The sequence below is a fragment of the Suillus fuscotomentosus genome, assembly GCF_016647785.1.
Source record: "Suillus fuscotomentosus strain FC203 chromosome Unknown F5891scaffold_144, whole genome shotgun sequence".
NCBI lineage: Eukaryota > Fungi > Basidiomycota > Agaricomycetes > Boletales > Suillaceae > Suillus > Suillus fuscotomentosus.
In genome coordinates, this window is record NW_024539656.1 from 1 (window position 1) to 102,043 (window position 102,043).

General features: G+C 47.9%; 20 protein-coding genes across 20 annotated transcripts; 11 read left to right on the plus strand and 9 right to left on the minus strand.

The window, feature by feature from the left end:
- Positions 1–16: 16 nt before the first annotated feature.
- Positions 17–1,637, minus strand: F5891DRAFT_1213766 (uncharacterized protein; the record flags this gene model as incomplete). Its single annotated transcript, XM_041369258.1, has 4 exons — positions 17–761; positions 809–1,099; positions 1,152–1,162; positions 1,277–1,637. Coding segments are annotated over 4 exons (1,408 nt in total), but the record flags the coding sequence as incomplete, so codon positions are not given.
- Positions 1,638–1,725: 88 nt separating this feature from the next.
- Positions 1,726–2,230, plus strand: F5891DRAFT_1198197 (uncharacterized protein; the record flags this gene model as incomplete). The annotated part of the gene is made up of 2 exons (XM_041368593.1): positions 1,726–1,887; positions 1,946–2,230. The coding sequence occupies 2 exons, from the start codon at positions 1,726–1,728 to the stop codon at positions 2,228–2,230; spliced, it is 447 nt and encodes a 148-aa protein (XP_041217710.1).
- A 3,178-nt stretch (positions 2,231–5,408) lies between these two features.
- F5891DRAFT_1198199 (uncharacterized protein) lies at positions 5,409–8,479 on the plus strand (the record flags this gene model as incomplete). Its single annotated transcript, XM_041368594.1, has 5 exons — positions 5,409–6,173; positions 7,397–7,528; positions 7,580–7,687; positions 7,737–8,266; positions 8,353–8,479. 5 exons carry the CDS (start codon positions 5,409–5,411, stop codon positions 8,477–8,479), a joined length of 1,662 nt encoding a protein of 553 aa, XP_041217711.1.
- Positions 8,480–8,734: 255 nt separating this feature from the next.
- Positions 8,735–11,134, plus strand: F5891DRAFT_1072140 (uncharacterized protein). Its single transcript, XM_041363304.1, has 7 exons — positions 8,735–8,994; positions 9,054–9,190; positions 9,248–9,330; positions 9,380–9,752; positions 9,799–9,931; positions 9,992–10,667; positions 10,726–11,134. Exons 1-7 carry the CDS (start codon positions 8,876–8,878, stop codon positions 10,987–10,989), a joined length of 1,785 nt encoding a protein of 594 aa, XP_041217712.1. The 5' UTR covers positions 8,735–8,875; the 3' UTR covers positions 10,990–11,134.
- A 12-nt stretch (positions 11,135–11,146) lies between these two features.
- F5891DRAFT_1072144 (uncharacterized protein) lies at positions 11,147–12,208 on the plus strand. The gene is made up of 7 exons (XM_041363305.1): positions 11,147–11,359; positions 11,409–11,456; positions 11,507–11,635; positions 11,677–11,719; positions 11,744–11,866; positions 11,909–12,107; positions 12,161–12,208. Exons 1-5 carry the CDS (start codon positions 11,304–11,306, stop codon positions 11,864–11,866), a joined length of 399 nt encoding a protein of 132 aa, XP_041217713.1. The 5' UTR covers positions 11,147–11,303; the 3' UTR covers positions 11,909–12,107; positions 12,161–12,208.
- Positions 12,209–16,801: 4,593 nt separating this feature from the next.
- On the minus strand, positions 16,802–17,569 carry F5891DRAFT_987101 (uncharacterized protein; the record flags this gene model as incomplete). The annotated part of the gene is made up of 3 exons (XM_041377859.1): positions 16,802–16,839; positions 16,902–17,494; positions 17,547–17,569. The coding sequence occupies 3 exons, from the start codon at positions 17,567–17,569 to the stop codon at positions 16,802–16,804; spliced, it is 654 nt and encodes a 217-aa protein (XP_041217714.1).
- Positions 17,570–20,537: 2,968 nt separating this feature from the next.
- F5891DRAFT_124883 (uncharacterized protein) lies at positions 20,538–22,211 on the plus strand. The gene is made up of 10 exons (XM_041369863.1): positions 20,538–20,818; positions 20,869–20,901; positions 20,947–21,119; positions 21,173–21,252; positions 21,317–21,514; positions 21,567–21,705; positions 21,763–21,859; positions 21,918–21,920; positions 22,060–22,127; positions 22,194–22,211. The coding sequence occupies exons 1-9, from the start codon at positions 20,675–20,677 to the stop codon at positions 22,060–22,062; spliced, it is 870 nt and encodes a 289-aa protein (XP_041217715.1). The 5' UTR covers positions 20,538–20,674; the 3' UTR covers positions 22,063–22,127; positions 22,194–22,211.
- Positions 22,212–26,136: 3,925 nt separating this feature from the next.
- On the plus strand, positions 26,137–27,758 carry F5891DRAFT_1072180 (uncharacterized protein). Its single transcript, XM_041363306.1, has 2 exons — positions 26,137–26,241; positions 26,311–27,758. The coding sequence occupies exons 1-2, from the start codon at positions 26,149–26,151 to the stop codon at positions 27,562–27,564; spliced, it is 1,347 nt and encodes a 448-aa protein (XP_041217716.1). The 5' UTR covers positions 26,137–26,148; the 3' UTR covers positions 27,565–27,758.
- A 2,080-nt stretch (positions 27,759–29,838) lies between these two features.
- F5891DRAFT_125014 (uncharacterized protein) lies at positions 29,839–32,889 on the plus strand. Its single transcript, XM_041369875.1, has 16 exons — positions 29,839–30,040; positions 30,093–30,222; positions 30,284–30,417; positions 30,469–30,533; positions 30,583–30,659; positions 30,710–30,734; positions 30,787–30,840; positions 30,892–31,082; positions 31,138–31,232; positions 31,286–31,489; positions 31,541–31,685; positions 31,734–31,747; positions 31,808–31,923; positions 31,980–32,068; positions 32,123–32,257; positions 32,311–32,889. Exons 1-16 carry the CDS (start codon positions 29,983–29,985, stop codon positions 32,633–32,635), a joined length of 1,857 nt encoding a protein of 618 aa, XP_041217717.1. The 5' UTR covers positions 29,839–29,982; the 3' UTR covers positions 32,636–32,889.
- Positions 32,890–33,046: 157 nt separating this feature from the next.
- F5891DRAFT_1072193 (tyrosyl-DNA phosphodiesterase-domain-containing protein) lies at positions 33,047–35,927 on the plus strand. The gene is made up of 12 exons (XM_041363307.1): positions 33,047–33,119; positions 33,168–33,732; positions 33,791–33,991; positions 34,048–34,056; positions 34,105–34,185; positions 34,231–34,374; positions 34,426–34,641; positions 34,691–34,873; positions 34,927–35,037; positions 35,089–35,307; positions 35,362–35,478; positions 35,543–35,927. Exons 1-12 carry the CDS (start codon positions 33,079–33,081, stop codon positions 35,585–35,587), a joined length of 1,932 nt encoding a protein of 643 aa, XP_041217718.1. The 5' UTR covers positions 33,047–33,078; the 3' UTR covers positions 35,588–35,927.
- A 211-nt stretch (positions 35,928–36,138) lies between these two features.
- Positions 36,139–38,460, minus strand: F5891DRAFT_1198206 (uncharacterized protein; the record flags this gene model as incomplete). The annotated part of the gene is made up of 9 exons (XM_041368595.1): positions 36,139–36,617; positions 36,669–36,801; positions 36,858–36,973; positions 37,024–37,691; positions 37,746–37,791; positions 37,844–37,952; positions 38,004–38,098; positions 38,154–38,302; positions 38,357–38,460. The coding sequence occupies 9 exons, from the start codon at positions 38,458–38,460 to the stop codon at positions 36,139–36,141; spliced, it is 1,899 nt and encodes a 632-aa protein (XP_041217719.1).
- A 538-nt stretch (positions 38,461–38,998) lies between these two features.
- F5891DRAFT_125170 (aldehyde dehydrogenase) lies at positions 38,999–41,411 on the minus strand. Its single transcript, XM_041369902.1, has 11 exons — positions 41,283–41,411; positions 40,954–41,231; positions 40,853–40,891; positions 40,409–40,799; positions 40,066–40,343; positions 39,939–40,013; positions 39,833–39,888; positions 39,700–39,759; positions 39,599–39,637; positions 39,464–39,536; positions 38,999–39,413 (listed from the first exon to the last, which is right to left on the minus strand). The coding sequence occupies exons 1-11, from the start codon at positions 41,310–41,312 to the stop codon at positions 39,311–39,313; spliced, it is 1,422 nt and encodes a 473-aa protein (XP_041217720.1). The 5' UTR covers positions 41,313–41,411; the 3' UTR covers positions 38,999–39,310.
- Positions 41,412–42,524: 1,113 nt separating this feature from the next.
- Positions 42,525–44,782, minus strand: F5891DRAFT_1166699 (aldehyde dehydrogenase; the record flags this gene model as incomplete). The annotated part of the gene is made up of 11 exons (XM_041365439.1): positions 44,487–44,782; positions 44,158–44,435; positions 44,062–44,100; positions 43,618–44,008; positions 43,275–43,552; positions 43,148–43,222; positions 43,042–43,097; positions 42,916–42,975; positions 42,814–42,852; positions 42,678–42,750; positions 42,525–42,627 (listed from the first exon to the last, which is right to left on the minus strand). Exons 1-11 carry the CDS (start codon positions 44,514–44,516, stop codon positions 42,525–42,527), a joined length of 1,422 nt encoding a protein of 473 aa, XP_041217721.1. The 5' UTR covers positions 44,517–44,782.
- A 50-nt stretch (positions 44,783–44,832) lies between these two features.
- Positions 44,833–50,019, minus strand: F5891DRAFT_1072219 (glycoside hydrolase family 38 protein). Its single transcript, XM_041363308.1, has 30 exons — positions 49,680–50,019; positions 49,503–49,570; positions 49,390–49,449; positions 49,189–49,340; positions 49,082–49,139; positions 48,777–49,033; positions 48,583–48,723; positions 48,257–48,528; positions 48,198–48,206; positions 48,071–48,147; positions 47,957–48,015; positions 47,825–47,908; positions 47,646–47,773; positions 47,568–47,589; positions 47,488–47,515; positions 47,377–47,429; positions 47,227–47,329; positions 47,161–47,169; positions 47,090–47,108; positions 46,709–47,040; positions 46,557–46,656; positions 46,430–46,506; positions 46,237–46,367; positions 46,125–46,146; positions 45,994–46,074; positions 45,820–45,944; positions 45,628–45,763; positions 45,473–45,571; positions 45,037–45,418; positions 44,833–44,982 (listed from the first exon to the last, which is right to left on the minus strand). The coding sequence occupies exons 1-30, from the start codon at positions 49,961–49,963 to the stop codon at positions 44,937–44,939; spliced, it is 3,414 nt and encodes a 1,137-aa protein (XP_041217722.1). The 5' UTR covers positions 49,964–50,019; the 3' UTR covers positions 44,833–44,936.
- Positions 50,020–50,327: 308 nt separating this feature from the next.
- On the minus strand, positions 50,328–52,605 carry F5891DRAFT_987109 (uncharacterized protein; the record flags this gene model as incomplete). The annotated part of the gene is made up of 9 exons (XM_041377860.1): positions 50,328–50,774; positions 50,865–51,187; positions 51,286–51,417; positions 51,468–51,710; positions 51,788–51,881; positions 51,910–52,065; positions 52,118–52,145; positions 52,357–52,433; positions 52,498–52,605. The coding sequence occupies 9 exons, from the start codon at positions 52,603–52,605 to the stop codon at positions 50,328–50,330; spliced, it is 1,608 nt and encodes a 535-aa protein (XP_041217723.1).
- A 2,017-nt stretch (positions 52,606–54,622) lies between these two features.
- On the minus strand, positions 54,623–56,337 carry F5891DRAFT_1072244 (uncharacterized protein). The gene is made up of 6 exons (XM_041363309.1): positions 56,280–56,337; positions 55,884–56,225; positions 55,703–55,834; positions 55,335–55,648; positions 55,247–55,285; positions 54,623–55,191 (listed from the first exon to the last, which is right to left on the minus strand). Exons 2-6 carry the CDS (start codon positions 56,056–56,058, stop codon positions 54,745–54,747), a joined length of 1,107 nt encoding a protein of 368 aa, XP_041217724.1. The 5' UTR covers positions 56,059–56,225; positions 56,280–56,337; the 3' UTR covers positions 54,623–54,744.
- Positions 56,146–57,308, minus strand: F5891DRAFT_1072257 (uncharacterized protein). Its single transcript, XM_041363310.1, has 4 exons — positions 56,882–57,308; positions 56,637–56,821; positions 56,280–56,541; positions 56,146–56,225 (listed from the first exon to the last, which is right to left on the minus strand). Exons 1-3 carry the CDS (start codon positions 57,151–57,153, stop codon positions 56,435–56,437), a joined length of 564 nt encoding a protein of 187 aa, XP_041217725.1. The 5' UTR covers positions 57,154–57,308; the 3' UTR covers positions 56,146–56,225; positions 56,280–56,434.
- A 5,149-nt stretch (positions 57,309–62,457) lies between these two features.
- F5891DRAFT_987112 (uncharacterized protein) lies at positions 62,458–63,798 on the plus strand (the record flags this gene model as incomplete). Its single annotated transcript, XM_041377861.1, has 6 exons — positions 62,458–62,653; positions 62,736–62,758; positions 62,868–63,017; positions 63,088–63,113; positions 63,250–63,415; positions 63,493–63,798. The coding sequence occupies 6 exons, from the start codon at positions 62,458–62,460 to the stop codon at positions 63,796–63,798; spliced, it is 867 nt and encodes a 288-aa protein (XP_041217726.1).
- Positions 63,799–64,145: 347 nt separating this feature from the next.
- Positions 64,146–67,014, plus strand: F5891DRAFT_125773 (uncharacterized protein). Its single transcript, XM_041370056.1, has 11 exons — positions 64,146–64,165; positions 64,216–64,255; positions 64,310–64,791; positions 64,852–65,031; positions 65,086–65,210; positions 65,263–65,388; positions 65,443–65,784; positions 65,835–65,966; positions 66,021–66,334; positions 66,384–66,422; positions 66,478–67,014. The coding sequence occupies exons 3-11, from the start codon at positions 64,577–64,579 to the stop codon at positions 66,874–66,876; spliced, it is 1,872 nt and encodes a 623-aa protein (XP_041217727.1). The 5' UTR covers positions 64,146–64,165; positions 64,216–64,255; positions 64,310–64,576; the 3' UTR covers positions 66,877–67,014.
- Positions 67,015–68,698: 1,684 nt separating this feature from the next.
- F5891DRAFT_126025 (uncharacterized protein) lies at positions 68,699–71,406 on the plus strand. Its single transcript, XM_041370112.1, has 9 exons — positions 68,699–69,109; positions 69,171–69,350; positions 69,408–69,538; positions 69,597–69,722; positions 69,782–70,120; positions 70,171–70,302; positions 70,354–70,670; positions 70,724–70,762; positions 70,818–71,406. Exons 1-9 carry the CDS (start codon positions 68,889–68,891, stop codon positions 71,211–71,213), a joined length of 1,881 nt encoding a protein of 626 aa, XP_041217728.1. The 5' UTR covers positions 68,699–68,888; the 3' UTR covers positions 71,214–71,406.
- Positions 71,407–102,043: the final 30,637 nt, after the last annotated feature.

Below are 102,043 nucleotides of genomic sequence, written 5' to 3' on the forward strand. Positions count from 1 at the left end.
TGAAAGTGCCGATAACCAGTAGTGGGCTGAATGATTGAAAAACGAAAATCTATTTCAGACTTTCCCACTGCAAGGATAATCCATTGCGCATCATGGTCCCAAAACTCCTTGTGAATGTGGTGAAGCGATTCGGGTGTAAAAAACCGGGACGGTTCTGCTAGTAACCAGTCCCACCAAAATGGTTCATCCACGCCATTTAGGCGAAACTTCTGCGCCTCACGGAAAAATGCTTCGAGATCATCTGGACAAGCGCGTGAGCGCACGATTTTCAATTGCTCAAGAGTTTTTGCTCGAGTCCGGGGTTCGTGCTGGAAGGGATCCCTGAATTGTTTGTACATTGCTATCGTCACTGGAGATGTCTTTCCACCAACACATGCCAGCATCATTGCCTCGGGGGTGTCAGCAATATAGCTAGCGAGCATAGTAAAGCAGTAATGACTGCGACCCATAGGATCTGACATCATCACGCCATTTCGAGCAGCGAGCTTCAACAGTTCGAGTACAATGTTCAAGCAATTGTGAACGAGCCGATCCTGCAACACGCCTCTCATTCGTTTGTTTTTGTGAACAAATTTTGTGACCGGTAGTAGGGCAGTGAGAAGGAAAGCGTTGGAGGATGATTTGAGCCGCGTGGTCATGTAGATGTTGGCGAGGCTGATGAGGAGAGGGTGCGCGACACGATCGCCTGACAATGCAGTAATGCATGTCTTGTCCGACGATAGAATAGTTCCGAGGAGAGTTGCACCACGGGGAAGCGCTGACTTCAAGAACAAATGAGATGATGACTTCAAGAGGGACTAATACATACCTGCATCTCCCAGGCATGATCACCCGTCATCCATTCGGTATATATCTGAGAGTGCCTCTGCGTTGTGCTATACTCCTTGCGAGACGTGTAGTCGAGACAATTGCAAAATAAAGGATGGTTGAATATCGTAGCGATACATTCAAGAGGATCCCGCCAGTAAAGAACAGCCGGAGACTTTGTGGGATGCAACGTTTGAATGACCTGGGACTTCCAACGCAGACCGCTAGGCAGCGATTCAGCTCGACCACGTAGCTCTTTTGCTGAATGGAAGGATAAAGGTAGGTCATCGATCTAAGTACCGTCTCAGAGAAGTGATCATCGCAATATTAAATCAAACACTGACCATCTCTAGCCCTAGAAAGGAATTTATTTTCTCCATGCTTAAGGCCGAACGCAGAAGCCACGCGGCAAGTCACCATTCCCTCCTACCACTGAATGGATAGTAGAGATTTGTTTTGCGATATATACTGTTTTTGTCAGCATCGAATAAGCTTAAAAATGTGTAACCCTCTTCGAAAGCCAGCAGGGGCTCCGGAAAGTAGTCGGTTGCTTTGACCTCACTGTCCTCGTCCCGAGTTCCACCTTCAGAGTCCAAATCCTCTCCTTGACTCCAAAAATCATAGGAACTCGCATCTACTTGAGGGTCATTGATGTCATCCACCACCATGGGATCATGTTCCGTACTAGGTGGCAAGATGGAGTTGAGTTGGATTAAGTCGTCTAGCCAGCTATTACACCCAGAACGAGGTTGGCTCATATGACGAGCGACGGAGGTATGGTCCTTGAATTGCTTTCCGCACGATGGGCAATGACTTGGAACTAGTGCCATGGTGCTCAGGCGCTGATATTGATATCTCTGAGTCGTGGACTTAGCGAAACAAAATCAGATTTGAATTCGGCATTTTCCAGATACTGACATGTCATCCTCATCACTCAAGTTTAATATTGCTACTTTGCGATCACTGTCAGCACTTGCTTCCTGCCCTGATGATTCTTCTCGCTCCAATAACGAATACAATGAGGGAGCACCTCGTGGTATATGTGACCTATACGAAATTCTCGAAGCTGTAAATTCAATTGTGAGTCCATCCGAGTCGTCATTTCCGCCATTTTTCATCACACCTTATATTGGAATAGCCCGGAGTCCATGAACCAACTAACACCGAGGCAAGCCTTGTGCTGGATCTTGCAAGAGCCAAGCGCGATGTCTTCCTCGCTCAGAAAGAGCTTGCAGACTGCGTGATACGGGAAAATGAGGTGTTTGCGAGCCTGCTCAGAGTCCGTGCAGCAGCAGCCGAGAAGATGATAGATCAGACAGATATTGGGCTGGTGTTACAGTCACTACGAGAGCCCCCAGCTACTCGACCAGCCCTCTGCCACCCTGCACGGCAACAGCACGATAACCGGGCCTTTAGGCCTTGATGATAGATGATGAATAGAAGAGAAGTCCGGAAGATGCTGGATTAGGTAAAGCGATCTGGATCGCTTACATGATATGACGACATAGGTCTAGAAGACCTATGTATGTTATCAAGATAGAAGGCAAGCCTCGTGTTGCCTCATGTACTGATAGAAGCCTGCCTCATGCATGGTATCTCTGACTCGATAGATAAGCAGATTAGAACCCAGCTTCAAGCTGAGCTTAGATACGATAGAGTAGCCTTATATAAGGTCGACGATTAAAGTAGATGTTCCTTACTTTAATCCTACTGGGTTTTACCTCGAAACCTTTGTCTTGCTAAAGCTACCTGCTTGACATCAGATCCGTACCTTCAGAAGGACTTGAGACCCCTTCTGCCTGTAAACCGCTATCATCGTTCGCCTCCGCAAACGTACGCAACTCCTGCTCTTCTGTGGGAGCCGACCTTGGACTCTCAGCACGTGGTATCACTGTCGTGATCGTCGCTGTTAGATCATCCCAGTTCGCACACGACTTACCGTCGTAACAAAGGATTAAAGTCTCCTTATCATACGCCTCCATCACAGGCTACCAGATAACTGATCGCACTTGCTGTCAACGTTACCGACACTCGTAGAACCCCGAACCCAGATCCCGAAAAAGATTTTCATATCTCTGATCTAGAACCTTGATCGTACCGGCCTGACCAGTCGCAAGAATATAAGAACCGCCGTCACTGTGGAAAGCTCCAAGAAAAGGATACCACAAAGATCGTAGAAACCATCTCCAATATGGCAACTACCAGAAACACCTTCGCCGCTGCACACCTCACCGGGAAGGAGACTCGCCTCTGTTTGCGAGAGAAGAAATGTTTTGTGTGCCACGTCATCGGACACAAAGCCGCGAGCTGTCCTCAATGGACCCGAACCTCACGGAGAAAGATGATCGAAGAAGAACCCCGCCTGCGCACTATCAAGGTGGCCGGGGCTAAGGATGATCTACGGGTGAACGCCACCCTGATTTCCAGAACAAGAAGTAACCCCATCGCGACATCTATGATCGTAGATTCTGGGGCGTGTCAGTCCTTCGTCAACCAGGACATAATCACGCAGCACCACATCTTGACGCACCAGCTAGAGAACCCCCTGACACTCTCAAACGCTGACGGATCCTGCTTCGGAAAGAAGCCAATAGAAAGGTTTTGCAACCTTACTTTCCAGATCGATGAACGGGTAATTTCCGAACGGTTTTACCTAGCCGAACTTGGTCCGAAAGACAAGTTCCTGCTTGGACGACCTTGGCTTACCAGCCAGAACCCCCTGATCAATTGGAAAACCGGCGCGGTAACCCTCAAAAGTACCGCAGATTCCCGAAAGAAGCAGAAAGAAATAGATTCTGATCGGAAGAAGAATGGCAAGACACCCCTCTTCCTGAAAGAAGAAAAGAAGGTAGCATCGAAAAGAAAACGATCGGTATCCCCGACTACTCCCAGCACCTTCTCTTCGGGCTCTGTACCATTAGCTCGAACGACACAGAATGCACCGGTCCATGAAAAACCGCAGAACGGAACCTCCGTTGAACCTTCAGAAACCGCACCACAGCCCGCGAAAACTGTGACGAAGAAAGACTCGCTGCCTAGAATTGATCTTGCAGCAAAAAGATATGAACAGAAGAGACCGGCCACTGATCCGGAGACAACTCAGAAGAAGACTTCCAGACCGGCGCTGATATCTGACCACATTTATCCCGAATCACCACGAACAAAGAAGATTGTACCGGCTGTTCAGCCAATGAAGATTGAAGAAGATCCTGCACCTGCCCGATATGAATTCTCGGCAGAGCCCGCACAAGTCCTTGGGAAGGGATGTGCAATAATGAACGAAGAACCGCCTGTATCCAAGGCGCCCAGACTGGCCCCTGAACCAGAGATAACTCAGAGATTCGAATTCTCCGGAGAACCGATATCCGTTCTCGGAAAAGGACGAGCAGTCCGAATCGAAGAACCTCCTACCGCCAAGAAACTCAGATTCTATGAAAGTCCTGAGTCCGCAATGGAGGAAGACCCCGAACCAGTGTATTTAACCGCTGATGAACCGCCGAATTCCCTCAACCTCTCCATGACACCCGCGCATAATTCCGAAGACGCAATGACGCTGTCTTCTGACACCGAACTCCCTCCTGTGTTACAAGAAGCCCAGGATATTTTCATCGAACGAATCGCTTTAATCCATGAAGCATATCGTCAAAATGAAATAAAAAAGGAAGCACTAGATGCCGGGCCCAGTTTTGTCCGTTTTATCGACATGAACAACTCCGAGAATGACGAGGATGAAGATAATGATGATGCACCCTCTTCGCATGATCTGCGAATGGTAGATTTAGAAGGAAACGACTTCGAAAACGACGGCCCGCTCCATGGCCTAGACTTCTGATTGGATATGATTAGTCGGTGACTAATGGCTTAGTAAGGGGGTGAAATCCTCCAACTTATTTTTCCACGCCTACTCCACCCTGAACACTGATCACCAATCCCGAACTCGACCACCTGAGTAGACAGGTCCGTAATGACCCTAAACTAGATATAGTCCGGAAAGACTCTAAAAACTACGATTGTCCGTAATGACATAAAACTAGACGATGAACAAGGACGAACCCCGGAAAACTCCTGCAAGCTTCGGGACCCCTCACATCACTGCACTTCGACCACCTGAGTAGACCATATATAAACAAAGGGTAATAGAAGACGATCTCCCCGCTGGACGACCCCAAGAAACTCCTACAAAGCCTTGGTACCCACGCTCGGACCCCCACCTTCGACATCTAATAAAGAACCCAGAAATGGATCTATAAAAGATAAGAAGACTAGACCTCCGGAACGAGGCTAAAACTATCACGAGACGAACTCCACGGAAACTCCTGCAAGCCCTTGGAACCCTCTAGAACCCATCATGGCAATGACGACCACCCTCTGATGACGACCTGATCTTTCAAACAAAGATAAAGGATGATAGTACCTATCACGGCACTTTCCCTCTGATAGTGAAGAAGAATCTCGAACACGAGTTAGCCTCATGGCTAGATAAGACGATAAGAGATAACGATAAAGATAAGTTTAGATTGAATCGGAGCTTGGATTGATCTGGAAGAAGGTTATAAACCCTCTCGATCCCTGAACATCTCTCCCAACAAACCTCCATCATCATGATGAACTCCATCGACAATGACTCTATCAAAATAGCACTGAAGGACTCAGACTACGGATCAGTCCTCAAAATGACGGAAAACAGCGCATTCAATGAAGCTGCTATCCTGACCCCCGCGTACTCCCAAGCGATCGACGAAATCCTTGGTGATCAAGACGCCAGAACTGCAGCATGTACATCCCTCACCGTCTGCATTATACGAACCACGAAGCTGCTGGAAGATGTAGCCAATCGTGTTGACCTTGATGAAGCAACTCGGAAACTTGCTATACTTCATCTGCAACGGCGGATCAGAAACTTCGCACTTCACTTACTCCCCCTCGACTTCTCCGATATCACCGACCTAGCGATAAAGAAAGTTGAAGTGAAGCCACTTGTAGAAGAACCCCGCCTGGTACGCCCACTAAGAAGAAAGGCGGCTACCATAGATCGAACCCGCACCACACTCTGCAAGCGCTGCGGAGGATATGGACATAAGTTCAGAAAATGTCCAGATTATGTTTGTTGCATCTGCGATGAACTCGGACCCGACCATTTGTCTATCCACTGCCCACGACTCGAAGGACGCATTGTACTCCAAGAGTTTAGTGATGAAGAGAAGTTTTTTGAAGCTCTCTTAGATTGGGAGCAGAACCACAAGGCACTCGTGGATCTAGAACTTCGGCATCCCACCGAACTTTCCCCTGCCCCTGAACCTCCCTCAGTACCTTCCGTCTCCACGTCAGCAATTCCCGCACTACCTACCGCTACGATGGAAGAAGATGTTTAGAAATCAAAGTCGGTGACTTTGTGCGTAGTAATGGGGTAATGTTACAGTCACTACGAGAGCCCCCAGCTACTCGACCAGCCCTCTGCCACCCTGCACGGCAACAGCACGATAACCGGGCCTTTAGGCCTTGATGATAGATGATGAATAGAAGAGAAGTCCGGAAGATGCTGGATTAGGTAAAGCGATCTGGATCGCTTACATGATATGACGACATAGGTCTAGAAGACCTATGTATGTTATCAAGATAGAAGGCAAGCCTCGTGTTGCCTCATGTACTGATAGAAGCCTGCCTCATGCATGGTATCTCTGACTCGATAGATAAGCAGATTAGAACCCAGCTTCAAGCTGAGCTTAGATACGATAGAGTAGCCTTATATAAGGTCGACGATTAAAGTAGATGTTCCTTACTTTAATCCTACTGGGTTTTACCTCGAAACCTTTGTCTTGCTAAAGCTACCTGCTTGACATCAGATCCGTACCTTCAGAAGGACTTGAGACCCCTTCTGCCTGTAAACCGCTATCATCGTTCGCCTCCGCAAACGTACGCAACTCCTGCTCTTCTGTGGGAGCCGACCTTGGACTCTCAGCACGTGGTATCATTGTCGTGATCGTCGCTGTTAGATCATCCCAGTTCGCACGCGACTTACCATCGTAACAGCTGGGATGTATGAGAGTTGTTTTTAGAGACCACTGTTGGTCCCACATCCCTCCCAGTCGTCCGTCACAAGAACAAGGTCCATCAAGTTTGCGTGGTACGTGTGTCCTTTCTCTTGCAATATTGTTGATTCTAATGCTTCACACTTGGAAGGTTTACACGGGCGACGTTCTGGAATAATTCTTGATTGATTATTCGAGGTCTTGTATCATCATTTTGTGTTATGTTGTCCTTGTCTATATATTTGGTATTTCCATAGTTATGCTATGTAGCTTTGAGCCATATGTTCCGAATCAATTCTTGTCACACTTTTGTTTGAGTCCGGCTGAGCCTCAAGTCAAACAACTTTATAGTACTAGATTATGACCTTGGCCCTGTTTAACTGTGAGTCTTGTTTAGCTATGAGCGACTGTAATTGTTGTGTCGCTATGAACTGTGAGCCTGTGTGAACTGTGGAGCCTCGTGACTTACTGTTGTGAGGCCCCATGTGTGTGACCTCTGTGAGAAAGTTGTAGTTTACTGATGTACCCTTGTAGCTACATGAGAATTGACTCTGCAACAGGAATTCATCAAGAACCATCGAGAGGTATTCAAAATCCCAGCTGGGTTAATCAACGACGTGGAGCTTTTGGCACAGCTTTCGAAAATTGTCAGTGAATTGCTCTCTTCCATTCGCGGCAATCTCAAGACGAAGGTTTGTCTTTCATTGAGCATGCATACCATTATGACATTGACTGCCCTTCAGTTGGTCGCATTGCTCGTTAAGCGAATGAGTATCATGGACATGGCTAAATCACTCGCTCACAGTATAATTGAGGTTGACGCTGCTCATTGGAATAGATATGCATTTTTAGTACGTTCTCATTTTAAAGCAATTTGTTGAGTTCGTAACACAACTCTAGCGGCGCTGTTTGCGCATCTTCCTTATTGGGGTCGGCGACTACAGAGCTATTCCTCTCAAGGAGCTTTACTCGAGCTCACTTATTCCTTCTCTTCATAGAGACCTCCGCGTCAAAATCTCAGAGGGACTTGATTGTGACATAGATATGGAGGTAAGCGAGAATGATGAGCAGCATGCAGATAATGCCGAAGGCAATGTGGACCATTCAGATGAACACTGCGAAGGAGATCTCGGAGCGACTAATGATCACGGCAATAACCTTGGAGAGGAAGAGCGCACCATGGACAGTGGAGAGTCATATGGGCTTCTTGAGATTAGGGACGGGGAGGGGGAGGAGGAGGAGGAGGAGGAGGAGGAGGAGGAAACCAGCGAGCAAGAACTTGAGGTTGACGATGGCGGCTCTGGATTTACCAAAGGAAAGAACAGCAAGGGTCCGAAATTCACGTCATCAAAATTCTGGAACTTCATTGATTGCTCACTTCAAGCCATCCGCAGAGCTGCAAAGGAGGAGACAGGCTCGGATCCCAACAAGTCAGGCCGCGGAGCATATGAAAATGCTGTATGAAAGTAAGTGTATAGTCATCGTATTGCGTGCACTATTGCTGATCATCCTTTAGCATACTCGTTGAATACTTCCAAATGGACCTTGCTGAATTTCCTGGTAGCATGATTGTTCCGAAGCTCCTCACCACTACCAGTCCTCAATGGCAGACAACTATTCAGAACTCGCTGCTTTGGAGCTGAGTTCCCTGGCAGCATGCTCGTTCCGAAGCTCCTCGCCGCAACCGGTACTATTATCACGGGCCATGCTAAGACGGGGACCTGAGTGTCAAATGCGATGGGTCTGGACTCTGGGGCGGGCCAAGGCGTATAGACACAACTTTGTACCAAGCCAAGCTAGGCCCTTCCGCTGACCGCGGCATCTAGCTGGAGCCTGGGAAAATATCTGTGCGACGACTTCCTAAAACGTGCCTAAAACGTGTAGTCTCGACCATCGTGCGATGATATACATGGTTCTGGACAGGAATCACGAAAATGAACGTATAACATATTTACCATACAAAGTCCTTTGGACCGCACTTAAACCCCCCATTATCACTCGTACCAGCGAAGCAACCAGTAGCCCCAGGGAATTTCCTCATGAATGTTTTCAATCCTCGCATTCTTGATGCCAGCATCCGCGATGTGACGGGGTGTCTGTCCGACGTTCAAAAGGCTGATGTTCTTCTCCACGCTTTGCAACATCTGCCGTCCGAAGGGTACGTTCGTCCAATTACTTGTTTATAAAATAAAATCTAGACCGTTGTGTATCACAAAGGTCCCGAATTGTCATGGAGAATGCTATTCAGTCCTTTCTCCAAGTCTCAGGCGTTCCACCACCAGATGTCGCAAGAGCTCTTTTATTACGTGCCAAAACCCGTTTAGCAGCTGGGTACCGAACTTCTGCACAACAAGGTCGGGTTCATGCATGTCCTTAGGTCCCGTCAGCGTGCTGATATCACTATCTTTCAGATTTGCTGTCCGTGTTAGGTTCAGATCCTGCGAATCAAGACGTCAAAGCCATAATACAATCTGAGCATTTACGACAAGAAATGGTAACTTGTGCAACCCTTTTATAACGTCCCTTTAGCAAATAATATCAAGCTTGTCAGGGAACCTGACGGTCCGCCTCGTTTTTCGGCCGAAGTTTGGAGAGAAATTGCTCTGTGTCTTCCCAAACGTGATCTTAAGTCTCTTTTATCGGTCCCGCATGCACTCTCTCGCATCGCAAGTCAGCTCATCTTCCGCGACATCGATCTTCATTTCACGGCATCGCCGGACCCCCCGAGAGCCGAGAACAGATACAGGGGTGTCAATGGCAGCCAGGAAGAACAGGAACTCGACGCCTGGCACTACCAGCGAAGCGCAGATATTCTTACCCGCATTCTCGTCGATCCCGTCTTTGCCTCGCAGGTCAGAAGCTTAAGCGTATCTGCTGTTGTTTCAGACGCGTCGCATACATTGGCGTTTCAGACCGGTTTGTGCTCATTCTTCAGCGTTTACTATGTCTCAATCCTCCCTAGGAATGTTAATAAACTCTTTACCTAAGCTCTGCAACCTCCGCAGTGTGCATTGTTCGGGCAACAGTGGACTAATCAATCGCATGCTTGAAACATTGTGTGCCTCAAACCATCGTCTTTATAGCCTGTCCATCAAGTACGTCGTTTCATACTTCCTTTCGCCCCAAAACGGCCTGCATGTTCACGCTCCGCACAGTCTTGTTGATCGTTCAGGGGACATTGATATCCCACCATTCAAGCACATTACACATTTCTCCATCACAGCTGAAGGAGGGAACAGCACATCTACCCACGACTTTATATCACAGAGTCATGACAACCTACGCTCGCTGTCCATCAAGAACGCACACTGGAAATTCCCAACGGATGCCATCTCCGTCCGTCACTTGACGGTCATCGAGTTTGAGGGCTGTTTTTCCGTAGATAGCCAGATCTTCTCAGAGATCTTGTCCACTGGCCACCAACTGGAGTCACTGACATTGTCAGGTATTCTGGAATGCACTCCATCAGCAACGTTCCGCCTGCATAGGTCCTCGCTTCCGTTTCTGACGCATTTTGCTCTCAATATTATCAGTCTGCATCGGCATGTCACAGACAGGGACCTCGTGCCTGCTATCTCGGAATTCTTGAGAGATCGCAAGCATCTTCATTCCTTCCACCTCACCGTGCCTAGTGGAGACCATCGTCGCATTGGTTTTGACGCGTCTGCTTGGGGTGTACTACCTTCTCTAACGAACCTCCGCAGTCTTTATATCACTTATCCTAGAGATCTTTCTCCTTCGCTAGCAGGGTGGCTTATTCCGCGAAGTGTTCGTGCGCTCACCATGGATATTATGGTACCGCCTGCAGAGGACCTTCTCCTTTTCATAAACGTGAGTCGATGACGCCCGTCATTGACAAGAAGAGTAGTACTAATGTATTCTATTATAGCAATTGCGTCCCGGAGTCCCTCCCCTTCTCACGTTCATTGGTATGACAAACTTTCCGATACGCTCCGTCATCAACGTGGTCGACCAGGGCTTTTCCAACGTGCGGCTTGTGCGTATCGACGAGAATGTCTGGAATGTCATCCGCCTAGATGATGGGTCGATAGAGCTGATGGAGCAATGGCCATATCGAAGGATAAAGTACCACTCGGCAGCGTGGTTGGAGCCCCTCGAGTGCGAAGATGCAATACGGCATCTGGTATGGTAAACGCGAGGCGTGTCTCAAAAACAAAGACGTTGAATGTACTTTTTCAGTGGTTCTACCCTCTTAACATTCTGTAGGTGCAAAATCTGAGGAATAACTTAGAATAAATTTCATTGAAAGGAGTGTCGCCGTGCTCGTCTGTTCTTGGTCTACGGTGGTTGGAAACTCCACGGCGTGGACAAACTCTCAGGAATGATTATTAGGCAATGGCAAGACAAGTTTGGAAAGTCACGACTCACTCTCGAAATGCGTAGACACGCGACAAGGCTTTTGGTGGTGGGTTACGATACGAATGCAACAATTTCCGTTGTCCTTCAATGGACACTGGTGCTTTCGTTCCTGACAAGAGCGTCCGTAGGGCCGCTTACTTTCAGTGTGGTCCTTCTGCTTCCACGATGTCGCTACAGCTGACCGAGATACAGAGAACCAAATGACGTGCGGTATCCTCAAGTAGATGGCACATATCGACCGTAAGTGTGCCCGCTCCACATACCTGTAACACATCTGAAATTGAACTTAGAGCTCGAAGTCTATCATCTCAGTCCCTTGCTACATGGCATGCAAAGTTTACCCCGCCAAGTGCCCAGTCCACACTCAATAATGATGCAATTGGACTTTCTGACTCTCTTAGCGATAAGTCATCTGAGCAGTAAGTGATTTGACCGGTGCTCGTGCTGAAAAATTGCTTAGATTGTTGCAGCAAATCCTCGACACTCTTCGAAGTTCCAACATCGTGGAAAAGGGAGCAAGTGATTAGCGATCGCGATTCTGGACGGTATACCAAAAGGTCGCATCACAACACGACAACGAGTTTTTGGAGCAATATGATGGTGACATGGATATCGTCTTGATCTTTGCAAGTCGTAAGCTCGTGCGTTAAATGATCCCGTTTATTGTGATTTTGACCTTACACTCTGCGTAGACACGTGAAATCGAACGTTCCTGGTAACGTCGGTGACTCCAGCTGGTGCACCGGTGATGGATGAGATCTTTGAAAAGATCTGACTGTGAGCGGAAGTTATTTGAGGGATAACAAATGCGCAGACGATCATAGCTGTTGGTTCTGAAGTTTATAAGGTAGATGCATGATATACATTCAGCGTTGGTCACTCCTTTGCAATGTGCATGCCATGGTCAAAACCAAAACCAATTCTTATTCTCACCATTATGATAGGTTATCGATCGCATGGATCACAACCTGAGGTCTAGATGCCTGTTATAGAGGGACTGACGTACGACGCCATCGTGGAACAAAGGAGAAATCGACTTCCAGGATGTCGGTATCAAGTCGATGGAGAATTCTCGTATGCCATGGCTCCAATCGGTTCTTATTGTATCATGCGTGTCTTATAAACATGCAAGCGCGTCAAAATTGATACAAACTAGAGATCGTAGTATGGGCCCTGGAAATTGCTCTAGAGGTCGAATGCAGATATCCTGCAGCTCCGCTTCCGCTTTTTCCTTGGTGAGCACCTTGATATCCTTGTCGCTCGATTCATCGAGAGGCTTCATCTAAGATTCGCTCTATGCAACCGATGAGCACGTCGTATTTAGTAAGGACGACGATAAGAGAAACTTTGACGAAGTGTGAGCTCCAACGTAGCAGAGAGATGGTGAACGATACCCTTACCGTTTCCCAGCGTTTCACTATTTTTCAATACCAGATATTCTTTGTTCCCGTCTCCGGCAAATGTCCGCCTGTAAAATGTTTGTATTTGGTCCAAGGAGAAATTTGCAGCGTTGGATGTCACTTATGATATGATATTCCGTGGAACCTTGTGACCGCTGTGTTTGTGCGTGTCTTATCAACGTACGAGAACGTCTAAAGAGGACCATTAGAAAACACTTGCCTGTCTAATCCGTCTAACAACTGAATCCCGTGTGAGAGCTTGCCGCGACCAACGGTAGTTATGATAACGTCCGTGTCAGCATCCCGATGTACAATTCAAGACATGGACATCTTTTGATGAGGTCGAGTGATACTGATACTACAAGAAATTGAAGATCTGTTGGCAATCAGAGTATCGATTTGCAGTCGCGCCACGCTGAAATATGCTGTGATGGCCTTCGTGAGCCGAACATGAAGGGACAGTCAAGTCTACTTGGCGAGATCAACACGGACCAAAGGATGAAAAAGGTGGGTGGCGGAAGACATACCAGCTGTGGACACCATCCGAAAATAATACTCCCAAATTACACCACATTTTTCCCTCTTCTGTTCCCTTCGGCGTATCATGCTATGACAGTGGATGTAGCAGGTAAGCATAATTCCTCCCCCTGCCTGGCATGCTCGTATTACCATCCACGGGCGCTAAAACATCTGATGAGGAAGACAAGCACGAAGATGCCTGTTGTCGAGCTGATGTTGGCTGAGTGGCACGCGACGGATAAGCCCCATGTTTACCAACTGTTGCTATTGTGTTGGTTTTGTTCCACGCAGACGCAGGCATTGGCGCGGACCGCTCGTAGTGAGGTCCTGCAGGTAAACGCGAGGAGGGCGAATGTACTAGGGAGTGCTTGTACCCTCCCGTGGACGCGGAAGCTTATGTGGACTGTTGGTGCTGTGGGTAGGCCTGCTCATTTGAGGCTTTACGTATCAAGAGGGGGCTGGAGATGAGGTTGCGTTTCCAGATGGCCGGTGCAGTCACTTGCGCCAGAGTTGATGGATCAAATGAATTGGACAGGTATGTAACGTGCGGAATTGACGATGAATAGTATTATAAATTGGCGGGTGGAGGCAGAATATTTGGAGCGTGCGGGAGATGATTCGGAAGATACCATCAACGTTTGAGGACTGGTCGTGTCCTTTCGCTTGGCACTGACTAGGACTCACCGAACATTTCAACCGTGTAGCACCATAGCTATGGTCCTCTCGAAAGATGAGGTGCTCGTGTGCATGCGAAAAGAGGCAAGCATTTTCAAATCTCCCCAATGGAAGTCAGTGTTTCGCCTTGGACAAAGACCGAGCAACTCTGTCGCGCACTCTCCGACTGCAAGGTAAATCACAACATCCAACACCTCCCCTGGTTCAACAGTCGGGAAGCCCTCGAGGAGCTCTTTGACGGTGATCACACAATTTTTTTGGTTTTACTCAGCTCTGGACCCTGCAGCTCGATCTTCCTCATCGCTGCTTCAAACTTGATACAACCGTCTTTCGGAAGCCATGGCAAGTTGGCTACACGTCCGCTCGTTGGAATCAGTGGATGGAGAAACGGTACCCACCGTCTTCCGCGGACTATTCACTGTGCTCTCTCAATGGTCTATGCTTGCTTAGGTTGGACGTAGCAACGGACGCCGCAAGAATTGATATCGGTTTTACAGTTGAGTCATTTCAACATACCGCCCTAGAATCATCGAACTTGACCCGGTCTCGTTTGACAGATGTCGAAGCTGTTGCACATATCCTCTTCCCAAATGCTCCCTCGCATTGACCGAGCCACCGACCAGCGAGACTCATGGGACTTCGAAATTTACTTTCTGAAGCAGCGGGACGAAGTCTACAGCTATCTCGATCTTTCGAATGGAAGCCCTGAGTCCGAGGAGACGGACTGAGTACTTTTTTGCACTATTTGACCAAAGTACCATTTTCATCACCGCACTTTTCTTTTTCTGTCTTACGCTATCCAATAACACCACTCGGAAATCCATGTTCTACTTATATCTGTCTTGTGCCTTCTTGCATGCGCGCCATTGAATGATTTAATTGATATGCCGCACTCCATCCAGGCGTTGTGTCAAATGCTAACTAGACAATTCCACCTGGGATCATCATGATCTGAAACGAGTCTGAGGTACAAAAATGATTTCAGCGGGACCACGACAGTACTAGGCAGCCTCTATCAGCATAAGAAATGATTGATTGATCATGACAGACTGGTGAGGAGTTCAGGTGTCGATCTGGAAATGTAAGTGATCGAAAAATGGACCTTTCAGATCTTCAAAGCTTCAGGCCTCAGGTGTGATCTTGCGGCGAAGGCGGCCGAGTTTCAAGATATCACCACATCTACCTAAGACTCTCGCAATATTCGTGATGAGTACTTCCGGGTCCACAATTCCCCCCATCATGATGGTGGAACGGATCCTGCGCATACATGCGTTCGAGGTAAAAAAGATCGTTACGTTATTCAAGAACCTACAATCCTGGACCCATTATCGTATGGCGAGATACATATCATTGGCTCGGGAATCCCTTGCGACACCTGCAACGACATGCAGGACCTTCCACGAGCCTAACAACTTGTGCTTCCGCTTTACCTGTCTCTTCACAGGTGCTGGCGGTGAGACTGAGAGGATGGAAGGAGAGAATCGCCTAAAGTTTTCTCTTTCATCTTTGTTGGACATCGTGACTTGTTAGCTTTCATCGAACCGTGCGCGTAATTTATGAATAGAGTACTTACCAGTAGATACAAACTACGTGGGTGCTCTGATGCGGTTGTGTTACTGAGAACGAGAAAAATGTCTGTTTGGTTGCAAGCAGGGCCCTGGTAGTGACCCCGACCTGTGCAAGAGTGAGCCGAGGTGAGCTGCTATTCCCACATCAGTGAGGGCGGCGTAGGAGCGAATGCGATGCACCAAAGTGAACCTTGAATCCCTGAATTATAGGAGCCGCAATGGGACGTATCGAGGTGAGGATACATGAGACAGTTAGTAGCAAAAGTAGTAAGAACGCATCCGCGTGAGCATAAGTGCGGGCCCATCTGCGTCAATGCGGGCATCCGCGTCAATGCAGGAGTTCGCGTCGGTGCAAGCGCCTATGTCAATGCAAGTATCCGCGTCCATGAAAGTGCGGGAATCTACATGCGCACGAGCAGCAGGTGTTGGCAAGGGCGGTGATCAAGCTCGCCACTGGTAGAAGGTGTCATGGTGACTGGGGGGATGAGACAATGATTGTTTTCGATAATCTTGATAACGCATCTTGACATAAATTGCCTGATATTACCGGCTCAGGGTGTAATATAACTAAAAGTACTATGCTTTACGAACGCAAACCTGAGCTAGTCCAAAAATGAACTGCTCAAAAGCACATTAGAGCGAGCTTCGACCAACTCATGTGCCATGACTAACATCAAAATGCCAACACTCTTCGTACGCCTCATGGCACACAGCTCTCCTATATTGACAAGACGAGCTCACGCCCGTTGTGCCTTCGGCACAAATCGAAGGAGCGCTACGCGCTCCTTCAGTGGAGGAAAATGAGTGTTGTTCCTTCGTCACAGGAAGCCAAGGAGGGCTACGCCCTCCTTTGGCTTCCTGGCCTCAGGCTGCATCCTAATAAATCGTGCATTTTGAATAAGATCACGCCTTGATAGTGGATTTCGAAAAGAGGTACATTTATGAGCAGCATTTCAAGAAAACTAAAAGTACATAGTACATAAGATCAGTCAGTTCTATATATATAAGTACATCAATCATTGATACGATCTGTGAGTCCTCTAAGCACTTCTGTATATACTACATTGGTTGTATTTGAGCCTTCTTCATGCTCCGGAAAGATAGCAAACACCCTGTCTGGGTGGGTGCAGCGAGATAAAGCCACATAGAGTTGTCCATGGCTGAATACAGGAGTCCGTAAATTAAGGCCAACCCACTTGACGCTTTGACCTTGCGCCTTGTTGATTGTCATAGCGAATGCAAGACGAACAGGAAACTGGCGACGCTTGAGGGGGATTGGGTTCTCTTCAGAGCTGGATTCCATAGTGATGCGAGGGATTAGGACTGTGTTCTCATCGACCTGCTGATCTTCATCGTCTCCATCCCTAAGAACACGGCACCTAAGGACACGGGTGGCTGCCCAAGCAGATCATTTCTAATGCGCTCATTTTCCATTTGCTGTTCTTGGAAATGATGTCGAAACTGAACATTAAATTGATCATGATCAGGTTCAAGTGGTGCATGTAAAGGTGGGGCAGGATCACGTGCAAAGTAGCGGAGGGGATTGTCAATGTTATGTGGACCAACTGCGCCCTCATAATGAACAGCGCCATATACAGGGGGAGCAGGAGGAGCAGGTTGAACAGGTTCATCATCAGGAATGTGAGGCGCCTGTGGAGGCTGCATCCCAGCTGCCATGAGCACTTCTTGCACCTGCTGTCTTATCTCATCTCTGTCTTGTCGCCGACGATGAGCACGTTGACGGCGTCTGTCATTTTGAGCAGCATTCACTCGCTCATTCAAGCGTGCATTGTAATCAATTGGAGGAACATGATGAGCACGCTGCACGTGTGCAATTGCATTTCGTGGCAAGCCAGGATATTGCCCGACTGGTAGTGGCTCATATGGAAAGTGAGGGGGAGGTTGCCAAGCAAAAGGTCGTGGAACGGGTCCTGCTTGTGGCACATTAGCCGGCATGAAATTTGGCTGTGGTGCAGGAGGCAGAGGCCTGTCCTGATTATCATGGGCAGCACGACGACGATTGCGCCTGGTAGGAGAAGTCATTTGAAGTCGATTGAGCCTGTCATGCTCGCGTTGGGAGTGTCGATCACGTTCAGGCGTGATTTGTTCTGGATTTCTAATGTGCAAAATATGAGCATCATGCACATTGCACATAGCAAACAACTCACAGAATAGGTATATATCCATCCATGGTTGTTAAATTCAAACAGTTGTTTAGCGAGTGCAAAAATTTGCCTGAACTGATGAATAAGTTTCTATCATTGTTGATAAGAAATAATACCCACAAAAAGTGTATCACACTTTATTACACTTGGCTGCAGGGAAAGGCAGTTTAACTCGAGAATTCTATTCAAAAGCAGCAGCCAAGTTGTGTAATGATTTGTGTAACCAAAAGTGTAATCAAATTTCTATTATTGCTTTTGTTATTCTCGATGCCTTTCCCATATAGTAGGAAAAGTCTGTTGTTTGTCCGTTGCATTCCCGTGGCGCAGTAGGCGTGAGTAATACTGTCCACTATATCGCGTTTGGCAGTATTTTCGGACTTGTAAAAATTTCTCTCAGATTTTTCTTTCACACTTTTTCTTAGATAGTCTTAGTCTTAGTCTTAGCGAGCGCACGCGAGAAAACCACGCGAGATTTCCAAAAACAGGTTTAAGCGAGGTAAGCGAAATACGCGAAATACGCGAAAGCCACGCGAGCGCGCGAACGTTTCCGAAAACCGTCGTACTTTACTTCTTAGACGAGCTCACGCCCGTTGTGCCTTCGGCACAAATCGAAGGAGCGCTACGCGCTCCTTCAGGGGAGAAAAATGAGTGTTGTTCCTTCGTCACAGGAAGCCAAGGAGGGCTACGCCCTCCTTTGGCTTCCTGGCCTCAGGCTGCATCCTAATAAATTGTGCATTTTGAATGATTTTGAAATATATTTATGAGCAGCTTTTCAAAAAAAACTCAAAGTACAATCTATCACACCACATAAAAGTACATAGTACTACATACAATCAGTCAGTGCTATGTTCTTTGAGCAGGATTTTGACCAATATAAAAATACAAAATATGTAACAGTATCATTGAATGTATTTGTTTTCCCATTTTTCCCTGCTTCCCATCTAGGGATCAGCAGGGGTATGGGAAACCCTTGAGGGTAGGGGTAGGGGTTTGGATCTGAAGACCCCTGTACCCCTGGGAATATACCTCCAAATTGATTACCATAGGAGTGATGGATCAGTATAAAATTTTGAAGTTGTACATGTGCCTTCAAATGGTAATATATGTGATTGGAAAAAATGTTACCATGGGGTATACCCATGCTAATCCCTACTCCCTACTCCCTACTCCCTACTTCCTACTCCTGTCTCCCGTCTCCTGTCTCCTGTCTCCTGTCTCCTGTCTCCTGTCTCTTGTCTCCCGTCTCCTGTCTCCTGTCTCCCTACTCCCGTCTCCCATCTCCCGTCTCCCGTCTCCTGTCTCCTGTCTCCCGTCTCCCGTCTCCTGTCTCCAGTCTCCCGTCTCCCGTCTCCCGTCTCCCGTCTCCCGTCTCCCGTCTCTGTTCTCTCAGTCTCCCATCTCCTGTCTCCTGTTCTCCCATTTCCCCATTTTCCTGTCATCACATTCTCTGGTTTTTGAGTCTACATTGTCTTTGTCTCCTTTTTTTATTTGAATCTTATCTCCTGTCACCACATTTGTTATCTCCCTGTATGTAATTGTATCATATGTTGTTCCATTTATGTACATATACAGTCACTACTAATAATTGCAGTAGGCAAAACACTCAAATCCTGTTGTCCCCCTGCTCAAACACATTATTTAATGCCATGTACACATACAGTTACCAATGTTGTTGCGCAACATTCCCAATGGGTGACGTTGTTTGAGTCGCCGCTCGAAATATACATGAAAACCACGCGAGTTTCCAAATAGAAGTTCAAGCGAGGTAAGCGAAAACCATGTGGCCTTAGGCGAATCTAAGCGTACGAGCTCACGCCCGTTGTGCCTTCGGCACAAATCAAAGGAGCGCTACGCGCTCCTTCAGGGGAGAAAAATGAGTGTTGTTCCTTCGTCACAGGAAGCCAAGGAGGGCTACGCCCTCCTTTGGCTTCCTGGCCTCAGGCTGCATCCTAATAAATTGTGCATTTTGAATGATTTTGAAATATATTTATGAGCAGCTTTTCAAAAAAACTCAAAGTACAATCTATCACACCACATAAAAGTACATAGTACTACATACAATCAGTCAGTGCTATGTTCTTTGAGCAGGATTTTGACCAATATAAAAATACAAAATATGTAACAGTATCATTGAATGTATTTGTTTTCCCATTTTTCCCTGCTTCCCATCTAGGGATCAGCAGGGGTATGGGAAACCCTTGAGGGTAGGGGTAGGGGTTTGGATCTGAAGACCCCTGTACCCCTGGGAATATACCTCCAAATTGATTACCATAGGAGTGATGGATCAGTATAAAATTTTGAAGTTGTACATGTGCTTTCAAATGGTAATATATGTGATTGGAAAAAATGTTACCATGGGGTATACCCATGCTAATCCCTACTCCCTACTCCCTACTCCCTACTCCCTACTCCCTACTCCCTACTCCCTACTTCCTACTCCTGTCTCCTGTCTCCTGTCTCCCGTCTCCTGTCTCCCATCTCCTGTCTCCCATCTCCTGTCTCCTGTCTCCCATCTGCCGTCTGCCGTCTGCCGTCTCTGTTCTCTCAGTCTCCCATCTCCTGTCTCCTGTTCTCCCATTTCCCCATTTTCCTGTCATCGCATTCTCTGGTTTTTGAGTCTACATTGTCTTTGTCTCCTTTTTTTATTTGAATCTTATCTCCTGTCACCACATTTGTTATCTCCCTGTCTGTAATTGTATCATATGTTGTTCCATTTATGTACATATACAGTCACTACTAATAGTTGCAGTAGGCAAAACACTCAAATCCTGTTGTCCCCCTGCTCAAACACATTATTTAATGCCATGTACACATACAGTTACCAATGTTGTTGCGCAACATTCCCAATGGGTGACGTTGTTTGAGTCGCCGCTCGAAATATACATGAAAACCACGCGAGTTTCCAAATCGAGGTTAAGCGAGGTAAGCGAAAACCACATGGCCTTTGGCGAAATACGCGAAAGCCACGCGAGCGCGCGAACATTTCCGAAAACCGTTGTACTTTACTTCTTAGATTGCCTGTTACCCAACTACCGAATGGTATTTGCCGGGTTCATGACGCCCTGCACTGATTATAAGGCTACACCAACGCTTCTCCGTGACTGACATTTACTAGTACCACTTCCCCCATCATGGATCCTGCAAAGATAAGAAAGAAAATCGGTCGCTTTCGGATCCTCGTCATAGGAAGAGCCAATGCAGGAAAAACCACTATCCTGCAGAGAGTTTGCAACACACGGGATAATCCACAAATATACAACAGCGCCGGCAAAAAGGTGGACATCACATTGCTAGTAGGAGGATGTTACTGACTGATCGACATCAGATCGATGTTGCAGTTTTGACGGCATCAAGAGAGGTAAGGTGTGCTCTCAGTTGATGCCATGAGCTGACGTGCTCTCAGCGCGGACTGCATGACATCGAAACCGAAATGGTGTTTGAGAGCAATCCGGGATTCATTTTCCATGATTCACGTGGTTTTGAGGCAGGCGGCGTATCCGAATTCGAAAAGGTCAAGACATTCATCACCCGCCGTTCCAAGGAAACGAACATAAGGAATCAACTACATGCCATCTGGTAATTGCAACCGATAAATCGCGACAACATGCCGTCTCACAGATTCAACATAGGTACTGCATTCCCATGGACGAGGCTAGTAGGTCATTCACTGCAGGTGAAAATAAATTTTTCTCTCAATGCGACACTGGAAGTAGTAAGATTTCGCATTCCACCCTCGTTGACGTTCGACTGATGCGCAGAATCACAATCCTCAGTACCGGTCATCGTATTATTCACAAAGTTTGACGCCCTATACGACGTCGCATTCACAAAGCTAAGGAAGGAAGGAAAATCTCGGAAAGACGCTAAGGAGCTGGCCCCGGGACACGCTGAAGAGTCATTCGCTGACGGGCCACAATTGAAGTTTCTCAAGGAAGTCCGATGGCCTCCAAAATGTCACGTATGCCTTCCTAGTAAGCCGGTTCATGATTGAGTCCCGATACACGATGACTGTTGATCTATTAGACATGGACAAGGATAGTGCAGATTGCGGGATTCTCGTCGAACATACGGCTGGAACTCTGGACAATGAAGTACTTCAGCAATTATTCGTATCGACACAGCAGACCAACATGGAGATCTGCATGAAATATGGAGTTGAGAGGTAACTACCTATGGTCTCATTCACCTGCCGCAAGCGCTAGTAACTGATATTGTCCAGAATACTCTCAAAACATATTGACTCTGCTGAGACAACAACATCTAAGGGTTATGAGAGGATAATAAAGACATTGGGCGCCTGGTTTCCACACATTATTGTAAGATTATCATAAAGTTCGAAGGTTGTTCTCATTTACGTTGGGCGTTTACTTGCAGGTAGTTCGTGTATCGATCCTCTTTCGAGCAAAAACCATGCTGATCTAAGTCGTTGCCCACCGTTCTCAGACAGTGAGTGTGTCGATCCTCGTTCGAGCAAGAGCCATCCTGATCCAAGTCGTTGCTCACCGTTCTCAGACAGTGAGTGTGCCGATCCTCCCTCGAGCATGAGCCATCCTGATCCAAGTCGTTGCCCACCGTTCGCAGAACGTGAGTGTGTCGATCCTCGTTCGAGCAAGAGCCATGCTGACCCAAGTCGTTGACCACCGTTCGCAGAACGTGAGTGTGTCGATCGTCGTTCGAGCAAGAGCCACCCTGATCCAAGTCGTTGACCACCGTTCGCAGAACGTGAGTATCTCGATCCTCGTTCGAGCAAGAGCCATGCTGATCCAGGTCATTGCCCACCGTTCACAGTTCGTGAGTGTGTCGATCCTCGCTCGAGCATGAGCCATGCTGATCCCAGTCGTTGCCCACCATTCGCAGTTGGTAAGTGTATCGACCCTCGTTCGAGCAAGAACCATGCTAATCCAAGTCATTGCCCACCGTTCGCAGACAGTGAGTGTGTCGATCGTCGTTCGAGCATGAGCCATGCTGATCCAAGTCGTTGCCCACTGTTCGCAGGATGTGAGTGTGTCGATCGTCGTTCGAGCCAGAGCCATCCTGATCCAAGTCGTTGCCCACCGTTCACAGCCTGTGAGTGTGTCGATCGTCGTTCAAGCAAGAATCATGCTGATCCAAGTCGTTGCCCACCGCTCGCAGTTGGTGAGTGTATAGATCCTCGTTCGAGCAAAAGCCATGCTGATCCAAGTCGTTGCCCATCGTTCGCAGTTGGTGAGTGTGTCGATCTTGGTTCGAGCAAGAGCCATGCTGATCCAAGTCGTTGCCCACCGTTCGCAGTATGTGAGCGTGTCGATCGTCGTTCGAGCATGAGCCATGCTGATCCAAGTCGTTGCCCACCGTTCGCAGTTCGTGAGTGTGTCGATCCTCGTTCGAGCATGAGCCATGCTGATCCAAGTCGTTGCCCACCAATCGCAGAACGTGAGTGTGTCGATCCTCGTTCGAACAAGAGCCATGCTGATCCAGGTCGTTGCCCACCATTCGCAGAACGTAAGTGTGTCGATCCTCGTTCGAACAAGAGCCATGCTGATCCAAGTCCTTGCCCACCGTTCGCAGTTGGTGAGTGTGTCGATCCTCGTTCGAACAAGAACCATGCTGATCCAAGTCGTTGCCCACCGTTCACAGTTGGTGAGTGTGTCGATCTTGGTTCGAGCAAGAGCCATGCTGATCCAAGTCGTTGCTTACCGTTCTCAGACAGTGAGTGTGTCGATCGTCGTTCGAGCAAGAGCCATGCTGATCCAGGTCGTTGCCCACCGTTCTCAGTTCGTGAGTGTGTCGATCGTCGTTCGAGCAAGAACCATGCTGATCCAAGTCGTTGCCCACCGTTCGCAGAACGTGAGTGTGTCGATCCTCGTTCGAGCATGAGCTACCCTGATCCAAGTCGTTCCGTTCGCAGAACGTGAGTATCTCGATCCTCGTTCGAGCAAGAGCCATGCTGATCCAGATCGTTGCCCACCGTTCGCAGTTCGTGAGTGTGTCGATCCTCGTTCGATCATGAGCCATGCTAATCCAAGTCGTTGCCCACCGTTCGCAGTTGGTATGTGTATCGACCCTCGTTCGAGCAAGAACCATGCTAATCCAAGTCATTGCCCACCGTTCGCAGAACGTGAGTGCGTCGATCTTCGTTCGCGTAAGATCCATGCTGATCCACGTCTTTACCCACTACCCGAAGCGTGTGAGTGTTTAATCCTCCTTCAAGCTCCAGCCACGCTGATTGAAGTCTGCCTACTGCTCAAAGCGTGTGAGTGTTTGATCCTCCATCAAGCGTAGCCTTCCTCAATCAAGCCATCGCCCACTGATCCGTTGATAGAATGTCAGTCCATTGATTCTTTGTCGAGTTCAAGCATTCCTGACCAACCCGATTGATCATCTATTGGCAGGAGGTCAGTACATCAATCCTTCACCGACTTTCAGCTACTGACCGAAGATATCGTCTATTCGTTGCCAGCTTGTGAGTGTGCAGCCCTCCTTCCTTCCTAATCGATGCAATCGCTGATTTATTGTTAGGATGTGGGTGTATTGATTCTATGTCGTTCTAACTGACCGAACACGACACCGCTCTGTCAACAGATTGTGAGTTTCTCGATCCACCATCGAACTCAAGCCATACTGACTGAATACATCGGCCATCCATTCACAGCATGTAAGTGCCTGCAGTCGAATTGGGGCTCCACTGACCATTGAAATTGCTGATTCCGTCGACAGTCCGTGAGTGTGTTTATCTGCCATTGAGCTCGAGCCTTGCTCACCGAAGATATCACTGATCGGTTGACAGTCCGTGAGTCCAGAGCCTTGCTAGCGAACGACACCGCTGATCCCTCAATAGGATCACCTTCACGACGATGACTGTGTAGAGATACGGTCTAGGTTACTCTCTGCGGTATGTTCAATTGGTTACCGATTGTGCACACATTTCTCATGTTGCGACTCTGTCAGGCCTCTGACTCATCACCCTTGGAGAATATCGTTCAGCTCATTTCTGGTGAATTTTGAGGCCGAGTTGCGATGAACCTGCTTATTATTGGACATTTAGCTGTTGTCATTATCTTCGAACGCTCTTTCTACATTTTCGACAAGCGGCGCTATCTTCAGGACAAGAAGGAGTCTGATCGCTTATTTCATGTCGCTCTCGAGCAGTACATGGCATCTCCACATGCAGCTGCTGTCAGGGAAGCTGTGAGTGCTGCCGTCCAGGCATATGAAGACGTTGTGGCTACTGCCGCACACACATATGAAGAAGCCGTGAGGACTGCTGTCTTTCCAGATCAAGGAAATGTGCCTTCTTGGATGGCGAAGTTACCGTTCGAACCCTTGGAGAGAATGACTTTCAAACGCTCTCAGGCGAAGGAGAAAGAATCTTCGTGCTCTCGGGCGAAGGCGGAGTTGATTGAAGCTGTTCTTGCAATCGTTCTAAATCATCGCTTGCGTATGTTTCACTGTCACGTTGAGGCAGCACTCCCGCTGATCCGCTTATTTTCAGCTAGACCCTGATGCTTAGACAATGTAATACACTATCATGATTATCAGTTCGGAGAGGAGTGGGGGTATCTCGGTTGCGAAGGCTGCTTGATATGTTTGTTGAGGTAGATTGAGGATGTGATGTGGGACTTCGAAATCTACTTTCTGAAGCTATGGAACGAGATCAACGGGTATCTCAATCTTTCAAATGGCCGCGAGCCACGAAGCCCCGGGTCTGAGGAGACGGACCGAGTACGTTTTTTACACCACTCTGATCAAGATGCTGTTTTCATCATCGCACTTTTCTTTTTCTATCCTACACTACCCAATAACATCACTCAAAATCCATGTTCTACTTATGATCTATTGCATGCGCGCCATTGGATGGGATAATTGATGAGAGGATATGCCGCACCCCATCCAGACGTTGTGTTAACTGCTAACTAGACAGATCATCATGATCTGAAACGAGGCGAAGGTACAAAAATCACTATGATCTCAGTGGGACCACTATGCTACCTCTGTTAGGACAAGAATTGATTGATCATGACAGACTAGTGAAGCAAACATAAGGTCGAGGTGGAGATGTAAATGATTGAAATATGGCACAATATTCGTGATGAGAACTTCCTGGAATGGATCCTGCGCGTGGATGCCCTCAAGCTAAAAATGGTCGTTATATTTATTTGAACCGAAAAGAGCACCGTGACACTGCACGCGGATGCGGGACTTTCCATGCGCAGTGCGCACCCGGGAACCAAGCAGGCTCGAATGCAAAACAACGTGCACGGGCTGAATTTTCCCTACACGAGGATAGGCTGGGAAATAGACCAGAAATCAGGCAATCCGGCATGAGCGAATAGTCACTGAACCGACACTTCGAGGTCGTGTTCTATTCGCTTCTGCTCAGAGACTTGATCACCGACGTTTGGAAGGACAGGGTTGTTCGTGTCCGTGTTCTGTAGGACTCCCTGCGCTTCACTTATTCCATCCACATATGACCATGCATCGCGCTCTACTTGTTTCTGAAATTCTTCTGGACATATTCGCTCATGTCGATACAATCATGGATCCATTATCGTATGGCGAGATATCATTGGCTCGGAAATCCCTTGCAACGCTTGCAACGACATGCAGGACCTTCCACGAGCCCGCAATGGATTTACTCTGGGCTAACGTGCATGGGATAGTACCACTGCTGGGCTGTGTAACGAGGCTACATCCCATGATATATCATCATGCCGGAAGGGTCAGTGCGGACTAGTCACGCTCTGTTCATACTATTTCGTTCATTAGCTCACTGAGTGTCTACACGCAGTACACTTGGTACTCTGAAGGCATCAATCCATTATGTGAGCACGAAGTCCTCCAATTTTTGCGTCACGCCCACCGCGTGCGCTCATTGCAAATCCCATTCGACAACCATTTTCACCTTCTTTCAGTCCTTCCCATCAAGACATTCATATTCCCGAGATTGCTATCGTTGTCAATGGCTGTACATCCGGCTGGATACTTACATCTCTTCCTACCTCCCACTCTGCGTCGTTGTTCGCTATCGCTCATTCATCCCGATTTGAAATTAATTGCGACCTGTTGTGCTGCTACCTTGGAGGATCTAACCATCAAGATCCCCTACCAAAGCACAACGGATGAGCTGTGCCTGTTATCTGACAGTATCCGTCTGTGCAAGCGGCTTGTAACTTTGTATTGTCCACCTCTCGACTGGGCAGCATGGAAACACCTATCGAACCTCCCCACCCTTCTCTCAGTGGCGATTTCTGGCGAAGTCCTTTGCCCGTTGGACACGGATAACTTCGTTTTCACACGTTTCCTCAACGTCACGGCTCTTTCTTTCCATGTAACCACGGCTTCATACGTCATCGCAGTCATGCGCAACTCAGCATTCCCCTCACTGAAAGAGTTCAAAATGGTTGCCCGTGTTTTGCCGTGGGAAGATGCTGAGCAGCTCTTTCATGCACTGTCGCAGTGCACGGCATGCCAGACCCTTCAACATATCGACATTTTATCCCGTGATCAAAGAGTTCCAGAGCCCTCAGACAGCTCTTTGACACCGATCACCCAATTTCTTGGCTTCACGCAACTCAGAACTCTGCAGCTCGCTTTTCCCCATTGCTGCATTCGCCTTGACAACCACCTCCTTTCGAAAGCCATGTCAAGTTGGCCGCACATCCGCTCTCTGAAATTAGAAGACCCCCATCCTCACCCAGCTACTATCACATTTCGCGGGTTATCCGCAGCGTTGCGTCAATCTCCCCACTTGCATACACTGCACATATTAATGGATACTCTGAATATTGATATCGATCCTCAGGCTGAGTCGTTTCAGCATACATCTCTACAAACATTGGATGTGCGCACCTCTCACATAGTGGATCGGGAAGCTGTCGCTTACATCCTCTTCTCTATGCTTCCTTCGGTTGAGAGTGTTATCCATGGCTCTAGTGGACGCCACATCCGGTACGCATGGCAGGAGGTCAACAGGCGTCTCCAATCTCTCAAGTCTTCTGCGGTCCTTGGCCGTCGTATCACAGGAGCAACTGCAGCGTGCTAAACCCTTCATACGTATGTGTTCAACTAGATGTGCTATCCGATGTATCTTAATACTTAGAATGTGGGAGTGGGAGGTCGGGGCAAGCAAGGTAGCTTATGCCTCGACATGTAATTGGCTCTAGATTTATTATTTGCATGATACATTACTTATAACTAGCTCCCATCCATAGTAGCAGCACGCCTTACAGAATGTCGAGAATCAATCCCCGTCCTACTGCGTGGTCCATGTGCACCGAACTGAGCCGGGGTATTTAAACATAAGTACTTGTAACGGTTGTGCTGAAGTAAGTATACACGATTATTACGTGGCCTTCCTTACAGCCAACACTAAATCACGCTCGCATTCATTTTAACTAACAAGTGAGCCCAGTACAAGCACCTGCCGCCATCAGCTCGACGACAGGCATCTTCGTGCTTGTCTTCCTCATGAGATACATCGACACCCGATCGATCGCAGCAAGCTCTCGCATGGGATTCAGTTTGTTAGACAGATCAGAGAGGCGAGTGTTTTCTTATGGTCCCCTTTAGATGTTCTCTCGTACGTTAAAAAGACGGGTGAAAACGCTACTGAAGAATTATGCATGCGGTCAATAAACTGATTGTTTAGTGAAAACGAGAATGATGCAGTCTTGATCGTAGGTCCTGGAGATACACAGAGCGTACGTATGATAAATGACGATGTCCACCCTTGACTTATAATCCAGAGCCATAGTAACCTGCACATTGTCTTTCAAAGAATGAAAACTTTCAAGGTGCGTCCGCTGCTTGAAGTTCACTGATTTCGAAGGCCATTATCTGCCAATAGCCCAATCTTAGCCACCAACTGGTGTCACTGACGTTGACAGAGACGTTCCATGCGTTTATATCATGTAACTCTAGAATGACAATCTGGATTGCTTTTTTTTGAAAGAACGGGGTAAGTTGAGTTAGGCTGTGGAGCAGAATGGTACGTGGAACATACCCGACCTCAACGCACTTGAATCAGAGGGAGATATATCAAGCCCAGTCGATCTCACCACCGTCTTCGCCGAAGGTGACTCACATACTTCAAACATGCACACACCATACCGGGAAAGCGCCATATTATACAACCGTTCCAACTCTTGGAACTACCTTAATAGACTATTCAAGAATCTTACATTCGCTGCTAAGACATGTCAGCTCCACTGCGGAACATGATCTACGTTGTGTTGCATTGCCTAACATTAAGGTCTTGCTGAAGAGAACCGATCAGCGAAATTACTGCCACGACATAACAGCCAAACATACACAGGCGATGCTAAGTGATTTCAAACAATCGTTTTCCTTCTTCGGGAAGTGTTCAAAGGATAGCTTGACTTGCCAAGTAGACAAATGTCCTCGACATCTCACAGCTTTCCTGACAGCAGCTGCATGGGAGGATGCAATGTACTGCTCCAGAGCGACATAAAAGGAGCGAACGGATGTTTACTGGTCCTGAAGATAGCACCGCTAAATGTAGAAAGAGCGTTCAAAGATAATGACAACAGCTAAATGGTCAATGATAAGCAGATTTATCACGATATAGCCTCGAAATTCACACTCACCAGAAGTTAGCTGAAAAATGTTCTCCGAGGGTGATGAGCCAGAGGCCTGGCAGATTCGCAACATGAGAAGTGTGTGTACAATCTGTAATCGATTAGACATACCACACAGAGTAACCTAGACCGTATCTTTACACGGTGATCGTCGCGAAGCTCGTCCTATTGGTGGATCGGCAATGTCGTTCGCTAGCAAGGCTCTAGAATCATCACTCTCTATTTCGAAAGTATGCAGTGGTAAGCAAAAGAATCCATGGAGGAAGGTACTAGTAAATGTGACGAAGAGGTGTTGGAGTACCCTAGAATCATTGCCGTACTAGTGTGCAATGTGAACCCGGTAAAAACCCAACCCGAAGCCGCCATGCAGATTCAGTGGGCAATGGGTATATAGATATAGTCGTGTATTATCATGAGGCGTCGAAGTGGCGTTGGCCTATATTTGAAATTAGTCACGGCGTGTGCCGAAAAGTTGAGTACTCCCAAAGGTGGGTGCACAGCTTTTGGCCTCCGAGTCTTTGCCGCGCCATCACTTTGCGCAACTTGGTCTCCCATAGTCAGACCTTGCGACTAGATGACAGTCAGTTCCTTGAACCAGAAGAACCATTCATGCCAGTGCACATGCAGTCTCCGACTCGGCGGCTATATCATTCTTGTGACGTATTTTTATTTGATACGTTACCAAGCATCTGCAAAGTGTTGGTCAGGTGTTTTACGTTAGACACCATTAATATCCACTGGGCGCAACACGAGGCATACACGATGGTACCTGGCTTCCTTGCAGTGAAGCGCTAACGCAGTGACTTGTACTTAACCTCTACAGTAGCTCAGAGTGGGCTCTTCCTTCCCTAGATCAAATCACCATGGCTGATTCTCTTTACGCCTCTGAGTCGACGGTTTCCTACCCTCTCCATATCTCTGGTGCTCAATTCTTGTCAAGTAGCATTATCAGCCCGCTGAATATATTCAATAGGTATCACCGTCAATTTCAACAAGCCGAAGACGAATATAGAGTCTGCTGAACTACGGATTGGTAAGTTACATTCACCAATTACACGCGAAGCAGGAAATCGGAGTTTGCAATGCAAGTTTTCTCCACCCATGTAAGTGCACGACTCCAATGCGTGCTCTCACCTGAGTTACTACTGTGTTGTTGTACCGTAGGGTGCTTTCTCAAGGAGATACATTTTCCTTGCATATACAATCCACGAAATGGCTTGGGATGAAGACCAAGCATCGAGATATCACTTTCAACCCAGACGACGTGTTCCGCGCGTATAGTGCAAGCGAAAGACGAGGTGAAATCAGAGTTGCCTTAATGGGTTCTGAATTTAACCTCACGCGTGTAGAATACACCAAGATTCATGGAAAAATCAACATCGTCATCGACCTTTCCGGAAGTGCAACAACTGAAGTAAGGATTTGTGTCTAACATTGAACCCATCTAAGTCATAGATCAGCAGGCTGAACAGTCTGTCTCGTCCGGCCAAAGCCTTGAGCTTCGGCCTACCACTTCCGAATTATTTCGGGAATGTCCTCGGTGAGTCAGGGCGATCATAAAGTGCCGTCCTTGAGGTTGACTCTCCCAAGGTTCCGAATTTTGGTGATAGGAAAGGTACATGGTTTTCTCCGATCTCAGGCTAGTGTTGACAACGTGCTTTTAATAGACTGGCGTCGGCAAGTCTTCAGTGATCAACCACGCATTTGGGGTGGAAAACACGGTGGGTTGAACACGACATTTCAATAAGTGCAGCTATTCATACTATCGATAGATCTCCTCGCATTATAAGCCAGGCGAGGTCAGCATCGACCACGAGTTCATCTCACCTGAGAACGACAAGTTTGTTCTCCATGATAGCAAAGGCTTTGAACCAGGGGATGAAGACAACCTCAAAATAGTTGAAGACTTCATTGACCGTCGGAGGAACATGCCTACTCCGGAACATCAGTTGCATGCTATTTGGTAGGGATTCTATCTTGACCACTCCGTTATAGTGGATTGACAAAATATATGAAAGGCTTTGCTTTGAGATACCTCGTGCAGGCGGACGTTTGCTAGAGACAGGAACGGAGGATTTCCTTAAATTGAAAAGTAGTGGAAAGCTGGGAAACGGTAAGTAATTCGATAGTCATATCTCTGCTACTTTGGAGCTCACACTATCAAAGTTCCCGTTATCGTCGTTCTTACCAAATACGATATGCTCATCGGTCGCATAGAACGAAATTTAGATGAATCCTCTGCCAATGGATTGAACGACAAAGCCATCAAGGAAGTCGTCAAGAACAAAGCAGAAGCCGAGCTGCAGAATACCTGCATCGGACCTCTAAAACAATTCGCAGGGCCTGATATACCCTACGTTACGATCTCTAGTGTGTACCAATACTCCGACAGGTTCATGCGTGCCTCTGATTGTAAAATAGCTGAAGCAGACTACAAGCAGACGCTCGTCCACCTGATCGAAATCACTGAAAGCCGTGTCGGTCGGTATTCTGCGCCCGAGGCTGCGGTGATGACCTCCATCGCTCAGCGAGTCCATCCTGGACTCAAAATAAAGGCATCAATTGAGTGAGTCTTGCTTGCTTCATTCTTATCTCGTGATTTACGTTGTGTCAGGGTTGGCAAGAAAAGTCTGTCCCAATTTCGTGTTCATGATTACTGAATACAATCTAAATCTTCATGTCTTGCAGGGTATTGGAAAGCGCTTGGGTCATGCCCAATGTTCCAGAACCGTTCAATGTGGGATTGTCTCCGTGTGCTTCACATTGACATCGTCGACGTGTGGAACTTCCGTGACCCCCATAAGGTGATGGCTATCTTATTTGTCGTCGTCGCATCCGTTCTAACGTGATTTGTGCGTAGTACTTGCACAGCCAGGAGTTCAGGACAATGATGATGAACATAGTCGATAAGATAGAAGTTGGACCAGCAACTAATCCCACCAAGACCATGTAGGCTGATCTCTTACGTGATAGATTAATTTTCATCTCATCGAATGTTTACAGGGCTTTTGGGTTATCCATGGTGGGCACTATTGCGGGCATCGTATCGGCCCTGGCGGGACCTGCGGCTCCCATCGTAGTACCAATTGCAATAGGTGCCGTACTCGCCGTATGGGCTTACGATGTATACCAGATATCGTACGCACCACTATGTTTTCGCGTACGAAAGGATATTAACACTCCTTTGTCAGCCACGCGGTGCTTCAGCGCTTCATGGCATACATAATCCACTTAACGCTTGTGTTGCAGACACTTTATCTCGTGTCAGAAAGTCAGGAACTCACTCGCAGGGCGATCAAGCTCGCGGTCAAATGCTATGTCGACTCTCCAATGAGCGGAGAAGCTAATACGCGGATTCAGGATTATGATGATCAATTGACCATCGTGGATCGTATGGATAGCGATGCGTTGGATAAAATCGTTGAGGTGATGCAATTCTATAGCATCGACGAGGCACAAATGTCCAAACTTCGGGAAAAGCCCCATGTAGATCTGCCGGACGAGCCTTGGTCGTAGCATTCGATAGTTTCTTTCGTAGATGGTTTTGCGCGGGGAGTACTGATGCGATTGCAGATGGTGCTCGCTTGTACTATATAACTGGAACCATAATACTGTAGCCTACGATACCGTGTTCTATTGATGTCATGTACTTACTACCAGATTTGACTCGAGCACCCTAACGTGCCAAGGTACTGTGACAGTCTATAAAAACCCGGCCTCATTGTCAGGGTGCCCTACGAGGTGTCCTAAAATTCAGTGTACGAGATAAGGGTAAAGCGTATAGTACGAGTAGTTGAAAAATGTTTGTATTTGTGTTGATGTTTCGTGACCACTGGACTCCGATTCAGAGTCAGGCTGTCGCGTCGGTCACGCGTAAATCACGTGCATCTTTGCAATGAGACGCGGTGGCGTGCATTGTCTGGACTTCAATATTTCAATGCTCAATTCTAATTACCTACATGCAAGAACGAGATCTGTACATGGACAAAGATTTGGAAAGGTATTTGTATCTATTACAATTTTTACGGTTTCTCACAAGATGAATCAGAGCGCTTGCTTTGAGTCTCCGAGAGTCCCAGGTCAACGCATCATCTTCGAGGGCGATTTCAATCAGTGATTCCGAGGACGATGATGACGATCGCTTCCAGTCTGGGCGGTTACAGGAAAATCGAGCGTTCAAGACCGAATCTTCGCGGGCCACAACGCAATCCGTCCATTATCCTGCGCCTCCGTCTCAGAGTGCTCGGAATACCCTAGCAGCGAGCTTTTTGTCCGAACGAGCACAGATGGAGAGAGAACGACTCGAGAGGCTGAAGAGGTTGCGTGGGCAGGATGCAGATGATGGAGGAGGCATATCGCCCCCTACAAAGAGGCAACACATTCCCTCCTCTGAAAAACATGCTAATGGTCGAGCGAACATTGCTTCTGCTTCGTCATCTAGCGTCCCTTCGGGCTCGTCTGCAAGTTCTCGAACAGCCAGCACTAGTATAAATTCTACACCAACCTCTGAACAACTGTTCTGGAACGGCGAATTACGTCCAACAGCTAACAAGCATTCTCAACCTCGCCAAGATGGAAAGCCCACTTTCCGCCTCACAGAGGTACTGGGTTCGGTACGCGTTGATTCTGCTGTGTTTTTCATTCATGATGCGTGATGCTGCAGTTCTTCAGAAACCTGATATATCCTTTGCTATCATAGCGTCATACGCGATGTCTGTCTCTTGGATATATGAATTCTTTGCGCCATCTACTCCAGTGATCATTGTGGCGCAGCCTGATCAGTCAGGTCAACCGACCATCAAGAACATTCTTCCAAACTGGGTTATGACTGTTCCGTCTCTCCGCAATGGACGAGGTTGCCAGCATATGAAAGTAGGTCTATTGGTACAGCAAATTCTAGAACGCTGCGCTGACTTCGTCGCCCCTAGTTCATGCTCGTGAGTCCATTCGGATCGCTGCACGACGCCAACTAAATTTCTCCAAAGATATTCTACAAGACTGGACGGCTTCGCATAGTCATATCTACCGCCAACCTCGTAGATCACGATTGGCGCGATATCGAAAATGTGAGTCCGCAGTCGACGTAGGGGAGTTCTTGAACAGTTTGACAGGCCGTTTGGCTGCAAGATCTACCGCCACGATCTGCTCCGATACCACACGATCCCAAGGCCATCGATGACTTCCCGTCAATCATGCAAAACGTTTTACGCGCTGTCAACGTTCGACCGGCGCTTGCGAACATGCTAGCAAACGATGTCAGTCGTGTCAGGAATCTCATTTGCTGCACTACTGATCTTATTTCACAGCACCCAAATCTACCCCTTCAAACTATCAACGACTTGCGAATGAAATGGGATTGGTCAAAAGTGAAGGTTAAACTCATTCCCTCCATCGCCGGTAAACATGAAGGATGGCCAAATGTCGTCTTGACTGGCCATACTAGGCTGATGAAGGCCGTCCGTGATATGGGGCTTCGTACTGGAAAGGGAAAGGCTGCTAAGGACCTCCTTATCGAGTCCCAGGTATGTCGAACGTCTTCAGTTCCGCCGCAGGGATGTTCATACTGTGTAGGGCTCGAGTATAGGAACTTACTCGACCCAGTGGGTAAACGAGTTCTACTGGTCAGCACGTGGAGAATCAGCTGAAGACTGGCTGGACGAATCAAAAGCCAGACGTGCCAAGTTGCCGTGGCCCCCTGTGAAGATTGTCTTCCCCAGCCTGAAGACAGTGCGTGATAGCGTCCTCGGTGAACTGGTTAGTCGTGTTTTCGGCGATCACTCTTGAATATATCTCAAAATAATTGACAGGGAGGTGGGACCATGTTTTGCCGCACGAACCAATGGGAAGCGTCGAAATTTCCTCGAGAGCTATTCCATGACTCGAACAGTACTGGCGGACGAGTGCTGATGCACACCAAGGTACGCCAGTGCAAGTACACCCGTAGATCGTTAATCCATTCGGCTCTCCAGATGATTATCGCGACCTATCGCCCCAAGAAATCGATATTTGAAACAAGCAGCCAGTCAAACGGAAAGGGAAAGGAATTGTCCGACAGCGAAACCGAGCCTGAATCCGATGACATCGAAATTCAAAACGACCCAATTGGCTGGGCTTATGTTGGCTCGCATAATTTCACACCTTCAGCATGGGGAACGCTTTCTGGCTCTGGGTTCAACCCAGTACTCAATGTCAGTCAACACACTTTTTTCACGAAGCTTTCCTAATGACCCGTCGTTCGCCAGGTGGTCAACTATGAATTGGGAATTGTCTTCCCTCTTTACGATGCGAAGGACGCGGAGAGGGTGTCGTGCTTCAAGCGTCCGGCGAGGAAGTATGTGAGTGGACAGGATAGACCATGGGTAAGTTCAGTCATTGTGTGTACTAGGGGCGCGTAAACTTATGCCGTGTTTGTCTTTGTCTCAGATACAGGAAGAGTCGCAGTTGCTGCGGCAGAGCCAAGAGATGTGATCATGTGTATAGCCGATATCATTGTTACCAGGAAGCCTTGTACAGTTGAGCATGACCCTGATCTCAGATCAGTATCTCGCAGTTAGATCAATGTCTTTTCATAGAGCGTGGCTTGCGAACTTTCACTAGCAACGGATGGTCCAGTAGACGGATCCCATTCATTAGGCTACGTAGTACCGAAACCATGCAGGACAAAGTTGGGCAGTTACATGTGGCCATGATTTGTATGCTCCACGCCGACGTTGTTGCAATCTCCGCTGAGATCACAATATCCGTAGTATCTTTTCTCCTTGTTCTTTGTGAAATTTGAGACTTCCACGACAGAAGGAGGTAGTTAGCAAACATAGGGTTTGAGTCTCATGCCAAGGCATCAATCTGTAACTTAATAATAACAACTGAGCGCTGAGCTGGTATTACATAAAAATATCAGATGGCAATATGTATCATACATGTGTAAGTGACATCGGTAACAAATTAAATAGCATGTGAATAAATCTATCCACCTTACATGGATCAAGCGAAGCGTCAGTCATATCACATAACGGCTCAACTCATCTTGCCTTCTCCACATCCTCCTTCACCTCCCTCTTCGCATTCTCGTCGCCCCCAGTGCTCGACACCTCGCTCTCGCTCTCAAACTCATAAAGCTGCTCAGGGGTAGGGTTCTGGAACAACACGAACTTTTTGATGCCGTAAGGTATCTGGCGCAGACCATATGCAGCGTGCGCGCCAAGGGGGACAGCGAAAACTTGGTCGAGCTCCTCCAGGGTCTTGCCTTTCGTCTCGCGCACGAACAACAAGATGAGCACCCAGAGAATACAGCACCATGCTGCGTACCAGCCGAAGGCACCTTGTGGTTTGAAGGCCAAGACAAGCGAAGGCCAAGTGATTGACAGAATGAAGTTCCAGAACCAAGTGGTCGCAGTAGCAAAGGACATGCCGATATCACGGATATAGAGAGGGAATGCCTCTGCGGAGTACGTGAACGGCACTGGACCTTCTCCTGGAGAATAGAAGATCGCAAAGAGGTCTGAAGGAGCATATATTAATGGCAGTATCAAATACCAAAGGGATGACGTACATATTCCGATACTAACACCCGTTACACGCCCTGTCTCCGAAGTACTCCAGAAGGAGAAGCCTGTGATTAAAAGACAGATGGCCATGCAAGGAAATGTGAACAAAAGTAAATTCCTCCGCCCGTAAGTGTCGATCTAGTGTTCCAACTTTAATATTCACGGAAACCCCAACCATGGCAGGGACCACTCACAGTGAAAAAAGCAGGGATGGCGAACAACCAGTTAAGTGCACCGAATCCAAGGGAGGAAGCCAGTGCAGAAACCTGCGTGAAACCAGACTGTACGAAGACGTCGGATGAGTAGTAAGCTGCCATCGAGTTAACAATCATTTCCAAATCATGAACACAAATATCATACCGATGACATTGACACCGCAAAACTGCTGGCCGAACATGACGACCCAGCTAGCAAGGGCAGCATTCCTGTTACGCGGAATCGTAAACATCTCAACAATGCGGTTACGACCCTTCTTCATCTCGTTTTCTGCCTCGAGCAACACGTGAATGTAGTATAAATCACGAGCAGCCTGAACGCGAGAGAAACGAAGCCGACAAAGTTCATTGAAGGCATCCTCGTAGCGACCCTTGGAGATCAACCAACGAGGCGACTCGGGTGCAAACATGACCTGCATACAGACAATAAGACCGGGGATACCAGCAGAGGCTAGCATGAGACGCCAATTCAGACCAGTCACACCGGGAGTGTCCGGAATGAAATAGAATGCCAAGTCGACAAGGTCTCCTAGAGCAATGCCGAAAGCGGTCCACATCTGCCACATCATGACGAGAGCGCCACGTATCGGTGCGGGTGAACATTCGGCGGTGTATACTGGGACGGTGGCAGATTTGGGACCGATACCAAAACCGAGGAAGAACCGTGCAATGAATAAGTGCCACCAGGTATTTGTCAATCCGGACCAAATACATGTCAAGAACGAGATCATGCAAGTGACGAAAATGGTCTTTTTACGCCCAAGATAATGGTTGAGCGGGTGTGTCATCCAACAAGAAATGGTGGCACAGCATCTGTGGAATGATGAGAAACAATATCCCGCAATACGAACAAAGCAATGTGCATACAAGTAGGGTGCAGAGTTGACGAGACCGATTAACCATGAATCGCGTTCTAGACACAGATCATGATTATTGGAACGATGTAAGAGCTTTAAAGTACGTACGGGTGCCACCGCCGATACCAAACTGCTTGGGATAAATAATTTGAGCGCCATTGATAACAGCCTCATCCATTCCCTGGACAGCCGCTGCAAGTGATGACATCACGACCATCTATTTTAATGATGAGCCATGACAAATAATCAAAAACAGGGTGACACCGACGTAATACAGCATGGGTGTCTGTCGCCACTTGTGTGTAACCTCTTCTGTTAAAAGTCGTTTGTCGTCTTCTGAGAACATGTCTAGACGATTATAACCTGCACATCAAGGAACTCGGGTCAACTGGGGAAAACATCTCTCATGGTGACATACAAGTGGGATCCTGTGCAACAAGCGCCCCTTTCTTCAGCTCAGGCAACAGATGGGTCAATCCTCTCTCCTGCGCAAAAATTTCGATATCTGCCATCAGACGATCATGAGGTATACCGCGCAAGGGATTTGATAATTTGGCATCGGCGTTACTGGCGGAAAAGCGTCAGCCTGGGCACTTGACACAGGACACATGTCATACGCACGCAATGGCTCTTGTCTCCGCATCCATATGTGATTTACCGTGATGAACATGTTCCGGACGCTCTACCACATCGGATTTTTCGTTCACAGGCGAGGAGGTCGACATCTTGGTCGTAGGCGCGTGGTACGGAAAGAGGGCGGAAGGTAGCCTTACTCCTATCGGCTTATACAACCTTGGGATTATATAGCGTTGCGCTTAGCCCAAAAGAGCAAAGCTATACAAGCGCCATGCCGTTAGTTGTCCAACATATCCGAGGCGGAGTGAAAGCCCACCCCACTTTCTGCTGTATTTTTATCCGGCATGTGACCGCTGTATGATTTGCCAATTATGCACGGTTGTTCCGATAGTAGGAAGACCCCAACGACTGCGTGAAACTTCCACAAAAACAGACGATGGAAGATTTCGTTGAAGTCATTTGATAGGCCGGTCTCACGATCAGAATACAACGTAACTCAACGAAACATTAATCATGGTCCAGACCGGAGCTTATACGAACTTCTGATGGGATGCGACAGTGAGTAACGTGGTTCCGACGTGTTGTGGGGATGTGATAGATGACCGGGCCAAGTGTGCAATCACTCATGCTTACACGGAAATTTGAAATTTAGGCCAGTTCGCGGAGTTTTTCACAATTTCTCTCCTTGGTTCTTGCGGCCGCCCAGCTAGCATAGCAAGGCTAGAAGTGGCCGGGGATACCCAGTTTCATGAACAAGACGCATGTCATCGCAAATGTATCAACGGAACCTTCTGAATCGATGCAAGACCATGCCCACAGTTATCAAGGTTTCTTCTTCACAGGCTGATGGCCCATCACCAACATTACAAATGTCCTGTGCAGGTATTATGATAACAATATGTACAACCTAGGACGGCAATCCATGGTTCGGATCCTAACACCTTACATATGCAACGATATTTGAATCACAGATAGTGCATGATGGCCGTTGATATCTTCTCACAGGCGGCTTGATGGAATGGGGGTATGTACCACAGCAGTGAGCGCTTGCACTGCCTCTTCCGAATGAGGCGGATACCGAATCGCCAGGTGTGGCTCAGCCCTGCCCAAATTCAGATCAGCCTTCAAAAAGTAACTAGAAGTAGTACTCACTCTCTCGGCATATCAATAGAGCTACGAAGCTGCGTGAACGTATCATACGTATATTTCATAACCTGGTATCCATCTATCACGGGGTTCAAGTGTCAGTGGCATTCTCTGCATTCTCAGGTGGAGTGGAAATCTCACAGCCTGACTCCCCCACTCCCCCAAATGGTAGTTCATGCACTGACCGGCAAAAGTAGATGAGCGCTAATTCGAGCATGACGTCAATACTGTCAATTACGTGCCTGAGAGTTGTTGGTAGGTATCATTGAAAACAATACCGCCGCTCTGCGTTTCCGAGACAACTGTCAAAGAAAATTTGATCGCAATTTTTAGCATCAAGTTTCAACCGACTGTCATTAGCTAAGCGAAACATACCCTGTTGCTTTACGCTCTCGTTGTCACTAAAAACGTACAAAACTACTGGACGAGGTCTTCGTGAGGTAAGTCAGCTAACGTGTTGAATCATAGGACGAGAGCTTACCGTGCATTAACAAAGTCGACTGCCTGTTTGAGAGAATCCACGGGTACGATAGGTAATACCGGACCAAAGAGTTCTCTATAAATACCATGCAGTTAGAATCATATTTCCAATACAAGGAAATACTGACTCTTCTAGCAAGGAATCGCCTTCCGCAACATTCTTCACAATGGTGGGCTCGAGTCTCCTCCTCGCAGCGTCAGAGCGACCCTTGAGAACGACTTCGCCCTTCGTGCGGGACAGAAGTGAAGTAAGGCGTTTATGGTGCAAATCCGATACGATACTTCCAAACAATGGCGAATCTAGCGCACCGTTCGGGAAGAATGAATCATAATGTTTTTGGAATGCCTTGATCAGCTCATCTTGCTTGTCCCGCTGCACTAGGACATAGTCAGCTGCCACGCAGGTCTGCCAGAATTCCTGTTCAGTATACCGCATCGGGAGTAACCCTAAGTCGGTCAACATAAACTCACCTGTCCCGCATTCTTGCACTTGCCCCATAAGATCCTCTTTGCGGCAAGATCGATGTCATATGCCGAGTCGATAATCACAGGACTCTTTCCACCCAAATCCAATGTCAGTGGCGTCAGGTGCTTAGCCGCAGCCCTGGCGACGATCCTAGCGACCTTGTCATTCCCCGTATACAAAATGTAGTCCCATTGAAGCTCCAGAAGCTTTGTAGTTTCAGGCACAGCACCATTGACGACACGGTACACATTTGGGTCGAAGTACTTTGGCATAATTTCATCCAAGAGCTGTGAGAAGGCGGGGGCGAGCTCAGAGGGCTTTAGTACGGCGGTGCAGCCTGCTGCGATTGCACCGATGAGAGGTTGGAAAATGAGGAGCATAGGGTAGTTCCATGGCCTGTTTAAGCGCGAGGTCAGGAAGTGGAACTGAGTCAGTATCTTCCATCTCACGAGAATATCAATACAGTTCCCCTCGGAGCCTTGTAGACCCTGGTACACGGTATAGTCATCAGTCACATCGATACATCAAGTTTGATCATCCGATCACTCACGTTGGCTTCCATGGCTTCTGCCAATCAGCCACTTCAGGATATTCAGTCTTAGCCCACTCTGGTAGCTGCTCTGCGCTCTTCATAGCTGTTTCGATGATGCAGCCTACTTCGGCCATGAGAACCTCTGTTTTTGGTTTTCCGAGGTCCTTCTGCAGGGCATCACAAATGAGCTCCCGTTCATTCTGCGCCAGTCGCGCAAGCTGGTATAACTGGTGCTGACGCCACGCAATGGGACGGGTCAATCCGCTGCGGAATGTCGCTTGAAGGGCATCTCTGATCTTTGCCGCTGACTGAGGTCATGCAACGAGCGCTGAACAAAATGTACTCACCTGTGGGATCGTATTGATGGGAGTAGCCATCTTTCAGTTCTCAGCCGTGGATGACAATCAATTGATCTTAAACCGACGTCGAGCCATACAGAAGCAGCATGGAGACCAAACGTTAGTTCACACGTAGGATAAACCTGAACAGCCGTATGAAATTACTACTGTGTGCATGTTTGAAATCAATCGGTATCGCCGATGTGGCAAAACAACTAGTTTTGTTTTGCCAGCTGGTCATAATGCGGACCTAGACGTGTCAGTGACGCGACGGGCAGGAGATGTGTGTGCATAATACTCAGAAGGGTTATGGACAAAATTTGACGCGGCATAGAGTGTGAATGTTGATATTAGTACAGAGACTGCGAAGATGTTCAGTGGGAGAACTTGTCGTGGTGTGAGTGGTGCTTGACCCAGCCTAAACGAGGCTTCTGACAATGCCATGGTTGGGGCTTGAGCAGCACTATAGAGCCTGTACGCAGGCAAACACTCATGTGTTGATCATAAACGAGGATTTAAAGTGTTTGGAATGACATATGAAGTTGTTTGAACATGATCTGTACCTAGGAATTTGTTACAGTGCCGCGTCACAGGCGCGTCACGGCCGGGCAGGGTGGCGTCAATCTCACCTGGCTTGACACTGCCGCCACCTGGCCCTCCCAATATGTAAGCCTGTTTTTTGGACAAGTGATGTGTATTCGTAGCAACTGACAAGATCTAGTTCTAAGAGTACTATCGTTGGGCCAGAGTTGCAAAATCTGAGGAGCTTCGGAGTTGTCACAAAGCAAACACGTGACCAAAACAATTCAAACTCAGATCGGGTCAGCCCGGGTCAGCCGGGACCCCCAGACTTTGCCAAACGCCCCAGACTCCGCCCCAGACTGGCCAGATCTCAATCACTCGTGCTTACACGGAAATTTGAAATTTAGGCCAGTTCGCGGAGTTTTTCAAAGTTTTCTCTTCTTGGCTCCTGCGGCCGCCCAGCAAGGCTAGAAGTGGCCGGGATACCCAGTTTCATGAACAAGACACATGGGATCGCAAATGTATCAACGGAACCTTCCGAATCGATGTAGACCATGCTACAGTAATGAAGGTTTCTTCTTCAAAGGCTGATGGCCCATCACCAACATTACAAATGTCCTGTGCAGGTATTATGATAACAATATGTACACCCTAGGACGGCAATCCATGGTTCGGATCCTAACATCTTACAATATGCAACGGTACTTGAATCACAGATAGTGCATCTTCTCACAGGCGGCTTGATGGAATGGGGGTACGTACCGCAGCAGTGAGCGCTTGCACTGCCTCTTCTGAATGAGGCGGATACCGAATCGCCAGGTGTGGCTCAGCCCTGCCCAAGTTCAGATCAACCTTCAAAAAATAACTAGAAGTAGAACTCACTCTCTCGGCATATCAATAGAGCTACGAAGCTGCGTGTACGTATCGTACGTATGTTTCATAACCTGGTATCCATCTACCACGGGGGCTCAAGTGTCAGTGGCATTCTCTGCATTCTCAAGTGGAGTGAAAATCTCACAGCCTGACTCCCCCACTCCCGCAAACGGTAGTTCACGCACTGAACAACAAAAGTAAATGAGCGCCAATCCAAGCATGACGTCAATACCTGCCAATCACGTACCTGCGACCTGTTGGAAGGTGTCGTTGAAAACAATACCGCCGCTCTGCGTTTCCGAGACAACTGTCATAGAAGGTTTGATCGCAGTTTTTAGCATCAACCGACCGTCATCAGCCAAGCAAAACATACCCTGTTGCTTTACGTTCTCGTTGTCACTAAAAACGTACAAAACTAGTGGATGAGATCTTCGTGAGGTAAGTCAGCTAACGTGTTGAATCATAGGACGAGAGCTTACCGTGCATTAACAAAGTCGACTGCCTGTTTGAGAGAATCCACGGGTACGATAGGTAATACCGGACCAAAGAGTTCTCTATAAATACCATGCAGTTAGAATCATATTTCCAATACAAGGAAATACTGACTCTTCTAGCAAGGAATCGCCTTCCGCAACATTCTTCACAATGGTGGGCTCGAGTCTCCTCCTCGCAGCGTCAGAGCGACCCTTGAGAACGACTTCGCCCTTCGTGCGGGACAGAAGTGAAGTAAGGCGTTTATGGTGCAAATCCGATACGATACTTCCAAACAATGGCGAATCTAGCGCACCCTCGGGGAAGAATGAATCATAATGTTTTTGGAATGCCTTGATCAGCTCATCTTGCTTGTCGCGCTGTACTAGGACATAGTCAGGTGCCACGCAGATCTGCCAGAACTCCCGTTCAGTATACCGCATCGGGAGTAGCCCCAAATCGGTCAAGATAAACTCGCCTGTCCTGCATTATTGCACTTGCCCCACAAGATCCTCTTTGCGGCAAGATCGATATCGTAAGCCGAGTCGATAATCACGGGACTCTTTCCACCTAATTCCAATGTCAGTGGCGTCAGGTGCTTAGCCGCAGCACTGGCGATGATCCTAGCAACCCTGCCATTCCCCGTATAAAAAATGTGGTCCCATTGAAGCTCCAGAAGCTTTGTAGTTTCAGGCACAGCACCATTGACGACACGGTACACATTTGGGTCGAAGTACTTTGGCACAATTTCATCCAAGAGCTGTGAGAAAGTAGGGACAAGCTCAGAGGGCTTTAGTACGGCGGTGCAGCCTGCTGCGATTGCACCGATGAGAGGTTGGAAAGTGAGGATCATGGGATAGTTCCATGGCCTGTTTAAATGCGAGGTCAGGAAGTGGAATTGAGACAGTATCTTCCGTCTCACGAGATTATTAACGCAGTTCCCCTCGGAGCCTTGTAAAGCCTGGTACATGGTAATCAGTCACATCGATGCATCAAATTTGATCATCCGATCACTCACGTTGGCTTCCATGGCTTCTGCCAATCAGCCACTTCAGGATATTCAGTCTTAGCCCACTCTGGTAGCTGCTCTGCGCTCTTCACAGCTCTTTCGATGACGCAGCCTACTTCGGCCATCAGGACCTCTGTTTTTGGTTTTCCGAGGTCCTTCTTCAGGGCATCACAGATGAGCTCCTGTTCATTCTGCGCCATGCGCGCAAGCTGGTATAGTTGATGCTGACGCCACGCAATGGGACGGGTCAATCCGCTGCGGAATGTCGCTCGAAGGGCATCTCTGATCTTCACCGCTGACTGAGATCGTGCAACGAGCGCTGAGCAAAATGTACTCACCTTTGGGATCGTGCTGATGGGGGTGGCCATCTTTCAGTTCTCAGCCGTGGATGACAATCGATTAATTTTAAACCGACGTCAAGCTATACAGGGGCAGCATGGCATGGAGACCAAACGTTTCGTTCACACGTAGGATAAACGTGAACAGCCGTATGACATTGCTATTGCTGTGTGCGTATTTGAAATCAATCGGTGCTGCCCATGTGGCATGACAAATAGTTTTGGCATTTCCCGCCAGCTGGTCATAATGCGGACCTAGACGTGTCGGCAACCCGACGGGCGGGAGATGGTGTCCATGGATACTTAGAAGAGAGTCCAAACTACTACTTTAGTCGATACGTAATCGGATTGTTACAAAACTTTATTTCAGGTACTGTACAGTTTTACATCACTAAGTAGTACACATACAAGGGATAGTCCGCGTCAGCTCAACCAATTTCAAGATTAAAATTACAATTCCTTGTTGACAGTGACCCAGCTATCTCTCTTCGCAGATCTGTACTCTACATGTTAGCCACGCCAAACTCGGTTAATATAGAACAGAGCTCACGTCTTAGGCGAGATGGCTGAGATGTCAGACTTGGTTTCCAACACCAATTTTACAGTTTTCACTTCGAAACTTCTGAATTCAAGCTTGAGCGTGCTATGCGATCCCGCCGTGGACATCAGGCCGAGTTCTCCTTTAGTGTCTTCCAGGATGTTCGTGACATACGCGCTCTTCACAGGTACGTGTTTTCCGAGGTGTAGCTTGATAGATCCATGCCCACCAAAGGCTTCGTACATGCGCAAGATGACGGTTGTGCTGGAAGTATTCGGCTTGAAGTCGTCTTCTCCTCTCTTGATGGTCTCCAAAAAGATGTTTGGTGTGCCCTCAAACAAGAACGGAAGAGGTGGAACGACGTGGCCCGCGTGATTCCCAGGGACAGTTCTCACTGAGGATATCATTAGACTTATCAGTGAAGACACAACAAAGAAGCCCAACTGACCGTGCAAGGGAGAATTATAGATAAAGGCAGCTATCGGAACGTCGGATTCGAGGAAGGAGCCTGCATGAGGCATGACTGCCCACGAGAACTCGTGCCTGCCTAAGAGAACGTGTGAGAATCGATGAACCGCGACAAGTTTGACGTCAGAGTCAAACCTTGATCCTGCTCCGAGTCAGGGGCCGTGGCCGCTCTGAGCAGGGAGATACGAAGGACGTTGCCTTCGCATGCAAAGCCATACTTGGATTCTGAGAGGAAAGCGACACCATATCCATATTCGCTAAGATCTGCGAACTGGTAACTCGTGGATAAGTCCTGGAGAACCAACTGATGAAAAAGTATATACGTACCTTGTGCCCACAGACCTCAAACTTGGCAGCGTCCAGCGTCGTGTTCTTGTGTGTCGGCCGCTGAACAAACCCAAACTGTGACTCATAAGTCGCATACGTGTTATTGATGTCGAGTGGTAGTTCAACTGGAGTCACGCATAAGAACAGAACAGTAAGAGGTGTTATTGTACGCACACTTGAGGAACTTGTGTCTCTCACGCCAGTCGACCACAGCATCGAAATTGAAATAAGAGCGGGAATCTCCTTTCATCGTTGCTACGCTTCCGCTATAAGTACTCGTTTCTGGGTCTGCGGAGCGTTCTTACCAGTAATGGCATCGAGGGAGATCTGTCAAAAGTGATGTATTCTGTCAGCACCAGACATTCGCAAGGCGGCGTGATGGAAGGAATAAAGGCATGGCAAATACTAGATACGCACCGTGACGTCGATTGTACTTTTCCCGTATTTAATTTGTGTCTGAACAGCGGCCCGAAGGGGCCCTTCGGCAATGACCCGAACTTGAGAAAACGCAAGCGGAGTAGAAGTTTCGAGGTGGTGGATTTCGACATCTGCAACACCCAAAGTAAAGTCACATCCAGTCCGCGATTAACAACTTAATGCAAGAACGGACCCCAAGCGTCCCAGTAATTAGGACGATCTTCGAAAATGACTAATCCACCGGATCTTCCTTTGGGAATAAGCTCACGACTCAAGAATAGAATTAGTGGGTTATGACGGGGAAGATGGACGCAACCAACCCAAGTCTCACGTCAATCAGGCTGGTGACTCGTCCCTCTGAGATGGTGAGCTGGACGTTGGCGTTCCTGAGGACGAAGTGGTCCGTTCCATTGGTAAACACTATAACAGTCATTAAGTGCCAATACTGAGGATCTGAAAATGTCAGACACACCAGATGCAGGCGTACAAACCGAAGGCATCCCCACGGGTTGTGACACGACCTTGTTTCCCACCGAGTGCATTAAAGCATATCCGTGCTTGCCATCTGCAGATGTTTGAATAACTTGCGTTTTCATGCGAGCAGCATCTTTGGACAAAGGGACCTTGATAACATCGTGGCGCGCAAATGACGTGGTGTTAAACGCAACTAGTGTTTCCGATGTCGAATTCGACAGGAGGGGTGACGATCGTGGGAGGAGAACACCAAACGCATCCTCGAGAAGACCAGTGCATACTTCGTGAACTTCGGCGTATAACTTCTCTGCGTCATCATAGACCATGCCGCTACAGAGCCAACTTAAACTCCAGCTAGGCATAGAAAACTGCGACTCACATTGCAGATCCAGGTAAGACTGAAATGTACGTTTTAGATATCATGTAAGTGCCAAAACCTCAAAAGCTTACCATCATGGACTGCGGAAAAGATGAGTACATATGCTGATTAGTACAGTATAGATACAGAGCACTTACACTGATTGAGTAACACTTTCTCCCAGCACTCATCAATAGCCCGCTTGGGATATACATACGAATGTCCCCCGGGCTTGAGGATCGAAGCCAGGGTAGCTACGCGCTGGGATCGTTTAGTATCAGGGTGACTGTGGGCCAGGCAAAACCAACCTCCACATCCCTCAAAAGTATCTCGCACTTCCTATTACCTTTCTTGATGGAACCTAGTAAGCATGATATCAGTATTGATTGTGAGTGCGACAGGTAATGATAACCGCTTACCATGCGAGGTATAGGTCCCCCTATGGAACTGTTTCTGAACTTCAGAACTGGAGTCTACCAGAGCTCCTGAACACACTTACCTCAAGGTACAATTCCCCTTTCCTTCACACCATAGCATGTCAGAAAAAAATATAATGGAAATGGGAGGCTTGACAGACCAAACTGGCAGCGTTTTTCCCTCCTTGGAATTTTCTTCAATGTCCTCAAAGAACTCCTCGACAGAACTTCCCATACTAACAGTTGGAAGTTCTCTGTGTTCATTAGTCGTCGCACGAATGCGACGCAGCTGTCAAGTACAGTTAAGCTGGACTCAAAGAACTGAAACTAATGCGCGTACGTTCTCTAGCATCTTAGGCAATGCTCCTCCTCCTCCATCTCCGTTTCCGAAGACCAGAAGGGCAGTAGCATCTGATTCAAGGTTCTAAATGACAGTAAGTGAAGAACACCCGTGACTAATTGTCGCCCAAACCTTATGATTTGTAATCCCCTTGTTGACGTCTCCGACTGTTGCTTGTGCGGTGTAAGTATCTGCGTGGGTGAACAAATTAGTATTGGTAGGACTGCTAATTGGACATGATATTACCGACGGGTGTCATGTGACAAAGGACTTGTGAGCCATCGATGCCAACCCAATTGAAGGTGGAATGCGGGAACGCGTTTCTTTTTTTACCATCAGTAAACTGAGACAACAACCCCAAAACTATACCAACATGTTATTCCTGCCACGAACCATAAGATGACTGCAAATAAAGCTCATATATTCACATACCAACTCAACTTCTGTGTGAAGAAGTATTTCATGCCTGCATCCCTAATCAGCTGCGGATAGGCCGCAGTGAGCCCAAAAGAGTCCGGGAGCCAAGCAGTCTCACACCGCTTTCCAAAACGTGATTCGAAGTAGTTTTGACCGTATAGGAATTGCCGGACGAGGGCTTCACCTGAAGGCATATTTCCGTCGTTCTCAACCCACGAACCACCAATGAGATGAAATTGGCCAGATGCCACTTTCTTCTTGATACGTTCAAAAAGCGGAGGATATTGCTATGAAGAAGAAATATATGAGTAAGTGAATGAAGAGGAAACAGTCAAGCGCACCTCCTCAAGCCATTTGAATTGTTGGGCTTGAGAACAGGCAAATCTATGTTCTGGATAACGTTCCATCAAATCAATCTGGGTAGACCAGGACCTTGCTGTCTTCTGCTGAGTGACTGAATAAGGCCACAACCATGCTGTATCCTGTTCAAGCACAGCATATTAGACATGACCTGCGACCGTAAATAATAACTAACGATATGGCAGTATGAAATCCCGACAACCTGAGCCTTTTTGGGGCCTTCGTTGTATATCTTGTCACCTTTTGCATGCCAACCTTTTCCGAAGACATCCTCAGCAATTCCGCGCATACGTTTGACGTTCTCGGGATCTCCAGATTTAAATGCATTCATGATTTTATTGGCTGTGACAAGTGCCTTATTTTGAAGGTTAGTGTTGCCAGGTACAGTGTCCACAATCTCGCGAAGAGTGGTGAAGTCCCACATCAGATGCCCTGCAGCAAGTTTCAGCTGAAAATACGGTGGAATGTGCAACAACATACAAGCATCTTGGTTTGTAACAACTAAATCTGCGGATGCAAGCTGGAAATACCTGTTCATCTACACAGGAATGAGCATCTGCGTCGGGCTGGAAAGATAACAAGTTTACATCTGGGGGCGCGATGGTGTCACCATTCCATGGCACGCCAAACATGCCGTTGCAACTAGACTCGATGACTACAGCATAGTGGCCGTCACGAACAGCTTGAGGCGGAATGATATGTTCAACCCTGCGATCTCCGCCGTAGCCGCCGGTAATTCCTAGAAAGTAATATTCATTTTGGATTACCAAAAAGGTTGTAAAATATACCTTGGAGCGGGACACCATCCGTGGAGAATATCATAGCTTCGCAGCCAGGGTCAAACTCAACTGAGGCAAACATACTTGAGCATTTATTTAGTAGTTCAGAAATCTTGCTTTACATTGTACACGCTCATACTGTTGCCAATAGGAGGGAATCTTGAGAGTGACCTTCCACCAGTGGTTTGTCTGCAAACGAATATATGCATATGAGAAGCAGATACGATTTTATAGTATCGTCATACCCCTGCAAAGAGAAGTTTGGCATCAGGAAGAATGCTGAATATGAAAGTGACTTACAAGATGGCCCAAATGAATCACCCTTCTTTGCTGGTTTGAATTCTTGTTTCGTTGCCTCTTGAAACGAGGGTTTTGTAAGACCTGGTGCGCTCCAAACTTGGAGATCTACATGATGCGAGCCATCGATGCGATGAGTGTAGAGGACAGAAGACAGGTTGACGTCTTCGAAGTGACCCCCAAGGAAAGTGGACAGCCGGTTTTGAGTTAAACCCTTGATCCATTTAGCCCCAGATCCATAGTTGAGTTCGGGGTAGTGCTTCTGGTTTTGACTGTGTGAGCACATCGTTGGCTGCAGTCGTCAGAACTGGTATGTCGTATGTACGTGGTACATCAACAAGCGCCCCCCCGCACGCTGACAGTGAGAATAAATGAACGTGGGATCTATCCTCGGCAATGTCACACGATGGGCCAACCCGATTTGAGGGTTCTTTATGATAGTACCTGGCACTGCTGATTTCGCACCGCAGTTCACAACGTTGAACGTGCACACTCTTTTTCATCGAGCATGCATTCTTATAATACGAAAACAAGAATGATCACATTTCTATAGTTCGACATCGTGCCCTGCAAATATCAAACAAGACCCTTGAAGTTGGGTATATATACAACTAAGAACAGACACTAGCATAAGGTGATATGACCAAAAATCACACATGGTTATTTTCCACATGCACCGGTTTGACATCTCTCACATGCACCTCCTGCTTTCTAAGGTCAGTGGACTTGAGGTCCCTCGGGTGAACATCACCCCCATTTCTCTTGATCTTATCACTGATGTTTGAGAGTACGAGTTTCTCACCAGCGCATGCTATAATGAGATGGAGAATATTTGACACATCGAAGTTGGCCCTGTAATGTTGTTTATCTTGATGTTCTTGATGATACTGAAGAATACTGTAGAATGCGCAGGCGAAAGTGAGGATGGTGATAATGGTGAGCGGTATTGTAGCGAGCAGATATGTCGGCGACTTCCTAGTCCAGCGAGTCCAGCCTATTGTCGATATGAACATGGTCCCGTTGACTGGGGAAGAGAGGTTGTTCGGGATGATATTATCGGGGAAGCTGCCTATGGCCATAAACCCGGAACGAAGGAACTGTAAAATGATGCTAGGTCAATTTAGACTACATTGGACAGACTAGCGACCTCACCGTGGCGGAAAACTCAACAACACCACGCCAGTAACCCTTCCCAAAATCATAAGAAGTGGATCAAGACAGTATGTCATGAAACTGATGAGCTCAAGGTAAATCTGTGTGTCATTAAGATTGTTGTTGACGGATTTGGTAGTGGTCGACGAATAGATGGAGTACAAGGTATCCCCAATGGTACTGCTCGTAAGTCCCTGCGAGTCGATCGACTGATACCTGGCAACTCCAGCGATAAATGACAGTAGCTCGGCATTCTCTGACTGGAAAGAAGTGGATGAGATGACCTCGGAAGAGATTTGTTCGTTGGAATAATCGGCGCGGACTGTGGTCAACAGGGGAACCACTTCGCACACGCTTACTTTAAGGAAATCATACTTGTAAAACCCTTGTGTGTAAAAATGGCTACAGAAACAGATTCGGTCAATGACTCCAAACGCACATATTTCAAGGGCTCACTGAAGCTGGTATAAGTTTGGTTCATATCCGTTAATCCTGGGCACACAACAGATGGAAGAAAGCCATTCCCTGGTAAGTTTCCGCTTCCATTTGCATCCACCAAGGTCACATATTCGTACACTGTCGAGGTATCTAGAAGCCGTCAGTGAACTCGAGAAAAGATATCCAATATCCGAACTTACTGGTACCACAGTTTGCACGGATATTCCACAAGCGAAGACCGGTAATGGGGTTGTTGCTCGAAGCAGCTGGGTTGGTATAGATGACATCAGAGTTCGTGTTCCAAAGGTACTGCATTTGGCTTGAGTCAATGGCCTGGCAGCTGACATTCGCTGTTAACCCTTGTTGCCACATCGAATAGTTCGTGCTGAAACCTTGGGGAATGGGTGCCCTGGAGTATGATCCGGGTACAACTCCTGTGTTGACTGTAATATTTCCACGACCCCCCCTAGTTGCACAGTATCATAAAATAGTTTAGAGCGAACTGAGGGACTGGACGTACGAGTAGATATGTTGTATTTTGCACCGAAGGTAAACCCTGCAGCAGCAACTCCACTGAGCATTCCGCCGATATCGAGAATTTCGAAAGCATTGTCCTGGACTTCGTTATCCCATTTTACAAACCACTTGGTAACTCGAGTAGAGATACATACTGAAAGTCAGACCATTTGCCAGAAATTCTTCGCGGAGCAAGGTGGCAAACGCGCTTCCAGTTATGTCGATTTCGGAACCATTCAACTGTACTGGCCACATGAAATAGACCGGTGTCGAGTGGTCCACCTATAAACCTCATTCGAATAAGATCTCGACAATCATTTCAGAGAAGACGCACCCGGCCGTTGAGAGCCTCAGCATCCCAACTACAAACAGAGTGAAGAGTGTCAATGTTTTATGTTTATGTTGCAGAATATGAGAGCCCTGAGCCAAAGAGACCCAAGCGCTCAGGAGAGTTAGAGAAACGGGCTGGCATATTCGATGTCTTAGTGCCTCTTTGACCGAAAGCGTGAAAAGACTGGCAGAACACTGACTTCTCACTAACTATCGGTCGCAAAGAGCAAAAGGTAGACTGACATAGTAGTGGCGATTGATAGCACAGTTGCTATCGATGTGACTAGCATTGTTACCTCTCCAGGATAGTTCCTCATCAACTCGCAGACCGGATTGGATGGAGTATAGCATTCATAGTAGGCAACTGCACCAAGGAATACGTACGTATCCCAATGCCATGATGAAAATCTGGATAATGATGATAGCTGTGTAGCCCATAAATTTGGGGTGAATATGAGACATGACAGGATGACGGGTAGACGCAAGAGCCATGCTGTCTGTCACTTCGATGGAAATGTTATATACTTGACCCCTGCTGCATGTACGCGATGACGATGATCAGCAACACAACTACTCTTTATTACCAACATGGTAGGTAGATACAGACACGTTGCGTCATTTGAAATTTTGATTCGCCCCAGTCATGTCCTCGGGAACTTGAAGCCTGGAGACAGACATGCTAAAATTGTATGGGATCCAACCTCCCCCTTAAAGTGACTCTCAGTTAAGGGTTCAGATTCATAGATGGTCGCAACATACCATACGTCAAAGACTTGCCTGCCGGTTTGCTTTTGTCAAAAAATTAAGTTTCGGTACTATAGAAATTCCGAAAAAGCTCACTGGAACGCCGGCTTAATTTCCTATATTGCACCCTTGGCGCGCTGTTATACCAGCTTTAGATCATCCTTCGAGCTTTGAGGGGAAGGAGAGGGCATGGCACATGCGAATTGAAGAAACTTCGCCCTGATGAGTAGAGCGGTATGTGTTTATTGAAGCTTATGTAAGTGGCTGAGCTTCAAATTTCAAGCGCCATGGCAGATGAAAACCCACCCTATGTGAGTCTGACTACGCACAGGCGCTCGGAAATGTAATGGAATCCATCATGCATTGCAAGGTACTAGGATGCGGTTCCTCCACCGGCCCATCTGCATTGTAGGCTGTAGAGGATACCCCTAACCGTTTCCTAGCCTGCTCGCCAATTCCCCAACGTGTCAAATCTCGATCTCTTCATTCCTCTTCCATCATGGTACTCAAGATACCCTTCTACTAGCCCACAACAGGCGGATAACGTCACGGCAGTCAAACACAATATTGTCTCCACATGGATGTCGCATTTCATTCTTCAAACTGGCAATAACAGTAACAGGTAAAGTTGACAAACAGAAACAGGTGGACAAGACACTTTTAAATTTCTTCCCGGCCATACGTGCTGACTTAGATAGTACGGTGGAGATCAGGGAAACTGACAAAGTCAAGGTCGTCGGACACTCGAGAATTAATCTGACTATCCATTCTGAAAGGGCGAAAACACCACAGGGCGCCCATAAAGCTTTAAAGCCTCATCCAAAAACAATCTATGCAGTGTCCGTGGATGCCTCCAATGGAAAACTATGACGGATGAAAAGTGGCGCCTGGCGGTGTTCTTAGCATCGTGCAAGGAGCACGAACAAGGAAGTGGACGTACCTTGAATTCGGAAAGCAATGAGGCTACTGTTGGGAACATTTGAGGTGAGTACATGATAGCGAGTATATTTCCGATTGACCAGCACGTTCATATTTGAATAGGAGATCTACCGCCCGAACCGTTTTATGGCAGATCCCTTTCTACAAGTTCTGAGTCTTATGACCTACGACTGTGCGGCCCGACAGGAACATACGAATTGAAAAACTTCGAGATCTGAACATGGATCCGAGTTGACTGACTTCTACCTCCGAGTCCCACTGACCTGAGTAACGAGGCACTGTCATGATAGTATCAACAAAATTTACATAGAGTGGATCACCACATGCAAAAGGCCAAACCGCGCTGTATCCGATAGCTGTGCACTAGGCACTGTGGAGAGGTAGTCGTCCATCAGAGCATAGCGTTGACTGCGTGGGTTGAGCATTTTTTGATCATACCACTGGTGAAAGGGCCTCCAAAGTTGAGGCATAAAATTAAGGATCCACTAAAGCGTGCAAATAACCTCGGGCGCAGGAAGTTGAACGTTGTTGTAATGATGCATATAGCCGGGCGTGTCTTGGTAAGTTCAGGCCAGGGATCAGTGCACTCAATATGGAACGTTGCAACGTTGAATATTGATTGCGCCATACGTATACGGCTAGATGAATTCCCTCTGTGGTAAGTATAATTTTGTTCTGTGCTTCTAGTCTATGTGCATTATAAAGCTCTACATTTCACGGAACTGATGGTGTAGCCGAGAGCCTTCGTACGGGATGCACGAACATGATCAAGATGGCGGCAGTCTTCAGTTTGGCTGAAGACTTCGTCTACTTCCATATCACATCCTAAAACCCAAAACAATCACATTTATTACTCTATAGTTTAACACCGTGCCCTACAAATGCCAAACAAGACCCTCGATGATACAACTGAGAACAGACACTACTGTAACGTGATATGGCTGAGAATCATGCATCTCCTTCAAGTTTCACTTCTCCCACAAACTTTGAGTTTGAGAGCCGGGGGAAGTCAAACTCGTCCAGTTGAACCTTCTCAACCTCATTGTTCTTGATCGCATTCCCATTCTTATGCTTGGCGAAATGTCCGAGTTTGAGACTCTCAGCAGCGCATAGCATAATGAGATGAATTGTGTTTGACACATTGAAGTGGGCCTTGTGCTTTCTAGATCGATGTTCTTCCCAAGTCTCCAGAAGACTGTACAATGCGCAGGCGAAAGTGAGGATGGTGATAATGGTGAGCGGCACTGTAGCGAGCAGATATGTCGGCGAGTTCTTAGTCCAGCGAGTCCAGCCTATTGTCGATATGAACATGGTCCCGTTGACTGGGGAAGAGAGATTGTTCGGGATGATATTATCGGGAAAGCTGCCTGTGGCCATGAACCCGGAGCGAAGAAACTGCAAAATAACGCTAGGTCAATTGAGACTATATTGAACAGACCAGCGACCTCACCGTGGCGGAAAACTCAACAACACCACGCCAGTAATCCTCCTAAGATAGTCATAAGAGGTGGATCAAGGTTGTATGACATAAAACTGACGAGCTCAAGGTAAACCTGTGTGTCATTGAGATTGTTATTGATGCGTTCGGTAGTAGTCGAGGAATAGATGGAGTACAAGGTATCCCCAATGGTACTGCTCGTAAGTCCCTGCGAGTTGATCGACTGATACTTGGCAACTCCAGCGATAAATGACAGTAGCTCGGCATTCTCTGACTGGAAGGGAGCGAATGAGATAACCTCAGAAGAAATTTGGTCGTTGGAATAATCGGCGCGGACTCTGGTCAACAGGGGAACCACTTCGCACACGCTTGCTTTAAGGAACTCATACTTGTAAAACCCTTGTGTAAAAATGGCTACGAAAACAGGTTCGGTCAATGACTCCAAACGTGCATATTCCAAGGGCTCACTGAAGCTTGTATAAGTCTGGTTCATATTCGTTGGTCCTAGGCACACAACAGACGGAAGAAAGCCATTCCCTGATAAGCTCGCATTTCCATTTGCATCCACTATGGTCAGATATTCGTATGCTGTCAGCGTATCTAGAAGCCATCAGTGACTCAAGAAAAGATATCCAAGATCTAAACCTACTGGTACTGCAGTTTGCACTGATATTCCACAAGCGGAGACCAGTAATGGAGTCGTTGTTCGGAGCAGCTGGGTTGCTATAGATGACGTAAGAGTTGTTCGTGTTCCAAAGGTACGGTGTTTGACTCAAGTCAATGGCCTGGCAGCTGACATTCGCTGTTAACCCTTGTTGCCACATCGAATAGTTCGTGCTGAAACCTTGAGGAATAGGTACGCTGGAGTGTGATCCGGGTACGACTCCTGTGTTGACCGTGATATTTCCACCGGAAAACCCGAGACGAGTACCATCAGCATCCGGAATTCCATCCGAACCGGAAAATGCCTCGATGGTAGGCACGACCCCCTCTGGTTGCACAGTATCGCAAAATAGTTTAAAGTGAACTGAGAGACTAGACGTACGAGTAGATATGTTGTATTTTGCACCATTAAAATTGAATGTCCCGGGAAGACCGAAGGTAAACCCTGCAGCAGCGACTCCACTGAGCATTCCACCGATATCGAGAACTTCGAAAGCGTTGTCCTGGACTTCATTATCCCATTTCACAAACCACTCGTTAACTCGAGTAGAGATACATACTGAGACCATTTGCCAGGAATTCTTCGCGGAGCAAGGTGGCGAACGCGCTTCCAGTTATGTCAATTTCGGATCCATTCAACTGTACTGGCCACATGAAGTAGGTCGGTGTCAAGAGAGTTGTCCACCTGTGACATCACTCAGATAAGAAGAAAGGTCTCGACAATGGTTTCAGGGAAGACGCACCCGGCAGGTCAAGAGCTTCAGCACCCCAAATACAAAGAGTGTGAAGACCGTCAATGTCATGTGTCGATGGTTCAGAATATGAGAGCCCTGTGCCAAAGCGATACCAGCGCTCAGTTGGATTAGAGAAATGGGCTGGCATATCCGATGTCTTAGTGCCTCTTTGACCGAAAGTGTGAAAAGACTGGTGGAAAGATCACATCTCACTGAACGATCAGTCGAAAAGAACAAAAAGTAGACGGACGTAGCAGTGATGACTGATAGCACAGTTGCTATCAATGTGACCAGCATTGTTACCTCTCCAGGATAGTCCTTCATTGCCTCGCAGACTGAATCGGATGGAGCAAGGTACTCATAGTAAGCAACAGCACCAAGAAATCCGTATCCAAATGCAAGGATAAAAATCTGACTGATGATGATGACTGTGTAGTGCACAAATTTGGAGTGAGCATGAGATACCATAAGAGGAGAGGTAGACGCAGAATCCATGCTGTCTATCACTTGCATAGACACCATATATACCTGACCCTTGCTGCGTGCACGCCATTGACACAGCCTGGACTATGAAGATGATCAGGAACGCAACCACTCTCTGTTACGAACATGACAAGTAGATGTACCTTCCCGGTATGTGTTCATTGAAGCTTATGTAAGCGACTTGCTAGTGTGACTACGAGACTACAGATCTTGGTATAAATGGCATAACAGCTCGATGAGTTGGCGCAGACGCTATTACCCGGCTCCGTTCGAGGCGCTCGGAAGCGTGATGAAATGCATCATGCATTGCTATGATATATGAAGTTGCTGTGTCATCGACGTAATTCCTACGCTAAGGGTGCAATTCCGGCACCGGCACCTGCATGGTGGGCCGTACATGATGCATGATACCCCTAAAGCCCTCTGGATCCTTCCATGCTTGCCAATTCCCCCACGTGCCGAATCTCGATTTCTTCATTCCTCTTCAAGCCACCATGGTGCTCAAGACCATACAGCTGCCCTTCTGACCCGCCAGCCGCAGTACCCGTGATGAGGCGAATGGGGCCGCAGTCATCAAACACACAACATTGTCTCTCCGTAGATGTTGCAGTTCGTTCTTCAAACTAAATCCGACGGCAATAACAGCCCGATCATCGTAAAGATGACAAACGGAAACACGTAGATGAGACGCCCTTCTTTCAATGCCCAGTGCAACTTTCTGACTGTCAATCTCAATGGTCAACCTGCATCCTGTCAGGTGCGATTAGTCTTTATTGATGGCCCGTTCGAGCATGGGGTATGGAAATTTCACTCATACTGCATAACAGCTTAGCTCAAACCTGACTGCTCTCAAGCTAATGTGGTTCAACTTATCGCAAGCCAGATAATATTGTGTGCGGAGAGGTGAATCGATGATAAGACAATAACGACCGTTAACTTATATGATGAACGCATACTCAAAAGTATCGTGTTTAGCTACTTACTAGTACTCAGATATTGATGCGGCCCATTTCCAACAAAAGATCTGCAGCACTGCATGCCATGCGCCTACGCAGCTACTGGGACCAAAGAAATATACTCAACATACACTTGATCATTACAGGTCGTAATAGACACGAAGCACAGCGGACGGACAAGCTTGCTGGACATCGTGGACTGCCAAATTAATTAGCGCCTCAATCACCAAGAATTCTAGTCCATGTCATCTTCAGCGTATTCCCTGTGACGTTTCAGTAAGCCATGTTCTTCAACCACAAGGCTTCAGCCCATAGTATGTTGCCACAATCTCAGATGACGTGTGTCCATAGTAATTCACGAATCATACTACATCGAGGAGCAACGCACTCGCAAGCAGAATATCTTAAAAAGGTCTGCAAGAGACCGCCAAAGGCCATGTTCCTCACAAGTTCGGGAATCCCATATTCGCAGCCCAAGAAGCGTTTTGCGTTCCAGAAATCGACGGAGGATAGTCGCATGCTACACATCATCGAATCCCGCAAGTCCCGATCCATCACGGAGCTCCATGGTGAAGAAAGCTGTCAAAGGTGCAGCTCACCACACGTAATATCAGCAAATGCCTCTGAAGCAGTACTGCAAGACGGTCCTGATCGTCGATTTGCCACAATGGTGCAGTGAGCAGCATACATTCATGCCAAGCTTCGTGTTTGTAGGTCGAAAGGCCCTAAATGCACCAGTAAGTGGTTCTAAATTAATTAGAATCCAGGGTGACAAACTCAAATACACGATCCAGTGTTCACTCGACGGTTCTGTATGGATGCAGATGGAACCTGCTGGGTGGTTGTTTTTGTTGAACCTGCACCATGTGCATAGACTGTGATGGAACTTGCTCTGTTTCCTATGGCAGGCATTGACGAATCGAGGATTGGGCACTGTCGTGGTCCCATGATATGGTTGTTGTGACCAGGCAGAACCTTGATTAGCAAGTCAACAAATGTTATTCCGCACCATAGAGCAGACTGATCGCTTGCGCTCGAAGAGTTGTACGAACGACATCTTCAGATGAAGCTGTATTGATCAAGTAGCAGTCCTGTAACGTCTTGAAGTCTCGACAAAGGTTTGGGTGAACCGATCTGACATAGCTCGCACATTAATACATTCTCCCCTAAAGAGAGTTCTAGCAGCTGCTCGAGCGATACTTCTTTGTTGAAATTGAGAACAGCTATCACGCATCTCGAATACATATATCAGCTGCATGCCAGGCATGCGACGAGGGATACATTCCCCTTAATGTGAGATTGCCGGAGGAGCAAGCAACATTTCGAATAGCCTGGGGAACATCAAAAGATCCAAGAGCGATAGCGCAATCTTGACATTATTTCAAACTTCATAGCAGATGCCGGGAAGCAGCAACCATGCTTACCTTGATATATACTCGGTTACATGTGTCACCGGTTTTATCATCGCCCTAAACCACCCGAGGGGCCGTTGCCCTTGCTCATCTCCTCGAGGTGACTTGATATCGGGCGGTGTGTTGAAGTCAACTCCAGAGTCTAGGGTTTGAATGCAAAAATGAGGTGCCTTGTCCCATGGAAAGCGACAAATCCCAAAGGGATCTTAGCATGATAGGTCCAACTGCCTCGGTGGTGATTCAGGCCTGTGCGTCGTCTAACCACTGCATACAATTCCTATAAAGGTGTAAAATAACGGTGGATAGTGTCAGAGACGTGTAAATTGTCATTGGTGGAATATCGTGCTGTTCCTTTTGTTGTATCGCTGAGAAGGCTCTAATTCTGCCCGAACGACAGTTTATATGCATGATGATGAGTCATCTGAGACGCGCGAGCTCGAGATACCGACATCAAATCGTAAACCGAGGCTTCCAAAAATGCTGTACAGTCTGACGGTGGAAGCCTCTCGTGCCCGAGATATTGGAAATTGGCCACAGAATTGACAGGCTGTTGTCGTGAGTTAGATACTAAGGCTGATCAACAAGATCGACGGTCATTGTGAGGTGAATGCAACAGTACCGTCCTGGATATCAACCAACACCAATTTCCCAGCTGGGACAATCTGTGCACAACATACACACGGGCTGCATCTCAATGACTCCAGGCTCATCTACCGTTGCGTCCAGTTATGATACTCTTTTTATTTCTCCAGGACGTACCATGAGTAGGGGCAGAAACGGGAAATACACGTCCGACCGGATATTAATCACAAGCTCCTTATTGAACTCGAGAAACCTCAAAAACTCGAAGAGCTTGGGAAGACATGTCACACGACAGACGTCCCATCATCAAGGGACTCCAGATCCGACACGACCAGCGAAACGGGAGGCACGATCAAAGGCGAAGTCAATATCAATGACAAATTAGAAGACGACGAAGGCAGTCATGATGCAATGGTTCCGGTAATGCAGTTGAAGAGCTGAGAAATCAAAAACAAACATGTACATACGATTCGGACCGGCTATGACTCGGGACTCGGGATCGTGATCACCGACATAAAGAAAATCGCTCTTTTTAGCTCCTGGAAATCATTCCATCGACCATTTTCATTTTCTCTTCCTATACTGGACGGCTCAACATATGACATCCTGTCCCTTATGCTGTTAGATCAATTGGAATACGTTGTGCCATATCGAACGATTGAAGAACTTAAACGATCCTGGCATGGAAGATGCATTGGTACATTCACTGCCCGGCTTGAACATCTGCATCGTACACAGACTGACTCAACAGCGTGGAAGCTCCTCTCCAATCTCCTCACCCTGCACTGCACACCGTGGTAGCAACCCGTATCAGATTCCTTTACCCGTTGAACTGCTGTAATTTCAATTTCACATCTTCAGTGCACATCACAGTTTTTTCTGACGTACGGACGGCTGTAAACGCATTCCCATAACTGCATACTTCCCTGCAGAAACTGACCAGCTCGTTCATTCATTCACTGACACAGTGCGAAGCATGCCATTCTTCATGATTGCAGACATCAGGAACTCTTGGGCAGCTTGACGGCGGTTCACACAGTTTCTTTGCTTCCTCATTTACCTTGACAACGACCTTCTGGTGGAAGCTTTTTTGTTCGACGCACATCCGCGCGCTGGATCCGCTGGTGGGATTCGGATCTTCTGCGTTTATTGGTGGTCAGATCACAGGAGCAACCCCTGGGCCCAGATTTATATGCTGATGTTCGGTGATTATCCCATGGTCCCCGTCAAATTTCACCACGCGTAGATGGGGTGAGCAGAGGAGGTCATGTCGAGGCCTTGTGGCCTGTACATGTGTTTGTACTGAATTTTTTTCTGTATTACCGTTACGGACTTGCACAGGCCATCCAATGTGTACAAGTCTTGAATCTGCGGGTCGTCAATAACATTTGCAAACGACTTAACATTGGCTTTTGATTCGTTGCTTGAACACCCGTTGGTTCTGGCAGTCACATTCACGTTCGGACTCAGTTTTATAGGTCAGGGTGAAAAGGAAATGAGGTGGTGCCCACTGCCGGCATGAATTGCGATTGATTCCGCTCTGCCGTGGCTTTGTTGATGCCGGTTGCTGGCCTCCTTTAATCCTATTTTATGTTTATTTTTGTACGCACACCAGTCTTCTCTGAGTCGGACGTTAACGTTGACCTCGAGTGTGCATAGGTCAGAAGCACGGAATAAAATTATACTTGCCATAGAGGGAATTCATCTAGCCGTATGGCGCAATCAACATTCAAGGTTCCATACTAGTACTGATCCCTGGCCTGTGCTCGTTGAACTAAGTTAGGTCCGGCCCCGGGTGATGTATACGCGCTATTACAACGTTCCATTCTACCTCACCCTGCTCCGTCCGAGATTATTTGCACGCTGTACCACGGCTACCAGGTTAACGTTGGCGTCAAGTATTAGACCCCAAGCGTATTATACCTCAACTTGAAAGTGCCTCGTTGCTCAGGTCAGTAGCACTCGGAGGCAGAAGTTAGTCGACTCGGATCCGTGTCTAGACCTCGAAGTTTTCCAATTTTGAATTTCCTGTCTGGCTGCACAGTTTGTAGGTCAGAACTTAGGGGAAAGGAATCTACCATAAAACGGTCGGACAGTTCTATTTGGGTGGTAGGTCTCCAATTCAAATAAGTGCTCTCTTGCTTAACGAGCGCATTTATAAAGCTGGCGCTCATTTGTGGGGATCACAGTTCCATTCCATCAAGTAGTTCACATGCATACTGCACTGCAAATGCGTTTCGCCGTAGTGACCGCCGAAAAACCCTCATATCATCCGTTAATCGCGCACAGGTTCGACTCAGCCGCCCACTCCCATGCATTTTTAACTGTTTGAAAAACTTCTCCGATGACGGACGGGTCCCGACCGATTGTATCACCCGGCTCCACAATAAAAAATGAGGGACTCTAAACCGTCGATCTACTCATGGATCATTCAAGTTTGCAAAAGGAATGCATCAGAACGTCTCATGAACGCAACCGACCCACGCATGCTGCCCAGCCATAGATGTCAAGCATGGAAGATGAACGTGCCGGCCATTCGGAAATATGTCCTCTATCGTGTGGTCACAGCCATAGACGCCAAGCGTGGAAGTGCGTCGCGAGAAATGAACATGTCAGCTATTCGGAAATATGTCCTCTATTGTGTGTTCACCTCAAATGTTCCCAACGATAGCCTCGTTGCCTTTCGAATTCAAGGTATGTCCACTTTTTCATTTGCCCTCCTTGCACGATGCTAAGGACACCGACAGGCACCACGTTCATCCGTTGTAGTTTTCCATTAAAGGCATCCATGGACATTGCATAGACCGTTCTTATTGTTTCTGGATGGTGCTTTATCGGCGCCCTTTGGTGTTTCCAGTACATGGCCCTCTCAAATTGGACGGTCATCAATTCTCGAGCATCCGACAACTTTGACTGTGTTAATCTCCACCGTACTATCCGTGATCACGACGAGGTCAGTTGAAACTTGCGCAAGACGACAACGGTATGTTTTGACTTCATGTTGCCTAGCCTACTCACAATAGAGTCTCGTACAGCGGGTCGACAAGGAGTGAGACTTTATTTCCATGTATTGTTGAAAGCTCGTGGTAGCGCATTCGACAAGATGGTCTCATCCCTGCCGTGAACGATTCTGATTATAGCAGCTCTCCTGTTGCTTAAACCACATACGGACTTGCTTTTACAAGTGGTTTCAATGTGATAATCGACCTAGATCGCCACCTTTTTGGTTCCCCTCTTCGAGGTCTTGGAAAGAACTATACCACCGCAGAAGTTAACTGTCAGGATGGGAATTCTATAGTGCCTATTCTGATACCTTCGATTTCATTTCCCATTGGGGACAACTTGGATGTGGTAAGTGGTAGCAGAGCGTCCAAATGACAAGCAATCATTCACTTAATTTGAACAAAACATCACATTTCGTGTTACAGGAAACTATGTTATACGCCACCTTTTTAAATGCGACCACTCTCGAATTGAACCCAGATACTGAGGACTTTCTTCCGACAGTCCGCAGGCTTCCCAGGCTTCATCCGGTACAAGTTTGGTACACGAACGAGCCCGCCCGTTTACTATGTGCTCACCAATTCAACTTGAAAGATATTCTGATGACAGACCGTACTAAATATGCATTCCTGCCTACGACCGTCTGCGAGGTCGTCCTGCATGTGATGGAATCGGCGAGCATGGAAGGAAGGAAACGGCTAGGCGTATCAGAATTGCGGTCCACCATGTAGGTGCCGGTGCCGGGACCGCACCCCAATACCTTGCAGATACCAGCGTAGGAATTACGTTGATGATGGCACAGCAACTTCATATATAGCGATGCATGATAGGTTTCGTTACGCTTCCAAGCCTCGGCCTGGAACGTAGCCGGACGGTAGTGTCTGCACCGACTCATTGAGCTGCTATGACATCTATACCGTGACTGAGAACTACTGTATAGTCTCGTAGGGCCAGTCGTAAGCCGCTTACATAAGCATTAATCAACACGGAAAGTGTGACAACGCGGCACCGGTCATTCGGTCTCTTCCACTCGCATGTCCCTCGAAACTCGGAGGATGATCTGGACTCACCGTACGCTGAGCATGCAATTTGCTGCAGGTATTAAATTAAGCGCATTTCTCCCAGTATCCCAGTGAGCTTCTTTGAAGTATCCATAGGGCTGAGATTCCGCAAAGGCAAACTGTGCTGGCAAGTTTTTGTATACGTATGTTGGTACCATTCATGAATCTGAACCTCCAACAGGGTCACTCCAAGGGGGAGGTTGGATCTCACATCTTCAGTATGCCCTTGTCTTCAAGTTCCCGAGGACTTATCTAGGGACAATTGAAATTTAAGTGACGCAATGAGAGTGGCTGCGTGGCTGATCATCGTCATCGTGTGCATCTTGCGCATACGCAGCTCGACTAATTCTAGAGTCCGGGCTGTGTCAGTGGCGTACATGCAGCAAGTATATAATATTTCTATGCGAGTGAGAGACAGCTGGATTCTGCGTCTACCTCTTCTCTTGTGATGCCTCATACTCACACCAAATTTGTGCACTACACAATCATCATCATTACCCAGATTTTCATCCTGGCGTTTGGATACGGATTCCTTGGTGCTGTTGCTTACTATGAGTACCTTGCTCCATCTGATTCAGTCTGCGAGGCAATGAAGAGCCATCCTGGGGAGGTAACAATGCTAGTCGCATTGATAGCAACTGTGCTATCAGTCATCACTGCTACGTCCGTCTACTTTTTGTTCTTTTCGACTGATCGTTCATGAAATGTGATTTTTTCCACCAGCCTTTTCACGCTTTCCGTCAAAGAGGCACTGAGACATAGGATATGCCAGCCCATTTCACTAATTCAACTGAGTGCTGGTGTCGCTTTAGCACAGGGCTCTCATATTCTCAGCCATCGACACATGGAATTGACAGTCCTGACGCTGTTTATATTTGGGGTGCTGAAGCTCTTGACGGCCGGGTGCGTCTTCCCTGAAACCATTATCGAAATCTTCTCGTTCGAATGAAGTTATAGGTGGACAACTCTCTTGACACCGGCCTACTTCATGTGGCCAGTACAGTTGAATGGATCCGAAATTGACATAACTGGAAGCGCGTTTGCCACCTTGCTCCAAAAAGAATTCCTGGCAAGTGGTCTCAGTATGTATCTCTACTCCAGTTACCGAGTCGTTTGTGAAATGGGATAACGAAGTCCAGAACGATGCTTTCGAAGTTCTCGATATCGGTGGAATGCTCAGCGGAGTTGCTGCTGCAGGGTTTACCTTCGGTCTTCCCGGGACATTCAATTTTAATGGTGCAAAATACAATATATCCACTCGTACGTCTAGTCTCTCAGTTCACTCCAACTGATTTTGCAATACTGTGCAACTAGAGGGGGTCGTGCCTACCATTGAGGCATTTTCCGGTTCGGATGGAATTCCGGATGCTAATGGTACTCGTCTCGGGTTTTCCGGTGGAAATGTCACAGTCAACACAGGAGTCGTACCCGGATTACACTCTCGCGTACCTATTCCTCAAGGTTTCAGCACGAACTATTCGATGTGGCAACAAGGGTTAACAGCGAATGTCAGCTGCCAGGCCATTGATTCGAGTCAACCGCAGTACCTTTGGAACACGAACAACTCTAACGTCATCTATACCAACCCAGCTGCATCGAGCACCAACCTCATTACTGGCCTTCGCTTGTGGAATATCAGTGTAAACTGTGGTACCAGTCAGTTCGGATATTAGATATCTTTTCTTGAGTTCATTGATGGCTTCTAGATACCTCGACAACGTACGAATATCTGACCATGGTTGATGCAAATGGAAGTGGAAACTTATCAGGGAATGGCTTTCTTCCATCTGTTGTGTGCCTAGGACCAACGGATACGAACCAAAATTATACAAGCTTCAGTGAGCCCTTGAAATATGCACGTCGGGAGTCATTGACCGAACCTGTTTCTGTAGCCATTTTTACACAAGGGTTTTACAAGTACGATTTCCTTAAAGCAAGCGTGTGCGAAGTGGTTCCCCTGTTGACCACAGTCCGCGCCGATTATTCCAACGAACAAATTTCTTCCGAGGTCACCTCATCCACTCCCTTCCAGTCAGAGAATGCCGAGCTGCTGTTATTTATCGCTGGAGTTGCCAGGTATCAGTCGATCAACTCGCAGGGACTTACGAGCAGCACGATTGGGGATACGCTGTACTCTATCTATTCTTCGACTACTACTAAATACGTCAACAACAATCTCAATGACACGCAGGTTTACCTTGAGCTCGTCAGTTTCACATTGCACAATCTTGATCCACTTCTCATAACTTTCTCAGGAGGATTACTGGCGTGGTGTTGTTGAATTTTCCGCCACGGTGAGGTTACTGGTCTGTTCAGTGTAGTCTAAATTGACCTAGCGTTATTTTACAGTTCCTTCGCTCCGGGTTCATGGCCACAGGCAGCTTCCCCGATAATATCATCCCGAATAACATCTCCTCCCCAGTCAACGGGACCATGTTCATATCGACAATAGGCTGGACTCGCTGGACTAAGAACTCGCCGACATATCTGCTCGCTACAGTGCCGCTCACCATTATCACCATCCTCACTTTCGCCTGCGCGTTGTATAGTCTTCTGGAGGCTTTGGAGGAGCATCGAAATCACACCCACAAGGCCCACTTCAATGTGTCAAACACAATTCATCTCGTTATGCTATGCGCTGCTGGAAGTCTCAAATTGGCAGATTTCGGCCATCGCAAGGGGATCAAGAAAAATGAGGTTGTGAAGGTTCACCTGGAGGAACTCCACTCCCCCCGGCTCTCAACCTGATGTTAGAGCGAGGTCGGGAAACGCGAACGGGATGCATGATTTTCAGCCATATCGTGTAATGGTAGTGTCTGTTCTCAGCTGTATGCACACTTAACTTAGTCTTCATCAGGGAAACGTAACTCATTACACATGATTACAGAGTGCTACGAAGCGCTCCGTAGCACTCTGTAGCACGATCTAACCCGCTGATGTTGTTTGACATTCGTAGTGCACGATGTCAACTATAGAGTAATAAATGTGATTGTTTTTGGTTTTAGAATGTGATATAGGAGTGGATGAAGTCTTTCGCCAAACTGAAGACTGTCATCATGTTCGTGCATTCCGCATGGAATAGGGACGCTCTCGGCTACACCGTCAGTTCCGTGAACTATATTGTAGTGAGAATGGTAGAGGTGTACTATCACATGATCCGTATTAATGCATATGTGCTCACCAAATCAACTTGAAAGATATTCTGATGGCAGGTCGTGCTTAATATGCGTTCCTGTCTACGACCGGCGAGGATGTACTGCAAGTGACGATAATGGACGTCACATATGATCGAGGTTGTCCTTTCGAAGACCCGATCGTGGCCTCACTGAGTTCGTCGCGAGACCTGCCACTGCTGTGCTCGGACGCTGATGGCTTTGTCACTGGCAGTTTCTGAGACCTGGTTTCTCTGCCACTGGCGGTCTTCCCTGAACAGAAATACCTTACATGTCTGTTCTCGCGAATGGCATCATGTTCTGAGTCAGCCCGTATGGCCGCCTGGAACAAAGCAGTGCGCTGCTGTTCAGAATGATTTCGTGGATATTTCTCTGCAGAGCCTCAGAGGTGCCACCGCTGACGAGCGGACGATCCCGCTTGTTTGATCATCTCTTCGATATCCTTAGTCGCAGCTCGCTCAGAGTCGGCCCAGAAAGACATCTGCACTTTCGCTTCCTCGAACTCAGTCCCATCCGAAACAAAGCGCAGAAAATAACTCCCTTTGAGATTTTGAAATCTGGAGTGGAGAGAATTTAATTTCTGCTGCGTAAAAACTCCTGCAAAAGCTGACCTGCTCCTGAGATACAAGATACGTATGGCACCTACCTTGCCTATGCTGCCATTTCGATGGTATCCGCAACTGCTCCTGTGACTGTCGTGTCGTTGGCGATTGAGTGCACCATGCCTGGATATTCGGTGCAGGCTCGTGTTTTGAAATACCTGCCGATGACGATGCCGATAAGATACGAGCAGTACAAATCTAAATTCTCCATACGACTCTGGCGTTGTTGTAGGATGAATTTGAGGGAGGGAAAACAGGCTTTGGCAGAGAACGACGATGGTGGCCATACGAGGGTGTGGGCACAAAAAGGGCGCCTTCAATCGCCGGAGAAGGACGAGGGGAGCGAAGATGACGGACGGGTGAAGTTAGGTGTGGTGGAGCCTGAGGGCTCACGCCGCAATAACGCATGCACTGATGAAACTTGACTTGAGAGCCAGAGGAGCACGGATGCCAGCAAGTAAGCAAAGAGATCGGTAAAGAACAACTCGAGTCGTAGGTTGAATGTTTAGGTGGTGCCTTTGGTGTTGACGAACGCCAGAAAGTTGTCTTGTTCATGGTGAAGAGCCTGTTTTTGACGCCGCTGTTCCTGCTAGGGTAAGTGAAGCAAATTTGCAGCTGACAAGATTGTCGAGGTCTCGTCAAGGTCTTGTCATTACGTTCTTACGTTGGCCTTTGAATTGTGATGTATTTCGGATCAGTGACTGATGGTTTAACACCTCATTTCGGAATCGATCAAGGCTCCGAATTCGTATTTGAGTACAATCCCTGAATTAGGTTAACTGTCCGGTACAATAACATGTGTCTACTAGCATGCAATCTGCAAACGTACGTACTTGCATCTCACGCACACTCACTCATATAAAATGCCCTCAATAAATCCTCGCTCCCAATCCCTCACATACTTCCCTTCCCTTCTTTTTTCACCTTAAATATTTGTCGGTTCGATCTGTATCAGGGTCGATTCTGCACCACCCACACTCCTTCTATGATGTCTCCTGTGGCCGCACGCTTCAGGCTATTGCATACCGCTATCATCAGTAGCCAGGCAATTATCCTGGTATTTGGGTATACGTTTCTTGGTACAGTTCTCTATTATGATTACCTCTCTCTACCCGATCAAGTCAGCAACTTGTGGAGCCATTACCCCGGAGAGTTGGCCATGATAGCCTCATTGATAGCAACTGTGCTTTCGGTCACTACCGCTGCGTCTGTATACCTCTTTACTCCCTGTAGTTTTCCATTCACATAGGGATAAACATTTTCCTAGTGCTTTCACGTTTTCGATCAAGGAGGCATTGAGACATCGGATATTGCAGCCCATCTCTCTCGTTCAGCTAAGCGCCGGTGTCGCTTTGGCGAAGGGCTCCATCATGTTGAGACCTGAGCACTTACGACTAACCACCATGACGCTGTTCGCCTTTGGTGTCCTGAGACTTTTGACAGCTGGGTAACTCATTACTGAGAGCAATTTTTGCTGTGTTGTCTAACTTAAGTGCTGATACAGGTGGACGACTCTCCTGACACCGACTTACTTTCTATGGCCAGTTGAGATGCGAGGATCCGAACTTGACATTACTGGATCCGCGTTTTCCACCTTGCTCTTCGAAGAATTTCGAATTCAGGGTCTCACTGCCAGTGCGTATCTCCGCTTTCCCAGTGTTTCGTACATTTGTTCTAAAACGAACAACCAAAGTCCAAGACAATTCCTTCGAGATTCTCGACATCGGCGGAATGTTAAGCGGAGTCTCTGCTGCAGGGTATAACTATGGTCTTCCTGGCACGTTTAATTTCAATGGCGCAAAATATAATGTATCTACTCGTAAGTTCAGGTCCTCGCATCACCTGAAGCTGTTTTGTGATGATGTGTCGTGTGCCTAGAGGGAATTGTGCCCGCCATCGAGGATTATTCAGGTTCAGATGGAATTCCAAGTGCTAATGGCACTCGTCTCGGCTTTTCTGGCGGAAACGTCACAGTCAACTTAGGACCGATACCGGGAGAACACACCAGCGTGTCCATTCCCCAAGGCTTCAGCAGAAATTACTCGATGTGGCAGCAGGGGTTAACAGCCAATGTCAGCTGCCGGCCCATTGACCCGAGTCAAACGCAGTATGGTTGGAACACGGCCAACTCCTCCCTCGTCTATGCCAACTCGGCTGCTTCGAACGACTCCATCACTGGTCTTCGCCTGTGGAATATAAGTGCAAACTGCGGTGCCAGTGAGTTCCGACCGCATACATCTTACCGGTGATTTACTGTTAGCTCCTAGATACGTCCATGACGCAGGAATATGTGACCATGGCGGATGCAAATGGAAATGCAAACGTGTTAAGGAATGGCTTTCTTCCTTCCGTTGTGTGCCCGGGGCCTACGGATCTGAATCAAACTTATACAAGCTTCAGTGAGCATTAAAGCACGCGTCTGTAGCCTTTGACCGATTCTGTTCCTATAGCGATTATCTCACAAGGATTTTTCAAATATAGGTTCCTTGACGCAAGCGTGTGCGAGGTGACTCCGCTGTTGACCACAGTCCGCGCCAACTATTCCAGTGACCTAATTTCTTCCGAGGTCATTTCATCCACCCCTTTTCAACCAGAGAATGAACAACTTCTGTCGTTCGTCATTGGAACTGCCAAGTTTCAGTCAATCAGCTCACAGGGGCTTACGAGCAGCGCAATCGGAGATACTCTGTACACCGTCTATTCCTCAACAACTAATACATCTATCGACGACAATCTTGGAAATCAAACGCAGGTTTACAAAGAGCTGGTGAGTTTTGTGTCGCAAGGTCTTTGCCCACGTTAAGTTTATGCCTTTGTTAGGAGGAATATTGGCGTGGCGTTGTTGAGTTTTCTGCCACGGTGAGTGTTCTGATCCCTTAGGTCCAATCGAGATTGACTCAGCATGGTTCGGCAGTTCCTCCGCTCTGGGTTTATGGTTGTGGGTAGCTTCCCCGATAATACCATCCCGGACAACCTCTCCTCCCCAATCAATGGAACAATGTACATATCGACGATAGGTTGGACTCGGGGGTCGATGATATCTCTTCTCGCTATCCTTCCCATCACCATCATAACCATCCTCACAGTCGCCTGCACTTTGTATAGTATCTTGCATGCTGAGAAAAAGAACATTGGCAATAGGATCAACTTCAATGCGTCGAACCCCCTTCATCTCATTATGGCAGCTGCTGCCGGGGGTCTGACACTCCAAGATTTCGACGACGACGGAATTATCGCCAACGAGGGCATGAAGGTGACCCTACAGGACAACGGTGCGCAGAGAATGTTTGTAGAAGATAAGGTCGTATGATTGCAGGTACCATTGTGCCATGGCAGTTGTCCTTTCATACCCGTATGCCCATTCTTACTCCTGTCTGATTGTAACGGTGGCGCTGTCGCCTATTCATTCCGATTTTATCAAACTCTCTTACCACGCTCCTTTGCTTGTTATTCTACACTCTTTGATGTTGCCATAGGCCAAGTACTTTGCTCCCCATCCTTCACCTTTTCCCCTGTTCCCGCGTCTGCCCGATATTCATTGTTTCGTGGGCCTTAAATACAGTCGTTTTACATTAGTGTACTTTGAACCTCCGAATTGTCTTCTCTATTGTACATGCCACTGTCTTCGAGCCTTGCACGCCACAAGGACACCCCTTCGGTCGGCTCCTGGACGATATAGTGTTTATAGTAGCAACTCAGGAAATAGAATAATGTCTTTTCACCCTCAGCAATGCTGTGTACAAATGACCGTGAGCATTGAGCAAAGGGAGTCGAGCGACACACATTAAATGTAGTTGCATACGCGGGTCGCAGAGGAAACTGTCTTCGATCTACTGTCTGTCATCAGTGAACCGATGAACATATTATGTAAATTGTCATAGTAGACTATATATTGATAACAAACACAACAATCGTCGACAATGTGGCGGGGGGGTTACGTGACATTATACACATCAGCAAAACCCTAACCCTATGTACAGCGCTGCACAGGGCTGCACACTACACAATTTCTCAATAAAACATAATTATTAGTATACCATCTTGTTATATATATGTTTATGACTACATGACATTTATTTTTACATAGAATCAGTACTTCTGTGATGCTATATAGAGTCTAGACAATGTCAGACCTCAGTCATGGAAGAACAAACTTAATTAATATGTACCTAGACAATGTCAGACTATGGTAGCCATATTAGTGTCTAGGTAGTGTATGACAAAACAAAGAACTTACCCTCAGTCGTGGAAGAACGAACTGAGGGAAGAGGGAACAAATGAAAGTCTTTTAAGTAATGGTTTGAATTCCTGCATGATACTCTGCTGGGCCATATCACATTGTCATGTGTTAATGCGCCAATACTCCTCCTCAACGCGATAGGCCTCCTCCTCAACTTCATCATCGTAGACCAAGGTAATCTTGCAAGTGCCCATGATCCTTCTTTGCAAGGCCTTTGTGAAGATGTCGGCGAGGTTCTCGTGTGTCTGAACATAGTGAACCTTCAGTTGTCGTCGGTTGACACGCTCTCTGATAGAATGGTACATGATGTCGATATGTTTCACTTTGGTGTGGTAGGAAGCATCCTCAGTCAAGACAATAGCACCATTGTTATTGCACATAAGTGGCGAAGCGGATGTCTGTGGGAAGCCCAGTTCATGTAGTAGCATTCTGATCCAAGTGACCTCTTTTCCAGCTTCAGATGCCGCCACATATTCTGCTTTGCAGGTGGATAAAGCGACGGTCTTTTATTGACGCGTGCTCCAGGTAACCACACCCAGTCCGAGAAAGCAACAGTAGCCACTCACAGATCGACGGGTGTCCACGCAACTTGCGAGGTCGCTATCAGTATAGGCGAGAAGATGGGTCACATGTTCACCGCCAAGGATGAGCTGGGTAGTGTGACTGCCCTTGAGATACCGTATGACACATTTTGCAGCTTCCCAGTGAGTGGGTCCATATGAGTCCAGGAATTTACATAATTTCTGAATGGCGTATGCAATATCGGGTCGTGTCCCAATGGCAAGGTACATCAAGGAGCCTACAAGTGAGTGGTATGGGGTGCAGGTCATGAGTTCCCGTTCTGCCACTGTCTTTGGCAAGTGGTCACGGTGGGATAGGCATTATCCTGGCTCCATAGGTATCATGCAAGGGATGGCGTTGGTGAGACTGAATTGTTTGATGACACGGTCAATAAGAGCAGTTTGGGAGAGCTTGATCGTCCGAGTTGCACGATCACGTTCAATGGCAATGCCGAGACAAAAATGAGCATTGCCTAGTTCGGCAACCTCCCATTTTGTGCGCAGTTTGGCTTTGAATGTTTGAAGTGCGTCTGTGGAACTGGCTATGGTGAAGAAGTTGTCGACATGTATAGCGATGAGGAGAACTCCGGCAGTGGATTTGTGGAAGTATATGCAATGCTCGCTCTTAAGACACGTAAAGCCCCAGGATATCATGGCATCGTTGAGCATCTTATTCCAGATGAGTCCTCCCTGTTTCATGCCATAGAGTCCTTTCTGTAGCTCCCATATGTGGTCCTTGAAATCAGGTGCGACAAAACCCTCTGGTTGTTCCATGTAACAGACTTCATCTGAATCCAGGAGTCCATAGAGGAAAGCGGTTTTGATGTCTAATTGTTCGATTTCCCAGTCAAGAGCCGCGCCCAAGTGCACTAATATTCGAAAGGACTCAAGGCACGCAGTTGGTGCTGATGTCTTAGTGTAGTCTTGCCCCCATACAGCAGAGTACCCTTTACAGACATATCTCGCTTTGAAGCGAGTGGGGGCACCATCCTGGTCCCGTTTGAGCTTGAAAACCAGTCGACCTTTCATCAGTTTCCGTCCTGCAGGCATGGATGAGTGGGGTACAAGTTTATATACACCTAAGTCCCGGAGAGAATTAAACTCCTCCTGGAGTGCCTTGGTCCATTCGTGAGCGTGAGCTGAAGCCATAGTGTCACAATAGGTGACCGGATCATCGGCAACCTCATGGTCAAAGTTGTCAGGAACAGCCACAAAGGCCTCGGCCAGGAAGGCAAGTTCAGCTTCCAGTGCCTGAAGATCGATATCGGGGGTGTCCGCTTTGAGTGCATCATCGAGTGCACGGAAATGTTCGGCAGCTTTCATGGCTGCCAGCACAGCACGCTGGGCGGCAGGTACATAAGGAGTACCATTAGCCACGCAACACTTCTCTGAAGGGACATGTGCACGAGCAGTGTGACAGATTGAGGGAGCCTGGCCTGAAGGGCTGGTGGATCCAGTAGGAGGGACAAGTGCCTCATTGCCTGCCTCAAGGCTAGAACTAGGGGTGGCGATGGCAGAGGCCATGGTGGGCGCATCAGGCGTTGAAGATGCGCTTGGATTAGGCAGCAACTGGCCGGGATGCAAAGGTGTAGGATGGTCATTAAAAGATTCAATAAAAGAGACATTATAAGAAATGAAAACTTTGTTGGAGGCCCGGTGGTAGCACCTGTAAGCCTTCGAGTCGAGCGAGTAGCCAATAAGGACACATTCAGATGATCTGTTGAAAATATTAGGATTGTGTCGATTTTGAATCAGAACAAATGCTCGGAAACCAATTTCTCGTAGATGGGAAAGGTCAGGCCTACGACTGAACCAGGCTTCATAGGGAATGTGACCGGACTGAGAGGTAACCAGTGTGCGATTCAAAAGGTAGTTGGCTGTAAGGACAAATTCATCCCAACGGTTAGCAGGCACAATGCAAGATGTGCGCATCGTACGAGCTTTACCCATCAGCATACAATGTAATCGTTCAACATGGCCATTGTGAGCTGACGTGTATGGGGCAGTGAATTGATGTAAAGTGCTGTGGGTGGCGAGCCAATCACGCATCCTGCTTGATTTCAGCTCACCATTGTCAGATCGGAATATACCAACAGTCAGACCTGTCTCAACTTCACGTGCACAGACCCAAGCTTGCAGAGCTGGAAAGGCGTCGCTTTTGGAGGCAAGGGGGATGGACCACGAATAAGAAGAGAAATTGTTAATCACATCCATTATGTATTTATTTCCAGCGACGGATACAGTATCCAGATGCTCCATCAGGTCGACATGTACGATTCTGAGTCTGCGATCTGCACGAGTCCCCTCCCTAACCTTTGGTATGCTTGACTTAGTCTGTTTGCCAAGGATACATGCATCACAAACAGGAGGAAGGGAGGATAAGTCGATTGGCATACCAGTAGCAAAACCTGAATGAGCGAGGTTGTATACAGAGCGGAAGTTGGCGTGGCCAAGGCGTCTGTGCCATGTTTCAAGGGTGGGAGTGCGTTGCGTGAGATATGCGTGGTCAGCAGACAGTTGTCCACCCGAGAGAGCGTAGAGACGGCGAGACGTCAAGGTTCTGGTCAACATTTGGGTGCCGCTGCAGGCCTGGACCCAGCAAGATGTAGCATCAAAAGACGCAATGCAACGATGTGCGGTGCACATGGCAGAGACAGATAGAAGACAGACAATGGCACTCAGGATGAAAAGGACGTGGTCCAGTGTGAGATGGATGCCTTTTGCCACGATTAGGCGAATGGTGCCAACACCAACAGCCTGAATTGACGAGTTTCCAATGCCGTTGACAGCTTGAGGAGGTATAGGACGTAGGGTATAGAAGTCCAACTCAACGTTACTGATGTGCACAGAGGCACCACTGTCAAGGAAGAAGGGCACAATAGACGGGTCAATGGGCATACAAGCACGCTGATTCGGTGCCTTGTAAGTAAGGCCGGCAAAGTCGTTGGGCTGGCTGTGCGTGCGCCAGTCGATGCTGGCTTGCAAGTTGACAGCAGCAAATAGCGCATCGTATGTGTCCTCAGGAAGCTCCTTGATGAACGCGGAGGATGGGACATTGTATGTGAGTCCAGCAAACTCTTGGGTCAGTGTATTAGGATCTGGGGTAGGAGGGGGCAGAGCACCAGCAATGAAGATGGCCTTGTGTGTCTCGGCGTCTAGGAGATATGTGCAACTGCTAGTCTCGTACCGCAGGCCACCAGGCTTCCCAGTTGATGCTCCTTTGGTAGGGCGTGAGGAAGACATTCCAGGGGTTCTGGTAGTGTTGCCATTGGAGCGCGCAGCACGATGACGAGCAATGACCTCATCCTTCTTACCCTCCATAGCTCCCCCTTTCCCATAGCAGTCCTTGGCAGAGTGCCACCAGCTGCCACAAGTAGTGCAACAATTGGTGTGGGTGGATTGACTGCAGTCAGTACAAGTAGCTTGAGTGTTTTGGCTTCGATTGGGCTTCCCTTTATTGGACGCCATCATGGCAATGTCGCCAGGTCCCTTCCCTTTGTCATTATCGACGAGTTGTTGTTCTAATTCAAGGCGGGATCTGATATTGGTTGGACCATAAGGTGCGGATGGGGTGCTAATAGTGATGGCATCAGCAACATGGTTACACACATGAGGAATATCCTCGCTCATGGCGTTCAGCATGAGTATGGTGAGGAAGTCGTCTTCCTTGGGAATGTCAATGGTGTATATGTGCCTAGCAAGGTCCAGTAAGCTGTGTACTAGTGAGGGCAAAATGTTCTGAGCGATGGTAGCATAAGGCGAAGGCCTGCTAGGATGAGGAGGATCTGGGCAATAGGCCTGACCTGCTCATGGCGAGACTTAAGGGCCTTCCACACAGCGTGAGCATTGATGAAAGGAAGTAGGAAGTCCTGGTCCTCTGGACAGGAGCGAGTACTTAATGCCATGGACAATACAAAGGTTGTTGAGGTCCCAGGTGCTAGTGCCAACAGGGTCTGCAGTGTCGTTCGGACGTGTGATGACACTGAGAAGGTAACCTCCTCCATGTTTGAGGAGTAGGTAGTTGCATATCTTGGCTGAAAAAGTACCCCAGTTGTTCTGTCCACAATTGAGGAGTTCAATTTTCTCAAGATCCGTGTGACTAAGGGTAATTGCCACGACTTTAGAGGTGGTGGTCGACATAGCAGAGATGCTTGTTCCGCCTCTGTGTAAGATAGGAGGTTGGAGAATGGTAGGTATCGCTGCAGAGGTGGTGGAAACAGATGAGGATGGTTTGGGGATACTGGTATTGGTGCTATTTGACCTTAGGTGGTGCTTTGCCATCCCAGTAGGTGGTGGTCAAAGGTAAAGATGGGTTATCGAAAGGACGCAAATGGGTCCCACTATTTAAGGCGAGGCGTATGTCTATCAGTGAGGTGCTTCTCGCTCGAAAGGGAATATGAATGATGCTTTGATGATGTCGAGTGACTCAGTTGCATGCCGGTGGCATAACTGTTCCGGAAGGGGAGTGACTGTGTCCAGAGGGGTTTCCACTTGCTTGTTTCTTATGAGTGAGCAGGGCTCATAACCTATAGAGTCTAGACAACGTCAGACCTCAGTCATGGAAGAACGAACTTAATTAATATGTACCTAGACAATGTCAGACTATGGTAGCCATATTAGTGTCTAGGTAGCATATGACGAAAAAAAGAACTTACCCTCAGTTGTGGAAGAATGAACTGAGGGAAGAGGGAACAAACGAAAGTCTTTTAAGTAATGGTTTGAATTCCTGCATGATACTCCACTAGGCCATATCACATTGTCACGTGTTAACACGCCAATATGCTACAGAGCCTTTGCAAAAAAAAAAAACCAAAATCGTACATACCATGTAACACTCTGTAACAAGCCAGTAACAGCCGATACAAGGTGCACAATTGCTGCCATTCCCACAAACACATGACAGACTTGTGTTGGGCTTGCAAGTAACCATGTACTGCAGTACATGCAGTGACATTTTATACATACTATTACCAGCCTTGTGACATTTGTGTCACTCGGCAGACCCATGTTTGCGTCATGTTTGATACATTCTACTATAACTCTTGTAGCATTTGTCATTCCTAATGTGTCTCTTGTGTAGGTGATGAACTTTGATACACATTCCTACAAGCCTTGTTGTGCTTGTGTCACCCGGTAGACTCTTGTTTAGCATCATGTTCAATACAAACTAATACAATACTTGTAACAGTTACAGTCTCTTGTATTTCTATGCATACTCCTTCCCGTACTATCGCTGCAACCGGCCAAAATATGCCGGATACATTATATCTCAACTTTATTCCTCTTCTGGGTTAGCACAAGATACCCAGTGCATACTAGTCTCAAGCTCGGCATTCGGGGCCTGTACTTGCCTATGACCCTGCATGTGAGGGTCCTCGAATGCTATTACTACTGCAGGTACACACAGATATCGCACCTGTTCATGGCAGGGTGATACTTAACCATGTCTAACTATACACAGTACATTTTGTAAGTTTGTCTCAGAGCCACCAACATGAAGCTTCATGAAGCTTAACAGGCACGATGCCTCACTGGTTCTGAAGATTGGGATCTCTCTTGTGATCTTGATGCTACTGGAAATGTTTTTCTTCAGGCCTTGTGGCCCATTACAATTGTCCCATTCATGCTATGGCATCAACACTTGGCCCACTTGCTAGCATGGGCACTATTCCACACTGTGGGCTCATCCGTGCATAAGCACACATGGGCCCACATTGGATAGCCTGCCTAACTGGGTCGATTCTCAACCTTTGGCTGTCCGACTAAGTTGAAAATAAAGTACTAAATTATGTGCGTGTCTATGAGCTGATGAACTTCTACTGCTGTTATAGCTCTAGGTGACCTCGCCAGTGCTCATGCTGTTGATAAATGGACAATAGATGGGGTATTCACTCTGAGCTGAACTCGTTGTAAGGCTCATGGTTCGGAGGAAAATAGCATATATTGTACCGTTGAACGTTTGAGATGTTTTTCACCCATAAAATCATCGTAAATTAATATTATATGGCCCTAACTACACATGGTTGCAGTGAATATTTACTAGCCTATTCTGCGTGTCTGTTGCTATCAAAATGCTGGTTTGTTCCCCGCAAGAACCTGTAATAGGTCTGATATCCAGGCTATACTGTTAAAATTAAGCATAATACTCACTGACTAGAAACAGTATGGTTTTGTAAGTTTGTTTGTAAACTATCAATCCCCTACAATTGAGCTTAACGGCTTCTGATTCCTTTGGTGATTCTCAGGCTTCCAAGAATAGCGCTACCACTGGAAAAATTACCAAATTGGGATATTCCAATAATCTCACCATTCCCACATACCTCCCTGGCTCTACTGCTGCACCAGAGCTTTCCCCCTGCTCACTCATGTATATAAGTAGTAGAATGGCATGTACATACATAAAATGATACAATAGACCGCTTTTTCACTGTCTAAGAGCTTGTACAGCAGTCTACAGTGCTGACCACAATATGTGCATCCCAGGACTAAAACATATTCGCTTTTTTGCCCCTTTAGCAGGGAAGCACTTCTGGCTGTATATATCATATATTAGAGTGTTAATGAATATATTACACCACTTGTTTGAGCCTCTGTAGTGTCCTACATCAGTAGATATGTTAAATTCATGAATACCTTTCAAAAAACATAAACCAGTTTGCATTTTTTAGTGTTTAGGTATATAGACTGGTAAATATTATTTCTAACATCTCTTTACTAGTATATACATCATATCAAGAGTATAGGTCAGTAGGATCAGTCCCTAGGGTGATATGTATTGTTATCTTCCTGGTGGTTCACTCCCTGAGAAAGTTTTTCCTGCAGCTCCAGCCCTCTAGGATGGTAGGTAGTCTTTTACTATGAACATATGGAATATATTCATCAATAAGTATACCAGAACAATACCAGGATCCTTGTCTACAATCCAAAGTCACTTCCTGCCTACAATGTATCATATTTTCGCATTTTTGAGGTTTTTCACTACATTCTCACTACATAGACTATACCAGCTGTTCATATATCACTTATAGTACATATATGAAGCCCTCCAAAGGCCATGATCAGGTAGAAATATGTTGTGAAGGTAAAGGTGATGTGGAAGTGTTGTGGTTTCAATTTGTTGCATTATTATAGTCAGACCACCCTTGCATAGACTGTTGGTGCATAGTATTTTTTCGATGTTTGGATTTTTTGACTTTCCCACAACCTATTTCTTATCTATTGGATTCCCCTGCTGTCAATTATTCATGGATCCTTTTGGTAGTCAAGGACTGTATTACTTGGTATATTAGTGTACTCTAAGACAGTCTGATTATAATATTTTACTATATTCATGTCTGGGAATTCTTATCAGTGAGAATAGGAGATATGTGCTTGATATCATTACTCTGACATATTTCTACCTGATCATGGCCTTTGGAGGGCTTCATATATGTACTATAAGTGATATATGAACAGCTGGTATAGTCTATGTAGTGAGAATGTAGTGAAAAACCTCAAAAATGCGAAAATATGATACATTGTAGGCAGGAAGTGACTTTGGATTGTAGACAAGGATCCTGGTATTGTTCTGGTATACTTATTGATGAATATATTCCATATGTTCATAGTAAAAGACTACCTACCATCCTAGAGGGCTGGAGCTGCAGGAAAAACTTTCTCAGGGAGTGAACCACCAGGAAGATAACAATACATATCACCCTAGGGACTGATCCTACTGACCTATACTCTTGATATGATGTATATACTAGTAAAGAGATGTTAGAAATAATATTTACCAGTCTATATACCTAAACACTAAAAAATGCAAACTGGTTTATGTTTTTTGAAAGGTATTCATGAATTTAACATATCTACTGATGTAGGACACTACAGAGGCTCAAACAAGTGGTGTAATATATTCATTAACACTCTAATATATGATATATACAGCCAGAAGTGCTTCCCTGCTAAAGGGGCAAAAAAGCGAATATGTTTTAGTCCTGGGATGCACATATTGTGGTCAGCACTGTAGACTGCTGTACAAGCTCTTAGACAGTGAAAAAGCGGTCTATTGTATCATTTTATGTATGTACATGCCATTCTACTACTTATATACATGAGTGAGCAGGGGGAAAGCTCTGGTGCAGCAGTAGAGCCAGGGAGGTATGTGGGAATGGTGAGATTATTGGAATATCCCAATTTGGTAATTTTTCCAGTGGTAGCGCTATTCTTGGAAGCCTGAGAATCACCAAAGGAATCAGAAGCCGTTAAGCTCAATTGTAGGGGATTGATAGTTTACAAACAAACTTACAAAACCATACTGTTTCTAGTCAGTGAGTATTATGCTTAATTTTAACAGTATAGCCTGGATATCAGACCTATTACAGGTTCTTGCGGGGAACAAACCAGCATTTTGATAGCAACAGACACGCAGAATAGGCTAGTAAATATTCACTGCAACCATGTGTAGTTAGGGCCATATAATATTAATTTACGATGATTTTATGGGTGAAAAACATCTCAAACGTTCAACGGTACAATATATGCTATTTTCCTCCGAACCATGAGCCTTACAACGAGTTCAGCTCAGAGTGAATACCCCATCTATTGTCCATTTATCAACAGCATGAGCACTGGCGAGGTCACCTAGAGCTATAACAGCAGTAGAAGTTCATCAGCTCATAGACACGCACATAATTTAGTACTTTATTTTCAACTTAGTCGGACAGCCAAAGGTTGAGAATCGACCCAGTTAGGCAGGCTATCCAATGTGGGCCCATGTGTGCTTATGCACGGATGAGCCCACAGTGTGGAATAGTGCCCATGCTAGCAAGTGGGCCAAGTGTTGATGCCATAGCATGAATGGGACAATTGTAATGGGCCACAAGGTACATGGGCCCAGCTATATATCTTGGAAGGGGGGTACAGATGGGCCTAGCTACTTATTCTTGGGGAAATTTGATGTCGGAAGAGCCAACAGGAAAATTTTGAGCCCATAATAGTATCAGGCATGGCTGGTGAATGGGCTCAGCTCATATCAGAATAGCTTACGGATGAGCCCAGCTGGTTATTGACAGTATCGGAAGAGGGCACAAGTGAGCTGACCAGTTATTCCTGGGCCCATAACAATACTGGGAAGGGTTAGTGGATGGGCCAACTGGTTATTTTGGGCCCAGTAGATATCAATTCAGTGTGCGGATAGGTCAAATATGCAAGACCTAGCCCGGCACATATCAAATTCAGGTGCGGATCAGCTCAGTACACAAGCATCCGGAAGGGCCCAATTGGTCCTCACATTCAATATGCAGATTGGTCTGGCTGGTAAGGTTTAGGCCCAGTGCACCAATATCCAGAAGGCCCGAACTGGCCCAGCACATGCACATTCACGCAGATCGGGCCAGTCAAGGTGGGCCCCAATATGCAGGCAAGTTGGGTGGGCCTATCATGAAGGAATTCCCAGTAGTGATGGGTGAGCCATTAGTATATGGATGTGGTACTGATTTGGTAGGGGTCACAGATGGGCCCACCAAGTTTGTTCGGCCCACCAGCATATGATCCTGCCCAGAGGGGCAACATATAGTCTCATCTATTGTTCGGCCAAGTACATATGCCAGGTAGTCTTGGATGGGCCTATGGATGAGCCCAAGAGAATATGCATTTGATCTCGGAAGGGTCGACTAAGCTGAATATATGGCATGGGACTGCATTGTATTCTCAAAGGGCCAGCTAGTTATTTGGTCTGGCCCATGATAGGCATCTGATTTCGGAAGGGCCAACAGTTGCGCCCAGCAGGATATTCTTCGGCCTAGTACATGTGCAAATAATCTTGGAGTGGCTTTCACATAAGCCCAGTGCAAGCGTTGGATCTCGGAAGGGCTTGGCTAGGGAATTTTGGCCAAGTCAGTGCACTTTGTGTCAGAGACTAGTTTTACAGATGCAACTGGTGCAACAGAAACGAGTAATGAGATATGGGACAAAGTTCAATATGAATGCTGATCCAGATCTGACATTGATATACATGTCTGAGGGATGCACCATACGTGTACTGTCTGTGATGATGCACGGGGAATGACAGCCTGTCATGTGCGGTACAGGTAGATGTCGGCAGATGGGCTAGAACTGAACCTCATCTCAGCCAACGGTGGGCAGGCTATCGTACCCGGTGTAGGGATTCATTTCTGGCTGGGCTGGTAGAGATTGTTTTTACCTTACCTTATGTTGGCACTTTTGTAGCTTACATAATCAAGTTATCTTTTCACTAGTTATCAGTATGAGTCAGAGTACTCAGCAAGTTTTAATGATATTTCCTCTACTCTGAGCCTTGAGCCTGGTCCAGAAACCCTGTAGGGTTGAATAGCAGCTAGGTTCTGCAAGACCCAACACATTGTTCAGACTCACCATCTGAATTGTTGTACCTTCACCGGTACCGGTGGATGGCCCAGATGTAGACGGAACTGATACCTAGGTCCTCATCGATGATGGTTGGGCCTTCATATCTGAGACTGGCTGATGGCCCCAGAACTATGTCCCCAACAATAATGGGCGCGTCGTTGTATCCGTGACCGACTGACAGGTGCATCCTGTCTTATGCTCGGTAGGCTGTGGCACCCGGGCCCGACTGACGGCCCAAAACCATGGGACCAGATATCTTACGCATATTGGGCAACAGACAGTGGAGAGGGCCAGGGGCCTCAACACAAGGTGAACAACAGATGGATGGATGATTGAAACCCTACTCTACATATGGAACCCTACTCTAGACACCTGCCCAGGACCTCTGACACTCCCAAACACCCAGCACAACAGGGGCGAACCCCTAGGGACCAAACACCCTACTACAAATACCCCCCCCCAAAAAAAAAAAATGCAACACTCCTGGGTCACTGAAGCCTCACTGCTGTCCTCTCTATCATTCTCCCATCTTCGCGCCATCTGCTTCCTTTTTCCTCTCCTCTTCCATCTCTGCTAACAGTGTGCCTGTCCTTGGCAAAAACAGATGCAGTCATCTTGCGTGATACCATCCCAACATTGGGAATCCTTCCAGCGTCTCCAGTGAGTATGAATTTATGCGTTGAGTGATGACTCGACGAGGTGCAGACCATCGCAGAAGGATTTTTCAAGCCGTCTGAAAGGTTTGATTGAGCTCGCTTGCATATACTTGTACGAGCGAGTTTTCCTGGTGTAAATTTGACCTCTCCCCCTGGAGAACCAAGGACGCACTTGTCAAAAGCTGCTTTCTGTTTGATGGCATTTGCAACTCCATTTGCTAATGCGTCTAGTCGTTGTTGAGCGACATACACTGAGTGTACGTTGACATCGTGTGGTGTGGTCTCATTTGCGGCCATTGTCACTGGTGTGCGTGGGGTGTCAATGACCAATCCAGGTAGTAGTTCCTTCGGCGAGAACTTGAACGAGGGTAGGATATGTCCGTTAAGGTGTTCTATCGTGTCCTCAAAATGATCTGACCATGTCACAGGTAGGTTTTCTGCTGCGACATCATCATATTCATCTTCTCCAAGGTGCGGGGCACACGTGCTCTTCAACCTTCCTAACAACAGCTTATTCATCCCTTCTACTAATCCATTGACCCAAGGTGTGTAAGCTGCTGTGACGTAGCGGCTCATATTGTTTGTCTCGCACCACTCACTAACCTCTGCATTGTTGAAGTGCTTTCCCCTGTCCATCATCAATGTCTCCAGAGCTTGAAAGTCGTGATGTATCTTTTCGAGGCCGGCGATGGTAGTTTTTGCGGTACTGTGCATTCTTAATCTAAAGCCCCAGACATATTGTGAGTAGGTATCAATGATTAGAAGGATATTATGAAAACCCCCTTTTCCTTTCGGCATAGCTAAATAATCTGCAACTAATAATTCGAATGGGTGTCTTCGGATGATTGGCTCTAACAATGAATTGAGGTGTTTGGCGCTGAAGTTCTTGCACTGGCTGCACTCGACGATGGCCATTGTTACGGAGTGATCTAGCGTGGGCTGTAAATGCTGTCCATAAGTTGTAGCTTGACCAAATCTCGTCCCCAATGTCCTTTGTTAGTATGTTCTAGACGTGCTAGTTCCATTGCCTCTTCCTGCGTGACACACTCGAGCTTGCTGTGTATCCACGTTGAGGAGTTGTTCACGACCCTCCAGAGCTTACCATTCTCAACAAAGAATTGTTTGGCCCGGTGCTGAACTCGTCATTTGGCCTTGACTGGTTTGTCACAATCTAAGTTGTACAATGCTTCCATGATATCTAGAAAAAGTGGTTCCTTTGCAAATCTCTGTCATAAGTGATCAATATTGGTGGTAATGTCAGTGTGAAGTGTAGTCGGGGATGACTCCACTGTGAACAAGTCTTGCACTATCCCACTAGCAGCTTCCCAATCCGTCATTGTGTGTTGGTTCTCGCATCTCGAAACTTTGGCTTAAGCCATGAGCCCCTTCAGTGACAAATTCCGTATTATATGGGCCACCCGACCTCCATAATATCCCGTATGAGACGGGCCAGCTGATCATGGGCCCATGTTGTGTATATTCTCGATGATGACGGATGGGCCAGGACACATATTATTTCCGATCGAGACGGGTGGGCCCATGTATGCCAATGATATATATATGCTTAATGTTGACGGATGGGCCAGGGGAATATGATCATTCATGGAGATGGGTGGGCCCATCTGGGTGATATGTAGAGTAGGATATTATAGACAGCTGGGCTGAAGAGAGATGTAAGGCAAATATTGTTATATAGACGGGTGGGCCGACGTGGGTGTATTACATATATGGGTGGGCCGAGGTAGGGGAATATTACATAGATGGGTGGGCTGATGTAGGGTGTATTACATATAAAGGTGGGCCGACGTGGAATGTATTACATATACGGGTGGGCCGACGAAAGGGATATCAAATAGACCGGTGGGCCGAGGGTGCGATAAAATATTTATTACATAGACAGGTGGGCTGAGGTGGGGTATAATTATATAGACGGGTGGGCCAACATGGGATGTATTACATAGACGGGTGGGCCGACATGGGGGATAATACATAGACGGGCGGGCCGACGGGGGTGTATTACATATATGGGTGAGCCTAGATATGTTCCATCAAGACATACAGCTGATGTAGCCACCAGCGAATCAAACACATAGGATACATGTACACTATGAGTGCATATACCTACCATCAACCACCAAATCTAAACCCCTAAGCACAAAAACATGAATCCACCATGTGTGGCATTGACCAATAATCGAGGACTGAAGTGGAAAAACCCCACACCTGAACCCTGGTGTGCAACAAATCCTATTTCTAAGCATGGACACCAGAAGCACAACACTCACAAATATATATATGTCAAGTTTTCAGTGCCAAACCCCAAACTGAGATGTACCAACCCCTGAACCCCAAAACCCACATTGACTTACCCATGTTTGCAATATATTTTTGTTTAGACATACCGAGTTCCGAATTCCAGACACCTGAACCCCGAAACCCGAGACTGCCGGGTCTCGGGTATCAGGTGTCCGGAACTCGGAACTTGAGAACATGTGGGGAGATCAATACCATTTAATTTACAATCAAGTTTATTGACAAACACATTGACTTACCTATGTTTGCAATATATTTTTGTTTAGACATACCGAGTTCCGAGTTCCGGACACCCGAACCCCGAGACTGCCGGGTTTTGGGTGTCCGGAACTTGGAACTCAGTATGTCTAAACAAAAATATATTGCAAACATGGGTAAGTCAATGTGTTGTCAACTCTATTGTAAATTAAATTGTATTGATCTCCCCAAATTTCCCCGAGTGCCAAGTTCCAGACACCCGAGTGCCGAGTCCCAAGACCCGGCAGTCTCGGGTTTGGGGTTTCGGGGGTTGGTACATCTCAGTTTGGGGTTTGGGGTTAGTAAAATGTTTACAGATATACATAGGTTGATTTAAACATGTCTGGAAGATGTCGTTCGTCTCAAATGTCAAATCCTGAGTTCCGGGTGTCGGGACTCAGTACCTGGCACCCGGGACTCGGGGTTCGGCACTGATAATTTGACATTCGGGTGTTCGGGTTTTGGGTGATATCTATCTCAATCTGCAGTTTCGAGTTCTGGATATCGGGAGTGATCATTGAATGATTCAATTGTGGCATAGGTAACATGCATGGAAAAACATTTATGTACATCTATCACTGAGCAATTATGTAGCCATGTCAACCTCCTCACCAGGAAGATCAACCTTTCCCTCAACATCCATCTCATCATCAGAAGAATCATATTCTGGCAAGAGGTTACCTGGTTCATTAGGGACCACAATATCACCGGGGAATTCTGGCAGGAGGTTGCCTGGTTCATCAGGGAGAACAATTTTGCTGGAGGATTGTGGACCCTCAGGTTGAACTTGGGTGGGCTCAACCATGGGACCTACCATAGCAGATCCATGCTCAGGCATCAAGGGTGTAGGTTCCATGCCGGAAAAGTCCAAATCAATGAGGTTGGAAAGTGCAGAGGGGAGGGGTGACATGGACGGGGGGGGACCTCCTTGAGCTGGTGTGTCCGGAAGTGAAAATGAAGGGTGCCGGTTGACCACTGTGCGCCGGAGGCTCTCATGGAGGCATTGCAGGGTATCAATCTTAGTGTCCTGCTCCTGCACCCGAGCCTCAAGAATAGCGATGCAAGCTGCACCATTGCCATGGAATGGAGATCTGGCATGGGAACATGGAGTGCTGCACGAGGCACTGCGACACTGGAAGACCTGACTGCTAAGTAAAAAATTAGGTCAGCCGGTCATCAAAAGTATGGGTGACTTACCAGCTGGCGCAGGTGCAGGGACAGGTGCAGGGACAGGTGCAGGTGTCTTCTTGGTAGTGATGGTCTTGCTGCGACCACGTGACTGCACCTGGGGTGTAGTTGCAGCAGGGATGGCCGGAAGGGCCACGAGATTGACTACGAGTTCGGGCCCTTGACCGGGAGGGAGACGGAGCATTGGATGGAGCAGGGGCAGGTGTCTTGGAACGCGTCCGGCCGGTGGTAGACTTCCCTCGGGTCTGTTTGGGCGGCGATCCGAGAGATGCAGGGTTGCATTTGATCTTCTTGGTGGAGCAGCAGATGCAAGACAAGCAGGGGAGGCTGGACCTCTTGTCCAATCAAGTTGCACAGGGCCAATTTTCCTTGACACAATAATGGCAGGGGTTGTTCTGTGGTATCCGTTAGTAGATGGATGAAGGGGAATTTATTTGAGTACTCACTGGGCCGGGAATGGTGATATCAAATGTGGTAGTGGCCAGCGGGTCACCATCCGAAGCACCGGAAGTATCATCAGAGGACTCCTCCTCAACTTCCGGACGACTGCCGGAGGTTGCCTGACCGATTGTTAATACACATATGAGTTTCTGGACAACTTCTAAGACTTACCCGAGCCTCCGGACGACTGATGGGAGATTTCTAATGTAATGGGAATGAGTGGGAACTATACATGGGAGGTCCGGACAAGTCCAAACAACTCACCGTAACCTCCAGATGACTGCCGGCAGTCAGCTGTGGACACATGAGCATATATTTAAGGTCCAAACGAAAAATCCAAACTTACTGAAGCAGGCCCAAATGATTGCTTCTTGGGGGAACCGGGTGACCGAGGCGACTGGGGCTTCCTTACCACAATGGTGCGCTGGGGAAGGACGACCTCCGGCACTCCATGCGAAATCGGCTGCAACAAATTGAGAGCATGTCACAAATCAGCCAGAACACATACCTGAACAATTGAGTCTTCATCATCTTCCGACTCCACAAACAGCTTCGACTTGGGGATTTGAGTTGACTTGACACGCTTGCGAGCCTTCAGCGCCGACTTTGGAGGTTGGGAGGAGTGTCCAGAAATCATTGGAGACTTCCTCTTGTTGCTCCCCCCAACTTCCAGCGACAGGTCGATGGAGGTGGCCTTACCTTTTCCTTTGTCCCGGTGTAGAGACTCGCGCGTCTCAATGACGAATATCCGGCCTTTAACCATACATTCCTATATGTTACAGCTCTACTCCTAAGGACCAGTCTCGCGCGAACTCGCACACTTAGGCGCGCCTTACCTACGCACGCGCTATGCGCGCCTCCTCATAGGTCTTTGCGCTATCGTCCGTCCATCCGTCCCATGTCCTTACTGATTCGCTGGTGCGTTATTTCTATCTTATCCATTGAACTAATAAAATCTTTGGTCCGACATCCGCGCTACTTATGGAAAGTTTATTTAAACTTAGTTATAATTAGAGTTGATATGGTTACTCGGTTCGGGAGCACGCTCGGAAGCGCGCCTTCTCCATTCTTAAATACAGAAGGGTTTCCTTTGGTTCTGGTACTTACTTTTCCCTTATCTTTGTGTACTGGAAAGTGAATAGATCACCTCCCCACTTGTTATCTGATCATATCCTCCTGTCAATCCTCCACCTTTGCACTCACTCCTCAGTAAGATCTTGCCTCTAGCGCTTTAGGTGCGCCTTCGCTTCGCGCGCGCGCATTCTCGGACCTCCCGCTCACGCGCGCATCTCGCACGCCTTCGCCTCGCGCACGCGCGCCTTCGCGCGCGTTATCTTCTCGCGCCTATTAGCGCCCGCCTAGCTCACAGAGTTTCCCTCCACTTTATTTTGAGGAACTTCTCTCAGTGGTTGTCCTTTGGGTCGAGTCGTTGTCTCGTATCCCGGTCTTGCTGTTGAGCACCCCTTTTGTTTTAAGTGTTTTCACGTATAGTCAAGATTCCTCATCTACAACTGGAGCCCACCGCGAGGGACACTTCTGAGATAGAAGGTCGGCGCCTCAGACCCAACAGTCGCCGCATAGCCAGAGAAGAAGCCATCGCCGCATTTGACAGAGCGGTAGAATCCATTATACCAGGACCCTTATTCATTCAACACACGCGCGGTCGTTCGCGCAATATATCAGAACCTCCGCGACCAGATCCAGCACTCTTCGCGCGCGCGCCTAGACAACTGATATCGCCAGTCACGCCCTCGCCTGAAGAATCCGTCAAGGAAGAGTCATCCGACGGCTTCGAAGCAATAGATAACCCAAGGAGCCAACTTCCCGGAGCATTCCTCCACACGCCCAATCAACCTCCTTTTAATACTTCTAACCTGTCAGCGCTAAGCGCGCTAACCGAGCTTGACGACTCTAGTGACACTCCACTTAACGCGCCAGTAGTTCCTGCGTGCGAGAACGCGCTTCCTACAATGGGAATACCTAAGATCAAGCAAGAAGCTTTAGAAACCCCGCGCGCGCCATTTTCAATCCCAGGCGGTACCGTTATATCAAACCTTCCTTTCGCGTACGCGCGCCAAGCACCTGTCAGTCACAAGATCCCCGCGCCTGCAATTTCCCAACCACCCGTCATGTCCACAGTAAGAACCAGAATGCCTGTCCGTGGAACAACGGACGCGCCTAAATTTGATGGCACAACCGACAGCCTCACTGACTTTATCGACCTATACGAGCAGCTCGCTGACGACGTAGGTCTACAAGGTCTCGATCGCATTAAGGGTATCATCCGCTACCTTGAGCGCGATGACCGAGAATTATGGGGCGGAATGCCGGAGGCGCAAGTAAGCGATTACAACGCGTTCATGAAAGAAGTCAAGGTAATGTATCCCGGATGGGATGGCAAAAGGCGCTACGCGCTTTCGGACCTACAAGCCATCGCGCACGAATACGCGAACAAGACGATGCCCTCGTACCAGGAGTTAAGCAACTACCTTCGCGCGTTCAAGAAAGTCATGCAACCGCTATTGGCAGAAGATCGCATTGGTAAGCCGAGCGTGATCGCATATTCATGGAAGGGATTCCCAAGGATACTCAGGCGCTAATACGCACGCGCCTAATGATTAAATTTCCTGATCACTACCCGCAGGATCCATACCCGTTCATGGACGTCTTTACAGCTGGACATTTCGTTCTGCCCACGAATGCGCCTGCAGCAAGTGCGACGCCTAGCGCGCCTACGGCAGCGCCATTCACTAACCTAGTCACAGCTACCACGTCAGCGCAATCGCCCGCGCAAGGCACAGTAACCAAGTGCGAATATAAGCGCGACGCGCCTACGTTCAATGACTGCGCCTTTTGCGGCAGTCTCGAACATTACTACCCTCGTTGCGCAGAGAAACAAAGGTATATTGACGCGGGTAAATGTAAGGTTAGCGAAGAGACGCGCAAGCTTGTTTTGCCAAATGGCGATTGGATTCCAGGCCGAGGATTACTCAAGGATCATCTAGATCGACATCACGCAAGTCGCGCGACACCGGATACGACCGCTAGTACAGGCGCGACAGCGGGACTATTCTATCGCGCGTCCGACGAGATCGACGCGGTAATTGATGTAGGCTCATCTGCGTTTGTGCACACAGTCGCGCAAACGGAACTCGAAGAGGACGACAAGACGGTGGATCTCATGACAGAAGCGATAGCCTATGTAGCTGCAAGGCGCGACCAGAAGCGCAATGCCAAAGGTAAAAGTGTGCGCTTCAATGGTGTAGAAATACCCAGCGAAACGCGCGCGCGTCCGAGACCTGCATCTAGGCAAGCCACAGTAGAGGAGGAGATAATCTCCCCCGAAATACAGGCTTCGTCTGACAAAGGTAAAGGAAAAGAGGTAGCAAAAGTAGCGCCGTTAAGCGCGCCAATAAGCGCGCCAACAAGCGCCAAGGCGCCTCCTAAGGGCGCCTCGCCCGCATCGTCAACACCATCATCGTCCGCGCCAGTATCGTCATCGTTGTCATCCCCATCTCAATCTTCAGTATTGCCACCATCGTCGTCATCAACACCAACCCAAGCACCAGCACAGTCATCATCATATCGTTATGCATTCGCGCTCGAAGACAAGGAGGCCGACAAACGCGTTGTCAAGCGCCTTCTCGATTCCAATCTCAATATCCCAGTAAGGGAATTATTAGCTGTATCTCCCGACGTTCGCCAACATTTCCGCGAACTTACGACCAAGAAGCGCGTCACAGTAGGCGCAGTATCTGTGCACGAATTATCAGGGCACCCCGCAACCGACCAATGGCTAAAGCAATACGAGGATGTGCGCATGCGAAGCGACGACGGTAAAATCATCGCGGATCACTTCGCGCCCCTGCGCTGTATTCGCGCCAAGACATTGGAAGGGCGCACTCTCACCTGCGTCTTAGATCAAGGCGCGGAAGTAGTAGTCATGCCAAGGGAAGTATGGAAAGAGCTCGGCGTACCGCTCAGGTCGGACCATAGCCTCAATATGGAATCAGTGAACACGTCACGCGACGCGACGCTAGGAGTCATAGAGAACGTCCCGCTTGATTTTGGCGCAGGACCCTTATACTTCCAAGTCCAGGTTATCGAGCGCGCGACCTTTGAAGTTTTACTAGGGCGCCCATTCTTTAAGCTTACCTCGTGTCGCACATTTGATCTGCCCGACGGGGAGCAGGATCTCATACTAACTGATCCTAATGCGCGCAAAGAACTGCGCATTCCAACCCTACCTTGGGTCAAGCGACAGCTCGCAAGAGACGCGAAGTGCGCGAGTCACGCGCATTCGCACGCGCTCAAGGAGGAGGAACAGGGTTTTTAAGTATCGATGATCTGCAGCATTCGCGGGGAGAAGCCCTTAAGCATTCGCCTTCCCAAGTATTTTCCTTATCGCATCAAGTTTCGCATTCTCGCATCACGCCTAACGCGCCGCGCACAGCGCGCGCGGATAGCGCGTCCCATTCTTCGCTCTTAAGGAGCAACAACGCATTACCTTTAGTCTCTACACATCAATTTCCTTCCTCTTCTATCCCGCAGTATTCGGCGCATTACGCGCATCTAACATCCACGCAGACCGTTATAGATAAGGCGACTATCGACACCTTCAATTCTTTTTATTATTATGATCCCGTACTTCACGCGCTGGTTTATAAACCAGTCGCGAAGAAAGTGCGTACGGTACCTACCACTATGCCCGCAGAGTATAGGGTAGTGCGCCAATTGCCAGATGACCCGTTAGCAGGATTACCCGACTTACCTACCCATCCCCCAGAATTCACGCCAGGCGCGCGCAGATAAACTAGACCTTGACCCAGCAAATTGGCTATGGCCAGAAGAACTCAAGTTAGTGCGCTGGCTCGTGCGCGTACACGAACTTGCATTCGCATGGGACGCCTCAGAGCGCGGGCGCCTCAACGAGACCTACTTCCCGCCATACAAGATTCCTACGGTTCCGCACACGCCTTGGTCTCAGCGCAATATTCCAATTCCACCAGCCACTTTAGATGAAGTAGTGCACATTATCAAGGAGAAGATCTCGTCCGGAGTATATGAACCATCAACGGCCGCGTATCGCTCGCGCTGGTTCTGCATAGTAAAGAAAGATGGGAAATCCTTGCGCCTAGTTCACGACTTGCAGCCGCTTAATGCGGTAACAATTCATGACGCGTCGCTTCCGCCTTTTGTTGAACTTCTCGCAGAAGCGTTCGCTGGATACGCGGTGTACGCAATATTGGACTTATATTCAGGTTATGACCAGCGCGCACTTCACGTAGACTCGCGCGACTTGACGACCTTTGGAACGCCTTTGGGTCCCCATCGGCTAACCACTCTTCCTCAAGGACATGCTAATGCTGTACAGGTTTACCAAGGCGATACCGCGTTTATCCTGCAACACGAGATTCCAGAATTCACGTCGCCATTCGTGGATGATGTCCCGATCAAATCAGTGCGAACGCGCTATCAGCGCGAAGACAGTTCTTACGAGACAATACCCGAAAATGCAGGAATCCGGCGCTTCATCTGGGAGCATTGCATTGTTGTCAATCGCATTCTACAGCGCCTAGAGAACGTAGGCGCAACCGTATCCGCATCAAAGTTTGTTCTAGCCGCGCCTACGGCAATCATCGTCGGACACAAATGCACGTTTGAAGGGCGCGTACCAGAAGAATCCAAGGTACAGAAGATTCGCGACTGGCCAGAACCCACCAATCAGTCGCAAGTGTGCGGATTTTTAGGAACTTGCGGCGTCCTGCGCATATTCATTCGCGATTTCTCGCGCATCAGCGCGCCCGCTAGTTAACCTCACCAGGAAAGACGCGCCATTTATATTTGGCCCTGAACAGCGCGAAGCCATGCAGACTCTCAAGGACTCAATTCTAGAATCGCCCGCACTAAGGCGCATCGACTATGATAGCGAGCGCGAAGTCATTCTAGCAGTCGATACTTCCAATATCGCTGTAGGATTTATCTTGCTGCAGATAGGCGAAGACGGAAAGCGCTATCCAAATCGATTTGGCTCAATCGCGCTAAACGACGTGGAAAGGCGCTACTCTCAAGCGAAGCTAGAACTCTTTGGACTCTTCCGCGCGTTGCGCGCGGTGCGCGTATACATCTTCGGGGTAAAGAATCTGACGGTGGAGGTAGACTGCGAAGTATATCAAAGGTATGATCAATAATCCGGACTTGCAGCCTAACGCGACCATCAACCGATGGATCGCGGGTATCCTTTTATTTTCATTCAAACTCGTTCATGTATCCGCGCAAAAGCATAAAGGCGTTGATGGCCTCTCAAGGAGACCAGTCGCCGAGGAAGATCCCATAGAGGACGATAATCATGAGGATTGGATTGATCGCGCATACTCGTTCGCTATCGCGCTTCTGAACGATCGCACGCATCGTATAGCTGGTGGTTCGGGTGACATACGCCACAAAGCGCATCGCACATGTTTCATCTCGCAGAGCGCGCGCGTACCAGCGTTGCGCGTATATTTTGATGTCGCACAGACGGAAGAACCAGAACCAGATATTCCGCGCTCGGACGCAGCGCGCGCGCAAGACGCGCTGATGACCACTATAGAACAGTTTCTTACCACGCGCGAAAGACCCACTGACGTTTCAGATGAAGAATTCGAGAAGTTCGTGAACAACGCGGTGTAGAAACAACAATACTGAGAGGAACAAAGAAATGCTCCTGACTGTATCTAAAAAGTTGTAGGTCGTGCGTTGCCTAGTCTGCGATACTTGAGATGGCAAGTGCATTCGACCCTAAAGGGGAAGCAGGTGCAGTGGAGATCTAGAGGTACGCGCTTCAGCGAAGCGCGAGAAAGCGCAGGTGCGCGCAAGGTACGAAGGCGCGGGAACGCGCGCGCGTATTAGCGCGAAGCGCGGGAAAGCGCGCGTGTGTAAGCGGAAATAAGAGAGATTAAACTTATGTGAAGATATAAGCAAGATAAAGGATGTGAGATGTGTTGTGCTAATGAATAGATTTCTACTGCGACTTTCTAAGTAGTAAGTACTAGGTAAAGTTGGGTGAAAAGTAAGGTAAATAATAGTATGTACTGCTGGCGCTTATATAGCGCGCCTAAGCGCGCTCATGCGGAGCCGAAGCGCTACCGAGTAGGTATGTAAAAATATATATGAGTGAGAAACTATGATAAAAATAAAGGTGGAACTATGCTAATAAAGGAAATGGAAATATACGCACTAGGGAGCTTGGTGGACAGTGGATGGATGCATCTGGATGGCTGGCGCTATAGGGCGCGCAAGCGCGGGAACGCGCACGCGCGTATACATCGTGAAGCGCGGGAATGGTGCGCGCATGGCGCGCGTTGCGCGGGAAAGCTGCGCGTCATATAGGAATCACTGTGGATGGTACACAGAGTGATGCTGCGAGTTGGTGCTGTATACTCCCTAGTGTAAAGCGCCATATCACACTATGAGATGCACGAGTCTCTACAGCGGCGCGTTATTTCGTTCTGGAAGGCAACCTATGGCGCAGAGCATCGCACGGCAAACACCAACTTGTGTTACCTCCAAACAAGCGCTATCGCGTTCTCAAGGAGGCGCATGACGACTTAGGGCACAAGGGTATCTATACCGTCAGCGCGCGCCTATGGCTACGCTTTTGGTGGCCGCGCATCATCGAAGACATCAAATGGTACGGACAAACGTGTCACGAATGCCAAGTTCGCCAAACGAGGAGGCTGCATATTCCTCCAATCGTCCCCATACCAGGAGGTCTATTTCGCAAAGCGCACATCGACACGATGAAGATGCCCAGGGCGGGCGGATATGAATACCTCGTGCAAGCGCTGATGCGCGCTAACGTCGTATCCGGAATGGCGCATGCTGCGCAAAGAAAATACTAACGCGCTAACCGCTTTTATTTTCAAGGAGCTCTTGTGTAGGTGGGGCCCGATCACAGAGATAGTGACTGGACAATGCGCCCGCATATAGGCTCACAGTAGACGAACTCGCGCGCAAATACGGGATTCACCCGATCCGCATCTCGCCATATAATTCTCAGGCAAACGGTATAGTCGAAAGACGACACCTGCGATGTCCGGGAGGCCATCATTAAAAGCTGCGACGGAGATGATTCTCGCTGGTATCAGGTAGTTCATTCAGTTTTCTGGGCCGAGCGCGTCACCATTCATAAAGCGACGGGTTTATCGCCCTATTTCATGATGCATGGCGTCGAGCCGATATTTCCCTTTGATCTTGCAGAAGCGACGTTCCTCGCGCCCTTACCAAGCCGAGGCGCGTTCACCACTACTGATCTTATAGCATGGCGCGCGCGCCAATTGCAGAAGCGCGTAGAAGATATTAACGCGATTAGGGATAAAGTAGTTCGCGGCGCGCTACAAGTCCATACGCGATTTTGAGAGACGCTTCCGCGCGTCTATCAAATCGCACGACTTGCAACCCGGTGCCTTAGTATTGGTACGCAACTCGAAAGTCGAATACGAGCTGAGCAAGAAGACGAAGCCACGCTATTTGGGACCTATGATCGTAGTGCGTCGCACGAAGGGAGGCTCATATATGTTGGCCGAGTTGGACGGCGCGATCTCAAAACTTCGGTTCACCGCATTTCGCGTCATTCCTTACTACCCGCGTAGCGAGGAGCGCGTATCGGTAACCCAAATGACTGGAGTAGACGACGAGAGCATCGACGAACTAGAAGCGTATGAAACCGTTGAACCCGATGAAGACGAGCCCGAGCGCGCGCAAGACGATTAGCGCGCGCGACCATATTCCGCGTGCCCGCGCATCACTCAATCATATTCGCGCGAACGCACACCCCTCAAAAACATAAAAACAAAAACACCAGATAATACGAAGAACACAAAAATATTCCATTAAGTACATACTCTCAGTGTTACCCCGGGTTTCAGTCCGGTGATATCTCTCATATCATTTGTTCATATAACGCGCATTGCCTGCACATAAACCCCACAGACTCTAGAATATAACAAACGCACCAAGAAACACGCTAATACCCCGCAAGTACATACTGATCACTACCTTAATTGTATAGCGCGCGCATAATCACCTCATTAGACTTTCACTTTCTAACGCGCGCGCGGCGCGGCGCACCTTTTTTTCTAACTTTCATTTAAGCGCGCGCGCGTTATCGCTTCGACGCGCGCGGCGCAACACGGCAGGAATAGATGATGGAAGGCGCGCGAAGAAGACAAGACGGGCGCGCACCCCGCAGAAAATTCAGTAAAGTCCATTGCATTACCTTGATCTCGTTGCGCGCTTGTCATTTACTTACATACTTATCATTCTAAATTCTTAAGCCCAGTGAATCAGATAAGGACATGGACATGGACAAGGCAACACAGGATACATTGTACAGGCGCATTGGCGCTAAAAAGGAGTACACAGGCGCATTGGCGCTTAAGAGACAAGGAAAACAAAAGAGAGGTACATCTACTTAAGAGAGTCATTGATCTGCCTCTCCAATTCAGCCCAAGCGTTGGACATGGCGAAAAACTTGTTGGAATAATTGAGGAGGTCCGCCTGTTGGGCGCGCGCATACTGGCGCATCTGGAGAGTGGAAGTGCGCAAGTGCGCATTTTCCTCCTTCAAACGCGCGGCTTCGGCGCGCGCTTCCTTCAACTCCACCGCTGGATCCTTGAACTTGTCCTTTCCCTTAGGCGCAGAACCAGACGCCAAAGGACCAACGGCGTGCACTGGAATATCGCGCGAGGCGCGCACGACTTTCTCCTCCACAGAGCGCTCTCCAACAATCTCTACATCCATCTCAGACTCCTCAGATTCTTCTTCATCCTCAACAGCGATGGAGGAAGCGGTCTCCTTTGCAGACTCAGCAATAGGGCGCTTAGGCATCGGTTTGCGCGGGCGCGCCTTAGGCGCATCAGTAAGGTTGCGCTTAGCTAATCCACAGCAGTCAGCGGCGCGCGCCAATAAAAGACAAGAGGCGCGACTTATAGAAAGTGCAAGCGCGCTTGGACACATCACAAGGAGGGCACCGGCGACCAGGCGCACCTCCACAGTCAATGTCCTTGGCAATGCAGGTGCCACAGCGCCGCGCTTTGTTCATAGACATGCGCCCGACGCGCGCCTAGCGCAACCAAACATGTTAATAGAGAGGCGCGCCAACAGGAAACAGAAGGCGTACCTTCTTGCTGGCATCAGTACCAGACGCGTCAGTGGCGCGCGCCTCGAGTTCGGAGGCGCCAGTGGCGCGCGCAGCCTGCATGGGAGGCGCCTGAGGAACTGACGCAATCGCCTTCGCCTTCCAGTCCTTCACCACCGCCTCAATCTCCTTACAACTCTTCCGCCCCTGCTTTAACAATTCCGCGCTCTTGTCATCCATCTCCAGCGCCACCGCTAACACACCCGCGCGCAGTAGAACAACCGTTCAAAGTAGCCTAGGAGTGTCAGTCCATAACCAAGTCCAATACATGTAAGCACACTCACCAGCACAGAATACCACTCGCGCAACCACATCTCTTGATCCTCGAGGAGTTCCGCCTTGAGTTCAGGCGCGGACATCACGCATCCCTTCAGGGAGACTAAGATGGAGGCCCAAGCGGTGAAGAGGCGATCGGTATCGGATTCCACGCTAGCGTCGCCCATAGGCGCGTCCTCAGGAAGCCCTTGCGCCACTGGAACAGGCTCAGGGGAAGGAGTGGCGTTCAGCATAGCAACATTGAAAGTAGGCATGGTGAGAGATTGATAAGAAAGAAGTTAAGAGATCGCGAGAACGCGTCCATCTTCTTATCAACATCTCCCCCGATTACATCATCGATGCTCGCGATCATCAATGGACAACCCTACTCTCGCGATCACCTGATCCCTGTCTATCACCACCTCTCTAAGTCCAAGATCCCGTGCTATAGCACTGAGTGGGGACACTCAGAATGTAAGTCCCCAGGAGATGTAGAGACTCGCGCGTCTCAATGATGAATATCCGGCCTTTAACCATACATTCCTATATGTTACAGCTCTACTCCTAAGGACCAGTCTCGCGCGAACTCGCGCGCGCCTTATCCGAACTCGCGCACTTGGGCGCGCCTTACCTACGCACGCACTATGCGCGCCTCCTCATAGGTCTTTGCGCTATCGTCCGTCCATCCGTCCCATGTCCTTACTGATTCGCTGGTGCGTTATTTCTATCTTATCCATTGAACTAATAAAATCTTTGGTCCGACATCCGCGCTACTTATGGAAAGTTTATTTAAACTTAGTTATAATTAGAGTTGATATGGTTACTCGGTTCGGGAGCGCGCTCGGAAGCGCGCCTTCTCCATTCTTAAATACAGAAGGGTTTCCTTTGGTTCTGGTACTTACTTTTCCCTTATCTTTGTGTACTGGAAAGTGAATAGATCACCTCCCCACTTGTTATCTGATCATATCCTCCTGTCAATCCTCCACCTTTGCACTCACTCCTCAGTAAGATCTTGCCTCTAACGCTTTAGGCGCGCCTTCGCTTCGCGCGCGCGCATTCTCGGACCTCCCGCTCACGCGCGCATCTCGCGCGTTATCTTCTCGCGCCTATTAGCGCCCGCCTAGCTCACAGAGTTTCCCTCCACTTTATTTCGAGGAACTTCTCTCAGTGGTTGTCCTTTGGGTCGAGTCGTTGTCTCGTATCCCGGTCTTGCTGTTGAGCACCCCTTTTGTTTTAAGTGTTTTCACGTATAGTCAAGATTCCTCATCTACACCGGACCTCAGGGGTCATCTTGCCAGAAGGTCCGGCGACGACCGGAGGTGAGGCAATGACAGGGGTGGGGGAAGGGACAGGTGCAGATGAAGGGACAGGTGGAGACGGAAGGTTGAGAGTGAGTGGGCCAGTGGAAATGTTAGGGACAACAGGGAGATCACAGGAATTGTCACCCAACGCCTCCCAGGCACGGACTTGCTTGCGCCAGGCGTGTCTAGCCACCCGGGGGTCATTGTGGCCAATGCTGTGCCAGTTGGGCAATGCCCGGGGAGTCATGGAATGCACCCTCATCAGCTCCTTAGAGCAGGACACCACAATTCCAGGGATGTACTCCCCTTTCTCATGGGCCCGGATGATGTCAGCCTACCCAGGACATTACAAACATTAATGTTACACTAATTTAATAAGTTCAACATACCAAAAGAGTGGTGACCTGCTTTGTTAGAACAAGGTGGACGTCCACTGAGCCGGCCGGGATGTGCTGGGCGCCGGCAATGATGCCCACAAGTTGAGCAGTGGATGCCTTGAGGTTGGCCAATGAAGATTGAACTTGAGTAGACATTTGGATGGAGTTGACAGATGTGAGAATGTTGAAAGCAGGGTGAAATCTGTTATCAATAGAATGAAGTTTCAAACAAACAATACAATTGAAGGATGATGTTGAAAATTCGTTGATTGTTTGTGTTTGTTTGGTCATCGTTCAACTTTCAGCAATCGCCGGCCATGTGTTGAACTTCGACGTTATCAGTTATCAATCAGTTCATCAGTGCATCAGCTCATCAGATATCATGAGCTCTCAACCTGGGGTCAGATTTCATGACCCTCCGGTCACTGAATTTACTTCAATGGATGTGGATGAGTCCTCCCAGTCCCGGATGTCCCTTGGTATGTTTTTTTTTTTCTGATTTCAGTCAATTGATCTGACATGGTTCAGATCCATTAGATGATATATACCTTGGGCCAGATGATGAGTTAGACTCTGATTCTGGGTCGTCTGGTGGTTTGGATGTGTTGAATGTGATTCCCGGTATGTTTTCCAATTCAAATGTACATATTTTACATGTGCAAATTCATCACATACTTCCAGATCCATCATCTCCGGCTCTGGCGGATGGACTGGCCCTGTATGATGACCCGGACTTGTATCTTGGTCCGGAGGATACCTTGATTTCGTCTGATGATGCTCCGGTTGTACCTGATTTTCCTATGGCTGGTGAGATTACTCTGTCCATCCCATGGCCACCTTTCATGGCATTTCCCCAGTGAATGAATCAACTCCGGAGCCTCATCCGGCCACTCCGGGTGTACCAGGGACACCCATACCTTGTACGTATATTCATATTATTTTATGTGTTTTACTGATGCTATCTCCTAAGCTATGTCAGAAGCTCCCGAACGTCAATCGCCCGAGCCGGAACTCAACAATGAAGCGCTGCGTGCCATGGTTCAGGAGTTCATGCCAATCGGATCTTATGATCAAGCTGAAAGTAAGTATGCAACAGTTGATTATTTATCTCTGCTAATATCCTGCAAGTTCAATCAATTGTAGATCGCCTGGGAGATTATCAACAGCATCATGGAAATCTTCCTGCCCCTACAGTAGCCCAAATTCTTGAGGCTGACAGACCATTCAGGATGGCATGGGCTGAAACATGCGACAAGCTGCAGAAAGCAGATGCTGACCTCCGGAGGATGCAAAGGGTAAGAGAGTCAACCTCTGAAATGCTGAAGGTATTAGATACCCTCATTGAGGCCTTTGAGGACTCAAGTAACATGTAAATATTGATCAATGTCTGATAGTAGACACATTGCAGTACTACTCAGTAGGTAGTCCTTGGTACTTGTATACTCTACCTACCCAGTACTTGCTGCCAGGTTTTCTGTGCTCGGTAGTCGGGGCTTGGTAGTCAGGGCTTGGTAGTCGGGGCTTGGTAGTCGGGGCTCGGTACTCGGTGTTCGGTACTCGGTGTTCGGTACTCGGGCCTTGGTACTCGGGGCTCGGTACTTGGTGTTCGGTACTCAGGCCTTGGTACTCGGTGCCCGGTGTTTGGGCTTCGGTACTCGGGGTTCGGTACTCGGGCCTTGGTACTCGAGATTTGGCATTTGGCATTTACAATTTGGTTGTTAGTACTTTGACATATACATAATAGCACATGACATTACACATGAGGGCAGGAAGATATATGTACATTAAGTGCGTCCCCGTGCTCTGGTCACTCTAGGTGTACTGTCTACTGGCATTTGCAACTTACTCCGGGTCGTCCTCGTGGATGGTTCAACAGTGACTCTAGTGCCCCACCTCCTTTTCTGTGCCAGCGGCGTGATACTCTCTTCCATTTCAACATCATCTCTAACCTTGCCCATCGCGTTGTCAGTTAACCCAGCAAGGAGGTCTCCCATTCGTGATGTCAGTAATGCACCTTTTGT

Coding starts and splice junctions, on each gene's coding strand:
- F5891DRAFT_1072140 (XM_041363304.1), top strand. CDS start 8,876: ATGAATGTTTTCAATCCTCGCATTCTTGATGCCAGCATCCGCGATGTG. Junction 9,331..9,379: donor AGCATTTACGACAAGAAATG/GTAACTTGTGCA, acceptor AATAATATCAAG/CTTGTCAGGGAACCTGACGG. Junction 10,668..10,725: donor ACCTTCTCCTTTTCATAAAC/GTGAGTCGATGA, acceptor ATTCTATTATAG/CAATTGCGTCCCGGAGTCCC.
- F5891DRAFT_1072144 (XM_041363305.1), top strand. CDS start 11,304: ATGGACACTGGTGCTTTCGTTCCTGACAAGAGCGTCCGTAGGGCCGCT. Junction 11,360..11,408: donor CGTAGGGCCGCTTACTTTCA/GTGTGGTCCTTC, acceptor ACCGAGATACAG/AGAACCAAATGACGTGCGGT. Junction 11,457..11,506: donor GTAGATGGCACATATCGACC/GTAAGTGTGCCC, acceptor AATTGAACTTAG/AGCTCGAAGTCTATCATCTC.
- F5891DRAFT_124883 (XM_041369863.1), top strand. CDS start 20,675: ATGGATCCTGCAAAGATAAGAAAGAAAATCGGTCGCTTTCGGATCCTC. Junction 21,120..21,172: donor AATCAACTACATGCCATCTG/GTAATTGCAACC, acceptor GATTCAACATAG/GTACTGCATTCCCATGGACG. Junction 21,515..21,566: donor ATGTCACGTATGCCTTCCTA/GTAAGCCGGTTC, acceptor TTGATCTATTAG/ACATGGACAAGGATAGTGCA.
- F5891DRAFT_1072180 (XM_041363306.1), top strand. CDS start 26,149: ATGGATTTACTCTGGGCTAACGTGCATGGGATAGTACCACTGCTGGGC. Junction 26,242..26,310: donor TATATCATCATGCCGGAAGG/GTCAGTGCGGAC, acceptor GTCTACACGCAG/TACACTTGGTACTCTGAAGG.
- F5891DRAFT_125014 (XM_041369875.1), top strand. CDS start 29,983: ATGGCTGATTCTCTTTACGCCTCTGAGTCGACGGTTTCCTACCCTCTC. Junction 30,041..30,092: donor CTACCCTCTCCATATCTCTG/GTGCTCAATTCT, acceptor TATATTCAATAG/GTATCACCGTCAATTTCAAC. Junction 31,490..31,540: donor ACCCTACGTTACGATCTCTA/GTGTGTACCAAT, acceptor ATTGTAAAATAG/CTGAAGCAGACTACAAGCAG.
- F5891DRAFT_1072193 (XM_041363307.1), top strand. CDS start 33,079: ATGCAAGAACGAGATCTGTACATGGACAAAGATTTGGAAAG. Junction 34,186..34,230: donor ATTGGCGCGATATCGAAAAT/GTGAGTCCGCAG, acceptor ACAGTTTGACAG/GCCGTTTGGCTGCAAGATCT. Junction 34,874..34,926: donor ATAGCGTCCTCGGTGAACTG/GTTAGTCGTGTT, acceptor AATAATTGACAG/GGAGGTGGGACCATGTTTTG.
- F5891DRAFT_125170 (XM_041369902.1), bottom strand. CDS start 41,312: ATGGCTACTCCCATCAATACGATCCCACAG. Junction 39,638..39,699: donor TACCTACCAACAACTCTCAG/GCACGTAATTGA, acceptor TTTGCCGGTCAG/TGCATGAACTACCATTTGGG. Junction 39,414..39,463: donor TCTATTGATATGCCGAGAGA/GTGAGTACTACT, acceptor GAATTTGGGCAG/GGCTGAGCCACACCTGGCGA.
- F5891DRAFT_1072219 (XM_041363308.1), bottom strand. CDS start 49,963: ATGTGCTCACACAGTCAAAACCAGAAGCACTACCCCGAACTCAACTAT. Junction 45,945..45,993: donor GAGACACAAGTTCCTCAAGT/GTGCGTACAATA, acceptor GCGTGACTCCAG/TTGAACTACCACTCGACATC. Junction 45,419..45,472: donor CTATAATTCTCCCTTGCACG/GTCAGTTGGGCT, acceptor TGATATCCTCAG/TGAGAACTGTCCCTGGGAAT.
- F5891DRAFT_1072244 (XM_041363309.1), bottom strand. CDS start 56,058: ATGTGGCAACAAGGGTTAACAGCGAATGTCAGCTGCCAGGCCATTGAC. Junction 55,286..55,334: donor CACAGGTTTACCTTGAGCTC/GTCAGTTTTATG, acceptor TGACTATCTTAG/GAGGATTACTGGCGTGGTGT. Junction 55,192..55,246: donor TTGTTGAGTTTTCCGCCACG/GTGAGGTCGCTG, acceptor GTTATTTTGCAG/TTTCTTCGCTCCGGGTTCAT.
- F5891DRAFT_1072257 (XM_041363310.1), bottom strand. CDS start 57,153: ATGGTGTCTATGCAAGTGATAGACAGCATGGATTCTGCGTCTACCTCT. Junction 56,822..56,881: donor CTATCAGTCATCACTGCTAC/GTCCGTCTACTT, acceptor TCTTTCCACCAG/TCTTTTCACACTTTCGGTCA. Junction 56,542..56,636: donor GCTCTTGACCTGCCGGGTGC/GTCTTCCCTGAA, acceptor TCATGTGGCCAG/TACAGTTGAATGGATCCGAA.
- F5891DRAFT_125773 (XM_041370056.1), top strand. CDS start 64,577: ATGCCTCATACTCACACCAAATTTGTGCACTACACAATCATCATCATT. Junction 65,032..65,085: donor CTGAAGCTCTTGACGGCCGG/GTGCGTCTTCCC, acceptor ATGAAGTTATAG/GTGGACAACTCTCTTGACAC. Junction 65,785..65,834: donor CAGTGTAAACTGTGGTACCA/GTCAGTTCGGAT, acceptor GATGGCTTCTAG/ATACCTCGACAACGTACGAA.
- F5891DRAFT_126025 (XM_041370112.1), top strand. CDS start 68,889: ATGATGTCTCCTGTGGCCGCACGCTTCAGGCTATTGCATACCGCTATC. Junction 69,110..69,170: donor CTTTCGGTCACTACCGCTGC/GTCTGTATACCT, acceptor ACATTTTCCTAG/TGCTTTCACGTTTTCGATCA. Junction 70,763..70,817: donor TTGTTGAGTTTTCTGCCACG/GTGAGTGTTCTG, acceptor ATGGTTCGGCAG/TTCCTCCGCTCTGGGTTTAT.